The sequence below is a fragment of the Pseudochaenichthys georgianus genome, chromosome 13 (genome assembly GCF_902827115.2).
Source record: "Pseudochaenichthys georgianus chromosome 13, fPseGeo1.2, whole genome shotgun sequence".
In the NCBI taxonomy this organism is placed as follows: Eukaryota; Metazoa; Chordata; class Actinopteri; order Perciformes; family Channichthyidae; genus Pseudochaenichthys; species Pseudochaenichthys georgianus.
In genome coordinates this window covers 32,447,927-32,588,920 of record NC_047515.1, presented here as the reverse complement: position 1 = coordinate 32,588,920, position 140,994 = coordinate 32,447,927, and the positions used below count along the sequence as shown (strand labels likewise).

At 41.1% G+C, this 140,994-nt stretch overlaps 11 protein-coding genes across 16 annotated transcripts; 5 read left to right on the top strand and 6 right to left on the bottom strand.

Annotated features, from left to right (window-relative positions):
- The first annotated feature begins 18,858 nt into the window (after positions 1–18,858).
- Positions 18,859–23,834, top strand: LOC117457105 (WD repeat-containing protein on Y chromosome-like). Its single transcript, XM_034096982.2, has one exon. The coding sequence runs from the start codon at positions 19,075–19,077 to the stop codon at positions 23,092–23,094; it is 4,020 nt and encodes a 1,339-aa protein (XP_033952873.1). The 5' UTR covers positions 18,859–19,074; the 3' UTR covers positions 23,095–23,834.
- Positions 23,835–36,693: 12,859 nt separating this feature from the next.
- Positions 36,694–52,570, top strand: pcsk7 (proprotein convertase subtilisin/kexin type 7). The gene is made up of 17 exons (XM_034097754.2): positions 36,694–36,810; positions 37,989–38,296; positions 38,550–38,786; positions 39,393–39,527; positions 39,919–40,084; positions 40,211–40,301; positions 40,556–40,610; positions 40,762–40,900; positions 40,991–41,091; positions 44,006–44,173; positions 44,562–44,666; positions 45,004–45,106; positions 47,489–47,645; positions 48,859–48,953; positions 49,065–49,170; positions 49,553–49,670; positions 50,386–52,570. Exons 2-17 carry the CDS (start codon positions 38,048–38,050, stop codon positions 50,671–50,673), a joined length of 2,313 nt encoding a protein of 770 aa, XP_033953645.1. The 5' UTR covers positions 36,694–36,810; positions 37,989–38,047; the 3' UTR covers positions 50,674–52,570.
- Positions 52,571–53,204: 634 nt separating this feature from the next.
- Positions 53,205–59,797, bottom strand: tagln (transgelin). 2 transcript variants are annotated; one of them, XM_034097333.2, is made up of 6 exons: positions 59,688–59,788; positions 56,633–56,672; positions 55,660–55,848; positions 55,352–55,523; positions 54,110–54,212; positions 53,205–54,018 (listed from the first exon to the last, which is right to left on the bottom strand). In XM_034097333.2, the coding sequence occupies exons 2-6, from the start codon at positions 56,642–56,644 to the stop codon at positions 53,880–53,882; spliced, it is 615 nt and encodes a 204-aa protein (XP_033953224.1). In that variant the 5' UTR covers positions 56,645–56,672; positions 59,688–59,788; the 3' UTR covers positions 53,205–53,879. The 2 variants fall into 2 exon arrangements, with proteins under 2 accessions (XP_033953224.1, XP_033953225.1); XM_034097334.2 differs by lacking the exon at positions 56,633–56,672 and having other exon boundaries at positions 59,688–59,797.
- Positions 59,798–62,574: 2,777 nt separating this feature from the next.
- Positions 62,575–66,036, bottom strand: cbln18 (cerebellin 18). The gene is made up of 7 exons (XM_034096724.2): positions 65,964–66,036; positions 65,178–65,274; positions 64,483–64,662; positions 64,209–64,361; positions 64,016–64,098; positions 63,024–63,104; positions 62,575–62,917 (listed from the first exon to the last, which is right to left on the bottom strand). The coding sequence occupies exons 2-7, from the start codon at positions 65,272–65,274 to the stop codon at positions 62,768–62,770; spliced, it is 744 nt and encodes a 247-aa protein (XP_033952615.1). The 5' UTR covers positions 65,964–66,036; the 3' UTR covers positions 62,575–62,767.
- Positions 66,037–79,110: 13,074 nt separating this feature from the next.
- cbln20 (cerebellin 20) lies at positions 79,111–79,748 on the bottom strand. The gene is made up of 2 exons (XM_034096911.1): positions 79,703–79,748; positions 79,111–79,607 (listed from the first exon to the last, which is right to left on the bottom strand). Exons 1-2 carry the CDS (start codon positions 79,746–79,748, stop codon positions 79,111–79,113), a joined length of 543 nt encoding a protein of 180 aa, XP_033952802.1.
- Positions 79,749–82,519: 2,771 nt separating this feature from the next.
- ftr86 (finTRIM family, member 86) lies at positions 82,520–90,249 on the bottom strand. Its single transcript, XM_034097809.2, has 12 exons — positions 89,937–90,249; positions 86,888–87,423; positions 86,092–86,187; positions 85,734–85,967; positions 85,432–85,594; positions 85,256–85,339; positions 84,432–84,482; positions 84,283–84,324; positions 84,133–84,174; positions 83,967–84,032; positions 83,661–83,863; positions 82,520–83,038 (listed from the first exon to the last, which is right to left on the bottom strand). The coding sequence occupies exons 2-12, from the start codon at positions 87,395–87,397 to the stop codon at positions 82,703–82,705; spliced, it is 1,827 nt and encodes a 608-aa protein (XP_033953700.1). The 5' UTR covers positions 87,398–87,423; positions 89,937–90,249; the 3' UTR covers positions 82,520–82,702.
- A 2,348-nt stretch (positions 90,250–92,597) lies between these two features.
- Positions 92,598–96,496, top strand: nudt8 (nudix hydrolase 8). Of its 2 annotated transcripts, none has more exons than XM_034097812.1 (5): positions 92,598–92,695; positions 93,508–94,404; positions 94,486–94,618; positions 95,270–95,347; positions 95,800–96,496. In XM_034097812.1, the coding sequence occupies exons 2-5, from the start codon at positions 93,509–93,511 to the stop codon at positions 95,935–95,937; spliced, it is 1,245 nt and encodes a 414-aa protein (XP_033953703.1). In that variant the 5' UTR covers positions 92,598–92,695; position 93,508; the 3' UTR covers positions 95,938–96,496. The 2 variants fall into 2 exon arrangements, with proteins under 2 accessions (XP_033953703.1, XP_033953702.1); XM_034097811.1 differs by having other exon boundaries at positions 95,752–96,496.
- A 93-nt stretch (positions 96,497–96,589) lies between these two features.
- Positions 96,590–103,814, bottom strand: mfrp (membrane frizzled-related protein). The gene is made up of 13 exons (XM_034097810.2): positions 103,350–103,814; positions 101,972–102,080; positions 101,045–101,173; positions 100,615–100,785; positions 100,239–100,458; positions 99,311–99,441; positions 99,095–99,220; positions 98,942–99,018; positions 98,693–98,841; positions 98,376–98,506; positions 97,896–98,030; positions 97,573–97,700; positions 96,590–97,414 (listed from the first exon to the last, which is right to left on the bottom strand). Exons 1-13 carry the CDS (start codon positions 103,401–103,403, stop codon positions 97,190–97,192), a joined length of 1,785 nt encoding a protein of 594 aa, XP_033953701.1. The 5' UTR covers positions 103,404–103,814; the 3' UTR covers positions 96,590–97,189.
- A 670-nt stretch (positions 103,815–104,484) lies between these two features.
- On the top strand, positions 104,485–116,228 carry LOC117457216 (complement C2). The gene is made up of 19 exons (XM_034097154.2): positions 104,485–104,616; positions 104,758–104,864; positions 107,109–107,256; positions 107,372–107,557; positions 108,397–108,570; positions 108,735–108,833; positions 108,971–109,113; positions 109,253–109,394; positions 109,515–109,649; positions 109,809–109,913; positions 110,077–110,214; positions 110,790–110,890; positions 110,985–111,096; positions 111,804–111,951; positions 114,639–114,712; positions 114,897–114,988; positions 115,607–115,739; positions 115,823–115,872; positions 115,956–116,228. Exons 1-19 carry the CDS (start codon positions 104,565–104,567, stop codon positions 116,130–116,132), a joined length of 2,316 nt encoding a protein of 771 aa, XP_033953045.1. The 5' UTR covers positions 104,485–104,564; the 3' UTR covers positions 116,133–116,228.
- Positions 116,229–116,230: 2 nt separating this feature from the next.
- pnkp (polynucleotide kinase 3'-phosphatase) lies at positions 116,231–127,795 on the bottom strand. The gene is made up of 17 exons (XM_034097155.1): positions 127,459–127,795; positions 126,227–126,273; positions 125,034–125,312; positions 124,601–124,885; positions 122,805–122,884; positions 122,657–122,714; positions 122,433–122,540; positions 122,263–122,334; positions 122,005–122,053; positions 119,195–119,265; positions 118,874–118,966; positions 118,694–118,790; positions 118,524–118,585; positions 117,857–117,966; positions 117,179–117,266; positions 117,028–117,095; positions 116,231–116,767 (listed from the first exon to the last, which is right to left on the bottom strand). Exons 1-17 carry the CDS (start codon positions 127,577–127,579, stop codon positions 116,647–116,649), a joined length of 1,809 nt encoding a protein of 602 aa, XP_033953046.1. The 5' UTR covers positions 127,580–127,795; the 3' UTR covers positions 116,231–116,646.
- Positions 127,796–127,845: 50 nt separating this feature from the next.
- On the top strand, positions 127,846–136,524 carry LOC117456837 (TRPM8 channel-associated factor homolog). Of its 4 annotated transcripts, none has more exons than XM_034096663.2 (13): positions 127,846–127,987; positions 128,862–128,934; positions 129,080–129,836; positions 130,262–130,478; positions 130,694–130,985; positions 131,470–131,771; positions 131,869–132,043; positions 132,289–132,380; positions 133,074–133,284; positions 133,405–133,641; positions 133,844–134,067; positions 134,238–134,351; positions 134,885–136,524. In XM_034096663.2, exons 3-13 carry the CDS (start codon positions 129,190–129,192, stop codon positions 135,122–135,124), a joined length of 2,751 nt encoding a protein of 916 aa, XP_033952554.1. In that variant the 5' UTR covers positions 127,846–127,987; positions 128,862–128,934; positions 129,080–129,189; the 3' UTR covers positions 135,125–136,524. The 4 variants fall into 4 exon arrangements, with proteins under 4 accessions (XP_033952554.1, XP_033952551.1, XP_033952553.1 ...); XM_034096660.2 differs by having other exon boundaries at positions 128,858–128,934; XM_034096662.2 differs by lacking the exon at positions 127,846–127,987 and adding an exon at positions 127,996–128,190.
- Positions 136,525–140,994: the final 4,470 nt, after the last annotated feature.

Below are 140,994 nucleotides of genomic sequence, written 5' to 3'. Positions count from 1 at the left end.
AGTTTCAGTAATCCCATGGTAATTGAGGACACAAGTTATCTAAATGACTAATGTCATCTTTATGGCTTTCAGAAAGGACAGGAGACCGACAGGTGACTATCAAAGGACTAGCAGCAGCAGCAGGACTAGCAGCATATGATGATAATGATGATGTTAAATGTGTTGTTTTAGGAACATCCATTGCAAATACATGGAATTCAATAAACATTGAATAGCATATCATGCAGTTTGTCGGTGCCTTTTCCTCCGTGTTGTCCTGGTTTGCTGTGCTGCCTCCTAGTAGCCACCATGGTTTGATGTGCTGCCTGGGGATGCTCAAATCGCTCAGAGAAAGGAGTACGAATGTACGGCTTCCCCACTGACACAGAGCGGAGGAAAAAATGGCTGGCTCAAGTCAGCAGGATCAATTTCACGACCAACAGCAACACAATATGTGATGTAATTATATACAAACACTGCATTTGCACTTTTTCACAAAACGAAAACCACACCATTGGGAAAGCTTAATGTTTTGTTTAATACAAAAAAACAGGGAAAGGCTTGAAAAACACTGAGAGTTGAGACTCAGGGTGCAGGGTGAGGGTCTCAGTGCAGGTATTCAGGCTCCATTGAATCCCCCTCTGGTTCTTGTGCTGAAAGAGGGAGTAACATACAGGAGAAAGGGTTATACACACACAGCACACCTATTGGATGGGAAATGCCTTGGGGAGATAAGGTGTTTACTTATATAAAACAGTAGTATTAAACTTACCTTGTGTTTTCACTCTCACTTAAGTCCCTCTCCCTTTGCCATCAATCCAGAATCAGCTGAGCTGCAACATTATACAGGCAGGTAATAATCACAAGGACACAATATGGCTCTGCTAAAAACTCTCACTCTTACATGCAGCAAAGTTATATTTATCTAATATTTAACTCCCTCCACCCCCGCATACAATCCCGTTTAGAAGCCCCTCTTCTCTAATTCAACATGTTGGACGAAATGACATTAAGAGAACGGAATTTATAATTAAAAGGCTGTTCAACGTGTGTTGCTAACTTGCTTCGGTATGCTAGCTTAATCTGTTATCTGTAAACGTTCCCTAAATCTACTAATTTAGGGATAATCCACTGACATCCTTGAATACACATGTTCATTTGAATCAGATGTACTGATAATATCCGCAATATAAATCTTTAAACTTCTTCTTACCTTTAAAAGTCCGTCACGAACGGTGTATTATGCTGCAACTCCACAGCTCTGCCAGCCTTGGCGCTAACTTCCGGGGAACGATTGAGAGGCTCCACGATCCGCCATTGCTGTAAAAAAGTGGTCCATTGGAGTGAACGGAGATGTCGTAACTCTTCTATTAAATAGCTCTGCTCACTTCATAAGCATAACGTTTTGAAGTTGGTGAAGGAGGTTAAATCTGACCTACAGCGCTGGAACTCTCTCCCTCTGTCGATTGTAAGTAGAATCAATTCAATCAAAATGAATGTGCTTCCCAGATTCTCATTCCTTTTTCAATGTTTACCATTATTCCTCCCCAAATCTTTTTTTAAGGACTTAGACAAGACTATTTCATCTTTTATTTGGGCAGAAAAGACCCCAAGGGTAAAATATTCTGTCCTACAAAGGGCTAAAGAAGATGGTGGCCTTGCTCTACCTAACCTTCTGGCATACTATTGGGCGGCCAATATTCAAAAGATTCACACTTGGCACAACTCCCCCATTACAGACTGGTGCCAGATGGAAGCGCGGACTTGTGGCTCTATCTCTTTATCGTCGTTAATTTGTGCCCCCCTAAAATCATATCCTGCTAAATGCGTATCCAACCCAATTGTACAATCTACTGTAAAGATTTGGAGGCAATTTAGACGCCACTTTAAAATTGTTTCCCTTTCCCTGCTAATGCCCATTTGTAATAATCATATTTTTCTTCCTTCATCTCTTGACCCAGTTTTCTCTTTGTGGAAGGAGAAAGGGTTGGTTTCAAACAACTTTTTGTTGATAACATTTTTGTCTCTTTTGATATTCTCAAGACTAAATTTGACCTTCCAAATTCTCAGTTATTTAGATATTTTCAAATCCGAGACTTTGCTCGTTGTAACTTCCCCAATTTTCCTCATCAACCACCTAATTCTCTCATTGATACAATTCTATTGACCCCTGTACGTGGAGTAATTTCAGCCGTGGGGAAGTTAATCTTATCAGCATTATCATCTCCTTTAGCGACTAGGAACATCTGGGAGAAGGAGCTTGGGGCTACCTTTTCAGATGAATGGTGGCAGGGGGCCCTAGACAGAGTCAACTCTACTTCATCTTGCGCCAGACTGACACTGATACAGTTTAAGGTCCTACACAGATCACACCTGACCAAAGTTAGACTCAGCAAACTGTTTGACACAAGTGAGATGTGTGATAGATGCTCTCTCTCTCCGGCCAACCACACACACATGTTTTTCTCCTGTCCAAAGCTGGGTTCATTCCGGTCCTCTTTTTATGATACACTCCCGAAGGCCTTCAATAAGCCGGTGGTTCCTAGCCCTTCAATTTCTATTGTTGGTGTCCCTGAGGAATTGTCTAGTTTCACTAACAAGGAGAGTAATGTTATTGCTTTTGCTTCACTTGTAGCCCGCAGACGTATTTTACTGCAGTGGAAGGACCAGAAACCTCCATCTTCTCAGTCGTGGTTGAAGGACTGAGACGGGTGATCTTATGTCAACAGTTTGTATATGTTTTAAGATTGATGGCCTAATAAAAATACTTGTGAAAAAAGAAAGAATTGTACGCAAGAACAGATTTGTACAAAAAGGTTGACCCAGCTTGTATTATGAATCAATTTGCCATCATATTGATTTGCATGACAAGTCTCCCTAGCAATTATCTTGTTGCATGCAAACAATTAAGATGACAATTGCCAGATTTGTTTGTTTTGTGTCATTTAAATTGTATTTGTGTTGATGGTGAGAGATATGATGTGAGCTTACTGTCCTCTAGAGGCCGATTTGAAGAATTTAAGAAGTGAACATTGTTTTACATTTTACAACCATGTTTAAACTATTTTAAAATCTTCTTATCAGCCCTGTTTTACCCAAAGAATTGAAAAGTTCATTTCTGGTAGATCTCAACCCCTTGCCTTCGGTTCCACTGAGCTTATCAACTCTCTGTTTCATACATCGCAATATCATATGCTCCACATTTTTTTCGCAGTTCTTACACTCTTGACTGTCTATTTTTACCTTACAGACATAGTGCCAGTAGCCAGTTAATCCTGTGTCAATCCATCCTAATGTGAGTGGTTTGCATTTGAATGGGTAGACAACCCAGAGCCCTAGAGCTAGGCTTGTTTGAGACGCGTTGCGACTCGCCTCGAAAGTAGACGAGAATAGCCGATCGCAGCCGGGGGAGGTCTCAAAAAGCTCGCCTGAAGTCGGACCGCTCGGAGTCGGCTTCTTCTTCTTCTTCTTCTTCTTCTTCTTCTTCTTCTTCTTCTTCTTCTTCTTCTTCTTCTTCTTCTTCTTCTTCTTCTTCTCTCGGTTTTTTGGCAGATCGCAAACAACTTTAAGCTGCATACCGCCACCTCCGGAGTCGGCTTGACTCGGTTTGCATTTATAAAGAATGCACACGTGTTTAATCGTTAATGTCAGATATGTACTAAGTAAATACATTTGTTCCTGCTCAAGATTAGATTCAACTTTATTGTTATTGCACATATTACAGGTACTGAGACAACGAAATGCAGTTTAGCTTCTAACCAGGTGCAACAAGCAGTAAAGTAAAAAGTAATGTACACAATAGACAGAATAAAATATAGAATGAATTGAATGATGAATAAACAGTGAGGGGTATGAATACACTAGATATCAGCCTGTGAGCAGTATGAACAGTGTGTATGAATATGCTGGAATATGCTAAGATATATAAAGTATGAAAACGGTAAGCAGTGCAAGTATAGTATAAAATATATAGATATTAATTTCATGATGATAAACATTGTGGAACAATGATGAAAAATGGGAATGAATGTGGCGACCATAGACTGTATATATAAAGGTGGCGACGTAAAACTGACACAAAACAACAACAAACTTGTGCCGAGCCAATTGGAGAGTTTCATCAGCAGCACGGGGTAAAAACCACCAATGAGCGCTCAGCTCAAGATACCAGCGAGTCGTTTCCCATCAAGCATTTCGCTTCCGCAGCCCGTGGAGAGGAAGGCCCATTCACAAACCGCCCCCTACACCCTACCCCTCCGCGCGGCTCGCCTCGAAAGTAGACGAGAGTAGCCGATCGCAGCCGGGGGAGGTGTCAAAAAGCTCGTCTTAAGTCGGACAGCTCGGACTCGGAGTCGGCTTGACTGGCTGGTTTGCAATGGCGGAAATTGATTTAATCTTGCCATTTTAAATGATGTATTCAATAAATAAGGTTAAACCAAATCAGTACATTACAATAGATTTTATTTTAATGATTTGGTTTAACTTAAAGAGAAACTTTATTGTTATTGCACATATTACAGGTACTGAGACAACGAAATGCAGTTTAGCTTCTAACCAGGTGCAACAAGCAGTGAAGTGGAAAGTAATGTACACAATCTACAGAATAACATATAGAATTAAAACTGCGGTCACAGACGTGCACGCAGTTGTGGGCGGGCCTTCGCGTCCGAGCGCCTGTAGGGGAGGGTCGCCGGTCGTCCCGGCGTCAAGCAGATGCGCGCGTGTCCTCCTAAATGAGCCGTTCGTAATTTCTGAAACGTGCGCGTCCCGGACTCCCAGGTCTTCCGGCAGCGACCGGGAAACGTATGTGGGCTCGCCGTCTCGAAGGAAAACACATTTCTGTAAAGGCTTGTCGACGATCGATTATCGCGGAGGCTGTCTGGAGGAGCCTTAACCTGTTAATCCCCGAGCCTGTTTTTCAGGTTTCAGGCTCGAAAATGACATTCCCAGAACAAATGACCATAACTTCACTTCTAAAAGGTTTATATGAATAATTGTTGTTATCAAAGCAAGGTTACATCTGTGAGTTGGATGTAGAAGTGTCAGAATCAATATAGATTGTTCTGTGTCAGAGTAAATTCAGATGGAACATAGCAAAAAAATGTAAATTCCTGTCTCCGCCTAAAGAAAACCCATTACTTATAGTGAAGACCAACCTTGAATGATGGGTTAGTAGCCTAAAAGCTTTAGGAATCCAAAGTATAACATAATAAGTACCCTGTATCAAGATTTAGGCAAAACAAGTGACATTTTACCTTTTTAGAGAGGTTTATGAAAATAAAGTCCAGGCGGAATAAGCTTTGGGCACATTTGACCTTTTTCAGGTACCAGACTATACAAATCATTGTATTACATTGAATCATCACTATAGGTATTCATTCCACCCAAAACAACAACAACAAATATTAAAAAAAAATATATATATATGTATTGTTGAGTGTGTGTACTAGGTGTCTGTAAGTGTAGGTGTGTATGTGTAGGTGTGTATGTGTAGCTGTGTGGGTATGTGTAGGTGTGTGTAGCTGTGTGGGGATGTGTGTGTATGTACCAACGCACTATACAATAAACTACACTGTAGGTCATTGTGTGTAAGTGTACTTGCACAATAAAAAAAACGGAAACATAAGTGACATTTGACTCCAACTGGGGCAGATTTATTTCAAACATTTTACCAACACACTATAGGCATGTAAAAACTATTTTTTTACCAATGTACTATACAATAAAATTACACTAGGTATATAAAAACAACAAGTACTTTTTTTTAAATAAACACTCGCAAAACGTTATTCCTACCTGAACTTTATACCTATCTGAATGTTCCAGTATTTAGGTCGTGCCACTCCCTGAAACAGTTCTTTTTGACAGTGAAGCACAGAGGGACCTGGCACTTCCTGCAGTACACAGGTGTCTTCACCCTTTTGAGTCCAGCATCTAGCCACCTCCTGCAGTTCTTCCTGACCTTGGTGGCATATTCCCATAATACTCGGGCATGCATGTGAGTGGTGGAGGAGGGGGTGGTGGAGGAGGGGGTGGTGGAGGTGCAGGGCCTTCAGCAGGGCCTTCAGCAAACTCCAACAATTCTGCAGCAAGCTGCTCCCTGAAAGTCTTCTGGGTGTGAGGCTTTGTCCTGCTGGGGTCACACCCCATCTAACAAATGTGGAAAAACAAAGAGATTCGATTAATTCACTGGCTTATACTTATAGGATAATATTGGACTATAAATTAATAATATGACACCAAATAAATAAGTAAACACATGTATATATTCATTCACTGGCCATTCATTTAGAAAATGTAACTCAAAAAGACAAGTAACACTATTTAGCATTTTGGCTAATCATTCCTGTTGGCTAAGCTAACACTAGGCGCATTCACACTGCGGTACTTTTCCCACAAAGGTTCATGCGAACTTAGTTCATACGAACTCTTTAGTTCGCATGAACTAAGTACAGATCGCGTTCACACCGGAAAAAGTCCCTGGGGTGGATTAGGCAAATGAAGCCGCTGACGTCACTTCTTCTTCTTCTGCTTTGGGTTTACTGGCAGGCCGCAAACCACTTCACGGCGTATACTGCCGCCCAAAGTCCCCGGCCGAAGGTCCCCGGAGTTGGGGACTGGCTTCAGTAGAAGCTGCTGGGACTCCCAGCAGCTTCTACTGAAGCCTTCCGAGTAAATTCGCCAGAACGCCGACACCTCCTCATCTCCACCATCTTCACTGGCCATTCATTTCGAAAATGTAACTCCAAAAAGACAAGTAACACTATTTAGCATTTTTCCTAATCATTCCTGTAGCTTCTTGGCTAAGCTAGCACTGTGACGCAGTTCCACCAAACACATAAGTAATATATAAAAACAGAGAGATTACATACCTTTCCCGTGGTGGAAGATAAACATCCGAGTCACTACTATCCGGATCCAGGTCTGGCTGGAGGAGATCTTCATCGTCCGACGAATAGTCATCTGGTATGATCATAGCCCCGCTATCGTCAGCTAGCATCTCTAGCACCTGCTTTGTGGTGAAGCTCTCCCTTCTGGCTGCGTAATGGAGCCAGAGCGGGTGTAGTTTATACTATGCAGGATCATATCTTTGGAACCCATTGGTCGATTTGGCTGATTGACACCTTTTATGAACCGTTAGAGGCAATATAATCGAGTGACAGTTAGTAAGTCCCACTAAACACTTACGTCAAGTAGAGAGAGGTTTGCGTAAACAGCACGTGAGACAGCATTAGCTTGGGACTGCGAAACTTTATACCTACTCTGCTGCCATGAAAGTAATGATAGATTATCAGGAACAATTCTAAAGTGACTAAGAGACATTGGATTAACCTTAAACAGTGTTGTTATTCCCTTGAACAAGAGCTTTGATCACAAAACAGCAACGGTAAGACATAATTATTGTTATGGTTTTGAAAACTGTTGTTTTTTTTCTTCTCTGTTCTGGCTGATAGCTCAGTGGGTTTGTGTCCTACAGTGATGATACTTATAAAAAAAAAAATCTGTGGAGTATCAGCTTTCAGATGATATGTAGTTTGTGCAGAAAATATTAAGTTTTAAAGATCATTTTTGCTAGTTAGCACCGGAAGTAGCATCTGCCCATTTTAGCTAAGGGCTAATGCTAACGCTTCTTGTGACACTTTTGTTTTGTTTTGGTAAAAATGGTTCTTATCGTCAGTTAGCTGAGATTCTTCTCGTTAATCTGGTATAACACATTGATAGGTTTTTAAATATTAAGATGCCCTGAGACAGTGTCGAGAAAAAAAACCAGGGTCCCCGGGGACCTTCGGGTTTAACAGGTTAACCGTGGCGTGCGGTGCAGTGGGTTGTGCAGACGTTCTGCCCTTGACTGTTTGTTTACTCAATAAACGCATCTCCTCTGGATATTAGGCCATGTATGTTCCATACCAGTAGAGTTTGCTTTTTGTTGTTGTGTTTATTGATCAAAAAGCAAACCTTCAATACAGCTGTTATGTGGTCAAGGTAAGTAAAGTAATAATTGAAGCTGTGTAATGGTTAATATTAGCATATGACTTAAAATGAAAACACAACAGCATTTCACAAAACGCCACAGCATTTCACAAAACGCTACAGCATTTCAGAAAACACCACAGCATTTCACATTGGACGGAAAGGATATTCTTTTAGGGAGAACACTTCTTGTTTATGATTGGACAGAGCCAGCCAGACAGCACTGCTGTGATTGGTTGTTTTTGCTGCCAGTGAAGAAATGACGCTTCGTGATTGGTCAACGTCCGACAGCGCAATATGTCCCAACCGGTCCCTCCCAACACATCAGCCGTTAGCACACACTCAGAGCTCACATCTCCTCATATCTGTTCAGAAACTGGACAAAAGTTAAAGATATGCAAAACACAGACTGTCTATGTCATGGCGAATACAGTCGCTGCTTTATTTATGTCTGTATGACGTTGTTGTGAGTGTGGACGGAGCAGCTACAGGTTAGTTTAGCCTGATGGATCCGATTCCATTCTGAAAACACTTTTCGCCTGCCGTCTTGTCTGCAGACTTGTCAAAGCATTAATTCATGGTTTTTACTAACCGTTATCAGTATGTAGTTACTTTGGCATCACTTTGAAACGTGTATTACAATTAAATCACTGTCAAATATGTTCATTTTGTTGTAGTTGGTATCTCCTATAGGATTTACATGGAGATACTTCCCGCCCCCTCTCCAGCGCGTCTTGTTTGAATGACAGGAGCAAACACAGCTGACAGCCGCGGTGAAACTCAAGCGATTAGAGCGATGCGAATATTGGGTAAGGCAAGGCAAGTTTATTTATAGAGCACTTTTCAACTCAAGGCAATTCAAAGTGCTTTACAAAAAAAAAAATGAAAGACATTAAGCATTAAAAAAGAAAAGCTAATCAAATAAACATTAAGGAAAAATACATGGATAAAAGTTACAGTGCAGTCTAAAATATAAATAGTTCAATTAAACATTACAAGAAAAAGTACATGGATAAAAGTTACAGTGCAGTTTAAGATATGAATAGTTCAATTAAAAGCAGCGACAAAAAGAAAAGTCTTCAGCCTGGATTTAAAAGTAGTCAGAGTTGCAGCGGACCTGCAGGTTTCTGGGAGTTTGTTCCAGATATTTGGAGCATAATAACTGAACGCTGCTTCTCCATGTTTAGTTCTGACTCTGGGGACATAAAGCTGACCAGTCCCTGAAGACCTGAGAGATCTGGATGGTTCATAGTTTAGCAGGAGGTCAGTAATGTATTTTGGGCCTAAACCATTCAGTGCTTTATAAACCAGCAGCAGTATTTTGAAATCTATTATTTGACACACAGGAAGCCAGTGTAAAGACTTCAGAACAGGAGTGATGTGATCCACTTTCTTAGTGTTAGTGAGGACTTGAGCAGCGGCGTTCTGAATCAGCTGCAGCTTTCTAATAGATTTTTTAGTGAGACCTGTGAAGACACCATTGCAGTAGTCGAGTCTACTGAAGATAAAGGCATGGACACGTTTTTCCAAATCCTGCTGTGACATTAGTCTTTTAATCCTAGATATGTTCTTTAGGTGATAGTAGGCTGATTTAGTAACTGGGTAGTCTACCATAGTATTTACATGGAGATAAGCCCCTTAAAAACCATGAATTAATAAAGCATTAATTCTGTGTTTACTCCTGTGATTCAAAAAAGACGCTGGAGAGGGGGCGGGCCGGATCTCCATGTAAATCCTATCGGAATCGGATCGATCAGGCTAAACTAACCTGTAGCTGCTCCGTCCACACTCACAACAACATCATACAGACATAAATAAAGCAGCGACTGTATTCACCATGACATAGACAGTCTGTGTTTTGCATATCTTTAACTTTTGTCCAGTTTCTGAACAGATATGAGGAGCTGTGAGCTCTGAGTGTGTGCTAACAGCTAACGGCTGATGTGTTGGTCCAATCACGAAGTCATTTCTTGATTGGCAGCAAAAACAACCAATCACAGCAGTGCTTCTCTGGCTGGCTCTGTCCACAAACAATATCACAAACAATAAGTGTTCTCCCTAAGGAATACCCTTTCCGTCCAATGTGAAATGCTGCAGTGTTTTGTGAAATGCTGTGGCGTTTTGTGAAATGCTGTGGTGTTTTGTGAAATGCTGCGGCGCTTTGTGAAATGTTGTTGTGTTTTCTGAAATGCTGTGGCGATTTGTGAAATGCTGTGGCGTTTTGTGAAATGCTGTTGTGTTTTGTGAAATGCTGTTGTGTTTTGTGAAATTCTGTTGTGTTTTGTGAAATGCTGTGGTTTCTTGCACTTCAGGGCCACCGTACTATAGAGATGTTTTTATTTTAAAGTAAATTGAGATGGAACATAGTAAAAACATGTAAATTCTAATGTCCGCCTAAAAAAAACCCATTACTTATAGTGAAAACCACCCTTGAATGATGAGTTTAGTAGACTAAAAGCTTTAGGAATCCAAACTATAACATATAATAAGTACCCTGTATCAAGATTGATGCAAAACAAGTGAAATTTGACCTTTTTAAGAGAGGTTTAGAAAAATAAAGTCCACCTCACCTCTGGGTAATTTGGGAACCATCAGTTCCATTTGAACGTTTTCACTGTAAAAATCATTTTATTACTTTGTATTATCACTATAGGTATTCATTCCATCCAAATACAACTGTTGTGAAAAAATAAATAAAATAAAAATAAAACATACTCTGTTATCGTCTTAGGCCCCACGGACCCGTAATCGCGTCATTTTCAGGAAACAACGTCTAAGGAAGCTTAATATTTAATAAACTATGAATATTTTATATCCATAGAACACATACTGTTCTATTGTATTGCATAGAAAGATGTGTTACTGTTGTGCTTGTAGTGGAAATACTGTTTGTAGTCGTAGATAGAAAAACAAAGATGGAAAACATTTCACCATACATTGTTTAGGAGTTTTATATGTATTGGGTGTTTATGGTTAATGTGGGAAATTAATAAGCAGAGCTGTTGCTGGTAAATTCGTGTGCCATCATAATAGTAATGTGTATACAGCGTTTCGTGAATATCTGGAAAACTATATGCGAGTAGTTTGGAGTCATTTGAGACATGTAAATCGTCAAAAATGGTACATTCTCTGTTAGCTTACGTTCGCCCCGATTGAGCTAGCAACTATTTTATTCGCAATTTAACATGATATTGGATATGGGCTTAACTTGTCCTGGACTGGAATTTTCCCGATCTTTTCCCGAGGAGGTGTTTGCGAAAAAGCGCTTAAAATGCATGAATAACACAGATTTTTCAAAATGGCCGACGTTCTGGGGGGCGGGGCTAATGGAAGCTATTTTGAAATATGTCCGCAATTCCATCAGTAATGTCTGTGGCAAGATTGGGGTAGTTTGGAGAAACTATATGTGACTATCGCACAATAGGGGGCGCTACTGAGCTGGTGTACAAAAATGTAAAAAAATGTTGTACAGTCTGGAAAAAGACGTGGGTTGTGACGTGTGTTCCAAGTTTTGCGTCCGAAAGTCATTTTAGCGATTTTGTGGCATTTAAATCGTCAAAATTGGTACATGTTCCGTTAGCTTACGAGCTCCCCGTTTGAGCAGTCGACTATTCATTCGCAATTTAGCATCACATTGGATATGGGCTGATCTTGTCCTGGTTTGAAATTTTTCCGATCATTTTCCTAGGACAAGTATGCGAAAAAGCGCTTAAAATGCATGAATAACACAGATTTTTCAAAATGGCCGACTTTCTGGGGGGCGGGGCTAATGGAAGCTATTTTGAAATATGTCCGCAATTCCATCAGTAATGTCTGTGGCAAGATTGGGGTAGTTTGGAGAAACTATATGTGACTATCGCACAATAGGGGGCGCTACTGAGCTGGTGTACAAAAATGTACATTTTTTTTGTACAGTCTGGAAAAAGACGTGGGTTGTGACGTGTGTTCCAAGTTTTGCGTCCGAAAGTCATTTTAGCGATTTTGTGGCATTTAAATCGTCAAAATTGGTACATGTTCCGTTAGCTTCCGAGCTCCCCGTTTGAGCAGTCGACTATTCATTCACAATTTAGCATCACATTGGATATGGGCTGATCTTGTCCTGGTTTGAAATTTTTCCGATCATTTTCCTAGGACAAGAATGCGAAAATGCGCTTAAAATGGACATATTTCAAAATGGCCGACTTCATGGGGGGCGGAGATAATGGAAGCCATTTTGAAATATGTCCGCATTTCCATGAGGAATCTCTGTGCCAAGTTTCGGGTAGTTCGAAGAAACTATATTTGACTACCGCACAATAGGGGGCGCTACTGAGACATATTTGCTAAAACGTCCGATTTTTTTCTACAGTCTGGAAAAGGTTGTGGGCTGTGACATGCGTTCCGAATTTAAAGGCCGTAACTCATTTTCTCCCCTACTTATGGCTCGGTACATTTTTTAACCCTTCGATTTCGAGAAAAAACTGAATAGGACACGCCCATATTTTTCATTGGTTGCGACCCTTTAAATCTCAGTTTATACTCACCCTGCCAGTATGTCTATGACAATATATATTTTTTTAGTCCATCGGTTCTTGAGATATAAATTAGTTGTGTTTTTGGCGCCCCCTATTGTTCGAAATGAACAGTGTTTGTTGTGCCTATTTCCCAAGACACACTGAACCTATCCACCGAAATCTGTGATATTTGGATACATTTTGGATGAATTGTGAGCATTTATGTGTAGGCCACACCCTTTTGCTAATACGTTTTGATTGATGTCGGCCACATTTTTCCACACCTCGTGCTCATTTTGTATGGTAATGTGTCTGCCCCTCCATTGATGCTGTGCACTAAGTTTGGTTTGGAAAATCAAGAAATTGGAATTTAAGTTAATATTTCAATGTTTTTCACATTATGCTAATTTAAAAAAAATCAAAGTAGGCGGAGCTTCGGGATATGAGAGGATAATATGTAGAGCTGCTCCACCCGGATAAGTGTGCAACATTTCAGGTCCCTCAGACTTACGCTACGACTTTGTAAATTTTTCGAAACACTGAACTTACACAGGTGGCGCTAGAGAGCAAGTTGAAACATTTTCTCCCATCGAATCCAGAATGTTAACATTTTCACCGGTCCTGGCAGCGTTGCCAAATGTCGCTACATGAATAGTGTCGTAACCCCCTCAAAAACAGGTTGAAAGTGCAGAACCGGTAACAGAAGAATAATAATACTGACGATTTCAATAGGTCTTTGCACTACGTGCTCAGGCCCTAATAATAATAGTTGTGTAGCAGAGTTTCCATTAGCAGGTAATTACCGGACTATGAGCAGATATGCTTCAGTTTAAAACTCAGTTCACGGGTCTCATTTTTATATTGCTTCAGTTTATAATCGTAACAGATCGAAAAATTCGGATTCATTTTTCAATAAATGATTCCACAAACAACAAACAACATAATTATTACATTCAAACAAACTACTTGTAGTAGATAACGTACATTATTCAGAAGTTTACATCAACTTTGAATAATAACACGGGAGAAACGGAGCCTCTCTTTTCCCCTCTCTCTCCTGACAGCACGTCAGTTTCTCAAGCAGCTCCTGCAGCCCGCTAAACAGAGGGCGGGGCTTCAGGTGCTCATGCAGAGCTGCGTGTCTCGGTCAGACTCAGCAGCTGATCTGATCTCTCTCTCGCGTCCGGTTACACTTCACTCGCGTTCATGTCCATATGGATCAGATCCAGCTCTCCTGATCGGCCTTTATAGAGAGCACCGATCAAACTATTAAGAGTGAATATCGGCCGATAATGACCGGCGGCCGATCGATCGGAGCCTCCCTAATTATTACCAGACATTTTGACCGTCAGGTTTTGAATTTACCGGTTTTTTATAAATTTTACCAGCTAAAAACCGGTAATTACCGGCTAACGGAAACCCTGATGTATATGTATAGTATGTTTGTGTGTAATGTCAACCATCTGAAGTCATGTAAAGTAAGTCAGGACCATCAACTTACAGGTTGTGCAGTTTGGCGTGGAGGTTGCCATCTTCTTTTTTCTTAATGCTGAAATAAATAAAAATGGTTTAATCAATATAAAAGCACCTTTCTTTTTCTACAGTCAAATTTCATTAATCACATTTAATTCACGCAACACTGGCCATATCTCTGCTAGTTTACAAAGTTTAGTTACAAATGACATTTATATTTGAAAAACGGTGAAGCACTTAAAAAACAATTGTATAGTGTAGGTTCAAGAACAATTAAATCAAAAGGACAAGTTTTGTAAAGTTACAGGGTATCTTACCTTCAGAATATGCCGGGAACGAGGAGCAGTGACCGCAAGCTGGGTTGTTAGCATAGGTTGTTAGCTTAATACTGAGAGCATGTTAGCTTAGCTTCTTAGGGTTAGCCTGAGCTAGGTCTGGAATGTCACGCTCGGTGGCAGCAGGTCCCGCCCTGTCCCACCTCGGCTCCGCCTCAGCACCGCCTCTTTGCCCTTATTTGGAGCAGGCGGGAGTTAGACTCTGACGTCACTGTCGAGCCGTTAGTGGCCGACTCCGCCTACTAAGGGCTTCACGGCAACAATACAGTCTATGGTTGGGACTAACGCGTTACTGTAACGCCGTTATTTTTGGCAGTAACTAGTACTCTAACGCATTACTTTTTAAATTCAGTAACTCAGTTACTACATGGTGCGTTACTCCGTTACTGCGTTAGTTTTTTTATATAGTCAACAGCCAGGTGAACAGAGATGAGAACTGTACTTAAGTACAGTACTTGAGTAAATGTACTTAAATACGTCCTGACTCCTGTGTCACATGCGGAGACGGGCTGTGGGCGTGTTTGTGTTGTTTACTAACAAGACTATCATGGCGGCGGCGGAGCTCAAGTCTAGTTTCTCCACCTGGAGATATTCTCACTATTTCACTTTTGTCGAGCACAAAGAAAATAACGTTTTAGTTAAATGTAAGTTGTGTCCTGGCGGGTCAAAGAGCCTATCTACTGCCCAAACCAGTCATTCAAATCTCTTAAAACATCTGCAAAAACAACATACTGGGACGAAGCTAGGAGCTAAGACCACAGAGACTCAGCCGACGCCACTCCACCTCCACCTGCACCTAAGCAGCAGCGGCTGGATTTTAACCAAGGGACTGCTAGCCAGGGAAAAGTCGATAAAGCCATTGCACGGTATGTTGTAGAACACATGCAGGCTATTGCTACAGTGGAGTCACCCGCTTTCAGGGAGCTAGTTAGCATGATAGCATGTCCGGGCGGCACACGGCATATGGGACGGAAAACTTTTTCCAACTACCTGGAGAAAGAATATACAAAAATGTAAAGCCAGCTAATATCGATGCTATCCAGATTGCATATAGTGCATGTCAAGTTGATCAACAGATTGTATTATTCTCCAATGCAATAACAGTACTGAAATGAAGGCTATAAATAAGGGCATTAATATAATGGGAGCCCTTTTTTAAGTAACTAAAACGTTACTTTTCACAGTAACGCATTACTTTTTGGTGTAAGTAATCAGTAAAGTAACTGAGTTACTTTTGAAATGAAGTAACTAGTAATGGTAACTAGTTACTGGTTTTCAGTAACTAGCACAACACTGCTTAGGTGTAACTAAAGTCTGCTTTAAAGGTTGTTTATATTTCACATCATTAATCAGAATCTGCAGAGTTACTAAAGTAAATGTAGTGGAGTAAAAATACCAGGTTAACCTCTGAATTGTAGTGGAGTAGAATATATATTAATGCTGCCCATTATGGATACAAGCGATTTTCACCCATGTAGTAATTACATGTTTTAAATGTGTACACACCAATGTGTTTCCTATCGCCTAAACCTCCAGGGCTGTACACAGTTTAATACTGTCAACTTCAAATTTTTGGAAAAACGAAAACGTCTTTTAAAACTGCAATTCCCAGTAGAGACGTGCCATAGAGAACATGTTGCGAAACACAATAGCCAGCATGTGTAGTTCTGGGGGGGCGTTCAAGTCCAGTTTTGAATAGTCTGCCGTGGTTTCGTTCTATTTCAAAGCGCTTGACGCTCGGCGTAACCTTGGCGCACTGCCACTCCAACATCCAATCACAGAGCTTGAAGATTAATCACGGGATTTGTCAACGGTACTGTAGTCCCAAGCGATAGCTGGGGATTATGGGTAGTGTAGTGTCTTCGGCCATCCTAAACTGAAATGTTTTTCGGATATCATATCGCATTAACAACACCACATCTGGCGTCACAGAGATCTTCTGTTACTGTCCTTTCTTCTTAGAGGAAGTACAGAAACACGTAACTGGATTTGTTTTAACGTTTGAGGTGCAATAAACGACACAGCAGCTTTTTGGCATGTTAAAAACTATTATTTTCTGCGTCGCTCATGAGAGTAACAGCTGGCAAAATTACAGCCTCGCCTACTGATTTCAAATGTGTGCTCTAAAATGATATTTATAAATTACTATTATCATTATTATAAGCAAGACAATAAATAGCAAAGATATGTAGAAAATAAACGTATTTAAGATACGTTCATAACGAACGTAACGTGGGAGAAAATACGTTTCTTGCTTAACATAATTGAGAATGCAGTATAGTTCTGTGGGAACGTAATATTTAGGAGACAGGGTTGCAAAAAGAACAACAGAGGGTAGGAAGAAAGTGGTGCCGTGGTGGAAGGAGGAATGTAGCAGAGCTATTAAAGAACAAAACAAGGTATTCAGTAACTACAGACATATATATGAAACTTCCTTCAAGCTGAAAACTCACAAGCTTATAAAAACTTAGAAGTAAACCATCCATCTCTCTCACATCAGTCCTTATTTTTCTCTCCTCTTACCCTTTGAATTCCCTCTCCTCTCCAGACACAACCAGCGATCACTGGAGGTACAGAAAGATCCGGACCACAAGAATCGCTGTCGTGTTCGTTTTCCCGAGGTCTTCTCCAGCTTCCCGTACAAAGTGAACGTGACATCAGTCAACGCCTTGGGGAAAGCCTCCACCACCATTTCCTTTGAGGAGTCCAGTATAGATAAGATAGATGGCGTTAGCGTATCATGTCTTGGTATTGTATTGGATGTTTGTAACACCTTAATACAAGAAAAGCTTGCACATGAGGGAGCATGTTTATTTTCTGAGGAGGTTTTAAAGGCTTTGATTTAGTTTCTGAGCTTGGTTCAAAGGGTGCACTTAAAGAAAAATGTTAGACATTTTCACTTTTCTTAAGAGTTACCAAACAACACTGTGCAAAGTTCAGGGACAAATCTAAGATCTTTTTCCCACACCGATTGACAATTACTTGGCAATGAAAAATAAGGACTAAGAGTGTTGAGGCGTCTCTTGGAGGATGCCAACCCTTGAGCAATGAAAATGCGTTTGTTTGACCACAGATGACTGATTTCATTGACTTCTGGTTCCCTTCGGAGATGTGTTGTGCTCGGTGCCAGAAAGAAAATAGAGATTTCAATAGCCAAATAAAGGTCACCCATGTGAAGGAGAGTGCACTGCTTTTTTGTGTTGCTTTTGCTTTAACTTACAGTATAGGCCATTAGCGAAAATCCCACTGACTGTGCACCCCTGTCATTACTGGAGGCACTAGATAATACACACACTACCTCTGAACCTTTTGTGCAGCAAACACTATTTAATTGAGGCTTGGACGGGATGTGACAGCCGCAAATCAAAGGTCTGCTTTCTCACTACAAGTGCCAAACACAAGCTGCAGTATTAGCACATTTTAGTAATACTAAATGGAAGAATCAAGCATTAAAGTTAAGTTAATGAATTGTTTTTTTTTTTTAAATGATGGCCTCCGCAGTCATGTGGTAAGTTGTTTTTTTAAAAATTGCAGTTTGGATTATGGAGTTTTGTTCACTTAGGCTGCAGAAGGTTACATAATAACAAGCAAGACGCTTATAATTCATAAACAACTCAGGCTGGAAAGCAGTGAAGAGGAGAAATTCATTTTAAAGAAGGAATGAGAAGTACTTTGAAAGATAAGGGGAAGTGCTGCCAGCAGTCCCCGGCTCTGTCGTATTGCTCAGAGCGCGATATGGGTGTGCATGATGCATAAACACACACAGACACAAACGGGGCTGCGAGCGATTGTGTGCAGTGTGTCGGTCGACAGGTTGGGGTATTGAAAAAGAGTGTGTGTGTGCTAGACTGAGTGTGTACACAAGTAACCAAATGAGGCAGTGACATGCTCTGCCAAGCCCCGGATACAGGACTCATGAAAATGCTAATGCTAGCTGGATTAGCGACCCGGCTGAGGAAATATCCCTCGACTATTGGTGATAGCAAAACACCCCACTGCTCCTTTCTTTCCCTCTGCTTTATCTCCCTCTGCTTTCTCTTTTATTCCCAAATGCCCTTCGTGTGACTTTGTACTTTTTTTAACTGTCCCCAAGCCAAAGCTTTTCAGATAAATGTAAAAATGCCCGTTTTGTGTGACAAATGTCTTCCATCCACACTGTAACCACATTGTAATTGTTCTAATTTATGTCTTTAAGTTTGCTTGTAAGCTTTGAAAAGAATGAAATGTCTACTTATTTCATCCTTTTCTGGGCACTGTTTCACTTTAATTTTAACAGAGGACAGGGTATAAAATGGAAAAAAGGAATGACATGGAACATGGTCCGACATGTGCTGTAACCACTCGGCTCCTTGACTATATATTTGAGTTAAGTTGCATCTAGGTAACAAATAAATTGTGTATTGCAACCTAGTAGTACAAGTAAACTTGATGTGGTCTTAACCCATGCCGTTACCTAGCAACCCAATTCTGTTGAATTATTTATCAACAGAATTCCGTTGCTAGGTAACAGCATGGGTCATTCACTCCTTATTGAATGACATCAGAACGTCCTGATGTCATCAAAATTATGACATCATCTTGGCTTTTATGCTGAGTTCCGAGGCTATGCAAGGTGAACTGCATTTAGTCACTTGAGACTCGTGTTTTGGACGACATACATGCTTTTTTGAATATAGCCAGGTTAATATACTTTATAATACCAGGTGAAAATTAACATTATAGGCCTACAACAGATCCAGAGCTACACAATTTACTAATTTGAAAAAAACTCACCTACATTCATTACACATTTAAGTGTTTAATTGATTTCAATCGAAGTAGTAATGGCAAGTTACGCAAATTCAGCAGAGGAGGACCTAGATGAGAATGCTACAATTGCTGAAGGAAATGCCTGCAGCAGAATGTTTTCAGCGCAAGAAATACCTGAAATTGTTGCATTATTTGAGGAGGCAGATGCAGATGGTGGTGGAGGTTTGGATATGGAAAAATTTTGTGTTTTGTTTGAAAAGATGTACCCTTCTGTTAAGAAGGAGGAACTTACAGTCCTACATATGCAGATAGATACCAACTGTGACGGTACAGTTGACCTGGTAGAGCTTTTAGACTTCTTAATAGCTAAGGGCAATGCATCGGCAGGGTTGGACTTTAAAAGACCATTCCCTAAACCTGTTGAATTTATACCTGTCGGTCACTATAAAGAAATTGTTGGTGTGATCTTCCGTCCCTTCGAGGACGTCAGACCTGATTTGAGTTTTAGAGAATTAGACGAAACCACCACTTACCAGAGAGGCCAATACATCTCTGTCAGCTCCGATGGTGTACTCACCTTCTGGACGGACAGCTGTACAGATCCATTCACCATACCTCTATATGTGAAAGAAAATGCACTTCCTTTTTCACACCACAAGAAAATGTCTGTTCATGACATGCAGTACATTCAAGAATTGAAACAGCTGGCTATCTCCACCTCTGACAGAGAGCTTTTATTTTATGACTGCTCTGAAATACCCTCGATTTTTGCAGTTAACCACTCTCTGATTCTAGAGGAAAGCATTGTCAACACCATTAACTACTGGTCAAATGGCACTAAAGCAATGTTTTCATTTGGTGATGTACGAGGGGTTTTGACTGTTTTCATCTCCTACAACGTAAAGAAAAATGGCCTCTTCAACCGTGACGCATTTGAAAAAATCTCTCTGCGTGATTATCCTACAGTATACATTTCCAACCTTCTAAACAACCATTCAAAAGACTTTCTTTGTCTTAAAGTCTCAATTTTTAGTGACATATGCAGCCAGATCCAATACTTTCCGGTTCTTAACTCATTTGCCATTTGTGGAAGTTTATCCAAGACAATGGTCCTGGCTGCCCTACCAACCCCACCCAGAACCACTTTTTCAAAATCAATCTTTAGGAGCAGTGGAGATGAGGGGTTTTTCACCTGTGTTGAATACTCTCCTTCTGCTGAGTTATTGTTGACTGGTGGTACAGATGGCTTACTACGGTTGTGGTTACCCCACAAAAGAGACACCTGCCAAAAGTCTTTGGTGGGACACGTCAGGCCCATTACAAACATTGTCGTAAACAGAATGGACCGAACTGTCATCACTTTATCTGATGACAAAAATGTTCGTGTTTGGTCTTTGAAGAGATTGGAGTGTAAGCAAAGCATCGAGATTCAAGGCATGAGACCAGCTCGTATCTCCAGTATGTGTTACAACATACTTAACAATGATTTAGTTCTGGCTAACACAGATCTAGTCAAATATTTTGGTAGGGGAACAGATGCTTTTAAAGAAACATTAACATCCCATGACAAGCCCCTGTGCAATGCTCTCTATCACAGCATTTACAAAAAGGTTGTCTCTGTTTGTCGAAAAGGTGAGGCTACACTTTGGGATGTCTTAACAGGAAAGGCTGTCATGCAGTTTCAGGTCACTCCATATGGGGGGCACACTGCCATTGCATTTGATATACCACAGCGGAGACTAATCACAGTTTCCAAGGACGGGAAATTAAAACTGTGGAACTTCATCACTGGAGTGTTGCTTGAAGAATTTCCTATTACCTTGCCAAGTGAGGTGACAGGTATTGTCTGCATGGACGATAGTGTGTTTGTGTCGGGAAGGAACTCCAACAGAATTTTTGTCGTGGATTTGGAGGGTTATGACAACATATTTTTGGAACACGATTATTCAGATGACATTTGCTCAATGGATGTGCACGAAAAAACACTTCTTGCGGCCTCTTGCAATGGAAATATTGTAATGTGGGATGTTGAATCTAGGGAGGTTCTCTACTGGCTGAATGGCAGTCAGAGCCCTCGAACTTACATTACAAGAATAACAGGCAGGACAGGGTGTTTGCCTGATGGGAAGACACACAAAGAAGAAACTGGAAGGAAAAACACTGATGTGAACACTGGTCCTATTGTTTTATGTTTAAAGACAAGGAAGGTCAATGTGCACACAGCCACACTGCTGACTTCTGCCGATGGCTTTATAAGTGCCTGGTCGATAAAAAGCAAGGGAGGTTTGTTAGGGAAGTTCAGGGCAGTGAATGATGAAGATGCAATCATTACCACGATGTCCACTGATGTCAATGAAAAAATATTGCTGACTGGGGATAGTACCGGCAGGATTTGTCAATGGGACATTCAGAGATTTGGATTTAAAGATAAGGCAAACACAGGGCCATTCGAAGACATAAGAGGGTGGCGCGTGTCATTGTGTCCACCTCCTCTTTTGGGCACCTGGAAATCTCACCTCTCAGGGGTGGTGAGTGTTCAGTTTGATTCTGATTGTCAAAAGATTATTACCGCAGGGTTGGACTGCAATATCCAGCTGTGGAAAAACACAGGTGACCACATTGGATTATTTGGGAAAGATGAATGGGATGCTGATGCAAAGAAAACTACACAGAAGGAAAGAAGACCAGTGTCAGCAGGGAAGGGAAAACAGATACCATTTAAGTATTTCAGGCCAGAAAGGGAAGTGAAGAAAAAACTGGAAGATTACCTCGACAACTTAGAGAATGAACCTTCTTTCCTACCCCGGGATGATCTAACTGATAAAGAGATGGACCGTATCTTTAGACGGTTAATGAAAATACAACCAAGTATTGACACAATACATGAGAGATTCAAACAACAACAGTCCATACGCTCTGCCAAGCAATGTGCTAGTGTGGTCCAGCAGGAGGCAGAACAAGCTTCTAAAGTGCAGCTCATGAATAGTAAAAGTACATTCGGGCCTCAGAGCCCGCTCATCAGTGGCGAGACAGCAGACCCTGATTTGAAACAGCCTGGATCTAAATATGGCCGTGTGATCAAGCATCAGAATAAAGACCCTTTACAAGGCAGGGTCCCAACACCTTGTCCACCTGACATCGTGCCAAGCCAGCAGCGGTCTGAGCTAACAACAAAGCATTCACTCTTGCCAACCATCCCGAAAGGTGTTCAGCGCACACATAATCAGACCCAGTTCAGGCCACACCCGCCTCAGAGCCCGCTCATCAGAGGCAAGACAGCAGACCCTGATTTGAAACAGCCTGGATCTAAACATGGCCGTGTGATCAAGCATCAGAATAAAGACCCTTTACAAGGCAGGGTCCCAACACCTTGTCCACCTGACATCGTGCCAAGCCAGCAGCGGTCTGAGCTAACAACAAAGCATTCACTCTTGCCAACCATCCCGAAAGGTGTTCAGCGCACACATAATCAGACCCAGTTCAGGCCACACCCGCCTCAGAGCCCGCTCCTCAGTGGCGAGACAGCAGACCCTGATTTGAAACAGCCTGGATCTAAACATGGCCGTGTGATCAAGCATCAGAATAAAGACCCTTTACAAGGCAGGGTCCTCCTAACACCTTGTCCACCTGACATCGTGCCAAGCCAGCAGCGGCCTGAGCTAACAACAAAGCATTCACTCTTGCCAACCATCTCGAAAGGTGTTCAGCGCACACATAATCAGACCCAGTTCAGGCCACACCCGCCTCAGAGCCCGCTCCTCAGTGGCGAGACAGCAGACCCTGATTTGAAACAGCCTGGATCTAAATATGGCCGTGTGATCAAGCATCAGAATAAAGACCCTTTAAAAGGCAGGGTCCTCCTAACACCTTGTCCACCTGACATCGTGCCAACAACAAAGCATTTACTCTTGCCAACCATCCCGAAAGGTGTTCAGCGAACACATAATCAGACCCAGTTCAGGCCACACCCGCCTCAGAGCCCGCTCCTCAGAGGTGGCAGCAACTTAAAAACAAGCTATTCCCAGACACCTCGATTACGTTTACCTCCACTCACTGAGAAAGTACAGCTTACCACACGTAGCCGGCTGCAATAATGCTACAAACACCATTTCCAATTCCAATCTCATCTCAGCTTTGATTGTCATTTTGGGTTTTCTCCGGTTACTCCGGTTTTGTCCCGCATTCTAGTAAATAGAAAAAAAAAAAATTTTAATGACCTTCTGCAGATTACAATACAACATTTATGTAGCAGTGCACACAGTGAAGGTGAACACACTTTACCTTTTTTTCAGAATATGCTCCACTAACAAACATGGAGTTGTAAAAGCTCTTAATACCAAGAGCTCTGGATCTTTTAAATAGGGCCCGGTATTTATAAACTTGGCAAACAATAATCTTATGAATGATTAAATAATTTCTGAAATAATACAATAATAACCAAATTATGAAATAAATATTGTGAAATGTATACCTACATGAATAAATAAATAAAAGCTGTTAATCAAACAGACATTTATGTTGATCTACATTTATTATTTTATGTTTCTGTAAATGAGTCTGATGTATTATCACTCGCGAGAGACGAGCCAATGCCACGTCATCAGAGGACTACGGAGGAAGGCCCGCCCCGTCTACGCCAGCCAATCGATGAAGACTATATACAAGTGTGAACGTATATAACCAGATGTTTAATATAGAAACAGCCGTTTTTATTCTACAGATTTGAGAAACAGCTGCGCTAAGTGGACTGTCTATCACTGAAGTAGAAAAGACCTCGGCCGAGTACTTCTGCAAACTTATTGTATCACTTTATTAATAAATGATGTTTACTTGACGAGAAGCTTCCTGAATTATGTTCAGCTACTCTACCTCAAAGTAATTACACGCAACACCCCTGACCCTTCTTCTGAAAATACACTTTTCAGTAGCTTATAACATTGATTTCTATTCCATTAATGTATGTGCCCACAAAGTGGACATGCACTGGAATTGAATTTTCTATTTTATCCCTGCACAGTCTGCTTTTAAATTGTGTTGTGCAAAAGTAAAATGTCAGGTGATGTTCACTCTCAGGTTGGAGACAATAGCCGCTTTCACACCGCAGGACTTGCGGTACTTTAGTGCCGGCACTAAAGTACCGGCACTAAAGTACCACTAAAGTACCACGGCACTAAATCCGCCAGGGGGCTAGTGCCAATCGCATTCACACTGCAGTACTTTCCCTGAGGCACGATTACGCTGACGTCACTTCTCTGGGTTTACTGGCAGGCCGCAAAACCACTTCACGGCGAGTTCAACAAAAAAACAAGAGAAGAAGAACTACACGGGGGAGGGGGTATAAAGCTCACCCGCTGTATGAGGCGTTTGTTTACTTTCAGACCTCAGACATGATGGAGTTCAATGAGCTTGTTGTCTTTGTGCTAATGTTATACAGCTTTGTAACTGGGTTATTGCAGCCAACTAGGGATTTGACCCACGCGTCGGATGCTGTAAGTGCAATGCTGGTTCGGAATCGAAGGCGTACCATAACGAGTATTTCAACCGCAAAGGCTGGCACTCGCTCGTCCTGCAGGGTGTTGTGGATGCTAGGGGCCTCTTTTGGAGTGTTTTTGTTGGCTTACCAGGTAGCATGCATGATAGCAGAGTGTTCAGCATGTCCTCACTGGTTAGTTTTGTGGATAGGGGTGGTCTACTTCCTCATGTAACAAGGAATATTGGGGGACATGATGTGGGTTACTATATCCTTGGGGACTCAGCCTACCCCCTGCAAAGATGGCTGATGAAACCTTTCCAGGACAATGGAAGGCTTTGTACAGTGCATTTGGTTCTCTCTTTTATTTACCACATTCAAGACAGGCACAATTACAATAGTGCAGACACACCTTTGTGCAAAGACAATATGTCAGTATCAAAACAGTGTGGCAATATAATAACAAACTGCCAGGTGTCATATGCACATTAAATAGGCTCAGCAGTTAACACACCTTTATTATATATCCTCCTAAGATGTTCCCTTACTATAATTAATTAAAATATTGAACTCACAACACTGGTAATTACAAACTTAACCATTTCTCTTTCAATAAATAAATAGTGCTTGTGTTGATGGACGCCGTTTTGAAATACAATGAAATTATCTATTTCAAAGCCACATTGTGGGTGGGACACAACTAAAGCTTCGCCAGTTTATAACCGATGAAACATGATGGTATCAGAATAATCACTTAAATGTGATTTATAGGATGCTACACAGGTCACTGTAAAGATAGTGTCAGAGGAGAAATAAGTAAGATACATTATCTGTTAAATCGCCATGGAGGTTATCTTTTATTTATCAGCAGCAGATCAATAAGTGTCAGTATCAAAACATAACACTGGCAAATACAATAGGTAGGCTCAGCAGACAGACCATAGTGCAAAGTTAAAGTGTCACATGATTATCTACTAAATAGTGAATTCAATCTCAATCTCAATCTTTATTTATTTATATAGCACATTTAAAACAACCTTCGGCTGACCAAAGTGCTGTACAGGGCAGGCAGTAACTACAATAGTGAATAGCCCAATGGGAGTACGATAATAAAAACAATAATTAAAAACATAATAAAAAGCACAATAAATAGAAACATATAAAAAATAAAAATAAATAAATAAAAAAACACATACAATTAAAACTGCGGTCACAGACGTGCACGCAGTTGTGGGCGGGCCTTCGCGTCCGAGCGCCTGTAGGGGAGGGTCGCTGGTCGTCCCGGCGTCAAGCAGATGCGCGCGTGTCCTCCGAAATGAGCCGTTCGTAATTTCTCAAACGTTCGTGTCCCGGACTGCATCTTCCCCATAATACTCGGGCATGCATGTGAGTGGTGGAGGAGGGGGTGGTGGAGATGCAGGGCCTTCAGCAGGGCCTTCAGCAAACTCCAACAATTCTGCAGCAAGCTGCTCCCTGACAGTCTTCTGGGTGTGTGGCTTTGTCCTGCTGCATCTAACAAATGTGGAAAAACAAAGAGATTAGATTAATTCACTGGCTTATACTTATAGGATAATATTGGACTATAAATGAAATATTACACCAAATAAACAAGTAAACACATGTATATTCATTCACTGGCCATTCATTTAGAAAATGTAACTCCAAAAAGACAAGTAACACTATTTAGCATTTTGGCTAATCATTCCTGTTGGCTAAGCTAACAATGTGATGCAGTTCCACCAAACACAAAAGTAATATATAAAAAGGATAATATTGGACTATAAATAAATAATATTACACCAAATAAATAAGTAAACACATGTATATATTCATTCACTGGCCATTCATTTAGAAAATGTAACTCCAAAAAGACAAGTAAAACTATTTAGCATTTTGCCTAATCATTCCTGTAGCTTCTTGGCTAAGCTAGCACTGTGACGCAGTTCCACCAAACACATAAGTAATATATAAAAACAGAGAGATTACATACCTTTCCCGTGGTGGAAGTTCAACATCCGAGTCACTACTGTCCGGATCCAGGTCTGGCTGGAGGAGATCTTCATCATCCGACGAAGAGTCATTTGGTATGATCAAAGCCCCGCTATCGTCAGCTAGCATCTCTAGCACCTGCTCGCCTCGGTGGTGAAACTCTTCCTTCTGGCTGCGTAATGCGTAATGGAGCGGGCGTAGTTTATACTACGCAGGATCATATCTTTGGAACCCATTGGTCGATTTGGGTGATTGACACCTTTTCTGAACCGTTGGAGCCAATAGAATCGAGTGACAGTTAGTAAGTCCCGCTAAACACTTACGTCAAGTAGAGAGAGGTTTGCGTAAACAGCACGTGAGACAGCATTAGCTCGGGACTGCAAAACTTTATACCTACTCTGCTGCCATGAATGTAATGATAGATTATCAGGAACAATTCTAAAGTGACTAAGAGACATTGGATTAACCTTAAGCAGCGTTTTTATTCCCTTGAACAAGAGCTTTGATCACAAAACAGCAACGGTAAGACATACTTATTGTTATGGTTTTGAAAACTGTTGTTTTTTTCCTTCTCTGTTCTGGCTGATAGCTCAGTGAGTGTGTGTCCTATAGTGATGATACTTATAACAAAAATAATCTGTGGAGTATCAGCTTTCAGATGATATGTAGTTTGTGCAGAAAACATTAAGTTTTAAAGGTCGTTTTTGCTAGTTAGCACCGGAAGTAGCATCTGCCCATTTTAGCTAAGGGCTAATGCTAACGCTTCTTGTGAGACTTTTGTTTTGTTTCGGTAAAAATAGTTCTTATCGTCAGTTAGCTGAGATTCTTCTCTTTAATCTGGTATAACACATTAATAGGTTTTTAAATATTAAGATGCTCTGAGACACAGTGTCGTGGAAATGTTGGGCCTAAACCATTCAGTGCTTTGTAAACCAGCAGCAGTATTTTGAAATCTATTCTTTGACACACAGGAAGCCAGTGTAAAGACTTCAGAACAGGAGTGATGTGATCCACTTTCTTAGTGTTAGTGAGGACTCGAGCAGCAGCGTTCTGAATCAGCTGCAGCTTTCTAATAGATTTTTTAGTGAGACCTGTGAAGACACCATTGCAGTAGTCGAGTCTACTGAAGATAAAGGCATGGACAAGTTTTTCCAAATCCTGCTGTGACATTAGTCTTTTAATCCTAGATATGTTCTTTAGGTGATAGTAGGCTGATTTAGTAACTGGGTAGTCTACCATAGTATTTACATGGAGATAAGCCCCTTAAAAACCATGAATTAATAAAGCATTAATTCTGTGTTTACTCCTGTGATTCAAAAAAGACCCTGGAGAGGGGGCGGGCCGGATCTCCATGTAAATCCTATCGGAATCGGATCGATCAGGCTAAACTAACCTGTAGCTGCTCCATCCACACTCACAACAACATCATACAGACATAAATAAAGCAGCGACTGTATTCACCATGACATAGACAGTCTGTGTTTTGCATATCTTTAACTTTTGTCCAGTTTCTGAACAGATATGAGGAGCTGTGAGCTCTGAGTGTGTGCTAACAGCTAACGGCTGATGTGTTGGTCCAATCACGAAGTCATTTCTTGATTGGCAGCAAAAACAACCAATCACAGCAGTGCTTCTCTGGCTGGCTCTGTCCACAAACAATATCACAAACAATAAGTGTTCTCCCTAAGGAATACCCTTTCCGTCCGTGTGAAATGCTGCAGTGTTTTGTAAAATGCTGCGGTGTTTTGTGAAATGCTGTGGCGTTTTGTGAAATGCTGTGGTGTTTTGTGAAATGCTGCGGCGTTTTGTGAAATGCTGTTGTGTTTTCTGAAATGCTGTGGCGATTTGTGAAATGCTGTGGCGTTTTGTGAAATGCTGTTGTGTTTTGTGAAATGCTGTTGTGTTTTGTGAAATTCTGTTGTGTTTTGTGAAATGCTGTGGTTTCTTGCACTTCAGGGCCACCGTACTATAGAGATGTTTTTATTTTAAAGTAAATTGAGATGGAACATAGTAAAAACAAGTAAATTCTAATGTCCGCCTAAAAAAAAAACATTACTTATAGTGAAAACCACCCTTAAATGATGAGTTTAGTAGACTACAAGCTTTAGGAATCCAAACTATAACATATAATAAGTACCCTGTATCAAGATTGATGCAAAACAAGTGAAATTTGACCTTTTTAAGAGAGGTTTAGAAAAATAAAGTCCACCTCACCTCTGGGTAATTTGGGAACCATCAGTTCCATTTGAACGTTTTCACTGTAAAAATCATTGTATTACTTTGTATTATCACTATAGGTATTCATTCCATCCAAATACAACTGTTGTGAAAAAATAAATAAAATAAAAATAAAACATACTCTGTTATCGTCTTAGGCCCCACGGACCCGTAATCGCGTCATTTTCAGGAAACAACGTCTAAGGAAGCTTAATATTTAATAAACTATGAATATTTTATATCCATAGAACGGGAAAAAAACTAATTTAACTGATCTTTTTCATTTATTTTTTCACAAAAAACACACAATGCTAACAGTGAGCCTCTGAATTAGCCCAGAGCGAAAAATGCTAACCTATTACTGCACCGAAAATCACTCCTAGCTCCCTTATTACTTATCCTAGCTCCACATCAAACACATTGTTTATGACCGCAAGGAGACACAGAATCTAACGGTGCCCACCTCAACACTAAAATATACAAACTAGCGAGGTTACCAACAAAAACGTACATCAAAACAAGTGGCGCTAGGTATTAGCATTAGCACTGCACACACCCACCGCGTGTTCCAATGAAAAGCATACATAGCCTATATATAAATAAAGTATAAAGTATAGGTCAACACATTTCAGTATAACACACCAATTGCGATATTACTCACGTTTGACCGTGGAGCAGGGTTTCTATGTACCGAGAAGTGGGTAGTTTAATGAGTCTGTTGACGACAAAACCTCCGCGCACACAGACAGCCAAGGCAAGCTACCTGAATTAAGTCTCTCCCTAAACCGGAAATACCGGAAATGTGTCATTCACAATAAAGTTTTTCAAAATAAAGGTACATTTAATATTGACGTATCAAATTGATTCAAATGTCTTACACAACACATGTATCGAGACAATAAATGAACTGTTTATATAGTCGATCAACACTGTGTATGTTACTCATTACAGGATAATCACATGGCACTAAATCAGACCGGCTGTTCTCCTCTGTTTACATCCTGCTGGTTTAAATTATGTGTTCTATAGGCTCTGTGCACAAGATTGAGTTGAGTAGTGAGCCATTCGTTTTTTTTTCGTGGTGAGATGTCTGCTGAGAGGTCCTTGTATACCTCGCTGACTTTGAGGACATCTGGGTCTGGCAGCTCCCCCCGCACGGCCTTGTAACGTGTACTCCTTTGAACACAGCTACATACAATTACTTAGGACAATATATATTACCTTACACCGTCAGCAACTTTAAACTGCTTTGGCATAGTGGAAATGAACACCATGTCACTCACTCTGCCTGGTTTCACACACTATTAATTACACAAAAGAATTGTCAATTTAATTGAAAAGGTCGTTGATGCAATATACTAAATCAGCTCTTGGCACAAAGGAAATACTCATTAAATCATGGATTGGCTGTGAACACATACTGTTCTATTGTATTGCATAGAAAGATGTGTTACTGTTGTGCTTGTAGTGGAAATACTGTTTGTAGTCGTAGATAGAAAAACAAAGATGGAAAACATTTCACCATACATTGTTTAGGAGTTTTATATGTATTGGGTGTTTATGGTTAATGTGGGAAATTAATAAGCAGAGCTGTTGCAGGTACATTTGTGTGCCATCATAATAGTAATGTGTATACAGCGTTTCGTGAATATCTGGAAAACTATATGCGAGTAGTTTGGAGTCATTTGAGACATGTAAATCGTCAAAAATGGTACATTCTCTGTTAGCTTACGTTCGCCCCGATTGAGCTAGCAACTATTTTATTCGCAATTTAACATGATATTGGATATGGGCTTAACTTGTCCTGGACTGGAATTTTCCCGATCTTTTCCCGAGGAGGTGTTTGCGAAAAAGCGCTTAAAATGCATGAATAACACAGATTTTTCAAAATGGCCGACTTTCTGGGGGGCGGGGCTAATGGAAGCTATTTTGAAATATGTCCGCAATTCCATCAGTAATGTCTGTGGCAAGATTGGGGTAGTTTGGAGAAACTATATGTGACTATCGCACAATAGGGGGCGCTACTGAGCTGGTGTACAAAAATGTACATTTTTTTTGTACAGTCTGGAAAAAGACGTGGGTTGTGACGTGTGTTCCAAGTTTTGCGTCCGAAAGTCATTTTAGCGATTTTGTGGCATTTAAATCGTCAAAATTGGTACATGTTCCGTTAGCTTACGAGCTCCCCGTTTGAGCAGTCGACTATTCATTCGCAATTTAGCATCACATTGGATATGGGCTGATCTTGTCCTGGTTTGAAATTTTTCCGATCATTTTCCTAGGACAAGTATGCGAAAATGCGCTTAAAATGGACATATTTCAAAATGGCCGACTTCATGGGGGGCAGAGATAATGGAAGCCATTTTGAAATATGTCCGCATTTCCATGAGGAATCTATGTGCCAAGTTTCGGGTATTTCGAAGAAACTATATTTGACTACCGCACAATAGGGGGCGCTACTGAGACATATTTGACGCCCGACGCCCGCACAAGCTACTGAGATATATTTGCTAAAACGTCCGATTTTTTTCTACAGTCTGGAAAAGGTTGTGGGCTGTGACATGCGTTCCGAATTTAAAAGCCGTAACTCATTTTCTCCCCTACTTATGGCTCGGTAAATCTTTTAACCCTTCGATTTTGAGAAAAAACTGAATAGGACACGCCCACATTTTTCATTGGTTGCGACCCTTTAAATCTCAGTTTATACTCACCCTGCCAGTATGTCTATGACAATATATATTTTTTTAGTCCATCGGTTCTTGAGATATAAATTAGTTGTGTTTTTGGCGCCCCCTATTGTTCGAAATGAACATTGTTTGTTGTGCCTATTCCCCAAGACACACTGAACCTATCCACCGAAATCTGTGATATTTGGATACATTTTGGATGAATTGTGAGCATTTATGTGTAGGCCACACCCTTTTGCTAATACGTTTTGATTGATGTCGGCCACATTTTTCCACACCTCGTGCTCATTTTGTACGGTAATGTGTCTGCCCCTCCATTGATGCTGTGCACTAAGTTTGGTTTGGAAAATCAAGAAATTGGAATTTAAGTTAATATTTCAATGTTTTTCACATTATGCTAATTTAAATCAAAGTAGGCGGAGCTTCGGGATATGAGAGGATAATATGTAGAGCTGCTCCACCCGGATAAGTGTGCAAAATTTCAGGTCCGTCAGACTTACGCTGCGACTTTGTACATTTTTCGAAACACTGAATTTACACAGGTGGCGCAAGAGAGCAAGTTGAAAATTGTTCTCCCATCGAATCCAGAATGTTAACATTTTCACCGGTCCTGGCAGCGTTGCCAAATGTCGGTACATAAATAGTGTCGTAACCCCCTCAAAAACAGGTCGAAAGTGCAGAACCGGTAACAGAAGAATAATAATACTGACGATTTCAATAGGTCTTTGCACTACGTGCTCAGGCCCTAATGAATTGAATGATGAATAAACAGTGGGGTTTGAATACACTAGATATCAGCCTGTGAGCAGTATGAACAGTGTGTATGAATATGCTAAGATATATAAAGTATGAAAACGGTAAGCAGTATAGTATAAAATATATAGATATTCATTTCATGATGATAAACATTGTGGAACAATGATGAAAAATGGGAATGGATGTGGCGACGTAAAACTGACACAAAACAACAACAAACTTTTGCCAGCCAATTGGAGAGTTTCATCAGCAGCACGTGGTAAAAACCACCAATGAGCGCTCAGCTCGAGATACCACCGTTTCCCATCAAGCATTTCGCTTCCGCAGCTGTGGAGAGCAACTAGGCTTGTTTGAGACAAGCAAGACCTGCGCAGACCTGCGCAGTTGCGATCAACGTCTTGCTAGTGCGTTGCATGATGGTTAGTCATTTTGTCCGACTTGCTCTGGAGGCTCGCCCACATGAGACTTTGAAATCTCGCGGGACAAAGACGCCCGCAGCCTTGAGAGCGAGGCGAGGCGAGTTGGCGCAGTTGCTCTCCACGAGCTGCGGAAGCGAAATGCTTGATGGGAAACGGCTTGCTGGTATCTCGAGCTGAGCGCTCATTGGTGGTTTTTACCACGTGCTGCTGATGAAACTCTCCAATTGGCTGGCAAAAGTTTGTTGTTGTTTTGTGTCAGTTTTACGTCGCCACATCCATTCCCATTTTTCATCATTGTTCCACAATGTTTATCATCATGAAATGAATATCTATATATTTTATACTATACTGCTTACCGTTTTCATACTTTATATATCTTAGCATATTCATACACACTGTTCATACTGCTCACAGGCTGATATCTAGTGTATTCATACCCCACTGTTTATTCATCATTCAATTCATTCTATATGTTATTCTGTAGATTGTGTACATTACTTTCCACGTCACTGCTTGTTGCACCTGGTTAGAAGCTAAACTGCATTTCGTTGTCTCAGTACCTGTAATATGTGCAATAACAATAAAGTTTCTCTTTAAGTTAAACCAAATCATTAAAATAAAATCTATTGTAATGTAATGATTTGGTTTAACCTTATTTATTGAATACATCATTTAAAATGGCAAGATTAAATCAAATTACATCCATGTTGTACACATCATAAAGCTTAAAGTGGCAGCTAAAGAATTAACACAGTAGCAGGTCTGTTCAATTCATGCTCATTAAGCTTCATGTGTGCGGATCTGAAGGGACTGATCATTTGTAGCCTGTCACCTATCAGTTTTGCAAACATTAAGAGGGAGGAGCATTTCTATTGCATCCACTTCATCTGCAACAAAAAACGCCAACGCAATTTCCGCCATTGCAAACCCAGCCAGTCAAGCCGACTCCGAGTCCGAGCTGTCCGACTTAAGACGAGCTTTTTGACACCTCCCCCGGCTGCGATCGGCTACTCTCGTCTACTTTCGAGGCGAGCCGCAATGTGTCTCAAACAAGCCTATTAGGCTTGTTTGAGACAAGCAAGACCTGCGCAGACCTGCGCAGACCTGCGCAGTTGCGATCAACGTCTTGCTAGTGCGTTGCATGATGGTTAGTCATTTTGTCCGACTTGCTCTGGAGGCTCGCCCACATGAGACTTTGAAATCTCGCGGGACAAAGACGCCCGCAGCCTTGAGAGCGAGGCGAGGCGAGTTGGCGCACTTGCTCTCCACGAGCTGCGGAAGCGAAATGCTTGATGGGAAACGGCTCGCTGGTATCTCAAGCTGAGCGCTCATTGGTGGGTTTTACCACGTGCTGCTGATGAAACTCTCCAATTGGCTGGCAAAAGTTTGTTGTTGTTTTGTGTCAGTTTTACGTCGCCACATCCATTCCCATTTTTCATCATTGTTCCACAATGTTTATCATCATGAAATTAATATCTATATATTTTATACTATACTGCTTACCATTTTCAAACTTTATATATCTTAGCATATTCATACACACTGTTCATACTGCTCACAGGCTGATATCTAGTGTATTCATACCCCACTGTTTATTCATCATTCAATTCATTCTATATGTTATTCTGTAGATTGTGTACATTACTTTCCACTTCACTGCTTGTTGCACCTGGTTAGAAGCTAAACTGCATTTCGTTGTCTCAGTACCTGTAATATGTGCAATAACAATAAAGTTTCTCTTTAAGTTAAACCAAATCATTAAAATAAAATCTATTGTAATGTAATGATTTGGTTTAACCTTATTTATTGAATACATCATTTAAAATGGCAAGATTAAATCAAATTACATCCATGTTGTACACATCATAAAGCTTAAAGTGGCAGCTAAAGAATTAACACAGGAGCAGGTCTGTTCAATTCATGCTCATGAAGCTTCATGTGTGCGGATCTGAAGGGACTGATCATTTGTAGCCTGTCCACCTATCAGTTTGCAAACATTAAGAGGGAGGAGCATTTCTAATTATGGAACCCAGTCACTGGTGTGGTTCCTCATCATGACTGAATTAACAAACCTATATAAAGCAATGGAGATCACCTTTGTCTACAGTGGGTAAAATGGAATTTGTGGTGCTTACACTGCGTGATGGACAGGGAGACATCACTGTAAGAGTCTCACAAGACATTTCCCAAAGACTACAAAATGGTGAGTAAACAACTAAATTGCATTCCAACAATCTGGATATGATTTTAAATGATGTAAATTATTTTTCAGATAACAGTTTAGCAGCTGCACTTATGCAGCAAGCACGGGCTGCAACAAATGCACAAGGTAATCTATCATTTAAATCAAAAATGGTATTGTCTTTTAATGCAAATCAAACAAATGACATATTCATGTTTATTGTAAACAAATATTTAATTTTCTCTCAATCACAGTCCCTTTAGATCATGTCATTCTCCATACAATACATGTGGGATTTCTATTGCATCCACTTCATCTGCAACGAAAAACGCCAACGCAATTTCCGCCATTGCAAACCCAGCCAGTCAAGCCGACTCCGACTCCGAGCTGTCCGACTTAAGACGAGCATTTTGACACCTCCCCCGGCTGCGATCGGCTACTCTCGTCTACTTTCGAGGCGAGCCGCAACGCGTCTCAAACAAGCCTTATTAGGCTTGTTTGAGACAAGCAAGACCTGCGCAGACCTGCGCAATTGCGATCAACGTCTTGCTGGTGCGTTGCATGATGGTTAGTCATTTTGTCCGACTTGCTCTGGAGACTCGCCCACATGAGACTTTGAAATCTCGCGGGACAAAGACGCCCGCAGCCTTGAGAGCGAGGCGAGGCGAGTTGGCGCACTTGCTCTCCACGAGCTGCGGAAGCGAAATGCTTGATGGGAAACGGCTCGCTGGTATCTCGAGCTGAGCGCTCATTGGTGGTTTTTACCACGTGCTGCTGATGAAGCTCTCCAATTGGCTGGCAAAGGTTTGTTGTTGTTTTGTGTCAGTTTTACGTCGTCACATCCATTCCCATTTTTCATCATTGTTCCACAATGTTTATCATCATGAAATTAATATCTATATATTTTATACTATACTTGCACTGCTTACCGTTTTCATACTTTATATATCTTAGCATATTCATACACACTGTTCATACTGCTCACAGGCTGATATCTAGTGTATTAATACACACTGTTCATACTGCTCTCAGGCTGATATCTAGTGTATTCATACACACTGTTCATACTGCTCACAGGCTGATATCTAGTGTATTCATACCCCACTGTTTATTCATCATTTCATTCATTCTATATGTTATTCTGTAGATTGTGTACATTACTTTCCACTTCGCTGCTTGTTGCACCTGGTTAGAAGCTAAACTGCATTTCGTTGTCTCAGTACCTGTAATATGTGCAATAACAATAACGTTTCTCTTTAAGTTAAACCAAATCATTAAAATAAAATATATTGTAATGTAATGATTTGGTTTAACCTTATTTATTGAATACATCATTTAAAATGGCAAGATTAAATCAAATTGCATCCATGTTGTACACATCATAAAGCTTAAAGTGGCAGCTAAAGAGTTAACACAGCAGCAGGTCTGTTCAATTCATGCTCATTCAGCTTCATGTGTGCGGATCTGAAGGGACTGATCATTTGTAGCCTGTCCACCTATCAGTTTTGCAAACATTAAGAGGGAGGAGCATTTCTATTACATCCACTTCATCTGCAACGAAAAACGCCAACGCAATTTCCGCCATTGCAAACCCAGCCAGTCAAGCCGACTCCGAGTCCGAGCTGTCCGACTTAAGACGAGCTTTTTGACACCTCCCCCGGCTGCGATCGGCTACTCTCGTCTACTTTCGAGGCGAGCCGCAATGTGTCTCAAACAAGCCTAGTGTGTCTCAAACAAGCCTGATGTGCCAACTCGCCTCGCTCTCAAGGCTGCGGGCGTCTTTGTCCCGCGATATTTCAAAGTCTCATGTGGGCGGGCCTCCAGAGCAAGTCGGACAAAATGACTAACCATCATGCAACGCACCAGCAAGACGTTGATCGCAACTGCGCAGGTCTGCGCAGGTCTCGCTTGTCTCAAACAAGCCTACTACCTATAATTTTGGACCAATCAGGAGGCACGCACGACGTTTGCGAAATAAATCTATGACGTAATACGTTGATGTTGTGACTTCTGTATTGCGGAAATGAGGTGATAAGCCTAATGTTGCTCATGAATTTCACGAGGAACGGATGAAAGACGGTTTCAGTGGAAAGGTAGGATAAAGATTTATGATCGTGATTGATTGATTCTGATTTGACCTGTGCTATTTCACTAAAGAACAGCTATATTAAGAGTGAGCTTCGGGATATTAGCTGACTTACTATGGCAACAGCAATGCCTCGGTTGAAACTGGAGTACCAGTCCAAGTTCTGACTTTTATTCTGTTGTTCTACTGATGTATTTATTTTTATCATAGCTGTAATGTTACTATCCTAGTCCCAGTCTTTTATATGACTAACCCAGCTAGCTGTGCGATTAGCATACATGGCTTAATATAAACTAAATAATCAGCAAAATTGAGAGCTAGCTTTAGCCTACCAGACCGCAGGTGGTTCACCACATCCACATGCAACTCAAAAAGAGGCGGAATTTCAAATAATATACTGTCACTCTTTTAAAAATAATCTGTTGCTAACACTTCCCTTTAACGTTACGTGTACATGATATGCACATATATGCTTTATAATGTGGTCAGAGCAGCTGGCTGATGTTCGGTGTTTTGCACGAGGACAATCAGACAACTTGGGCGTTTGATCTGATGGGTCTTTATTTCTTATACAATTCATTATTATTTTTAATGGGGGCCCAAGGTCCCCCCCCCCACCCCATTATTTGACTGACAATGTATGGGGTTAGTGTAACACAACAGGTGTCTGGAGGACAACTAATTATTGGCCATGTATAAACCGTCGTGTTGGGAGTGACATATTACCCGCACCTCCCTAACAGGTTAATCTGGACGCAATTATAGTTTTTTTTTTTTCGTTTTTTTTGCTGATCACTGATTATAACTGCAGTTTACTTCATGTCCATGCCTGCATTTGCCACCTGTTCATGTCAACACAAGTATACATGTTTCACTTCAATGCAGAGGCATTTTCCTCTAATTATTTAAATTGTCTAAATGAACAAGGCTAATAGATTAGCATTAATCTGTGAAAGCCTCTTCACAGTAGCATGCATAGGAACACTGATGTAACCACAGTGTTAATGGAATGTGGTGCAGCCGCAGCTCTGTGAACTGGCGTCCAGTTAGTGCGATGCTGTGAATTTAATAAGTGGCCTCTGAATGCAGCACACAGACGATAAGCAACCAGCCACACGTTCCCATCTGGCCTCAAAACTAACAAGAGACCTTCTTCACCCTCGTCTGTCTTTGTCTTCTTTCCAGGTTGCTGTTCAGCTGATGAGGGCTTGCCTGGTCAGCCCTGTGTGTCACCCTCCGTTGCCATGGCAACACCCTATTATCCCACTTTCCTGGTCCTTCTTTTTGTTACCTCCATCACTCTCTTACTTCTGACTCTCCTGCCCTCTGTTTCCCCATCTACCTCCTCTCCCCCCTCCTCTCCCCCCTCTCCTTGGCCCTCACCCTCCTGCGGCCTGGGTCAGTCCTGGGCCGTCCGGCTCCTCTCTGACCCAGATCATGAGGAAGAAGACGGTGAACTGAGCTCTGTGAACCTGGATGTGATAGCAAACAGGGTACGCTACAGCTCATAAACAATTACTGCCAACATTTGAGTATTTTCTATATAGTGTTTCTGTGAATTCTCCCAAAAGTCAGGGATGATTAAGAACAGGGGTTTTGCTTTATGCTGAATCCTCCCCATCTGTATCCTATTTTCTGCAACAAACCCATTTATCTGCAGGGAATACTGAAGTTTGATTAGGGAACAACAAGGTGCCCGCTTTTAGAAATATTGTCCTAGTTTAATTTATCATCTCTGCATCCCAGGTAGCAGAGCAGGCTGGGCTGAAGAACCAGGGCCAGGTTGGACAGCTGAAAGGCCACTACCTGCTGTGTTCTGAAAAGCCTGGATCTGTAGCTAGTGTTTGGAGCAGGAGTGTCCGGCCTGGGGACATCCTGGCAGCCCACCCTCATGTCCTGTGGTACTCTCAGGAGCGAGTGCTGAGCCGCTCGAAGAGATCAATGGCCTTCAACGACCCCAACTACCCTAAACAGTGGCATCTGGTAAGAATCTAGGCTATTATTGTTCTTTGTAACAGTCTAGCTAACTGGTATATATCTATACACACAATGAAAATGATGTCCGCTGAAAGTGAAGTCACACTAGATGATATCAATTTGTCTCATGTCTGCATGTAATATTTGACTAAGTTGTAACTTTTTGAGCAATACGTTTCTTTTGTAACTCCTCAGTCAGTATACAAAGTACTACGTGAAGAGTGCAGGCACAGTACATCCTGTTGCACCTTCTATTACATTTCTTAACACACAGCATCCTGTATGTATAAAGGGCTAGGTAAGGTGGAAATATACACATGAGAGTTCACGTTACTAATCATTATCCAGGGTGATTTTATTCATTTTTCTTTTTCAACCATAAAGGTACTTTTGAGGTACAGAATCTCCTTCTCCAGGGAGTCATAGTCAAGATGGGAACCATACAAAAACCATCAGACAACCGAAATATTTTAAGGAAATGAAAATACTCTGTTGTGATGCTTATGCTTATCTTTGCACCACCGCAAAGTAGACACAGGAAATACCTGTACTTATTGGAATTCATTCCTTCACTGTTTGCCGTCTTCTTGCTTCCCTTATTTGTTTTGGCAGCACAATTTCAGAAGTAAAGGCATGGATATCAACGTGACAGGGGTGTGGGAGCGCAACATCACTGGCCAAGGAGTCACAGTGGTGGTGGTAGATGACGGGGTGGAGCACACCCACCTGGACATCCAGTCCAACTATGTAAGTGGAAACAAAAGGTTATTCCACACTATGAACAATGGACCGTAAATATTTAATGTTAAATCTAAGTGAGCTGTGTGATATGCTGTCATGGCTGAATATGAAGCAATTTGGATGTTTGGAATCATGACTGCAAGTGTCCTTTTTACCTCATGGTTACTTAAAGCAGAGCAGTACAGCGAATACATCTAATCTAAACTAAATTCAATTATATTTCCTATTATAGTTCAGTGATTAACACAAATAATGTGTTGTGAGAGTTTCTCATTGTAGTAGCAGTTTTTTTTCTAACTCTGTGTCTACTGCACCAAGTCTGAATTGAATTGCAACCTTATCATTGCTGTGCAAACCAGACATTCATTTTCCAATAACAATTTCTCTACCCTCTTAGAGTCCTGAGGGCAGTTATGACTTGAACTCCGATGACCCCGACCCCATGCCTCACCCAGACCCCCACAGCGACAACCACCACGGGACGCGATGTGCCGGAGAGATCGCAGCCGTTCCCAACAACAGCTTCTGTGCTGTGGGGGTGGCCTACGGCAGCAAGGTGGCAGGTAAAGACTTTTTGGAATATTAAACTTGGACTTCCTAATGTAAATAACCCAAGAAAATGACAGAAGCTAAAACGTTGGGTTAGCAATGGTGTGGTAAAACATGTCTCCCTTGTTGTTTTTGTTCAGGAATCAGAGTCCTGGACGGCCCTCTGACAGACAGCCTGGAGGCCATAGCCTTCAACAAGCACTACCAGATCAACGATATTTACAGCTGCAGGTAACAAAGACCTCTCTTTTTAATCCCTGGTATTTATTGAATTAAGTTGCTTTTCTAACAGTAAAAATGTAACGGTAAAATATCAGTAAAAATATCACATATGTTCATTTGTCACTTATTCAACAAAGCCCTGACAGCCTTTGTTTGCTCTTAATTTGAGGTCTGTTATATTTAAGTGCTATGTTTTACTATGCCATATTACATTATGAGGAAAATCTTGCTTGGAATCTGATTGTGGCTCAATTCTCCTCTAGTTGGGGTCCAGATGATGATGGACACACTGTGGATGGACCCCATCCCCTGGGCAAGGTAAGAAAAAGGCTGATTGTGTGGATGTTGTCCTGCAGGAGGCAGTGCACTGCAAAAGATCGTTTACAGCAGTAGAGTAGCCATGTAGAAAAACTCCAAAGTACAAACGTCCCTCTTCTTATCACAGCATGGCCATTGTTTTCATCCTCAGGCGGCGCTGCAGCACGGGGTGATTGCAGGCAGACAAGGCTTCGGCAGCATCTTTGTGGTTGCTAGCGGCAACGGAGGTCAATACAACGACAACTGCAACTATGACGGCTACGCCAACTCCATCTACACCATCACTATTGGTAAGACGCAAAAGTGTGTAAGTGTTTTGGATGTGGATATTTGGGCATCGGGCCATCAATAATTATTTTGTGTGTGTTTGTATTTTGTAGGTGCGGTTGATGAGCAAGGAAAAAAGCCCTTCTACGCTGAAGAGTGTGCATCCATGCTGGCTGTCACATTCAGCAGCGGGGGAAACAAGCTGAGGAGCATTGTAGGTCACACACACACACACACACACACACACACACACACACACACACACACACACACACACACACACACACACACACACACACACACACACACACACACACACACACACACACACACACACACACACACAGTCTGGCTTAAGAACCAACAGGGATGCAGGAAATCAATGAAGTAGGTGTCATGAAGTGATTTTTGGAGTTGGTCTAATCAAGGTTAATAAGCAGGGGGGCACATAACTTTTTTGACCTTTTTGAGGGGTACTTGACTTTATGAACGGGGGGAGGTGCGCTAGTGAGCACGCTCATGAACTGTTCGCCCGTGCCTCGCAGCAGTGTTACTGTGCGGAGCGCACAAAGCAGACCCTTCACGCGATGGGGAGGGGTAGAGCGAGGGATCGCAGATGCCGTCATGCTCGCGGACGGATTAAAAAAATTAAACCTAAATGGCTCGCGAATTATACTTTGGTGGCCGTTAATATACCTGGGCGGCCCGCCCAAGTAAAGTCTATGTGTGGGAAACCCTGCTATCTTACCAGTTCTTATGCAACTCGCAAATATCTCTCTCTTCTCTCTTTTCTCTCTCTCTCTCTCTCTCTCTCTCTCTCTCTCTCTCCATCTCTCATTTTAATCCAAGTTAACATATAGTTATTTCTCTAACATATAGTTACTTCTCTATGTGCTTCTGTGACACCTGAGAAGATAAATGAACGTACACAGTAAAGTGCTGCTGTCAGTCACAGGAGTTTAATTTCCAGAGTCACAGTGAAACGGCAACTTCCAACTTCTCTTTCAAAAACCCTCGGACATTTGTAACAAAGCTAATGACTTAAAACTAAATTTGTTTATAATTTCCCTTTGTAAAAAAACTTGAACCCAGCGGTTCTGATGGTGGTTTTTATGAATGTTATGACAAGTAACTTCATCAAAGTCTATTATAATTTTTCCTATTTTAACAATGGAATAATTGGTTGTATTTTTTCCATGAAGTCCGCAACATGACATGTAAAATATATATGTACCCATTTCGGTGTGGTCTGAAAACCTTAATTTTATTGATTATGACAAATGTTTAAAAAGTCATGAGCAGCACCACATCGGGAAGACAAGAAGCTATTTTTATCTGAAGCGATGACGAGGGAGGATGGCTGGAGTAAAGGCCGGTCGAAGCCACTGATTTTATTTTCAGTTGTTTGAGTGTTACCATCGCAACACAGTTTTTCCCTGGGTTATCATTGCCTGGAAGAGAAGAGCTTAGCCAGGATGGGCTCTCTCACGAGAAATCGGATCAACCAATGACCGCCAAGTGCTTACCACACTAGTGTATTAATCTTAAGAACCCATTTAGAGTCCATCAAGAACAGCTGCCTTCATGAATGAGCTTTATGTCAGTCTGTAAAGTCTGGGATTGTCATAAAATAGGAGTTTTCCATCCATGATCGGTATTGGAAATTGTCCTGATGGCAGCTTGTGCATTTTATTTTCAAAAAGGTTCCTGTCCATTGATGTTATTCTAGAGACTAATCCAGCAATCATCCTTGATTATGCTAGCGCTAAGAAAGAAAAACAAGGGATAACATATAATACATTAACAGAGAGAGATTTTTGTTTTTTTAAACATCCTGTAAATCAAGTTAAAGCCTCATAGGGATTACAATCTTGTTTCAAGAGTAATGGATTCACTAATTCAATATAAGGGGACATTTGGGAATCAAGAAAACAATGTCTAGCCTCCAGAGGCTTATATAGTCTCATCATATAGATAGCTCCTTAGCTCCACCTTCTGCATGACTGGAACAGCTGTTGGGGAAGGGCCACACGTCCTCCTCATGTAAACACAGAAGGCTTAGAATTCTTCAACCTCACATCGCTGCGGTCCTAATGTGTGTACCAGAGTGTTGTGTACATAGAGGGCAGTGTACATGGAAGACATATGAGGTGTCTATGATCATGTACACCTTGCATATTGGTGGATATTACTGTCTACTAGATGCCCCACACATCGAGTCAAACCTGTAATCTCTTCCATTAATCCTTCCTTTCCTACCTTTGTTCAGTTCAACCACTATGTAACTCGTTTTTATTAGAGTCTTATATAGATATATATCTATATAAGACCCAATACACCGGGGTGTTTAATGCCATTTCAAGATCAATGGTCTAAAGAATGAAGTTGTCTCTCAGAAACTGTCTTTAGTGCACTGTAACTTAATTACCTAGTGTAGACAAGACATATATTTAGTTATTATATTAAAATTATATAAAAAAATGCAGACAGTTTTTAATGAATAAATAAACGATCATTTAAGTTGATCAGCAATGTTATTTCTCAATTGTTAGTATTTATTAAATGCTTTTTACTTATCTGATGCTAAAAAAGGCATTATATATATCAGCCACCTTTTTTTTCTTTTTCTTTTTTAATAATAGCATTTGCCATTTGAAAAAACCTTATCAGTCGACCACTAATTGTCCCTGTACTACTCTTCATTTTCATCTTTACATCAACGTGTTTCTTTCCCTTTACATCCTTTCATCTCTTTAAAGGCTGGAGCTCCCTCGGGCTTTAAACCCCTCTCATACATGTTTTCCATGAACTGTACACACAGACAGTGTTGACCTCTGACCTCCTGCAGTAAATATACCGTTTTGTCAGGAGGGCTCTTTATGGCCCTGGTGCCGGATGAAGAGTTATCCTCAAGTTGTTAGTTTAGGTTGAGAACCTTTGTGCCTTAGCAAAGCTTGTGTTGGATGTACTTTTTCGAAAGGTTTGCATTCAATCAGCGGTTAATGTAGACTTACACATGAGAGTGGCAGTTTGTGTAGACTCCTGCCAGAGCTGTTGCCACCCTTGTAGTGTGTTTGTTCTCTGCATAACGTTCCATGGTCGTACTCAGCCCATCCGTCTTTCCACAGGTGACGTCCGACTGGTCCATGCTGCAGGGGACCGGCTGTACGGAGGGCCACACTGGCACGTCTGCTGCGGCCCCCCTGGCGGCGGGAATGGTGGCCCTCATGCTGCAGGTCCGTCCCTGTCTCAGCTGGAGGGACGTGCAGCACATCATCACCTACACCGCCACCATGGTAAGACTCAGGAAGTGTGTCACTGCATAAGATGTTACTGTATAAAGACCCAGCACGACAATGCAGATTGTTTTTTGCTCAATGTAACTGGGACCCAAATATGCTGCTTCGTGCTACTATTGGTCAAAAACTGCAGGCCATCTTTAATGTGACCTCAATTTAAAAATAATAAAATGAGTATTTATCTTGGTTTATGTTTTTCCTGAGTCATTGAATCTCCTGTAAAAGAAGAACATGTGATGATCACTGTTTGCAAACGATAGATTACTTCTTCAGATTGAATTACTTTTTTTTCCAGGCCAATCCATTTATTGACTGATTGTTTTTTCCACAAACGTTATGTTTAGTGCGTGATGTGTGTTCTCTATATCTCTATCTGTTCTTACAGTGTGACAACAGTGCAGACTGGAGGACGAACGGAGCTGGTTTCAACCACAGCCACCAGCACGGATTCGGTGTACTCAATGCGTGGAGACTCGTCAACGCTGCTAAGGTATATAAGGACACAAATCACTATATATTTTAGATTGGTTACTCAGCCGTGGATCAATAATGTGTCTGGTGCTCCTAAAGCTTCCAAGATACTGGATCAAAGGAAAGGGGAACGTTCTTATCGGTTTATTAACATAGACTTCACAAAATATATTTATTTAGTTTTCTCTGTGTATAGGCTTCCTTGTTTTCCCTTATTTGTATCTTGGATCTTAGCCTCTACAATAAAGGCTCTTCAATATCTCCTTCCTTGTTGTTACTTGCTCTTATATTTTGGAGTGCCTGCATTGCATTCCTGTTTATCATGATGTTAAAATTCCTTCCACACTCTGTCTCAGGTATGGGAGTCAGTGCCGTTTCTTGTGTCCTATCAGAGCTCAGTAATAAAAGAAGAGCAGCGCATCCCAGCTTATCCCGGTGAGATGATCCTCACCTGGAAAGGTAACCCACCTCTCCCTCTCTCCCTCTCTCCCCCACCTGGTATTGGACAGCTGCCTGTTGAGTTTACACACTGCACCACAGCTGACTCCCGCCCTCCCTCCCTCCCTGCCTGCTCCTCACTCAGTCTGCCTCTCCTTATAAGGCAATGTTCTCTTGTTTGTTAGTTTCTGTGTCCACATTGAAATACTAGATGACGTTTTTTCCAAATTCTTCCTTTAAAAAAAACCAAAACATTTTCCCGCTCTCTGTCACTGTATTTGACAACTCTCCTCAGTTCCTTTTTGCTCTTCTCTTGCTCTGATTCTGTTATATTCCACTGTCTGTGTATGTGTTCTGTCTCTAACTTCCTCACACACTCTTTCACACATGGTGACCTCATTCTAGCAAAAGCCTTTTCCTCTACCTCGTCCGTTTCCCCCCCTCACTCGATCTGTATCTTCCCTCTTTTATGGGCTCGTTGTGGTAAGGGCCACTGTGTGTGTGTGTGTGTGTGTGTGTGTGTGTGTGTGTGTGTGTGTGTGTGTGTGTGTGTGTGTGTGTGTGTGTGTGTGTGTGTGTGTGTGTGTGTGTGTGTGTGTGTGTGTGTGTGTGTGTGTGTGTGTGTGTGTGTGTGTGTGTGTGTGTGTGTGTGTGTGTGTGTGTGTGTGTGTGTGTGTGTGTGTGTGTGTGTGTGTGTGTGTGTGTGTGTGTGTGTGTGTGTGTGTGTGTGTGTGTGTGTGTGTGTGTGTGTGTGTTGTGTGTGTGTGTGTGTGTGTGTGTGTGTGTGTGTGTGTGTGTGTGTGTGTGTGTGTGTGTGTGTGCCCACCCGTACCTTAGAGTTGCTGACAGTTTAATTAAAAAAATAAATGTCAAATCAAACTACTATAATAAACATTTTTCCATTCGATCTCCTATTCAATCAGTCTCGGCCAAATCTCTGGCAGGCTATTTTCCAGAGTTCAGTCTGCCTGTCATACTGCACTCAGCAGTGTTTGTTGTTGTAGTGCCTCTGAAGCCTTTCAAACGGCTAGACTTCCATGTGAATCATAAAACCAGTCGAATCCACAGTATTGGATTGGATTGCCTTTAGCTGATGTATAAAATGATTCAGCAGTTGAACTGTGCACTCATAGATAATCTTGACAGCAAATATTGAGTTTATTATCAAACAAAGAGAAAGAATGGGATCAAAGAGGGAAAAAAGGGATGGATTTTGTTCTGAAAATGAGAAAAACACATGACGGAGGACACAGTGTACCTCAGAGAGCACTACATTTCTCCTTTCTTGTCAAGAAAGTATGCTCCGAGCTTATAGTCACTTATAGATGTTATTAACGCGCCCTGTCCTTCATAACAAATATTAATAATAGGGGCTGCTATTGCTCATGAAGCATTCATTCATTCCAAGCCGCTGCATTCAACATGGCAAAGTTCCCTTGGGAAAGCTACTGAGCCACAAACGGCATGGCAAATGATTTGTGAGTGTGTGAGTTTCTATTGATCCTGATGAGCAGGGGGCTTCTCGCTTGGCAGCCTCTTCCTCTCTATGAATGTGAAAGGGAATGTGAATACTGCAGTGGTTGCAAAGACTAGAAAAGGATCATATAAATGCAGTCCATTAAATTGATTGCCTTGTTGATTCAAGCAGTGGACATCTAGTTGGCTATGAGCCCCCCAGGCTTCAACATGCCATGCCTTTTATCCAACTCTAACTTCAAATCATTTGCAGCAGCAGAAGAACAAATATTTGCTCAATCCCTGCCCTCTTTGTTTGCCCCTCCACTTTACTCATTTCCCATCGACTGCGCTCGCCTCGCCCTCTGTGCCTCTCCTCCACTGGCATCTCCTGACCGTCCCTCCCCTCCCTCTTTCTCTACATCTGTCCCCTGACTCTCGGTCTTTCATTCCACACCTCTGCTGTTTACACTGCTCACCCCCTGCGCCCCCCCCCCCCCCCCCCCCCGCGCCCCGAGGACGTGTGCAGCCCTACATGGTCAGAGAGCAACACGGCTCATTAGCAGTCAGAGCCCGGGAAATACCAGACACTTACAGGGGCAGGGCGGGGGGTGGTGAGGACCACTGACAGATATTTTTAAGGGCAGAATGTAAAGAATAAACATCAAGAGTCTGATGCCAATTTGCCACTTTTTTACCCAGAATGCAACAATGGTCAAACTGATGTATTTTGAGGAGATCATCCTCTAATATCAGTTCATCCATCCATCCATTTTATCATTCTTATCTTGGATAATTGGAAAACAGAATAAATTGCAATCTGTGTGCCATTAAGATGTTCTCTAAAAAAGTCTTAAAAACAGGGTGATTGCATAATAATGTTTCTAAAGATTTGTTGTATTATGTTCAAATAATATTGAAGAGTAAAATGTACTCCCTCCCTCTCAGTCTCTGCTGCCGACCTGAAACACTCTGGAATGAAGACACTGGAACACGTGGCCGTTACCGTGACGTTAACCAACCCTTGCCGTGGCAACGTGGAAATCGTGTTGGTCTGCCCCAGCAATATGACGTCAGTCATCGGGGCACGCCGCGCCATCGACAGGTACAAACCCACACATTGATATCATTTGAGAACAGTAAAACGTCACTTGTTCAAAAGCTAAGAGAAATCTTTGTCTTATTTTAAGGGGGACCTATCATGCAAAATGCACTTTTTAATGTCTTTTATACATGAATATGTGTGTATTTTGAGAAAAACACTTCATAGACATGTTTTTTATATATCTGAGACCTATGCTATTGCCTAAAAATAGCATGATAGGTGACCTTTAATAGGAGGATGAGATTTAGGTCTTATAGACACAAAGGGAAATCAGCATTAATCCCACATAACTGTACGTCAGATGTTAAAAGGATAGACTGGATCGTTACAAGGAAGTTTGTATGAGGTTCTCATCCATAGTCAGTGTATCACAATGTATTATACATTGCACAACAAAGATGTAGCTGGATTTATCGCTGTCTCCTTTTGCTCGTTTGTGTTATTGTGGATCGTTAGTGAATACAAACTAACCTTTTAAAACACCTAAAGTCCCACAGCAACAGAAACAAAACCCATTGAGGCAGAGGTAGACCAGATACTCAGTCTCATGTAAAGTCAAATTACTGGGGTTTACTTTTTTAAATGAGTGTGACGGCTTCATTGCGAGCATAGCCTTCAGTTCATCACTGGAAAAGGGTGTCTGACGGCTCAGGTGTAGAGGTGGAAATATACCTACCTCGTATAACCCCACAAAAATCCGAACTATCCCTTTAAACCAGAGGTTTAACCAGTAGTTGGCGGTTCTAGTGTTAACATACATTTAAATTAAATATGTGTAATTGCAAATGCCCTATATGATTTTCTTACCTAGAGTTCTGCCTTTTTGAACAGACTTTTTGAATCCTAGCTATATTGTCTGCAGTTCTAGGGTTAATTTGAATCGAATATGATTTTCATCGGTCTAAATTAGATTTCAAATGATTAACTGTGTATGTAATGAAGATCACAGTGTGGCTTGAATCCATTTTCATAACCACTGATTTAAATGCGGAAACTGGGCTTATTCATCAGAATTTTGTATGACTTGACTTGATTTGCTTGACCTGAGCAATGACTTGACTTGCTTGACTCCCATCACAGTGACTTAGGACTTGCTTGATACTTGTAGGTCAAGACTTGAGACTTGCTCATGACTTGCACATGTGGGACTTACTCCCACCTCTGCTTTAAACTATAATCTAATAATGTTGTATATTTGTGTTTTTGCACACAGAGACTCTTCAGGCTACCAGGACTGGACCTTCTCTACTGTGCGCTGCTGGGGAGAGGAGGCTGAAGGCCAGTACGTCATCAAGATATCTGACCACAGTAAGACACAGTCACACAACTGACATGTCCCCATTTCTGTCATTTTGTTTCATTGTGACCTCATGTACACGTCCCCCCCCCCCCTACTGACCCTTCTCTCTGCTTCTGTAGAGGAGCCATCCGTTGAGCAGTGTGCTTCTGTGGGGTTCTTGAAGCAGTGGCAGTTGACTCTGTATGGTTCCTCTATGACTTTCAGCGAGGTCAAGGAGAGGCAGAGGTAAGAACACGCTGCCATATGGACATCTTCAGTTTTGTCGAACGCCTGTTTGCCCTGGATTTGTGTTTTTGTTTTTTATTCCCATTTGAATTCGTTGTAGCATACTGATTTGATTCAGAGCATTTTAATTAGCAAAATTCAGAAAGTTGATTAAGTATTCGAGTAATGTATGTTGCATGTTTTTAATTGTATTGTATTTACTTGTTTAAAATGAAATGTGTTTTAGGTTGACTTATAAAATATGTCCAGGGACTACAGATGAAAAATATCTTCTTGGCTAACTCTGGCACACTCAATGTTAATTAATGTGCACTGTCCCTGTTAAATAAATAAAATAAAAATAAATGATCTGCTTGTTGATTGGCTGTTCATTGATTGACAGGCTGGTGGAAGAGGCTATGAGTGGAAAGTTTCTGGACAACAGCTTCTCTCTGCCCTGCCCTCCAGGCCTGGACATCCCTCCAGAAATCATCAGCCCCTTCACCTCCAACAGCCTCAAGGTAAACCGTTCACTTTTGACCATCTTTCTCTTTAATATGAATGTCTTCACAGAATAAAACCAATAGTTCTGATACTGGGACATTACAAATGTTCATACTGACTCACTATGTCAGACATGTCAGGAACACGCCTCATGACATTAAAGTTCAATTTCAGGATAATATGGAATTGCTAGCCCAACATTATTTATTTTTCCTTTTTTGTGGATATTATTTCAAAGGAACAGACACCTTTCTTTAATGGCAGATCTAGACCTCAGATGTGTATGCTATATAACCATAACCTCTCATTTGAAACCTTATACATCTGTGAAATTGGGGGATAGACACTGGCTGGCAAGAAGTTCTTCCTGCCAGTTACTTTGTGTTAAAAAAATAAACAAATAATGCTCACCTTCATTTAGGATTTGGATGTGAAATTTGACGTTGTGAGAGTCAAAGTGAATTAGGTCAACCCATGCATCTTTGAAGAAGTATTAAAGTGTTTTGCCAACCTTATAGCAAAGATGAAAATCAATCCCATAGACCTTCAGTCATAGATCCCAGCTAAACCACACCAGAAAGGAATACTTAGGTCACATTCGCTCATCCATTTGACTTTCTAGTTCCCTCTTTTGTAACTGTTCTTTCTTTTTATCTTTAACCACATCCACACATGCATCCTTCAGTGATTTACGTTCTCGCTCCGTCTCTCTCCGTTTGTTTTCCTTTCCAGTTCCTGCTGTTGCTGGGCTGCTTTGCTCTCTTCTGGTCGCTCTACTACACACTGGAGGTCACGCTGGCTCACATGAACCTCAGGGGCCTCCTCTGCCTGCGCAAGAGACGGGGCCAGGGCCACCGGGCCAGGGGGGGGCGCCGGGGGAGAGGAGGAGTGGAGGAGGCATTGCCAGAGGAGGAGGAAGTGAAGGTGGAAGAGGAGCAAGACTCCGGGGTGGAGTTGCATGCAGTGTTTGCATCCGAGACCCAAGTGCCGCTTTTAAATGGAGACTGGCCGGCAACATAACAATGGGGCTATATCCCGTCTCTCTCTTTGCTCATTGGACGTCTCAGGCTCTCACTATCTTCTCCAAACATATTCAGCCTCTAGTCAACTGTATCTGTGGTGCTGTGCTGCAGATGGAGTTGACTGAGAAGTGGACCTTTTGTCTGTATTCTCCAAACACGTGGCCTTTTATGAAAATCTTACTTTGTGGCAATGTGAGTATGTGTTGGGCAGTGGGTGTTCTTGTGCACCTGTCATAACCTGTCCTCTAAACATAACAATGAAATAAGGACAATCCTTTTTAAAGTGGGGATATTAAGCCGGTCCTGGGGTTACATTTCCCATCAGGATTAGGTTTGGGTCAGGCATGAACTGGAGAGGGACCTTATATGGTTTAAAGGGACCGTTTACTTCCAAGTTAAACGAAAAACTGAAAAAAGTCTTGATGATTTAAGTAAATCAGGGGCGCGTTTTATTAAAATCGCACACTCTCATAGAACGGTTAAATTCAGTAAGCATACTCCAACCTCGTATTTAACCAGTATAGCTCACTACTTCTCAAACACAGCCACTTTTTGAAACCTGTTGAAACACTCCGCTTAACAGTCGTCCCCTTGCACAGGCACACTACTCATTGTGCAAGTTGGAAATGTCTTAAATGCCGCCCCCTTTTATTTTTTCATCAAGACCTTTCTCTCTATCAGAACTCAAGGTGAGTCATTGATATAGTATTATAAGGTTGAAGTGTTCCTTTAACGTGTCAGTACAATTGCATGTTTGCATGCGTGAAAGGGTAAACACAGAATGGTCTGTGTACATGTGTTCCCATGGAAGAACTGAGCTTCTACTAGTGGGGGTAATCAAACCAAGAGAAAGATGGTTTGTTTAAAGAAAATGTGATGTGCACTATAGGAATGTACAAATATCGATATGTGTGTGAGTGTGTGCTGCCCCTGAGTGTGTGTGTACTGTGTGTATGTTGTGACATGAGCGGGTGTGTGTTCTGTGACATGAGCGGGTGTGTGTGTGTGTTCTGTGACATGAGCGAGTGTGTTTGTTATGGTCTTCCCTGGAAAACGTTTCCTCAAATATGAGGCTCCATGAGATTGCTGAGGTGTTATTTGATGTATTTTATTTTAAAGTCTTGGGTTATTATCTGCAGGTTATAACCAACTACTGATAAAAACTTGAAGTGGGATTTTCAAGTGTGGGATTTGTATAGGTATTTTTTTATGAAGTGTAATATATACACAGTGTGCCTGCTGTACAGATATATATCAAGTGTGTTTAATGATTTATACACATTGTTTTGTAAGAATGTATTAAAGAGTTCTAATTTTATAATGTAAGGAGTGTTTGGAGGGAAACTGGAAGCTGTGTTTTGCTGTGCAAGTCACAGGTGATCTGAATGATAATAAAAGACTTGATGGAAAATCCTCTGAGATTAATGTTTTCAACACGGGGAAAGACGTAGTTGTTAGGGAAATTATTGTCTTAGACTCGTAGATATGACGTGCAGGACCAACCCTGACGTCTGTTACCTCCTTTAAGGACATAGGCTGCTTCAGCCATAATATTATTGTTCCCATTCTGTGACCGGTCAACATTGGTCACAGATGGTCTGTTGTTGTGGGTGCACTGGGACACTTCCTTCTTTGTTATTTGTGGACTCCAAGGTGTGACATATTCGAGGCCATAAGTGACGAACGCAAGTAACTCAGTGTGCCCAACTGTTTAAACTATCTTATCAAAATATGTTGATTACTCTCTGTGAAACCAGTTAAATGGGCTAACAAGAGAGAGGCGCTCCATAATTGACGTGGCAACTCTCCCGTGCAGTCAGAACGTGACTGCTGTGACTTGTGATGTGAATCCTCCGGCCGTAACTCCAAATAAACCTCCAGTGTTTGACATCGAAGCTCCTGCTCTACCGTGTCTCCTTCCTGAGTCGGTGACTCCCACTGCATTGCTACACAGAAGTTTCCCTTACAGTAGTAACACACTTTTTAGAATCAGTGATACTGATTGATATAATATGGTTGTTTTTACACGATTTTGTGTTTAGCAAGACTAGTCTAAAATACATATAATGTAACATTTACAAATTGCAATTCCTAAAACCACACTGCAAGCATGCCCTAAATCTAAAACAAGATCAAACTAAGTTACATTAAGGCTGTATGACCTTTTTGGAACTGTGAAATCCCCAAAGTGGCATAACCTTAAACTACCAGAATCAAAACTTTATTTTTTTCAAAAGTCTGTTTTAAAACTTAGGTAACATATCTGTATTATCAACAGTTTTTGGTGGCTCTCGTTACTTCTGTCTGTGAAGGGATCTCTTCTTAGCTGAACATTTTGCACAGACACAAGTGGATTTTATTTAGCATTGGTCACATGCCCAATACGAGCATGTCAGTTATATTTTCGGACACACTTTTAATAAATGGTAGTAAAAAAGGATCCAGTGAGTGGTGACATGTTTCCTCAATATTCCCATTATGCATCATTGTCAAATTGAATTACCCAGATTCACAAAGTCAATTCAGAAATGTATTTCAAAGTCATTATTTAATAAGACAATGTACAAAAAATATCGGCGCTGATACAGCAGGCGTAGCATTGTGGTAAGTGGTAAGTAGGAACAATTAACAAGTAACAATATTATAAATTATACCAAGTTAAGGTACGTCGTGGGTTCTGTCGTTATTCAATTTGGTAAGAATAACCCTTATGCAATCTACCTAAATACAGATGATTTATTTTTGTTGGAATCCAAAACCAATGTTTCTAAAAATCTAATAGAATACTTAATAATTATTATTTCCAACATGGTTTTGAGGCTATCAGAGATGACACAGTTGTCAGTTATCTGTCATATCAGTGCTGATTTATATTAGAAAGGAAAAGCCCAATGTTTGGCACATTGTCACTGTTTTGTTTTTACCACCAAGGCAATGCATCGGTCATTTTTCCGGTTACTATTTCCACTGAAGACTGCTAAGGTAGTACTGTTCCTAACTGCAGTGGAAGGACAAAGCATGGTGAACTCTGTGTAAACTAAAGTGTCAAGACCAGGAAGTCGAGGGTATCTGTTAGAAGGAAGCTCAAATCTAAAGCAGAAAGAAATGTAAGGTTAAAGGGGAGTTGTAGTGGACCGGTTAAACTAACAGGCTGTAAGAAGGTGTCAGGGGCTGAGGAGGTTACGGGTATCTGGCTCAGTGGTTTTACATGATCTGCCGGGGTCTTCCATAGCTCATGCCTTCCTGACTGGCTCCCTGGTTGGACCCCATCTGTAGGCCAATCACGTTTTTGCCCGCCTTCATCTGGTCATCTGAGAAGTCTCGCTTGTTCTCCTGGGCTTTCCTGCAACACGTCATTGAAAATGTTTCGGAGTTAATACAGCTATTCAGCTAATGGTAATTGGTGTTGGTTAGATAATGCATATGACACTCACTTGAAAAACCAGTTTGCCTCTCCTTTGTATGTGCCTTCTTCCTTAGTGATGGCCAAGCTGCCCAGAGCTGACAGAGTCCTCTGCACCGCCGCCAGGTCCTTACCTGTCCACACACACATAATGGATAGGATTAGTAACTCAGCGGGGAAATTATTATGTATCCTTAAAGGTGGGGTAGGTAATTTTGGAGAAACCAGCTCGAGTGCGCTAGAATTTGAAAATACACAGCCGGAAGAAATCTGCCACTTCCTTACAGAGCCCCTCCTCCAACACACACGAACGCGCACATGACCAATGAGGCACGAGATAAGTTTGTGCACAGATGGAAGGCTGACAGGCAGGTAGGCCATCCAGTTATTTTAGCCGGGCCAGCTCAGATGATTGGTCGTGCTTTTACAGTACTACGGCTTCCACAGATGACATATTTTAATGTATTTATTGTCAAAGCATTTAATATATTCATTACTGTCGGGATGTTAAGAGCATTCCATGGAATATAACAAAAAGTGTATCTCGAGCCGGTTTCTCAAACTTACCTACCCCACCTTTATGTGCATTGTTGTATCAAAGTATTTTCTCTTCTTCCATGTCAGGAGAAATTAACACTAAATGAAATGTTGATTCAGCTTCTCACGCCGTGTTTTTTTTCCTTGTTTGCTTCCATGACAAACCCAGGATAAAAAAGACTGAGAAAATTCTCCAAAGGTTCATGTGAATGGGGTGCTCGTTAACAACAGCAAAACTGAATCAAAACATCTGTTTACAAACTTCCAAACAACTTGTGAGGTATAATCAAATTCTCATGTGTTCAGTTTTGTGCTCACTAAGTCCAAACACTTGCATGTCTGTCATATCCCCTGCTACTTATCACTTCCAAATATACAGTCTCGCACATTGTCTCGCAGTGTTACATCGTTTTAAGCACATATTTGTTTATATGTGTTTGAGAAATATTGATCATAGGATTGGATAAGTGAGACTTGGATTAGACTGCATAAATTATTTATTTTGCTGACTGATATTTTTGACAGTTTAATTTCATTGATCAATATTTTTCTCTGTTTCTTGATTCCTTGTTCAATGTGGAAGCATGCGAGTGAAACTAAGTTGTCTTCAATCATTTGAGATAACAAGGGGTGAGTAATTGATATAAAGAAGAATTTGAACCCAAGCCAAATCTTGTCGTCTGGCATTAAATGTTTTTCATTAACCGAGGAATTAAGACAATGAACCCCCTCTTACCTTCCCAAAGGTCCACGGTCTGGAACATGTCAGTCTTGGTGACGCCATACTTCTCGGAAGCGTTGAGGAACTGGGAGATCTGCTCCATCTGTTTGAAGGCTGCGGGTGAGCTCGCAATCTTCTTCACTGGCTTGTTCCCGGTGAACAGAGAGTTAATCAGTTCACAAAGAACCTAAGGAGACCAGATAGAGTGACACAGGGTACAAAAAGAGGTAGACAAACAAGGGAAAGATAGGAAGGAGAGGCATTAAAAACATGATCAATAAGAACTAAAAAAAACATCTATTAAACCGTTGTGTTGCACTCACACATCCATCTTTCAGCCAGGTCTGGAAGCCAGTTTTGCCGGCCTCTGGCTTCCCCACCCCGGAGCCACACTGACGGCTGATCCACTCCACCAGGATCTGCTCCAGCTCAGAGTCGTACTTGCTGTCGATCTTATCCTGAACCTGCCGGCTCAGGCCGAAGGATGGACCTTTGTTAGCCATGCCGACTCCCTGAGAGAGCGTGAAAAAGAGGAAAGGTGGAGGGAGATCGGAGAGCAAGCCAGTGTGGAGGAGATGAAGTAAAGAAGAGTCAAAGAAAAAAGAAATATTATCTCTGGACATAGTATGAAAGTAAATGTGAGGATCAGCATTTGGATTCATCTCCCATCATGACAACTAACAGCTTCAGGCAGACAGATGTTGTGAACTTACTGTATTTGTGTGCGTCATTGCAGTTTTACTGTCTTTTAGTCCAAAAAGCTTTTGCAATATAAACAATAGCCAGCACTCACATTCAATTGCAATAACATTTGAAGGTAGCCTGTAAGCACAAACATGCACAGATGTAAAATAATAATAATAACCCTAACCCACACACAGATATCATTTTATAATGTACTGTAGTATACACTTATACATGACATGCATGTCAAAGCGTGTATTTAAGCATAAATGCCCAGCACCTATTTTAATCACCGCTCCCAGAACGTTTGCATGTACAGCGTTTTGTCTCCTAATACACACCATTTAGCCCATCAGGACCTGTGTCTGAGGCAAAGTGGTGTACAATGGGAGCACTATATCAGCCAGCTGATTTTGTTTTGCATATATTCTTTTTTGTGCCTTAACAAACACACACTCACATACCACGCACACACTCTCTCTAGCTCTCTCTTTGTCTCTGTTAACACAATAATTATTGCGAGCACTTTTTTTTGTCTTATGCTTCTGTAAGCCTTTGGCCAAAAGCCAAGTGTAGCAAAGCCCAATGAACGTGCTGTCTGCACCACCCAACCTTTGTTGCCATCTTGATGTCAGGTCACTTCAACTTGTTCCTGAGGAGGTTAAAGTTCAAATGTCAAAGGTTAAACCCAGGAGCTGGAAGACACTCATCTTGGATGGATAAGAGTGAACCCTTGCTGAGTCTTTGCTGTTGGTGTCAGGATGTTTCCAATCGGCCTCAACAGACTTTTCATTGAGAAAAGTAAAACAAATGACAATCTCGGCCAAGACTGGACTGATGTAGGACAAATATATTTAAATTAAGAACTGTTCTCTCATATTGCCAGAATACAAACTCAACTGAAGAAAAATATGAATCATTGTTTTTGCTCAATGTCTTAATCATGCTGTTTCTTCAGCATGTTGATATGTCACACCTGTCAGTATGACATTTAAAGATGGGTTTATGTCCACCAGCAGATGTATGTACTTTTTTCCAAAACTGCAAATAGATATACTGCATGTGAGAGTTTGCATGCCAACGACATTAATGGATTCCTGCCCAGTGTTCGCTGAGCCTTACCACCAACCCTGTTTTAATATTCCTCACATTCCTCGTGGTGCTTTTCCAGGACGCAAAAAACCAAACACACATGCTGGGCAACACGCTCACTTACACTCAACCTCATAAGTTCAGATACATTATCTTCATCTGTCTGCCTTTCGCTCTGACTTGTACACACACACACACTCGTACCCCTTGCTTTTTCCCACTGACATGCGTCATTTTATAATCATTATTACAGAGTAATGTTTGTCTGGTATGCCGTTAACTTTTTGCCATTGGCTTGTAGTTCCTGGCCTTATAAACTTCTCTCTGGACCACAATTGGGAATAACACACACTACACTCTTTGTAGGGAAAAAAATAGAAGTTATGTCCACCACAATGTGCACTCAATGCCTTCTCGTGTCTTGAGAAGAGAAGGGAAGAGAAGAAAATGGAAGAAAATAAATGAAATGAGGAGAGAAGAGATGAGAAGATTGTATTTCCACTATAACTTATGTCCTGTGTGCAGTGTATGACAACCGTACAAACATCTCATAATATTTTAAGAGGTCAAGTCCGTGAGGGCCTCTATTTCTGGTATTCATGTGTATCTAGGGACCTGTTGTTATCCTTGAGACCCGGCCAAGGACCAATAACTCTGTCTGCTAAACAAGCTTCTGTGCTATCTGGCTGCTTCTCCTTGAACATTTAACTCACTGTTCACTTGGCATTTCATATAACCCTAACTATAACTGCTTTTTTGAATAGTCTACTCTACAGCCTGATCTATCAACTTTTACACAACTATTAGTTCCTGCTAGAAGTCGTACAAATATCCCTGCTGATGCTAATACTTCTTGTCATACAGCATCAACAGCAATAATTCTAAACAAATCTAACTTTCCGTGCATAAAAAGAAAGTCTGTACGATCATAAAGCAAATGCCGTGTTGTAGTACTTTTTGCAGTTTTAATCGATTAATACTTCTGATGTACCATTCTGAATTACGATAAAGTTAAAACCATGAATAATAACATTAAAAAAAGCGAAAAGACTATAAAACAAAAAGGAACAAAAGCTAAATTAAGACTTAAAATGCCTCCTTTCAAAGTGCTTTATCCCACAAACATGACTTCATCTCCTCCGTCCTTCCATCCGTATATCTGTCTCAGCTGTGTTTCTGCTCTGTTTCTCTATCACCATGGTAAATCTGTCTAATGCCAGAACAGGAAACCAGTGTGAGGGCTGTGGCGACTGCGGCCGCCGGAGAGGACATGGCGTCATGCCGCCTCCCCTCCTCTTCAGTTAACTAGCTAACCACCACATGATGAATTGGTAGAGGTCAGAGTTTGTTATAAAGCAGCTGGATTCTTGGCTAAATGAAAAACAATGCAGCAGTGTCAATGTATTTGCAGTCCTCTGGTTGAAGGATGCCCTTTCTGCAACTGACAAACTGAACATCCTTTTCTTACATGGCTATATAATGCTTTCCTTTCCAGACTTTTATGAGCATTGAAAGCATTTTCTGAAATTGCTGACCCTTTATGATTCGGAACATTCTGACAGACTTTAGATCTGCTGTGTGTCTGAGCTGATGTTTTTCTCCTGACTCTGAAAAGAGAGCTTTAAGCAGATGTGGTTAGTTCCTGGTCGTTTAAACCATTATGTCCTGCTGTGTTTATGTGCTGCAACCTGACTGGCAGAGGAGATAGTGTTATCTGCTGCTTAGAAGCTGAACTGCCCCCTGGCACGTCCTGCACGTTACTGCTGGACTGGTTTGACTGGAATCACTGGGTGCTGCCATCCTTACCAGTAAGTCTTTATCCATACAAGTCCCCATGAACACAAAGTGAAAGTTTGGAGTTTACATGTCTTGAGTTGAGATACTGTATTTCTGTGTGACTGATTATAAAAGATGTAGTCAATAGATGCATCTCTGTGCTCAGTATGCAGTTGCCTCTCATACCTTGTGGATTCACAGGCCTCCAAAGCCTGCGCATGGATGTGTGGGAGTATAATTTGCTTGTACAAATAAAAAGTATGTGCACTGCATGCAGAGATATGCATCGCTGTCTGGCTCACCTCTCTGCTTCTCCTCCCCTCACATCCAAATCATATTTAGGATACATGGTGGCAATGACACAATCAGGGTTTTTGTGTTATTGTGACAATCCCAGTATTTTAAAAGATGATTATTATGAAACTTAACAAGAGAACAGTACTTGATTGATCCTATGAAACCAACTCAATAAATACATTTGAGGAACTTGAGGAGAATTCAAACAGAAATATCTTAAACAACTTTCACAACCAAAATCTGCAGCATGAATTTCAAAGTCAAGGTATTTACATATTGATCTTTGGATGTTTACAATGCCCTTTTTTTTTTTTAAATGATCTTACATATAAAACACAGAAGACAACGGACACGCATATTTAGGATAAATAACTAGCTAGTCCTCAAAACTACCGACTGAAAAATAGAGCGATGGCCTCTTCCCATTTGCCATCTTCTCAAACTAACTGTCCCAAATCCAGTTCAAGAGCTTTTTGGAGGAATAAAATAAAAGTATACTCACTGTGTGAAGGAATAGGTCAGTTGTGTGCTGGCTACTAGTGCAGCGTGTTGGGACGAGTGAGGATGCTTGACTGAGTGTTTGTATATGCGTCGTAGGGACCTCCCTCTAAAAAATGACGGCTTAAAAGGAGCAGATGAGGAAAGATGACTTCACTAGTCTACCAAGAGAGGGAGGGAGGGAGGGAGGAGGATGTAGTGAACGTGAAGGAGAAATAGGAGGGAGTGAGGGTGAGGAAAAAAAGGAAAGTTAATCCTTAAAAGGGCATGGCCTTTCAGCAGCTCCCTCTCTCTGTGTGTGCGTCTCCTCCCCTCACGTCTGGTTAAAAAGCCCAGCCTTATTTGGGTAGAGCTGTTCCATGTAGATCAGAGACAGCAGCCAGGCGTTGGTTTGGTCAGCAGGAATTCTCCAAATACTTTTGCCACATCCCTCCTCTGTCAAAGTTGCAGCAAGATGTTGAGGTGGAGGATTGAGGCTGATGGGAAGGGAGAAAGGGAGGAGTAGAGACGGAGAGAGAAGTAATAGGACTTTACAAAAAAAGTCCAAGGACTTTACAAAAAGGATGTGGACAAAAGAATAAAGGTGTTGGTCCTATCCCACTGTAAGGAAGGAATTGTGTAAAATATGACTTAGTGTTTAGAGATGTTTGCACACCAATGGAAGATAATAGGAGAGGAGATGGGAGAACGAAGGAGAAAAGAAGATGAAGACTAAGGAGAGGAAAGGAAATGAGAAGGAGAAGATGAAACACGAGGGGAGCGAATTAACCAATGAAAGGAAGAGAGAGAAGGATAGAGGAGACTGATGGGTTTAGGAAAAAAAGAACTTTGTAGACAAAAGGGATGTAAAGGGGAGAAAGAAGGGAGAGAGGAGAGGAGAAGAAGGGGGTGAGAAAGATGGGAGTGAGGAGGAAATTGTCATCATAATTCAGACAGAGAACTCCTTGTAAGTCCTGGACCTCCACCTTTTGTGTGTGTGTGTGTGTGTGTGTGTGTGTGTGTGTGTGTGTGTGTGTGTGTGTGTGTGTGTGTGTGTGTGTGTGTGTGTGTGTGTGTGTGTGTGTGTGTGTGTGTGTGTGTGTGTGTGTGTGTGTGTGTGTGTGTGTGTGTGTGTGTGTGTGTGTGTGTGTGTGTATACCACGCCACCACCACTTATGACATTTTTGTTCCATACCAGTCACTTTTGGGCAGCCCTGTGAATGAGAGAGGTGTTGATCATATGCTCATGGATGCAGTTGGCTTCACTCCTTTAGTGGAAAGCTAGAAGCTGAATTGATCGCTCTCAGGAGGACAACATTGTATGTAACAACCGTTATTTAAACACTCACTTTTTAGCACACAAACACAAACCAGTCTGTAATACTGGCCATACACATCCTTATTCCTTTGTGATCATAAAAAAACAACCTGGCCAAAACCACAAAATGTTTAGCTTGTTTTGTTTCTGTGATATCCCATGTGGCTGAGGTCATCTTATTCAATCCTGCTTTAATAAAGTAAAGTATACAAAATAATAAGGAAGAATTTGGTACTCATGATATGTTTTCCAATTATGCAACTGATTTGCTCTAGATAACAAACACAGGAAATGATATTCTTCCTGGATTAAGTTTTATACTAACATAATGTTCTTCCAGTCCGACAAACATTTGAATATTTAACATAAGTTAAATGTTCATCGACCGATTTCATTTGTTTTATTCCAAATGATTAAACCTCAAAGCTTATGTTTAGGCCTCCATAGCGCTTGGTTGGGGAAAGATGTTGGTCATGAAAACAAGTCACAGTGTCTTCAAGTAACTTTGATCACATCATTTTTCTTAAGTGATATCAATACTGTACTTAAAAGTGTGTAATACTTTAGGATATGAACAATGAATCCCTTTAAATTGTTATTGATTTTTTGTGATTTTCCTGGTGAACACCTTACAAAGCATTCAACAGTTTGACTGAGCAATGTTTTATTCGTGAGCATATATTTAAATAGTTAGAGAACAATTATATTATTAATGTCAAAGGCCTCTTTTTGCTGATCCAGTTAGTCAGACCATGATATGTGTTAGAGCTAACATTCATTTTATTGCCACTATAAATAGAAAGCAAAACTGAAATAGTTCATCATAATTGGGACGACCCCTCCTTTTACATGTTGGTGCTTTACCACTCACATAGTTGTCAGTCAAAATATAAGGTTACAGGCAGCAGGTGGTTATCTTAGCATAAAGACTGGAACAAGATAATCACACAATCCACCACCTAGGCTCAGGCTCACCTGGACATAGCTATTTATTTACATAACGGACAGATATGGGAAGTATCAATCATCTTACTCTGAGCAAGAGAGCATGGACCCACAAGCCAGTGCTTCCTCACACCTCAGACGATTCCTACAGAAATGACTGGCATGTCTAAACTCTCATAGTGTGTGTGCCTGTGTGTGTGCAGCATGTGTGTGAGCTTCATCATGTGTTTATCCAACTGAAGGAATTTACTTGGTCTGGCATGTGGTTCCATTAAAGGCGTTTGTTTACAGTGTTTCGCGATATTGCAGAAGTGTTATGACTCTCTGTTATCATTCCCTCATTTTGTCAAAGTCTCTGACTGCTACCGATTTCCATTCATGGTCTCTCTCTCTCTCTCTCTCTCTCTCTCTCTCTCTCTCTCTCTCTCGATTAGTTCAACTCAATTCAAATAAGCTTAATTGGAATGGATGTTTTTTTTTTTTAGTGAAACTTCATTATTCAGCAATATGTAATTTAACTTTTGCAATAATGTGACTTAAACTGATAAACCAAATAGATAGATCAATAAGAAATTAGAAAATATAATAACATCACGCTTCAAATAATCTTTTATTATTTCCAAATCAAAACAAAGTCACACTTCCTCTGCACACAGACTGATATTGTAGTGTTGGTTATTGCCAGGCATTCTCAGATATATTTTTTAATGGATTCAAACATTTCTCTTTTCATGCTATCATAAATCTTAAATGCCTAAATACAAATGCACACATCAAAGTGTGAACGTCTTTTCTTGTTCACCTCAAATGTTCTAATTTAAGGTCCAGGAGTCTGACATAATTTAATATTCATACATATCAATGTAAGGGTTGGTGTGGGGGTACAGCATGTAACCAGTAAAGATATTTTCTGCGAGGAATTTACAGAGCTTTCTCCCGGACATCAGCTCAATGTACACCTGATCGCCTCTCTGCAGCTCCAGCACCACGTTCTGAAAGTATACACAATACAAAGATTAACAAAGCCAGTGCAACATCTTGATGTATTATTGTAATATTTGATCACCCGTTATTGCTTCTCTCTTTTTCACTTCTTACCTGGTTAGCATTGTCCTCAGGGTCTTGTCGATTGTTCTCCCACACGCCGACTATCCGTTCTCCATTCTTCATCAGTTGTACCTAAAGACACAACGAAACATTAAAGGTCCCCTACTATACTGTTTTTCATCAATATATTATAGGTCTCAGTTATATACAAAACATGTCTCTGACGTGTTTGGCTCGAAATACCCAACAGATCATTGCAGCATCCCATAATCCCCTCTGTTTCAGCCCCAAGTGCTGATTCTGTGTCTGTTACTTTAGATGAAAATAAGGAGCCACGCCCCTCTGCGAGATATTTGGTTAAAAAGAACACAATGGTGCTCTAGGACAGTGTTTCTCAAACTTTTTCATACCAAGGACCACTTAACCAATAAAAAAACACTCGCGGACCACCTAACTCCACAAATATCCAAAAACACATCGTTTTTTACAAATCGCCTGAAAATGGTACAAACAAGTGGCAACATGTGTGATGGAGGTGTTTATCTGGGCTATATCATGCAATCGAAAGTGAAACTTAAGCTCGTTTCATGGCGGAGATATTCCCGCTAGAGTGCGAAAAACTTAAATAAATGTATTTATTTCAAATGTGAAATGTTACCAATACTCACGGACCACCAGTGGTCCGCGGACCACACTTTGAGAAGCACTGCTCTAGGAGGAGATTCAGGTGATAAGGTGGGGGGGGGGTTACCTTGGTTGCTGATTGGCTAATGGTTACACAAGCCACAAAATCGTTATGACATCATAAAGTGGCCAAAATCTGATCAGCTCATTTTCAGACAGGTTTTTATACAAATGGATTAGGACAACAAGTGAGCGAATCTTTTTTTCTGAAACTTTCAGAATCTCTTTGCACATGTTGATGTATAAAAGACATGAAAAAGTGGATTTAAGTTACAAATGACTTGCTGCTGCTTTTTGAGTAAATCAGCAGAAGTTGTTCAGAAATCCTGTATTTGTTAAATCGTTTGTGTTGGGCTTACTTGATAGTACAGACGCCCATTCTCTTGTGAGAAGACTGAGAAGGAGAAGACGTAAACACCAGCAGCTGGGGCCGTGAAGACACCTGGAGACGGAGGGAAACAGTTGGTGTAACTGCAATTATGAATGCTTTACACACTTTCATTGAGAATGATATAGTGAACGCCTTCATGTGTGTATGCATGTGATTCCTACCCAAGGCAGGGTTGTATCCATTGTTATGATTAAGAGTGACATGGTTGTATGGGATTGGCACGTTAGTATTGAAAGGACCAAAGCAGGTGTCACTAGATCCAGGAGCAGTTGAAGAGGCAATATTTGAAGCTTTGAAAGCAACCCGGACGCCACCTGGGAGAAACAGAGAGATTTATTGTATTGAACAACAAAGTGTACACATAAGATTTTTGAAGCAAACTTTCTGTGGATATGTTGGTCTAAATGTACCGTCCATCAGTGAATGTGTGTTCACCTGTGAGCTCTTTTACTCTGTATTTCAGTGCACTGATATTGAACCACAAATGTTTAGTCCTCATGAAGCTGTCATCTTCTAGTTGAAACATGTCTTTGGTAGCACAGCAGCAGCCACGCTGGTGTTCAAAGGCACATTTGCAGTCCCATGTGTTACAGTCCAGAGGTTTGTCCAAGTTGACTGGAATAAGAAGGAGGAATGGTCAGGGGAAACAAACTAAAACCCAGAATAGTTTATGTGAGGGAGACGTTCAAAATGGAGGGGCAGAGGGGTCAGTTTTAACCAGGAAGTTCTCTGTCGACTTTATCTGACTTATAAAACAGAAGACAAAACATGGTAGGGTTGCAAAGCATTCAAAAATGATGAACAGCTGACATGATGATATATATCCATGACATCATTTAACTATGTGGATCAGTTCTAGATTATAAAATAACCCTTTAACCAAATGATTTAAAGGTCTCAATGGACTTATGGTTTAAGAACATTTATAAAAAAGAACAATTTGACAGTATGAAGATGTCAGGTATGATTTGCTGTCGATGGTCATTTGTTGTATTGACAGGTAAAATAAGACTTTCTTCTACACGCTCCTTTCCAGCATGGGCTCTATAAACTGCTCTAAGTGTACATGTTTTTTTAAATTGCTTAACAGGAGTGGAACAAAATAAACAATAAGATTATTAGCAGCTTACGTGCAGCCTCTTTCAGTGTTTCAGCTACGGTCAGAGCCTCTGCAGGACCACTGAGACACAGCGGCCCCAACAGGAACAAAACGGGTAAAACAACCATCTGAAATAAAAAAAGAATGATTCAGTATTGGATCAGTCATGGATACATATTCACCCAAAGCAGACAGGCTTTCAAATCAAATATTTGTTTCAACTTCAACCAGTTCATCAACCATTGTTTATATTTTTTTATTTTAATTATGACGTTCGATGTGAGGAAATAAAAGCAGCCCTATACGTAAATAAGAGCAGCCATTTCTACTTAAAGGTTTTTTATCTGTTTGACCTTCAAAACACCAAATGAATGCTTACCAAGAAAACAAATCTATTCTGAACAAGCCAAATAGTTACGCCTTAAACTTTTAACCTAGACATTTGTGTACATTTGCTTTTCACATTTTTTTTATTGTGATCAGAAATAGGCTCACACTATTATGTACAATAACAATTATGAATATTGATATAAAATGACCCAAAAGTGACTGGAAGTATAGCTTGAAATAGTAACCCCAGTGCTTAATATATGAATAGTGATTTGATACTTAAAACTAACAATAACTGAGATGACATACAAACTTCATATGTGTTAATATACTCTCAAACCTGTACATCCACCACCCTTCATCATACTTTTTTTTATTCAATTGTTGGTATAGTAATTGTTGGTTGACAGCCATGTAGACAAATGTGTTTCTCTTTCAAACAATGCCTTTAGAAAGCCTTAAATAAGTATAGAAATATAACACTTACTTTTTTTGTTCCTTCCTCTTCTTGGTCAAGTTCTTGTGAGTTTGTCAAACTGAGAGTTAGGGTTTAAAGCAGGGGCTGGTTTTAGCTTCTTATTGATGCACAGCAGGTGAACCTCCCCTTGAGAAGGTTAATTACGCCTCCTCACATGCACGCACACGCACACGTATGCACGCACGCACGCGCACACACACACACACACACACACACACACACACACACACACACACACACACACCTACAAACGTACACACTCATCCACACACAGGTTTCAAAGCCAGACACTAATACTTACACCAAGAGGACCCGGTAATATTGCACAACAATAGTTTTTATTTCACTGGAAAATCGAGAATTGATCCTGTTGCTCCCTTCAGCACACTGTGGTTGGACCATAATAGCCCTTATTAGGACATCAGTTTCAGATTACCAGCCTCTTAGAGGACAACAGTGTCTCAGAAAGGCTGATATATGGATAACATTGTCCCTGGAAATATAATGGCCTAAAAGCCAGAAAACAAAAGCAGCTGAAACTGTATTATTATTTTATCGATAAAAGCCTAAATCGGAGAACAACGTGCACCTGGTTCTCATGCCGAGATAACAGGAAGATAGTAGTGATACTCTGTGTTCCCATTATGACCTTCCCTTGGGCTATTGTTGGTAACCCAGATGTATTGATGATGTTTTTTTTGTGGTTTGAGATATGCGATAGTTATCCTGGCTAAATAAGACGTATTCTTTTGAATTAAATTATCTTGATCTAGGAGCAATATTTATATAATAATAAGACATAAAGCCATTTTATGAACAGCCAGGTGTTGCCATCTTTTATCTGGTCTTTGATAGATTCAAAGAATCTCAATACCTGAAAGAAATACAAGCTGCTTTTGGAAAAAAATGTACAGATAAAGAAGGTGATTGTTTCATGATATATATATCATGGGACGGGTGGCGCAGTGGTCTGTGCATCTGATCATCAGATCAAGGGGAGTGCTGGAAAACCCGCTCCTGCCGCCATTGTGTCCTTGGGCAAGACACTTCACCCGGATTTGCTCCTGTGGGTATTGTCCACAGTACTACAGTATGATACTGATGTGTACTTGTAAAAGCGCCTCGATGACTTTGAGGCGTGAAGATGGACGGTGTGGCGCAGTGATCATCAGATCAAGGGGTGAAACCCGCCGCTGCTGCGTCTGTAAAGCCGTTGTGTCCTTGGGCAAGACACTTCACCTGAACTTGCTCCTGTGGGTATTGTCCACAGTGACCATTGCATGTATATACAAATATGTGTAATGTGTATCTGTAAAGCGCTTTGAGCACTGGAAAAGCGCTATAATAAATGCAAGGAATTATTATTATGATATAGGGATTTTCAATTGGTTCTTCTAAATAAAATTGTTTTTGCTTACATTTTTAGCATGCCTAAGTTGTGTCACCATATAAATCTCTCTTACATTCTTACACATACATTGATGGTGCTTATTAACAAACGTTTACATCTTTGCCATGTCATGGGGAACATGTTAACGTGTGAGAAGCATGAAGTGAAATATGTGGTATTCATCTAATCTGTGTCAAAACAATTAAACTAAAAGTATTTCAGTCACAATTCTTAATCTTAACCAGCAGATAGAGTTTGACATTTTAATTGTTCAATTAGAAAAATCTTTACGGAAAGGTTTACGCATTGGCATTTTTATTTGGAAACCTCAAAATATGGCATCAATCCTAAATATGGCTAAACATTCTGTTGTTTTTCTCTTGTTTAGAATTTGTTTTAGAATTACAGGAATATTTTCAAATGTATGATGAATAATTGACAACAAATGTATTATTTTTTTGTGTCGCAAAACTGTTTGTATGTGCATGTGTCACGGGTGATTTATTTTGGACCCCTTACTCCCCTTTTTGTTAACTGCCGCTGTGGTAAGCCAAGCCCTGTCCGTTTCCCCAAAGTGGGTATTTTATTCAAATGTATTGTGTGTGGTGTTTTTAGATATTTTGTATGTTATAAATAAAACGGTATGCTGACTCTTAAAACTGTCTCTGCCCTGGTGTAAAACGAACCTGATTGTCCTTAGCAGTATTAGACCTATAGTCTTTATAATTTCCTGGGGGCGAAACTCCCCCAGGTGGCGTTGTCCGCAACAGACTTTAAACACCTACCCTCACCACTCCGCCACACATGCTTGTCTTTATATTTGTAGAGCTTGACATTCAGCAGTCTGTCAAATTACTATACACAGTTATTTATCAATGCACTTTTTTCAAAGCCTTAGTTTGTCATTTTCAATATCGCTGTTGATCATCTTCTAGACCTATTAGATCAGTGTTTCCCAACCGGGGGTACGCGTACCCCTAGTGGTACGTGGGTGGTCCCCAGGGGGTACGTGAAAATATTTTGAAAAGTAAAAAAAAAAAAAACAAATATTTTAGATTTTTTTTTTTTTACAGAAAAACAGTACCCAAATAATGAATAATGCATAATCTGTAATAATGTAACCAAAATTGGGGGCATTCAAATTAAGTAATCATTTGCTGGCTATATATTATTATTGGCGCGGCGTTCAGCTTCCCGCCGGACTGTCAGGTGTTACATCATCATCATCATCATTGTAGTGGCGCGCTGGTTTTCTTGCTAGCTAGAAAAATATCAACATCCTATCAAGTGAATGCGCTGGTGTTTATTGAGATCAGCATTTCTGTTAACATAATCATTATGGATCAATGGCTGAGTCGAGCTGGTTCATCCAGAAACAACAGCACAGGTGATACTGCTGAATCAGGAGAACCCGTTCTCAAGAAAATGAAAACAGAGAAGGTGAAGAATCGTCAGTTTGGTGAACATTATGTGCTCTCCGGGTTTACGGTCACAACTACAGTGCCACCGCAGCCAATGTGTTTCATCTGTGGCGACATGCTTTCTAATAATAGCATGAAACCATCCCATTTACATCGGCACCTTAGTACTAGACATCCCGCCTGTGTGGGTAAGCCTGCAGAGTTTTTCCACCAAAAGCTGGCTGAATTTAAGGGAAGCCAAGAAAAACTAAAGAAAGCGACATCGGTCTCAACCAAGGCCTTGGAGGCATCTTATGCCGTGTCGCTACTCGTTGCTAAATCGAAAAAGCCATTTACCATAGCCGAAGACCTAATCTTGCCTGCTGCTATAATTCTCGCAGAAACTATGCTCAATAAGAAAGCAGCTGATGTCCTGAAGAAAGTGCCGTTGTCAAATAATACTGTGTGCCATCGGATCGACGACATGGGAATTGACATTATTGACCAAGTGGTGGAAAAATGTCAAGCGTCTGGTACGTTTGCTTTGCAGTTGGACGAATCAACGGATGTCAGTGGGGAAGCACAACTGATTGCGTTTGTGCGTTACAAAGACACTTTGAAGATGAACGAGCACATTCTGTTTTGTAAGAAACTCACAGGGAGAACTACCGGACTGGACGTTTTTAACGTTATTGACAATTCTTTCTCTCAACACAAGCTGGATTGGAAATCCTGCTCTCATGTGTGCACAGAGGGCGCTGCGGCGATGACTGGCAGAGTAAATTGATTAAAGGCCCACATAAAAAAGGTAAACCCTGACGTTACATGGACGCACTGCATGATTCATCGAGAAGCATTAGCTAGCAAGAGAATGAGTCCAGAGTTGAACGATGTTTTGAATGATGCCGTAAAAGGGATCAACTTCATTCAGTCCAGGCCTTTGAATCATAGACTGTTTCAGTCACTTTGTGAAGACGGTGGGTCAGAACATAAACAGCTCCTGCTTCACACTGACGTCCGCTGGTTATCCCGAGGGAAGACGTTACAGCAGCTGTTCGAGCTATGCAATGAAGTGAGGGCATTTCTGTCGGAGCACACACACCCACTTGTGGCTATGTTCGACGACGCTGACTGGGTAGCTCGGCTGGGATACCTCTCTGATATTTTCAGCAAACTCAACCAGCTGAATCTCTCTCTTCAAGGTAAAGACACAAATGTTCTTAGCTTGTATGACAAAGTGTGTGGATTCATGGAGAAGATCAAGCTCTGGCAGAGCAAATGTGAAAAAGGGGATACAAGTTGTTTCCTGCAGCTGAACGCATACATTGCTACTGGTGAATGTGACAGAGCTCCAATTGTGAAAATAGTACACACACATTTGTCCAAGCTCAAGAATGAGTTCAACTCCTACTTCCCTGATATTGACAACAAGTCATCCACACTGGACTGGGTGTAATCCATTTGTGACGTGCATTAACAGCAGCATTCCCGCCAGACTGCAAGAAGACCTCATAGATGTGTCCTCAGATAGGAGCCTGAAGATGAGGTACTCAAGCACACCACTGACACAGTTCTGGTGTGGTGTGGAGAAGGAGTATCCTGAATTGGGGAAACATGCCCTGAATGAACTGTTGCCTTTTGGGTCCACATACCTGTGTGAGGTGACATTCTCCGCCATGACCCACATCAAGACTAAACACAGGAACAGACTCAACTTGGAGAATAACCTGGTCATAGCTGTTGCAACAATCTCCCCCAGACTCACAAAACTGATGAGGGAGAAACAGGCTCAAGTGTCACATTAATTGGTGAGATACCTTACTTTTAAAAAAAAAGTCTTTAAACAATGGCTATTATAATGTATATGATTAGTTATGATTGAATATGATTTAATTGTCGCATTGGGTCACACACACACACACACACACACACACACACACACACACACACACACACACACACACACACACACACACACACACACACACACACACACACACACACACACACACACACACACACACACACACAAACACAGTCTGCCACAATATATAGACTATTAAATATATCCTGGGGATCACCACGATTGATTGCGTAATAGGGGGTACTTTAGGTTGGCTTGAAATGCTTTGGGGGTACAGTACTCAAAAAAGGTTGGGAACCACTGTATTAGATAACAGGGTGTTTCCGTGTTGACAGTAAACTTGTCTTAGCAACAGGAGCTGTATTGTTTGTGTCTGATCTCCACTGACCTGGTTCTTCACATTGTTTTACCTTCTACAAGGAGGCCAAGGTGTATCATGTGTTCTCATGTCTGTTTTACACTTTCAAAACAGTCCTTTAGATGATTCATTTTTCATGTTATAAAAATGGGTCATCTCTGACCTCAGAGCTTTGAATTACTTTATAATAATGAACATAAAAGAGTTGATCATCTTTCTGAGATTGTTTGATAGCGACATGAAATTCAGCTTCATTTAATTTTCCTGGGGTTTGAGCTTTTCATAAAAGGAACATAACCTACAAAATGTCAGCTATGCATAAGGAAATAATCATTTATTGTGTTTGCCAAAAGGTTATTTGCAGATAAAGTCATGTTATCCAACATAGTATTCTTTTTGACCCTATACTTCCTGAACAAATGATTGGAAAATGTCTAAATGTCTAGTAAAAGGAATCCAAGACAATGTATTTGGGATTTGATAGGCCATTGTTTTCTAAAACTGTCAACATCAATAACAAATTCAGAGCACAAATTGATTCCCCTATTTGTGAGGTGAATTTTTAAGCTAATTATTCACATTTGAAATACTTGAAAGCACTTTTGTTTGCACTAGAATGCCACTATTGGGTTGTTGTTGTTGTTGTTGTTGTTGTTGTTGTTGTTGTTGTTGTTGTTGGGTCATTAAAGTTGCTATGATCAAAATGATGATATAAGCAATAGATTACATGCCTACTTTTATGTAGGAGAGGAAGCTGGCAACCCATAAAGAAGTATCATCTGACTGCAGTTTCTCACAAACAGTATCTAACCCTTTCATCATCTTTTAGCTCAATGTTTTGGTTATTTTTTCTTCCAAAGTTGATGTTTATTTCTGCAAAATGTTAGAGATGTTTGCCACATGCTCAGCTCCCAACAGAACACAGACACAGTTAGAAAAGAGCAAATATTGATGGCCGAATGCCTGAACAATAGTCGCTGTACATTCCTCCTGATGCCAATTAAAACAATGCACCATAGGAACTCACTGCTGTTTTTGTTTACTTGTGTAACATATAATGACTAAAACTGCTATTTGCTGTTCAAGCTTCAAAGTAAATTGACACCTTCAAATTCACACCTCCAAATGCAAGCTAATTTTGCTGGATAATGAATGTGTGTGTGTAAGATTAGAATTATGAAAAATGAACTTAAAAAGTAAAGAAAGCACGATATTTAGTAGCAATTCAGATCAGATTTGATTAATCTCCTTCTGCAGCCACAAAAGGCTACATAACATTTTTTTCACGTGTAATACCTTTTCAATAATCAACCCTGTTGCTGAATTCTTCAACATGAACACAGCAGTATCCCCAAAATATATGAAACTCATTTTGGTTTTTTAAAAAGATCTTATATCTATGCTGTACCTCAGTTCTATGTGCTGTGTTGTTGTAACTTAAAAGCAGCTGCTGTCTAGGGCAGGGGTGTCCAAACTACAGCCTGGGGGCCATTTTGAATCGGCCCTCACTCAGCAAATTAAAAAGTATAATGACTTATATTGTACTTCTTAATGTTCAAGTATATTACACAGTATTCATGTGTTAATAGTCCCAATTTTATAATAAATGTAGTCAATTAAAGTTGAAAACAAGAAGAAAGCCCAATAACAAATGTACATAACAACCTTGAAATATACCCTTCCTATTTCCTCTCATTATAAGCAATCTGAAGCTTCTTTTTTAAGAAGCTGCCAACAAAATAAATGAAAACCCTCTGGTGAGCTGTTTTTTTCTTAAAGCATTTTCAAGTATCAAGAATAATTTACCTACATTGGATTGACTTTTCCAACTTATAATTTAACTTATGAGGCAAAATACCTCGAGTGAGTGGCCCAGCGCTTCGTATATATTTCTGTATGTGGCCCTCGGTGAAAAAGGTTTGGACACCCCTGCTCTAGAGAATTGATGAGTTGGAGAACCTTATATGTGACTTGGTTGCCCAATCACAATAGACCCAAACATCATACTCATCAGATGACCTCACAACATTTGTTTTTTTCCAAAACAGCATCATTACAATATAATGCCAAAGCATCTGTTATATGATTACATGACTTTAGGATACCATTTGTTAAAGCTTTAATACCAGAATGTAGATCACAGTTGCTAGTATTTTTGAATGTAGTGAACATGTGGCATACATTTCTATTACTACTTATTACAAATTACTACTAAATGTTAAATTACATATCTAGATGTGCTGTATGTGTCCTTTTGTGATCTACACTTTATAAAGTATTCTATTTCACCTGGGTGGTTATAATGACTTTCAAATGAATACCCCCTCGGCTCATTATGATTCATGTATGTGTTATTAGTTACAATTTTAATTTCATATACAAGATAGGTCAGTTCCATACACAATGGTAAAAGTGAATTAAGAAAAGCAAAGTAAGGGCAATATTTTGTACAATTGTGTCAACATTCACAGTTTGAATAAAATCCACCACACAATGCCATCTTCTTTGATTATTTGATTTATTTTCTTGTCATTTTACAGGTACATGAGTGTTAAGTTGATTTCTCCAAATCGTATCAAGATTGAATTACAGCAAGCAAAAGGTAAGCAGTTGCAGAATGAAGACACTCACATTACAATGGTCGAAATCCGATGTGACAGATATAAACATGTGCTCAACAGATTGACATGAGGGCTACAAGGCACCACACAAACATACTTCTTCTAGCAGACGTTGACCTTGTCAGTAGGGCAAGAGTTGGTAAGTAAGTATGTGCACTAGGCCAGTGGTTCAGTAGGATAAAGCAGGAAAACGCTGAAAGTGTTATAGTGGTTACCGTCGTCGCAGAGGAAGCATCCTCTGGGCAGTTTGACAGCCACCACGTCCCCAGCATTCAGTTGACGGGCCACAACTATACTGGCACTGTCCTCTTGGTCTCTTGTATTTGTATCTTTGGATCCTGCAACTACCTGGTTGTTAACCTGCAGACTGGCACAGGCGGCCAAGGGGTTGCCAGGAGCCCCGGAGTCACTGTAGACGGTGACGGCCAGACTGTAGACACCAGGGTGAAGAACAGTGAAGATACCGGTCTCCGTACTGTAGCCATCACCCAGATTGATGAAGACGTGTTTGTAAGGGATGATTTTGTCGATTGAGAACTTGCCAAAACACATAAAGCGATCGGTATCTAACAGAGCAACAGAGACGGCAACGCGGCCGGCTGTAAATGCAAAGGAGAATTGAAAGTTAGAAAAAGTAAATCATTGAGTTTTCTGTATCATGAAGAAAAGTCTTAAGTGTGTGTGACCCACCTTCAATACTGTTGAGACTTTTCACTGTTTGTACGTATTCCTGCTCCAACTCACTCAGCTTTTCATCAAAGTGCATCTTCAGCCTGTTTACCTCTTTCAGCATCACACAGCAGTTGCACGATCCTTTGTCGATGGAACACACTGAAGACAAACACACAACAATACACTTGCAGATAAACATACTGTCTGCAGACACCTGATTATGCACCCACAGTTCCAAGCGCCATTACTGTACCTTCGTTTGGGTTCACAGGCCCTGCTGTTGAATTTGAGGTGTCCCATTTAAAGGAAGGAACAGCAAGGGATGCTTGAAGGAGACACAGCAGTAAGATAGCTGGAGGGAAAAATCATATGCATGTAGTAATAAACCCAGACGTTCTTTAGGTTGTATAACCTTAACTTCCTCTAAACATGTCTTACCTCTCATGTTGACAGCTTTTGAAGGATGGAAGATGTGATAGACTGATCAGTAGAGGAGGTATCATGGATATATATTTTTTATCAGAGCCCCTCCCTGGTTGTAAGTTTCATTCCTCCTCTTCTGTCAGCGCTCCTCCTTTTTTTATGCTTGTGTTTTTTTATTCGTCTGCCCTATTTGTCTTTATATGTTCAATCGTCACCACTATCATTTTCTCAATCAACACCCTGCAGGGTTTTGTGTGGATGGTCACAGGTATCACCTGTCATCTGAAAAGAGGAGTTTGTATTACCTCTTTGACATTGCTGCATAATATTTAACTTTATTTTTTTTAATGCACACACACGCACACACACACACACACACACACACACCCCAAACACACAAACACACACCCCCTAACACACACACACACACATATTACCACTTCAAACCCAACCAATGACTGAAATCTGTTGACATAATGAATTTTTAACTTTCCGATTTTCAGTGCCTCAATTGTATTTTATTATGTTTTATGTGATGTGGTTGTTTGTATGTTTCAAAGTTAAATTGCTTCAACACAAGTGAATCTTTAATGCATTTACTTTATTTTTCAGTGCACGAATGTAGAGTATAGTTATCTGAATCGTTATTATTTGAACAAAGACAGATATAGTACATTTAAGAACAAAGGTATTTGATGCAATTGAACAATAAGACCAGAAAGAAGAAGAAGTAAGAAGAGAAGAAGAAGAAGAAGAAGAAGAAGAAGAAGAAGAAGAAAGAAGAAGAGAAGAAGAAGAAGAAGAAGAAGAAGAAGAAGAAGAAGAAGAAGAAGAAGAAGAAGAAGAAGAAGAAGAAGAAGAAGAAGAAGAAGAAGAAGAAGAAGAAGAAGAAGAAGAAGAAGAAGAAGAAGAAGAAGAAGAAGAATGGCTTTTTTAAGTCATGTGTGCACTGTTCTGCGCATGATGATTGTTTTTGGGCACCAGATCATGTTGATGTTTGATATAATGAAAACAGTATTTTCAGTATGACTGTGAAAAATAAACATTTATAGATGTGTTTCTGATTTCCTGCTGACGTTGGCTTTTTCACTGGATTTATTGCAGATATGGTGTTTGTCGAGAATAATGTACATAATAAGGGACCTCAGAAAAAGTTATAACATATTTGATTACATTTGGACTATACTCTTCAAATAGAGATTTGAAAAATATGTATTGTACTGTAGTCATACTTGTATTGAGTTTTGGAGAGTAAGGGTAAATACAATTGTTTCTTATGGGCTTCAAACAAATGTTTCAAAATGTATTTGAGAAATATCTTAATCCTAAAAGCAATCTATGTGTTATAGTTCTAATGAACAAAGTCAAATAAATTATTTAACCATCATTGTTTACAACAACAACATGCAGACATCAATTTTGAATCTTTATTTATCGATAACATATTTAGTGGTGTTTGAAACAAAGTGACTCACAATGCCAACATGTCTGTTCAAAAGTCTGGTTTATTTCAGTGGTAAGTTTCAGGTACAACATCACATTTCACTTAAAATCATCTCAGTAGCTTTAAAGATCATCAACGAAAGAAAAAGAAAAAACAAGTTGATTAAAAACTTGGCTTCCCTCAAAGGGAAATTATGAAAGCATCGGCAGGATTGGTGATAGTAAGAATATCAGAAAAATATTAGAGCCTTCAAGTCGGGCATTTATCTAACAGACTCAAAAACAGTTAAAGTAAGTGCAAAGTCTTAAACAGTTAGAATTAGCCTATGAGTCGGTGGTATGCAGCAGGAAGCCAGTGAAAGTGTTAAAGTGGCTTAGGTTATCACAGATGACACATCCTGCAGGCAGGAGGACCACCACCTGGTCCCCAGCCTTCAGTCCCACAGCCACCACCACCGTGGAACTGTCTTCATGGTCATTGCTTTTATGTTCGGGTAAAACAGCCACCGCATGGCCGTTGACCATCAGGTTAGCACAGGCGGCAAAGGGGTTAATAGGAGAATCAATGTCGCTGTAGATGGTGACGGCGAGGCTGTAGACACCAGAGCGAGGAGCGGTGAAGATACTGGTGTCCGTACTGTAGCTATCACCCAGATTGATGAAGACGTGTTTGAAAGGGATGCGTTTGTCGTCACCGAAGGGGCCAAAGCAGAGCATTCTAGCGTTGCTGTTGAGAGCGACAGAGAAGGCACTGCGGCTCTCTGAAAAACCAGAGAAGAATAGAAAATCAGGTTGGAAGAATAAGGTGAAGGAGTTTTGTTCTTCAAAGCAACATTGACTCACTAACCAAGTTGATAAGTAACATTAAAACAATTCTGTTTTGTATTTCACATATTGCATTTTCCACAATGTTATGTTCAATAAGCAAATGAGGCATTTAACTATTTGAAAATGTGTTAAATTGATTTCCCGAACAGAAATCTTAACATTGGATATGGCTAGGTTCAAAATTCAGGGTCAAATGTTTTTAAATAAGCAACTTTGAATATCTGTTTGTATCACTCCATAAATAACAAAAAACTGTCCACAACCATAAAACATATGGGACGTGTATTTTTTATATAAATCTGGCATGAATGAATATACCTTCAGAATAAAAATGGAAGGTTTTGGTGTAACCAGTGCATAAAAAGGTGTGTCTTTGATTTAAGATATTTTGATGACGGTCTGAACTGACTCCTGGTTTGTTTGCGGGATCTGACTGCTCACCTCTGAAATTGTTGAGGGCCATCTTTGATTCTGTCAGGACGTGGTGCATTCCTTCATAGCTGAAGTTAAAGTACTGTTCCATCTTGTTCAATTGCTTCTGCATCACACAGCAGCCACACGATTGCTGATCCAAATAACACGCTGTGCATGCATACATTCACAAACAAAAAGCACACACATTAAGACAAAGGTTGCAGGTGCAAGTATGTGCAGACACATTGACTATGTATTGACGGAAAAAATAAACATATTTTCTTAAAACTCTCTTACGATTGGATGCTGTGTCAGAAGTAGAGGAAGGATCCACCCAGCCATATCCGTCCATACCAAAAGCTGCATGCAGCATACAAAGCAACACAATAGCTGGGGGGAAAAGCAAAGGCACACAAATAAAACGCAGAAAATGGTTTGCATTATAGTTTCTCGGAAAAATGACCTTACTCTGGACTGCTGTTTCCGTGCCTTTAAGCTTTAAAAAGAGACCATTACATTACATTGTACATGTGTCCCCAGAATTGTGTTTCTTCTTCGTTGTTAAATACCACATTGAAAAGCCATCTTCATTTAGGATATTACCTACTCTTCTTCCATTATGTCTGACCTTTCAGTTGAAAAGTCATTCTGGATTCCATATTGTCTGTGAAGCTAGAAACCCTTACCATCCTAAATATTATGCCACTGTAGTTGAAACTTGTATTAAGTCTCACCTCTCATGTTGATGCTGGTGAAGGATGATGGCTTCAGATGGATTGAAAGTGCGTAGACTGATCCTGAGACAAAAGACTTGGATATTTATATTTTTCTGAGAGTCCCACCCTTCTCACCTCTCATTTTTATTCTTCCTCTTTTGGCATCGCTCGTCCTTGTTTTTATTGTTGCCCTATTTGCCTTTATGACTTTCATGACTAAAGCTGTATTTCTTCATCGCTAGGGGCTCTCATTTTGTAGAAATCACACACAGCAGACACACACCCTAAAGGGCTTTGTTGGTGAGGCCAACCAGGTATAATGTATCGCCTGAGAGAAGGTAGTGTGTCCGTTTCAAAGGAAGTGACGAACAAGAGAAAAGCCATTTAAAGTTAGTCTTGCAGTAAACACAGGAGCCACCGGCTTAAAATACCATTCAGTTTGGAGGCCATTAGAGTTGTACTGTAGTGATGTTAATTTAGTAGCAGGTTTTGATAAGGAAAAATAATGTGTTGGGGAAAAAGCTGATATCTTCCCACCGTGAGTCCAACAATGTCATGAGTTCAATGCCACATCAAATGAAGTACTCTTTCGACTTTCCACGGTCCCATTGTGGTGATTAAAACAAAATACCACATAAGGCTACAGTTTTGTTGAGAATCCTGATTTATTTTGTCCACATAAAAAAAAAAAATCATACATTTCCATCACATAAAATCAGTAAATGACACAGTTTAATTCACAAGAACCAAGTTACTTAGACTGTAGGGCATTAGTTAGTTGTTATGGGAAATAGGTTAAAAGATATACAACATTTTGAACTGTTATTTAGAAATGGCCTCAAATGTTGATTTGAATAATTGCTTCTGTCAAAAGATGACATAAGGTCTAAAGGTTTAGGAGGTAAAGATGAGAGTGTTCAGATGGATTGAAGATAACAATGGAGAAGATAGATTCAAAACTAAAAAGCACACCTCTCACCACAGAAAGATTTCATATCAGACTCAAACCTCATCAGGAGGTCAAGAGTTACAAATCCCAGGGCAGCTTAATCATAGCATACAGCAAGAAACCAGTGAAAGTGTTATAGTGGCTGTTGTCATCGCAGAGGAAACATCCAATGGGCAGGTTGACAGCCACCTTGTCCCCAGCATTCAGGTGGAGGGCCACAACTATAGTGGCGCTGTCCTCTTGGTCTTGCATATTTCTGTCTTTGGATCTTGCCACCACCAGGCCGCTAACCTGCAGACTGGCGCAGGCGGCCAACGTGTTGCCAGGAGCCCCGGCGTCACTGTAGACGGTGAGGGCCAGGCTGTAGACACGAGAGCGAGGAACAGTAAAGATACCAGTCTCTGTACTGTAGCTATCACCCAGATTGATGGATACTCTGATATCGTTGAGAATGTTCTTTGTTTTTGTCAGTTCCTGCTCCAGCTCAGTGAGACTTGTGTTGAAGAACATCTTCATCCTTTGTATCTGCTGCTGCATCACATAGCAACCACACGACCCCTGGTCAGTAAGGCCTGCTGAACACACAGAAATACAGTAGGTTGAAGATTAAAGATCTGCCGACTCAATAACTATTTCCCATGACTTATTATAATTTTTTTTTTTCTCTCACCATTTTCCGTTTTGGAATCAACCACCTGTCCCCTCCAGGCATACATATTGGCCTGAATTAAAGGGAAATGGAAACACTTTTCAAACTGCTTTCCATGCGACAATATTACCATTAGGAAATGTATTTATCTAGTCTATTTCCAATGTAAACGATCGAGATACGCGAATTTACTTTTTGAAATACGTGCCTAATGACCATGGGCGCTTCCATTGCTCCGGGACTTTTCCAGTGACGTCACTGATAGGGTACGGCTTCCTGGGCCAAAGCTCAATAACAAACAACATGGCGTGCAATGCACCAGTAGTTTACATTACAAGAAAACGGTCGTCGTCAGGAGTTTATTGTATTGCCCCAGGCTGCACAAATGGATTTTATACAAAGAAGGAAGAAGTACATTTCCATAGGCTGCCACTAAAGGATGAGAAGCTGCTCAAAGTCCAGTCTGGATGCCTGGTTCAATACAAAACATTGGATTTGAAGCCAGGATCTGTTCCCACAATATTCGATTTCTCAACGTATGCAGTCGGGAACACCGACCGTCCCAGCACGTCGGCCGCGCAAGACAATGACAGTGTCAACAAACGTGAAGTTCGAGCCACCAAACGAGTTGCTTCAGCTGCCGAGAGAGAGGTAAATATTGCAGCACTACCAGATTACTAGCTCACACATGTTTTTACTGACACAGTGTGACCTTATTAATTAACGCAATCGCGTCCAAACTAAATGGTAGCTATTATTATGACGCACAATAGAGAATTGGGGGTGTTCTATAGCTCAACTAATTAAACTGGCATACACACGCTCATCTGTCGAAAACAGCCCTAAAAAGGCTAGTATTGCTATTGATGGATGGTATTGCAGGACCCAGAGCGCACAGAGCGGACAGCAGATAACGGAATTGCAGTTGTATTGCTTATAGATTATCAGAACATTTCAAAGGGGACACAGCCCCATTGGATATTAACCTATGGATTAACTACATCATCGTTTTTATCGTTGTAATGCCATTGAAGACCAGTTTAGACCAGACAATGAGGAAGGTAAGCCGTTAGCCTGGCGTATGTTAGTACCTAGCGCCACTTGTTTTGATGTACGTTTTTGTGGATAACCTCGCGAGTTTGTATCTTCCAGTGTTGAGGTGGGCACCGTTAGATTCTGTGTCTCCTTGCGATCATAAACGATGTGTTGGATGTGCGGCTAGTTTAAGTAATAAGGGAGCTATCGGTGCAGTAATAGGTTAGCATTTTCGCTCGGGGCTAATTCAGAGGCTCACTGTTAGCATTGTGTTTTTTTAATTTTTTTATTCCGGATCGTATGCCACTCTATTCGACCGAATCGGTTCATAAGCATAGGCCATGGGATGCCTGGTAACTGTAGATGCTTCCACATCAATGTCATCTCCCGACGAATAGTCAAATTCATCGTTCAAAACGTCGATCTCATTGCAAAATTCCTCCATCGCTGCCATATCTGCTACGTTGTGTTGACTTTCGGTGGAGCGAAAACACAGCCAGTGACGTCACCATTTGGGACTCCCCTAATGGCGGCGGCCTGGTCCCGGAATTCCCCACCCGGCTGGCGGATAATTAATTTTCTTTTGGCGAGTAATATCATATACAATAAATATTACGATCAATATCCATTGTAAAATGAATAAACTACCGGAATATTATAACTGTAATTGGTGTTTCCTTTCCCCTTTAAGGCACCTTCCAATAGACATAGCTAAACAGCAGCTGGGAGAAGAGCAAAAGTTATTAACCAATAACCCAGAAAGAATCCTATCATTGAAAGTAAAACATTTTACAACTTTTCTATGTATATCTCACCTCGCATGGTGATGCTGGCAGTTGAGAAGGCTTCAAGAGGGCAGACTGTGATTGACTCATGCAGGGTCTCCCTTATCTATGTTTCCCATACATTCTCTTCTATAGCTCCTCCCAGTTTCCCCTATACCATTATTTGTTGCCTTTATGCCTGTATATTTATACACCCGTATGCCTTAACTCCTTTATGTTTGCGTGGCGGCAGCACAGACCCACACAAACACAGACACCGTCCAGGTTTTTGTGTTGTTGATGTAGGTCAGGTATTATCTGTCCTCGGAGGCTAGCTGTCTATGTGGTTCAGCGTTCCCATCAACACGCAAAGATGTATGCATGGATTTCCTCTTTCCAATTATATATTGTGCATTAAAATGAAGTGACCTGAAGTGTCTGAATGTAACTAAGTACATGTACTCATATACTGTACTTAAGTACAAGTACTAATGTGAGCTACTTTTAATTTGACTCAAATCTGTCATGTCACTTACTTTCTACATTTTTCTTACAGATCTAATTACTTCTTACTTTTTCCTGAAGCCATTTCCTCACTCATTACTTTCTCTAATTTGTCCTACTTTTTCAATCAGGGCAAGACACAACAAGCTGTGGCCACACGTGTAACACGAGAGCTTTATTGTCTTCCTGTGAATAGTGTTGATTTCCTGACTAGCACAAAACCAGGCTATGCTTGTGAGTGTTAGGTCAAGAGAAGAAGACACACAAGAAAGTGGCCTCCCTTTACAATTACATTTTTATAGCACTTTTCCTGATGCACTATGGAAAACCTATGAAAAATATTTTTGATCATAAATTGTATCTTTGAGAGCAAATTATGACAGAAAATATAAACCTTTACTGTGTTACTTACTAGTATGCTTAAACAATCTGTATTAGCCTACTCAAACCAATACTGAGGGCTACTCAAACTTCGTAAGTTAACCTATCCCCAAAGTAACATGTTTTAATAAGGACGTATCGATGAAATGCGTGTTTTCTGCTCTTTTATTCACTTACAAATCAATCTCATCAATTAAGCTTTTGTGTAAAAAGAATATGAAAACCAGACATTTCTGAATTTGTTTTGTTTCTATACTTATGACATAACCTTATTACAATTTGCCAACCAGACAAGCTGGTTATATCAAAAGCCGACAGTACATTTTTCATATACAACTCAATCCAATTGGCAAACAGTCACTGTAGCTCCCACGCCGGTCCAGAACCTGAACCCTGGGTGCAGCGGACCTGTGAACTGGCTCTGGTGTTGGTGGATGATCTCAGCCTGGTTGTGGGAGATGCGGTAGAAGGCCAGAACCCCTGCATGCTGGTCCAGATAGACGCCAACCCGCCGGGCCTTAGGAGAGTCCAGCCGTTTTTCCTGACCATTGTGCCAGAAAGAGAAGCCAGTCCCGGACCAGTACAAGCTCCAAGACAGAGCGTTGTGGCCCAAACGGCTGCTGTCATCAGAAGACCTACGATCCATCTCCTTGTATGCCACGCCTATGGTCATCTTTATGGTGGGACAGAAAAAAAACTAGATAAGAAAATGAAGCTCCCTTGCACTAGTTCATAAATTGTGCTATTTGTATTCTACAATTTCCCTGAGCTGGTTTTCAGATGAGAGCTTAGATTTAATTTCAATCTTAACTTTTGTGATATTGAGTTTTCGTGGTTGATTTTGTGAATATTAAGGAAAAGCTTCCCATTGATCACCTGCATCAGGGCATATAATAGTATTATTTGTACACAATTCCCTATTAGAAAGATAAATGTTCATTATCGAAAAATATATCTTTTAAAACTATTATTAAGAAAATACTTTTTTTAGTGAACCAATACAACACAGTACAAAATGCACCTGAGGCAGGTGGAAAAATATATTTTGTTGCAGCTATCAAGTAGTTTATCTAGTAATGGAAAACATTTTTAAAATGATGAAAAGTTAAGGGATCTCTAAATGTGTCTCAATTCATCCTAAGGGGAAGATTATTTTGCAATTTCAATGAAAATTAATCACATGGTTGTTTACGCTGATAATCCATGTATGCAATGTCTATGATATGAAGTAAACCAAGATTATTTTGATTTATATATTGACCTCAGATTTAAATTTGTAATGTCTAAGGATTCACCTTCTTGCCAGTCCACTCCACCTCCCAGTAGAAAGGGCTCCCTGCCAGAGCCTCTCTGCAGAGAACCTGCCTCCAGAAGAGGAAGCGCTCAGGATGCTCCGGTAGGTTCATGTTCTCAGCACGCATCGTGGCCTTATGACCTCCATCGGACAGCTGCACGTGGCGATAAACGGTGTTGGCGTCCATGGTGGGCTCGAAGCGAACTGAAGGGAGAGGACGCATTTTAGTAAAGACTCTGGATCTCCCCAAAGACTATTAGACTGTGTTGTTTATTTAGCTTTATATTAAAGAGTATGTTGGACTCACATTTCAGTAATCCTTCTCTTGTCTTTGGTTCTGGGTTAACAAGTCCAACGGTTGTTACAAGAGGTGCTACAAGGTAACAAATATTTATATTAAAATCAGTGAAATTATATACACGTTTTACTTCTACAAAAAGAAGTAGTTGATGGATAAATACTTTTGTATTTACCCTGAGGTTGGGGAGCAGGGAAGGGGGAAGGTGGGGCTGAAGCTTCATGGAGGAAAGGAAACACAGGAACCGGTAAACTGAATGAAATGTCAATTCCATGATATAAAATCTCTGAAACATTTTCATGTAGTCAGTATTACTTATTCTTACCTTCAGCACATGCTGGACGTTTTAATGAATCCTCATGCCGGCCTAGGGAAACAGAAATTACAGATAAAGCATTATAACTTGGGTCATTTCTAACAGACATATTTAAACACCACAGACATATAGTATAAAATGCTTCTGCAGTAACTTACAGCGAGGTCGTGGAGGTGGCAAAGGAGCAGGGTCTGTCATCATCTCATACACTACAGGAAAAAGGAGATGAGTTGTAAAAAACATATCTAAAAGGTTTCCTTATTTCAGTTTATGAATAAATAAGAAATAAAGGGAAACCTTGGGATGATACTTTTAACTTTTTAACATTCACTTTAATTCTTGGGCTTAGGAGAATGTAAAGTATTTCCATGTCATAAGTCCAAGTGAAGGTAATTTTGACAAAATCCAAAGCCTTTTGCTCAATAAACTCTGTATAATGTCCAGCAAATCAATTATTTTTCAGATTTCAGCAAATCATGTCTTAAAGTGGACCTATCATGTTATATTTGAATAATATATTGTAGGGCCATACCTATATAAAACATGTCTGTGAAGTTTTTTTTTCAAAATACCAAACAGATCATGTATTTTAGCCATGCCTCATTTCGCTCTATTTGCTCTCTTTGCAAGGGCTGATTCTGTGGCAAATGAGCTGCAGCTGACCACAGATCCGTTGCCGCCCCGTTTTTAGAGATTTAGGTTTGGAGGAAAAGAGAGAGGGTTGTGTTTTCTGACACTTGGTGAGTTCCCTGACACACCGGGGACACATATTCATGTATAAAAGACGTACAAAAGTGCATTTTGCATGATAGGTCCCCTTTAAGTGATAACAACTGTGACTAGAGTACAACTCTGGTTCAAGTCATGTGCATCGAGTCCACACCTGTAGTTTCTGAGTAAAACAGTCAAAACAAACTTTTGTTTATCATGATTGTGTTCTGGGCTTTTATCACACTGGTTGATTGATTTTAAGTTACTGCACCTGTAGTTTGTGTGGTTGCTTGGCCACTGCTAGCTGCTGTTGTGCCTGCTGCTGGTGCTGAGGCATCATTGGATGTTGAAGCCACTGCATCAGGATTCACCAAAAAAAAAGAAGGTTTTGAATGTCTGAAATTGAGAAGAATGGCAAGAAAGAGAGAAGAGAAATAAAACACTGACCTAATGTGATGACCTTGGCCAGACTGGCTTTGCAGAGTTCCTGTATTGACTCCTGTAGTTCTTTCATGGTAGAGCGAACAGAGGCTATCACCGCTTCCTCCTGATTCAGTATCAACTCTCCTATTGCACCTGTCTGACCCAGCGGCTCCATGATGAAGAAATTCTTTAGAAAGAAACGACAAAACGTATAACAATAAGACATAGGATTTTCAATTTCATTACTGGTGAACCTTATTCTCTGTGCATCATGATAACATCAAGTGGTTTCGATTATTTCTAGTTCACACCCAACCACTAATTACCTTCAAGAAGCAGATGTCGTCCTGCATGTCCTTCAGCCCGCTCAGCTCCTCATTCTTCCAGCGCAGTGGTGCCACCTCCTGCTCCAGACTGTAGATCTGTCCTTCGACCCGGCTACCTAAGGAGGTCTCATGGGTGCTGAGGACCTCACCGACCTGGATGCCTGCTTGATTCACAGTCTTGACAAGCTCCGAGAATACATCTGTGCTCTCATGATTTAGAGCCTGCACCAAGGCCTACGAAATTCAAAAGAGAAGGAGAAGAGGGTACAAGGATTGTAAATGTGTTTGTTGTAACAATCAAAACATCAAAAAATGAATGGGTTCAAAGGTTTCTCCTCAAAACTACATAACTTCTTACTTTGTGATGGCGGGCAGCATGTGGGAGCTCTATAAGCCTCTTTTCCGTCTCCTGGATTCTCTTCTGTATTTCTACTTGCATCTGATTAAGCTCTTTCTGGACACACACACACACACACACACACACACATTACTGAAAAGGCATTTCAGTTTAAATTCTTTTTTTAGAATGGAGAATTGCGACTTTAATGCCATTTCAGAGGACAGACGTTGATTGTTTGGTGGTCTTGGTCTAATTAAGAAATAAGTCCCCTTTGGGTGACTACGAGGACATAAAGGATGTACTTTATAGTAAAATGGTGAGTTGTAGTTGAGGAAGGGATCCTTTTCTGTCAAGATTACATTTGCAAGCTTGGAATAAAAAGGCAGCATATTTGATTAAGCAGCGAGTGTTTAAATAACTTGTAATTGTGTAATGAAAGGAAATGTCCGACTACTGTAACTATGTTTTGTGTATTGTAAACCTGTGCCGTATGTGCACAACAAAACAAGGACATTAATACAGAAATATAAACTTTTGCATGTAGGACAGTGACCTAGATTGAACTTTGAGGTGGGTCATTTTCAAAGCTGCAGTTTATCCTTAAAGAAGTGTAAGAACACATCCACACAGGAATGCACAATAAAAACAACTCACAAGTACTTCAGGTTTATCTACATTTTGGAAATGCTACACTTATGACAACACAGTTATTATTTTACCTGCACTTTCTCTGACCAACATGAGATAAAACATAGAAAGGACAAAAGAGTATTGATAATATTCCCGTTTGATATTTGCCCTGTCCATTACATACCTGTCTCTCCCTCCTCTCTGCCTGTGGTTTGATCACACGATGTCCCTCATGTCCATGCTGGCAACAAACTTCACACACACACTCCTTGTCCTCGTGGCAAAACAGGTCCAGGGGTCGTTTGTGTTGAGGGCAGAGCCTGGGCTCCACTGTTGGAAGCTGAGGGTACATGCTGCCCGGACGCGGCCCTATTCCTGGTAGGACCTCCAGGTAGATAGGCATTGATGGCGGGGCAGAGGAGACAGCTTTGGAGGAGCTTTGTCTGAGGCTGTTTGTTCTCAGTTTCTCCATAGCCTCCACTAGCACAGTGCTCTTAGCCAGCGAGGGTCGAGGGTTAAACACCTGCCTACACTGGGGGCAGCTGTACTCACCTTTGCGGTTTCCCTTGTCCCAGTGGCTCTGGATACATGCCAAGCAGTATGAATGTCCACAGGATAGAGTGGCTGGGTCCTTCAGGGTGTCCAGGCATACTGAGCACACAAAGGTCTCCTCTTCAGACCAGGCTGAGGCCATGGTGCCGGGAATAATTACCTGTATTTCTTGGAGATCAACCTGGACGTTAGACAACCACAAGTTCCCCTGTTTAAATAGGTTAATGAACTAGAAAAATAGTCAGAACTAGAAATAATGCAAGTGCTTTAAGTTAAAGCAAAAACTCGCAGAGGGCAAAGCTGAAATGCCAGTTCACATGAAACTATGCTGCTTAAGAGCAGAGGCAGCCTGACTCAAGGTGAGGTAAAACAGGTCTGGTAAGGTGTTTATAATGTGTATGTCAGCGACGTGCAATCAGGGGAGGCAGGGGAGGCAGAGCCTCACCTGTCATACTCATACTCCAATGTAAAGGAAAAACAACTAAATAAAAACTAAATAGTAAATAATAATAAAATGTCTCCACTGATCTGTGTTGTAAATGTGATTTCTGTATGATTCCAATCGCTTTTCATAGTCAAAATCAGCAAATTTGCCGAGCTCCGCTACAACAACTGGTAGAGTTGTGAGGCAGGGACGAGCTCTGCCTCTCGTAAGCCCACAACTGGCTGGAGCGCGGGCACTAATTTAACGCGGGCACTTATTTTGTGAGCGCGCTCAAGCCAGTTGTTGGGGTGAGGTGAGGCACAGATGAGATCTGCCTCACCTCAGATGTGTCACACCACAGAAACTGGCTGGAAAGCGGGCCCTAAGCGCATGCCTGCACCATCTCACTGTATGTCATCAATGTAATGTTTGTAGATCCCTTTATTACATTTATCCTCGCCATCCATAGTCTCTAAATAACTTATTTCACATATGATATTTAGGCTCGCTGGTCTCATCATACAACGGCAATGAAAAAAGCATCAGGGGAGGCAGCCATAACCTCTGCCACACTGAAGGGGGCGCAAATGAGCCCACAGGTTCTTGTTGCTACTATTATTCTACGCAGAGACAGTAGACGCAACAAACTAGACTTTTGAAACTACAGGAAGATAAGGAGGACTTTTACAAAAAAGTAATAGAGATTGTTGTCCAGAAGGATAGCATGGACTTCATCTTCAAGTCAAGGTAAGACCCCAATTGTAATGAAAATGGGATCTTACTAAGAAAGAACAATCCAATATTTAGATTTTGGGTATCCTTTTGTTGAACGATCTGTTTAAAATGAATCGAAGCATCAGACTAAAAAAGCTTTTGTAAATCTGACTCTGAAAGAGTCAGTGCCTCACCAGCCATGAACCTCACCGCACGTCACTGGTGTATGTCATGTATGGGGTCATGGGGTGTAATGGGGCCATAATGGCCATAGCTGGGGTCAAATGATAAATTGTATTATATGTGCTAAATGCCAACTTACTGTCAATCACTCTGAATTAATACTGTTAAAAATCTTGCATATAGGCCTACCGTTACGAAATTAAGCCAGATAGTGATGTTAGGAATTGTTAAATATTTTTTGAACATGTGTGTTAGTCCAGGCCTCGTTATTGTGGAGTTCAATTTAGACAGCTGTTTCACCTGTGAGGCCTGAGTAGTAGTGACGTACATTTGCAACAATGGGAAGTCCCCCCAGTGATTTCATCAGTAAATAATGTCAGTAGGCTTGTTTAAGACAAGCAAGACCTGCGCAGTTGCGATCAACGTCTTGCTAGTGCGTTGCATGATGGTTAGTCATTTTGTCCGACTTGCTCTGGAGGCCATCCATGCTGGAGGCTCGCCTACATGAGACGTTAGGCTTGTTTGAGACAAGCAAGACCTGCGCAGACCTGCGCAGACCTGCGCAGTTGCGATCAACGTCTTGCTAGTGCGTTGCATGATGGTTAGTTATTTTGTCCGACTTGCTCTGGAGGCCCGCCCACATGAGACTTTGAAATCTCGCGGGACAAAGACGCCCGCAGCCTTGAGAGCCAGGCGAGGCGAGTTGGCACAGTTGCTCTCCACGAGCTGCGGAAGCGAAATGCTTGATGGGAAACGGCTCGCTGGTATCTCGAGCTGAGCGCTCATTGGTGGTTTTTACCACGTGCTGCTGATGAAACTCTCCAATTTGCTGGCAAAAGTTTGTTGTTGTTTTGTGTCAGTTTTATGTCGCCACATCCATTCCCATTTTTCATCATTGTTCCACAATGTTTATCATCATGAACTTAATATCTATATATGTTATACTATACTGCTTACCGTTTTCATACTTTATATATCTTAGCATATTCATACACACTGTTCATACTGCTCACAGGCTGATATCTAGTGTATTCATACCCCACTGTTCATACTGCTCACAGGCTGATATCTAGTGTATTCATACCCCACTGTTTATTCATCATTCAATTCATTCTATATATTATTCTGTAGATTGTGTACATTACTTTCCACTTCACTGCTTGTTGCACCTGAGAAGCTAAACTGCATTTCGTTGTCTCAGTACCTGTAATATGTGCAATAACAATAAAGTTGAATCTAATCTTGAGCAGGAACAAATGTATTTACTTAGTACATATCTGACATTAACGATTAAACACATTTGTGCATTCTTTATAAATGCAAACCGAGTCAAGCCGACTCCGGAGGTGGCGGTATGCACCTTAAAGTTGTTTGCAATCCGCCAAAAAACCGAGAGAAGAAGAAGAAGATGAAGAAGCCGTCTCCGAGCTGTCCGACTTCAGGCGAGCTTTTTGAGACCTCCCCCGGCTGCGATCGGTTACTCTCGTCCACTTTCGAGGCGAGCCGCAATGTGTCTCAAACAAGCCTGTTGAAATCTCGCGGGACAAAGACGCCCGCAGCCTTTGAGCGAGGCGGCGCAGTTGCTCTCCACGGGCTGCGGAAGCAAAATGCTTGATGGGAAACGACTCGCTGGTATCTCGAGCTGAGCGCTCATTGGTGGTTTTTACCCCGTGCTGCTGATGAAACTCTCCAATTGGCTGGCAAAAGTTTGTTGTTGTTTTGTGTCAGTTTTACGTCGCCACATTCATTCCCATTTTTCATCATTGTTCCACAATGTTTATCATCATGAAATTAATATCTATATATGTTATACTATACTTGCACTGCTTACCGTTTTCATACTTTATATAGCATATTCATACACACTGTGTTCATACTGCTCACAGGCTGTTATCTAGTGTATTCATACCCCTCACTTTTTATTCATCATTCAATTCATTCTATATTTTATTCTGTCTATTGTGTACATTACTTTTCACTTTACTGCTTGTTGCAGCTGGTTAGAAGCTAAACTGCATTTCGTTGTCTCAGTACCTGTAATATGTACAATAACAACAAAGTTGAATCTAATCTTGAACAGGAACAAATGTATGTACTTAGTACATATCTGACATTAACGATTAACACATGTGTGCATTCTTTATAAATGCAAACCGTGTCAAGCCGACTCCGGAGGTGGCGGTATGCACCTTAAAGTTGTTTGCAATCCGCGAAAAAACCGAGAGAACAAGAAGACGAAGCCGTGGCTGCAGTCGAATAGTCCAAAGATCAGCTCCTAATAGAATAGTCCATTTAGCTTAGGAACCTTCCTAAAGGAGTGAAATGACCCGGAAGTCCCTCAGGGGCAGCCATGATAAGTGCCGTACGAATTCTCTAGAATGATGAGAATGATAGGAAAGGAGGTTTCAAACTTCCTTTATAACCTCCTTTAGCTTTGGAACCACTGGACCTCCCTAACCGACAGGAGAAGCGAAAATGCTGCCCCACAATGCCTTGCAGCCGCAGCATTTGCCGTCACTCAACAGTCGGCCGTTCACGGAAACAACCGATTATGACCGAGAAATTATATCATGAAAGTTACGGTGCTTATTAAGCATTTTAAAACATAGGTGGTAAGTTGCCAAAGTGCTTTGTTTTGAACGTTCATCAGTATTATAATCAAAAAGAGAAATATGAACGTTAGTTTTTACTGAAATTATCAAATAAAGTCAACATTTCACAGTCTTTACTGAGCTGTGTGGAGTTTGTTCAACTTTTAAAAGATGTTTGAATGGTGATATACACAGTGATAGGTGTTCAGGACTAACGTTTATAATAAATACATTTGTATTGATTTTAAGATCTTTAGTTCATACAATCATACGTATTGAGATCATTGGTATTAATGTGGACCGGAGGGAGAGGGTGACGAGCATAAGTTTCACTTTCCTTTTTTATTTCAATTCCAACTTTGGTCATGAAGAATATGTTTCTCTGTTGTCCACGTTCATAAAGCAAAGCAACAGCATCAGAGCACGGTGCAGAGTCTCTAGATGAGTTTACGGTAGTCCCTCGTTCTTATTAAACATCCATGTTGTAGTCCGCTGTATAGAAAACTGTAGTTTCCATAGTTCCGCATCTTATTGCCAAGGAGGAGATGATCCACAACCTGCAGTGAAACAACAACGTAGTGCATTATTCTATGTTTTGGTTCATATTTGTTTGTTTGTTTCCACAGCAGCAGACGCACATTCATGACGTCCGCTGGCGCATCATAAACACGTCGGATAGTGAAAGTGCATTCGGATTCTCTAAAGTACCGCAGTCTCTTCTCCTAAATCCTTTTGAATTCTCCTGTCCACTATCCCTTAACCCCGTGACGTTTCACTCAGGGGTCAAGGAATAGACGATAGGGTTAGAACTTAGCTGATCTTTGGACTATTCGACTGCAGCCCTTGTATTATATCTTCTTCTTCTTCTCTCGGTTTTTGGCGGATTGCAAACAACTTTAAAGGTGCATACCACCACCATGAGTGGGAATCATATCATTCCATCTCTTAAATAAATAAACAAAAACCATAAAATAAATAAAACAAAATAAAAATCTATGATCTTTCCTGACCTAATGTTCATTATTTTTCCTACCCCAGTTTCACTCAGAAAGGTAAACAGTGCCTTTCTGGTAGCTCTTACTCCCTCTCCTTTTGTTCCCAAAATACCAACCACACTCCATTCCCTCTCTGCCTCTATAACTTTAGCGTTTAGTTTTTCTCTTCCAGCTTTATAGATGTCAAAATGTAACAAGATATGTTCTACATTTTCTTTAATTCCACAGTTCCTACACTTGTCACTGTCACTTTTCCCCATGATATACAGCGTACCATTCAATGTGTGATTTATTCTGAGTCTAGCTGTCATGATTTCCTCCCATCTGTTTCTTTAGTATTATATCTCAACCCCTGCTTTCTATTTATTAGAAAGGGTAAGAGTTGTTGGAATAATTATGTAAGAAAGTCCTGCGGGTCACCACAGCACAGTGAGGGCAATTCTGACGCTCATGAAGCTACTCTGTGCCATTTTGACTACTGGCAGCTGAGCCGGCTAGCTGGGCAAGAGGCCAACTGCTGTTCAACTTTCAAGGTGAGTGTTTTCTTTTAACTTACATTTTAATGTCGCAAATTGCGCTTCCCTTTCTGTTGGACTTGTCGGATCCGTCCCATTGACCACATATAAGGTTTAGCTTTTGGGTTCATTTGTTTTTGCTAACAGGCTAGTTAGCGTTAGCCTGTTCATGTTATATGTTAACACCTGATTTCAGAGCCAGTAGAACAACAAGTAGATGATGTCGAATACTAAAACCAGCTTGTGTTAGTTATAGTTGTAAATTGAGAAGCTAACATGCCTGGCACTTTAACATAATATGACATCTCATTGTAAATATTGTTAACGTAGCTAACAAAAGTAAGCTAAGCTAGTTGTAACCAGCAGATGTAACTCGTAATCCAACATTTGACAGCAGCTGATCTGATTAACTTCAGCATATTTAGGTTTTACGAGCTGCACTCTGGGTTTGCAGAAATCACGTTAAGATGAAATAAGTGTTTGTGTCCGTAACAGCTTTGATCTGATTCTGAGATGGCATACACAGTGCTGTAAAGTACATTTACTGTGCTGTACTTAAGTACACGTTTGAGAGACTTGAGCTTTACTTGAGTATTTCAAGTATTTACAAGTGCATACACTCTAGTACTTATACTTGTTTTACTTGAGTACAAGATCTGAGTACTTTTTCCCACTCTGGTGTTACAAAAGTGCTTGTTAAATTTGGATAAACTTGTGCGCTCAGATCAGTCGTTTTACCTCACATGTTTACCCTCACCTCACTCCCCTTGGTTTGTGAATTTGGCAAATGATGTTGCCTTTTTAATGCTTTGATGTGATTTTTTTTATAGGATGTTTAGGGCCCGCTGGGTCCTGACTTCGTCTTGTCCCATAAGGCCATTGCTGCTATTACGAGAATCTCCCTTCTCTGCTTTGTCTAAACACACTGCTTCTGGATGGCAGGGTGCAAGAGATGTAAAGAAAAGGAGATATGAAGCGACCCGAGGAAGAAAGGAGGGGTCATCACTAAACACAGAGACTGTATCCTGTTTAACACAGCTGCCTTTATGTAACGTGGACTGTAATAATCCGAAAGATGCTTCATTTCAAAACCTCCTATCCAAAGCCAGTTTGTCCAGCAATCATCACCTCCCTCAGGTTTCTGGCTCTGCAAAAGCCAAACAAGCATATCCCTCTTTGAAATCTACTGCAGTGAAAGCTACAGTTGAAAACCTCAAGACTGTGAGCACTTACCAGAACTGTTTTATCAACAAAACGTTTCTTCAACCCTGGAGAAGGGCTTGGGATGTGAGCCAACCGTCACTCAGTTTCACCTATAAGACTCAGTGTAACCCTCTTCAAAGCCATTTATATAGCAGACAGCACTTTGTTAGATCGTTCAGCTTGTCGACACACAGGCCATGGATTTTTAACCAATTAAATAGCAGACAACAACCTTCTAGCCTCTTTTCCCACAAAACCAGAGGCGTCCATCAGCCTGCCCCTCAGGTGGCCGACACCTGGAGAGATTGTCTGTCGCATGAGAATGAAAACAGGTGTCGACAGAGACTGGGGCCCAATGTGAAGCTGTACGAAGTGGATAAGGGGAAACAGCGGGCAAGCCAGGGAAAGAACCAGGGGAGATGGGCCTCAGTCCTAGTTTCTCTGTGCTCTGATCATGGGGAGCCTGCATTTCTCTTTACTCTGCGCTCCAGCACACTGAAGGGCAGGCACAAGGGAGATGTCAGGTAAGTGAGAGGATATCAATTGCATTTTAACTCCTGTAGAAGGCTGCATCTGTTCTTATTTCCAGTTTTTTTTCCTCCTAGTTTTGCAGGAGGAAAGAGTGATCCATCAGATGTGGATGTGGTGGACACAGCGTTGAGGGAAGCCAGGGAGGAGCTTGGTGTTTCTGTGGCAACAGAGAAGGTCTGGGGCATCCTGAAGCCTCTCAGGGACATGGTGGGTGTCAGTGCAGTGTTATGTCGACATCAAATAATACATTTAAAATGTGATGATATAATTATTGCTGTTTATGAATGTATGGCAGTCACTAAAACAATTGTGGTAGGGTGCCACTGAGAAACTTTGCTTTTAAATATTCTTTTATCAATTCGCTTCTCTTAAAAGTTTCTTTTTTATGAGGTTTGTAAAGGGATTTAAAAAAAGTATTCATCCAATAAGCGATAACAATGCCATCAGTCTGTTGATGGAGGTGAAAATATTAAATTATCTCTATTAGAAATTACAAGAGCACATGCTAAGACTTCTTATTTAGGACTATCGGTCGCAACCCAGGAATATTCTATTTACGATGCTATAAAACAGTTGGATCGTTTTTTTAACACTCACTTGAATATGTCAATTGTTTGTTATTAATTATCTGCAAATTGAATACTCACCTAACGCTAGAGTTATCCCTGCTAGCCTTAAATGTAGCCTGTTTAGGCCTAAGGCACTTCTCGTTATGTTCACTATTAGACAGACTGTGCTTGGTCATAGGCCACAGATAAACATATCCTAACAATAAAGAAGGAAAAACGTTTTTTGTGTCACCCACACACTGAATAGTGAGACTTGCTCTGATTGTAAAGGTAGTTTGTCTCTCACCAGTCAGGCATGATGATAGCTCCTGTGCTGGTTAACCTCGGGCCCCTAGAGGAGATGTCCTTCAAACCGAACCCTGGAGAGGTACAGTCATCCTATTGTTTTGCATTTTATAAATGTTATATCTGCCTCTGAGGGACAGGTTTCCATATTACTGTTTATTTTTTTTTCTGCTATGTTATTTCAGTAATTTCTTCTATAACAGATACTAGTAAAGAGCTGATATATCTTTGTAGGTGTATGATGTCACACCACTATCATAGCCAGCTCTAAATAACTTTATAGGTATTATATTCTTTTTTTGCTGTTTTGTATCAAATTATCTCCAGGTCTGACTTGGTTATCATCGACCTTAATACTCAGTTAATCAGCTAGCTGGCATTATCTCTCATTTTCTTCATCCATGCATTTCCAAACACATGTTTTCTGCTTGTTTTATTTCGATCCAAAGTTGTAAACTGTGCCTTCTTTGCCTGTTTCTGTCCCAGGTGGAGGAGATTTTCAGCCTGTCCTTGTCCCACTTGTGTAACCCTCAGAACCGTGGCTACACACACTTCCGCACCGGCAACAAGTATGGATACACCGTCCCAGTGTTTCGTAACGGGAAGCATCGAGTGTGGGGTCTGACAGCCATCGCTCTAGACCATACCCTCAAACTTATCATCCCTTCTTAGCAGCAACTTCTTTACACTTGACAGTACACCCCTAATGTGACTTAAAGATTTCATAATAATGTGCAATCCAGCGCTGGAATCGGTTCATGATTTCATTTATGAAGGTGAGGTCCTCTCCAGTCAGGAGAAGGATTTTTCCATTTGTGCACTTTCTTTCTCATTGATAAAGAGCTGGCGTTGGAAATCGTTCAATAATTTGAAGACATATGAAGTAACAACATTGAAAAGCTATCCTTGTGCTTTATTATACGTCATTGTTGGACTGCTTTCATTTTCAAATCCGTACACATCCTTTTCAATTCAGCTTGAAATCTTATGTTCCCAATTATAAGTATTTAAACAGGTTAAATCACTGAGTCCGAGATAACGTTTTCCTTATGCATTTCAAATGAGGCTAGATGGTGTTACATCTTATCATGTGGGCCCAGGTAACAGTGATTCAGCTCATGCACATTTAGTTTAGCTTTTTATGATTCTGGACTGTTATAAATACTGAAATAATATAAGCACATCATGTGGCGTGTTGATGAACAATGCAATAAAGGTTATTTTAAAGGTATTCTGGTGGTGGGAGATTGAACACTTTCTTTGCTTATTTTGTATGCGAATCACACAGAAACATGAAACTCATTTATTATAACTTTAAAGCTACTTTGTCATCATGTTCTGCATACACCACCATTTGTATAGGACACATTGTGTAATGAGGCTCTCAGTCATGCCAGAAGTCAAACTGCTTTCATTACAACTCTTGAAACAGCTGATGTAGTGACTTTTTAACCGTATCCATACTTAAGCCACTGAGGGATGGGAACGGGAGAACTAAGTTCGGACGCGTGTTCCAGGCGATAAAACAATGTCCGAGTGTATAGCCTTGAATATCCTTTATTTTGTTTTCCATATATATTCACCATGTGGATTGTATCCATATTGCCTTTCTGTTACCATGCGATGAACATTACGCCTGCCAGTCACGCTCTGATACAAACAGGTTAACACCACACACCTGCATCTGATCACCCAGTGATTACATTTATACAGACTCACAAGTGAATACTCCATCTTGTGTTCAATGTTGGAACTGCATCATTAATTAAACTTGTGCAGATAAAATACAAACAAAGACACATGCATTTTGGCTCCAACAGCTGGTCTGAGTCAGATTCTGGCCTTTTGGCCCTCGAACAAAGCTGCAATTCTGTGTGAAATGTCTTTATCTTTAACTATCAACACATCTGTAACTCTTGCTGCATCAAGGCAGCGAGCACTCCACGGGGTCCTGTGAGTCCGGCAGGAGGTGGCAGTTGAAGGGCCAGCTGAAGGAGAAGAGGTCCAGGGCTTGGCTGCACTGCTGCTCTGCAGAGGAGCAGACTGAGCGGCAGGGCTGGAGGACCCCACCCTGAGGGCTACACTGCGGCAGGAACATCCCGCACACCAGCCTCCGCAGGGGCTCGAAGCACGCCAGCTCCATCAACACCTGGACAAAGAAATGCACAAAAGAGGTTTGTGTGTTTGGGATGATGAACGTCTGCCTTGAAAGAAGCTGTACATTTGTAGGAAGATGCTATAGCCGAGAAATAGGCCCAACGTTTGAAAGATCATACAGTGGCGAAAAGAAAGAGGTATGGCTGTTACCCGGTACTGTCCCAAGAGTATGGCAGCTTCTCTCTGATCAGCAATGGACAGCCAGATGTTTGGGAATGAGGTGAGGTTGTAGCTGAGGCCTTGACACATCTCTACCTCTATGGACTCACACGATGAAGCTGAGGGCAAGAGGAATATAAATCATCCCTTTTCTTATTTTACATGTTTGTACTCTCATATTTGGCATTCAGAAAACTTTTAGTTTCTAATATACAAAGGTAATCCACCGAAGTGTGGCTCTGGATACAAAAGCTACTGTATATTATGTGACACTAGCAGGACGCTGATCGGGGTCAGAGATAAGATGGACTCACTGAAGGTGGGGTAGGTGGAGTTACCACAGCCCTGCTCATCTGCTCCGTCAGGGCAGTCGTTCCATCCATCACACAACCACTGCTGCTGGAGACACTCCCCTGTACTGCAGGAAAACTGGCTGGGACCACATGTCCCTTTTTAAATAAAGGCAAAACACACAGGAGGGGGGTTTAGGAAGCAAAAGCATGTATGTGTAGGGAAAAGGAACAATAATTGTGGCATCCAAGGGAGTTTACCAAAGCATCAGGTATTACTGCCAATTTTTGAAGAGAAGTTGTAGGTCATAAGGAAAGAAGGAAGCAAGGGCCGGAGGGAGAGATCTTACAAACGAGGTAGGATTTCTAGAAAATAAGGAAGGGAAGGCAAAGAAGAACAAATAGGAAGTAAAACACTAGAAGAGAGGAGAACATATGCAAAGAAAGAGGGAGTGGGGAAAGAAAATAAAAAGCACTTTATGCTTTATAAAAGCAAGAACTCACGGTCCAGTATTGACAATGCCTGGTATGTTGCGTTGAAGCCGCTGTCTGCCACTCCATCATCAGCCTCAAACACCACCGTCATGTGGGGGCCGGACGAGGTCAGGTCAGGTGGGAAGGTGGTGCCACAAAACCTGAGATAAGACGAGATGAAGGAAACACTGGTGGATACATGTTATTTCTTTGGACATGTATGTTGTATATTCACTATACTGTATTTTGTTATTTTCTTTACATGCCTGTCAGGAGTAATAATGACAGTAAAAGCAGTTCAACTTTATAATTTGAGCTAACGTTATTGTGGATGTAGTAGGTTTCACCTTCCCAGAACTCTTCCAGATCCAGTATTGATGCTGTCGTGTACCTCCACGTAGTCAAACTCACACACATCCTGAGTCTCCAGACTGAAGTTCCTGAAGCTCAGTGTGATGACGTGACCCTCCTCAACAGATATATACCATACGCACAACTGATGGTACACAGAACAACACCGGGTTAGTGAGAAACACATGTTTCAAAGCCCTGTAAACAGAAGTGTTGTGTGTATGTGTCTGGCCGTAAAGAATGACCTGCTGATGAGGATAAGGCCTGGGATGGTTTGGACTTGACAAGTAACCATATGGCCCGGTTTTTGGCCCTCCACATTCTGTGAGGAAGCAGGGTGGAAACAAAGTCCATACATTTGCTTTAAGTGCCTGTTTTTACCTTTGCTTTGCTCTCACCTTTGTGTTTATGGCTGCAGTTTGCCTCATCTGTTTGGTCATGGCAGTTTATATGCCCATCACAAATAGACACAGGCAGCAGACAGCGCCCTCTGTCACACATGAACTCTTCCCTGGAGCAGCTCTCTGAGAACACACACAGCATACATGCACATAAATACAAAGGGCATGAGTTAAAGAGTCCTGTATTTGCAGATGCGTACAAGCAGCACTGACTGTGTCCAGGCTGGATGGCTCTGTACTGCGCAGTGAAGCCGCTGCCTGCGATGCTGCCGTCAGAGTGGAAGGTGACCCACACTGTGCTGCTGTTTGTGTTGACTGTCGGTGGCGCTACGTTACCACAGAACCTGCAGGAAGAGAATAGACCTTTTGAATAACCTTAAACTTTCGTTTGAACAATTATGGCTTTGGACGGGCCACTCAAGTCTGACCTTTATTCGACCAAGGGTTGTGGGCAATTACAACCCTTGCCCAGAATGCAAGTAAGCAAAAAGGTCAACGTTTTCACATGTACCAACATATTTCCCAGAAGCACACTTCTGTTCTGCACAGACCTTTGGTGCCATCTACCAACAATTTAAGGTATTGACTTATTTATATGGCCATTATTCAACCAGGTTTGTCCAATTGATCTTGCCAAAAGTTGCAGCAGTGCAAAGTTCAAACAATAATCAAAGAAGCATATTGTGTTGAGTAATAATCCGATAAAACCTTTACACGCAGACAGCACTGGACACAATGCAGAGTCGTTCGGGGGAACTATCTTTTCAAGTTTAAGATCCATCTGTAGATTACAGACAGTATTTATAATGGTAATGAACCATATAATTTTCTCTCAGAAAAGAATGTGTTCAGAAATGTTTGAAAGTTGTGCATGAATGAGGTTAATTTAATTGTTCATACCTATACACTCCAAAGTGTACTTGCAACAACACATTTCTATACTTTGCCTCTTTATCCCTCACATGTATACAACTTTGTTTTTCTACTTTAGAGTGACTGGTTGCAATCGAAACATTTCCAAGCAACCAAAAAGTTAGAGTGCAAAGTTCAAAGTCTTATTAAACAGAAGCATGGGGCTTTTAAAGGAGCACACTTGGCATTGCAGTAGGCTATTCCCAGATATAGCTGGAGTGGGACCAACCTGGTTACCACAGAGCTCTGATCCCTCTGCTCCTGAACCTCCAGCCAGTCAAAGAGGCAGGGAGAAGGCCCCTCCACAGTCAGAGAGGAAATGTGGATCTGCACCACGGAGGAGGGTGGGACTCGGATCACCCACACACACAGCAAGTTGGGGGGGTAGGAGCCAGGGTGGTTTGGGGTACTGAAACTGCCCTCTGAGTCGGACAACACCCCTCCGCAACCTGAGAAGGAACACTTTATTTTAGTTACAGAAAGCAAAAGGGCCTCAAAGTAAAGAAAAACAAAATGTTATTCAGTGAGGATGGACATGAAAATGAACATGCACATTTAGTATTTTATAAAACACACTAAATGGCCATTTTATTGTAATCACTTACGTGTTTCAGGAGGTGGGATCCTAGCAGGCTGTGGTGCTGTTGTACTTTCCTGTTGACTTGTGTTGGCGGAGATTGTGGGTAGAGTAATATGTGGCGCTTCATATCCTGTATTTAGCCGATTTGGAGAAGTGGTGGACATCAACTCATTCTCCACTGCCTGGCCTTTTATCTCTAAATCAGGGCCAGAAAACAACAACTGTAATGGATGGAAACATTACAGGGAGACTGCAGAGAAAAGGCTTATTCCAGATAGAAAAACAGTGCTGTATTGGTAAAGTCCTGATACAGTATGTTTTTGCATTACAAATAGGAACACATCTAGGTTTGCAACCTGAATTAATAAATGTATTATTGTTCTCTCGAAAGCTGTTCAAATCAAGTTCAGGTATTTATTTTTCACTGTGACATTAGCAGTGCAGCAGTAACTCACGTGTGAGGAGAAGAGCCAGTGCCAGTCCGAGGGCTGTTACCAGGAGCAGGGCAGCAGCAGAGACCGCCACCCCCCAGCCACAGCCCGGGCCCCGCAGACGCATCGCACACACCCCCAACAGACCCCAACCTGGACCGGAATTACAGGGCACACATTCAACTTAGATGGGTATGTGAAGTCAGAGGCACTTGAAATGTCTACTCTTTGGCTAACAACTAATTGGTATTACAATATGCATCATATGTAATATTAAAGAAGGCTGTCAAATTCTCCAAGGCTTAGACACTTTCCACAATCCGAGCAATGCTTCTCTCTCACATTTTACAATGATTTAAGATTTAAAGCTGAAAATACACTACTAGACTTTCCCGGGCTTGGCAACCGGACAAAATACTGCGCTAATTGTGTAATTTTTTTTGTTTGATTAATTATTTACTGTTTTCAGTTAGTGTGATTTGTATAGCCCTTTCATGGAGTTGTTGAATTTTTGAGAAATAGATTGAAAGAATGATGACCAAATCCATCATACTTTTACTTCCTTGGATGTAAGGGCCCTATTTCCCATGATACAACAGTGGTGTCTTTCATAAGCACACCATGCCTGCTAGTCACCCATGTCTTCTCCTCTACAGGCTTTCTTTCATAACTTTTTAAGAAAAAGAGCAAGAAAATGCATTTTACAAGTGTTATCACTGGCTGTGGGACTAACCATATCCATTGAACGGATCTTTGATCTATACAAAATCTAGGGGTTACTCCTCTGGTCTGTTAACAAACACACACTTCTGTACTATTCTTCACGAGAGTTGAACTTAAAGCCAGCAGAGTCTAAGGTGATGCAATAATGTAACCAATCCAAAACACATACACAGTCTAATCCAGCTCAAGCATGGATACAGTAAGCAGCAAGCTGATTGGCTGACTCACTAGCTGCCGGCGGTTTGATTGGTTCAGGGGTGGACGAGGATGTCCTGAATCCCTCCACCCGCTCCTCTCGCTCCCCCTCCAGCTCAAAGGCAGGGTTGCAGAACACATTCTGTGGAAAGCGGAACAGAAAGAAGTCATGAAACTATCAATAAATAAACTTCATACAGTTACAGACAACATTTGTGTTAAGAAGTGCTCATTTAAAAGCAAGATTGTATACAATTTAAACAATGTATATGTATAAATAATCTTATTTTGTTAAATATAAAGATGAATTAGTTAACAAAGAAACATTTTTTTGTATGTGCTTAAGGGTTTTGCTGCTGCAGCTTTACATTGTCTGGTAGCTTATGGTTGTTACTGTTAGCAAACTAGACATTGCTGTATAACTGTAAGCTATAGAAGTCAGTTTGCTAATTATTTTCTGTTTACTGTATGGTCATTCAAAACTTTTATTTGAAGGTTGGTTGTTATGTTTTCAGCAACAGTGTAATGTTCCCTGTCAGTTTTTTTCCTTATACAATGTTTGTGGATTTACTACTGCATTAATATCTTGCATCTTACTACTGTGAGTGCTTGAAGTTGTGCTCATTTGAACTCCTGCATATACTCTGTAGTTTAATGAGAATAGTATAACAGCAATACTGTTTTGTAGCTTTTCCAGCTAAACCCAGGACTTTCTTTGAATGGTAAATATATCTAGAAGAAGAGTTTTCTCTACACATGAAGGAACACTTCACCCTTCAGTGTACCAAAAAAATTCAAATCAAACACATATAGAGATACAAGGTTTTATTGAACATGAAGGGTATACAAAATTGAAAAGTAAATTAAGCTGTCAGATAAAAATAGTGGAGTAACACATCCAATGAAAAGAGGAATAAGAGTGTTGAAAACAATAAAGTAACATAACATGGAAATCGTAAGTAATAAGTAAATTAGTACGTTTTACTATTCAAAAAGGTACTTGGATAATACTTAGTTACATTCCAATGCTTGACATAAAGTACTGTAACGTTTACATTGATAATGCATCAATGAAAAATAGGTTTCCAGCCTAAAATGTAAACATTGTCCAAATAACAGCATAAAAGCAGGACTGAAGGTCAATGACTGTGAACTGTGCATGACGAACTGGCTTACAAAACGTTCCAGGTCCACAATGTTTAAGAAATACGTATAAACAATATATTTTAGAGAGGGGGGAAAAATACCCATTCAAAAAAAAGCCCTCCATTTTGAAAGCAAGAATCACAATGGACTATAAAAAGGGTCTAGTTTGCATATAGGTTGACAATTTCCTGCTTAATTTCTCAGTAACCCTGTGACCTTTTCCACATCTCCTTCAACCATCATTCATCCCATCATCCTCACTCACCTTGTAGATATCTGAAGAGTCTGAGTACACTGCAACTTGGCTGAGGTCAGACATCTTCGGTCCGCTGTCACTCTTTCGGAGCTTCTTAAAGAGCCGTAGGTTGTGCTAATGACATCTATGGTGACATTGTGAAGAAAGCCGTTTCTACATGAGGGAGTGTTAAAGATATTTTCCTTGGTTTTCTTAACATTGTTCACTTCTGGCTCCCACAGTAAACTTCCACCTTGGTTTAGTAAGCTTACAGCCTTCACTCTCCCAGCACAGCAGAGCTCTTTGTTGGACATCCATAAATGTAATCCAGATAAAAAACTAAAGAATGAAAACAATGTAATTCACTTAAAATAATTGTCAAACTCCAGTTAACAACATATCCATGTTTGCTGCTATCCTGTAGCCTTGGGGCTGTTTTTGCAGCACTAGTCTACATTTCTGTGTGTAGGTGAGTGGTTACAAAGGAGTTTTAGAAACTCCTTCACAGTGTTGAACAAATCCGAGTCAGCTGAGAGGACTGAGCCCCTCGGAGGAGGAGGGAGGACGGGGGAAAGGGAGATGGGGTGAGGGTGGAGGTGTGGGTCCCTGTTAAAGCTCAATAATCCCCATAATGATTTTTTAAGCTCCTAAAATGTTTTATTCCGATACGTTTGCATCCCCAAACCTTGGCTAGCAGGTGCATTAATACAGAAAAACAAATACACATGAGCACAACACACACTTTAAAAGCCCATAGCATTGGCACAGAGACAGTCTTGAGTAATAATTTGGGGTTATTAGGCATTAATAAAAACGGCTTTGTGCTGAGATTAAGTTTGACAATGCTGAATTAATGCAATTCATGCTGAGATTGTGAGATTAAAGACTGCATTAACAGGCTCATTGCACTTCAGTTAAGTGCCCTGATAGACTTTATTTTAAAATGTTTGGAGAAACCCTTTATGAGACCACTCTTGACTTTAAATTAATAAGCTATGTCAAAAAGTCACCAGACATATTAAACTCCACAGAATCCTAAAAAGAGAACCCTTTTGCAATCAAAAATGAAAGTGAGAGATCAAATCTGTGTTCTGACTAAATTGCTCAATCATTTGTTCCCTGTTTGGTGCTGCTGTGTTAATGGGTAATCGGTCATCAAATAAAGCGGTTGACTGTTGTTCGATAAGGACACTCTTGCTGTGGTTTCTGTCACTCAAAGACACAAAGCACTGATAGAGTGCAGTCATGTATGTCAAACCAATACTTTGGATCCTACTCTTCAGCTCTGTCCAAGAGGGTGAGCATTTCAATTTTATCTTACTGTGTAATTACATCCAATTTACATGGAACCATATGGCTGTTTTGACTCTTGTGTCTGTGTCCACTGTTTGATTATCCTTGCATGAAGTGATGCATGTTATTTCTGTGTGTGCTCAAGTGTCACTGCAGGAGTATAATTATGATGATGAAACATACGATGATCCACAGCCTCTGAGCTGCTCAACCACCGAGAACATCAAAGGTGGAAATGTCACCTACTCACAGGTAAAGATAACATATTGTTCCCGCTGTGGGACTAATAAAGGATTTCTGATCTGATTCTGAGCACTGAGCTGAACATATCAGCTGTATCACTGATTTTGAAGAGGAAAGAAAATATAATCACAGACTCCTTTGTCACACCATGACAAATACCACCAAATATTCTCTAGGTTTATCTTCAAAATGAAATACAAAAAAACTAAATAAATGTAATGCTTTGCTCTCTTTTATCGTTTTAATAATAATAATAATAATAATAATAGCTTTGATTTATATAGCGCCTTTCAAGGGACCCAAGGTCGCTTTACAAGTAATAGGGCAAAAACAAACATAACAAAACAAAAGTCAGACAGACAAAACAACAGATCGATTTAGGGGCCGAAAGCCTTGGCAAACAGATGGGACTTGAGGGCCCTTTTGAAGGCGTCAAGTGTGGGGATATTGCGAATCTCCGCAGGGAGAGCGTTCCAGAGGGTAGGGGCTGCCACACTGAAGGCTCTGTCCCCGAAGGTTCGCAATTTGGTGCGGGGGGTGGTAAGCAGGCCAGAGTCTGAGGACCGCAGGTTCCGGGGTGGGGCATGTGGGTGAAGGATGTCCGATAGGTACTGGGGGGCAAGGGCATGGAGGGACTTGTAGGTAAGGAGGAGGACTTTGTAAGATATGCGGGACTTGACCGGCAACCAGTGTAAGTGGATGAGGGTGGGAGTGATGTGCTGCCACGGCTTTGTGTGCGTGAGTACCCTAGCAGCATAGTTTTGGACATACTGGAGCCTGTCCGGGGTTTTGTTGGGAACCCCGAACAGGACACCATTGCAGTAGTCCAAGCGGGTGGTGACAAACGCATGCACTAGAGTTTCGGCAACCGACTCCGAGAGTGACGGTCGGAGTCTGGCAATGTTCCTCAGGTGGTAAAAGGCCGATTTGGTCACAGATTTTACGTGGGAATGGAAGGAAAGGGTGGAGTCGAGGATGACACCCAGGTTACGGGCTTCAGGAGATGGGGAGATGGAGCAGCCGTCGACCTCAAGGACGAAGTCACCAACCTTCTGGAGCAGGGCCTTGGGTGCCACAACCATGAGCTCTGTTTTATTGCTGTTCAGCTTAAGATAGTTGGAAGACATCCATGTTTTGATGTCATGCAGGCAGTTGATGAGAGACTGAGGGGGGAGCTGGGAGGATGGAGTCGTGCTGAGATACAATTGGGTATCATCAGCGTAGCAGTGGAAATTGAGTCCATGATGTCGGATGATCTGGCCGAGGGGGAGCATGTAAATGGTGAACAGGAGGGGGCCAAGCACAGAGCCCTGGGGTACACCGTGGTGGACTGGGGCCGGGGGTGAGTTTGAGCCACTGATGGAGACAAACTGTTTCCTGTTGTGGAGGTAGGATGTCAACCAGGACAGCGCTGTGCCAGTGACACCTAGGAGGTCTGAGAGGCGGGTGAGGAGGATGTTGTGAGAGATGGTGTCAAATGCTGCAGAGAGGTCCAGGAGGATGAGGATGCTGAGGCAGCCAGAGTCAGCAGCAATGAGGAGATCGTTGGTGATCTTGATGAGGGCGGTCTCAGTGCTGTGTTGCTGTCTGAAGCCGGATTGGAAGGGCTCATCGAGCTCATGGTTGGACATGTACAGATGGAGTTGGCCGGCGACCACTCTTTCCAGAGTTTTGCTGAGGAAGGGAAGGTTGGAGATCGGCCGGTGGTTCTGGAGGTCGTCGGGGTTTTAAATGTAATGTTGTTTTGTTTTGGTGGTAGGTGGTCAGACCCTTTTGAATAGTTACTTCTCAATAGATAATCTAAAAAATGTGTTAAATAAATGTAAAGACCATGTGTTAATTTAATGAGGGAGAAAGTAGTTTGATAAATCCACAGTGAAAACGATTATTAATTGCAGCTCTACTCTGAACCTTTATAAAGCCTTTAATTACTTCATGACAAAAAGTCTAGGTGGTCACATTTTACACCAAAATGAAAGATGATATTGTGTATAGGCATTAGTTTCAGCTCTGCTACCCTGATGTAGTTGTTCCTTATGTATATGTCAAAAACATAATATATATATATAATAACACAATTTTAGAAATGTAAAACAGGGACAAGTAAGGCACAGCACTACATTTCTCACTATTGAATCATTATAAAAAAGGAACTACGAGGTCAGGGAAGTGAAAGGAATCAAGAATCCCTTTACTGGAAATCTTTCTGTCTCTCGATTTAGCTCCAAAAGTGACCATGTGCTTCCTCTGCAGGGAGGGATGGAGGGAAGTGTGCTGACTTATCACTGCGGCCCGGACCAATACCCTTTCCCCGTCAGCTCCAGGCTCTGCGGCGATGATGAGGAGTGGTCGGTCATGAGATCAAACAATGGAAGACAGATTTCACGGGCCATATGCAAAGGTAATAGTTTGGGTGACGATTACCTTTGGTTTAGTATATTCAAATGTATTAACCTCTCAATGCATCCTCTTCTCCTAACCCTTGATCCTCTTTTCCGCCTCTCTTCTGCTCCCAGACATCCTGTGTCCGGCTCAGCTCCAGCTGGATCACGGTGACTTCTGGCCCCGGGACCAGTGGGCCCGTGTTGGGACGACGCAGACCTTCTCCTGCCAGGAAGGGTTCACCCTGTACGGCTCAGCCCAGAGGAACTGCACCATGTCTGGGGAGTGGACAGGAACCACTCCCATCTGTGACAACCACGGTGAGGACGGACAATATAACAAACCTCACTCATGATAAAGCAGAAATCATGTGTCTGACTACAATATGGCTGCGTTTTTTCCTCTTACAACACCTCACTGCAATATAGAATAACAAAGAATATCCACTTTAAGTACATGAGGCCCCGAGCTCCCATTATCAGGTGTATTAGAGCCTATGGTACAGTGAGCATGCACTGACTAAGCTCTTGCTTACTTAGGTTTACATTGTAAAGCAGCTTTTGATGAATGCATATAATGATCCCTGTAAATAGATTTCATATTGTAGTTTACTGTGGTTACTGTGACACAAAACAGGTCACTGATTGAATTCAATGTCTTACAATACATGTCATTAAACTGGCGCTTCTTTTCAAAGCAACAACTGCAATCAACCATGAGAGTACACATTTTGAAATAATCCTGCAATTGCATTATCTTCAAATAAGCCAAACCATTTTAAGTGCTACATACAGAAATTATACTTTAAAAAAAAATATTATTTATTTTTAAAAGTATTTTCCTGTCCAAGGTGCAGTCAAAACAGATAGGTTTTCATTTTGCGACAGATAATGTGTAGACTTTCTGCTGTTTTGATATCCCTGTGGAGCTCATTCCACCATTTTGGAACCAGTATGGCAAACAAGCATGTATTGGCATGGTGCCAAGTCCCACTCTCAGTGAGTGACACAGTCCAAATATTCTTTTTATTACAAATAAAGTTATGTTCTGAACATTTGAATACAAGCACAGACATACATATCTGATCTAAATCAATGGATATAAACAAAATAAATAATAATATTCATTGTATATTCTGCTACCTGTCGCCACGCTGCAGCTGACGACTGTAGTAACCCAGGCATCCCACCGGGGGCTCAGAGGTCAGAGGGTCGCTTTCAAACAGGGGAGAAAGTGATCTACCGCTGCCAGGCTGGTCTGGATCTGCTCGGGTCGGCTGAAAGGGAGTGTCTGGAGAACAGGGAGTGGAGCGGCTCAACACCACGCTGCCAAGGTGCAGAGGAGCTTTTGATGTTTTACCTTTCAAATAACAGAAGCACATTTTTTAAGGCCAAACAATGATCTGCAGCATTGGACATCAAAGCAGTGCCAGAACAGTACACTGTGAATTATTACAGAATTATATACAATCCTTGACATCTTTGTGCTTTTCTGCAGGCGAACATATGTTTGACTCCCCCAGTGTTGTGGCAGCAGCCATGGCCGGGTCCCTTGCAGGAGTCATGGATGTTATCTCTCCGGACTCCCAAAAGACTGGTTAGTATGACTTGTAACAGAGATTTCAACATGACATTTCAACAGTGCATAAACAACATAACAGTTTTAACTGCAAAATCTAAGGGAACCATACTGAATGAAACTGCAATTGTTTTTTCTTAATCTGTGCATGTTAGAATCATCGGCGTCCTTTGCCCGCACCGTCCTTGTGTCTGAAGGCAGTCGTATAAACGTTTACATTTTACTGGACACATCAGGAAGCATCACAAAGCAGGACTTTGATTTATCCAGGAATGCAACCATTGCTCTCATCAGAAAGGTCTGTGTCTCACAAGCTTACTTGCTTCAACAGGTGTGGGTGAAAGACAGAGACACATTTTTTTTAATTGGTTTCCTGTCTTCCCCTCTCAGTAGGTTTGAAACATAGACCACATGTATTTTTTGTATTTTCCTTCTAGTTGGACAGCTACGAGGTTCAGCTGAGGTTCCATGTGTTGTCATTTGCCACTATGGTAAAAGACATTGTAGACATCACACACTCGGATATCAGTGGAAACATTGACGACGTCATTTGGAATCTGGAGCGTTTCAACTATACCAGTAGGACTGTCCTCATTCATTCGCTTAAAGCTTTCATCTAATGACCAGGCTACAACCATGATGCACCATGTGTTTAATAGTTCAAGAAATGTCCTATCTTTTGCATCTGTACATCTGCAGGCCATGGGCGTAAGACAGGAACTAACCTCTACGCTGCCCTCTATGGAGTCGGTGAGAAGATCAACTTCCTCAAGCAACACAGCGCCAACAACCATTTTAATGAGACTCAAAACATCATAATTATAGAAACAGACGGTAAAAACACAGACAAATGTCTTACAACAGCATCTTTTGAGCATCTCCAGCTCATGAAAATCTTTTACAACTCATTAGAGCTTGTAAGACATAATAAGAGGGTTAACTTTAGGATACAGTAAAGGCGTTCATACCCTCTTTATGTCTTTCTGCCTGCAGGTTACTCCAACACAGGCAAAAAGCCTGAGATTGCCCTGGCCCAAATCCGGAGTCTGCTCGGTTACAGAGATCAAACCAATGATAACACAGATGAAACCAAGCTGGGTATCAAGATTTAAGAATGTTTTTAATATTTGTTTTAATGGACCATGTACAATAGTTAGTTTAACTGTGCATCATAAACCTAGCATGGAAAGCAAGTTAGTTTTAGTGTGTTGACATGGTTGCTTTGCCTATTATAAGAAATGTTGTGTGTGTCTGTTTGCAGATGTTTATGTATTTGGTATTGGCAGCAAAGTAAAAAAAGATCAGTTGAACTCCTTGGCCTCAAAGAAACGTGGTGAGAAGCACTTATTCGTTGTGCGAGACTACCACATACTCGGAGAGGTTTTCAACAGCATCATAAGTAAGTGGGAGATCACTCTTGGACAGATTTCAGCTCTAAAGTCAGAAGAACATTAACATTTGAGAACATAAAATATACAAAGGCCCTGAAAGTCAAAGGACAAAATTAATCTGTCGTATTTTGTTTAGCTTAATTATTCTATGTTATGTGTTTATTGAAAAATAAATGTTGAGTGTTTATTATTGTTGTCATACTAAATTCAACCACAAGTGACCGTATTGCTCCACAGAATAAATACAACAACAAAGAGGACTCAGAAAATACAATTTTTTTAAAAACTCATTGGCAAATATTTTCTTTATGTTTTTCAAATGCATTAAATAATTATAATTTGAGAAACAATCTTGGCATTTTTTACCTGCCTATCTTTCGCACATTTGTTTCACAGATAAAAGAATATTATTTGAGGAATTTAAACACATGCTAAAACAATTGAGAGCAGACTACATCAGAAATGTACTTCCCCCTTGCCTTTCCGGCTATCCAAAAAACATGTTTGCTCGTTTAAAAAAAAAAAATGTCATACCAATATTTGAGTTACTTAAGTCTAACCATTACAATGTCTCATAATCCAGGTGACAAGAGTGTGACCATGTGTGGGATAGCTCAGGAATGGGAGGAGTCTACGAAAACCTTCACCAGACCCTGGCATGTCACTGTGGAAACAATCAATCAGGTCAGTCTAAGTCTAAGGTCAGTCACTAAAATCATAATGGAGATTTTATATTTCAAATTGGATTTTCACACAATAAAACTTTTCTTTCTTATAGATAAGGCCAGCGTGTGTTGGATCCATTGTGAGCCAGAACTGGGTGCTGACAGCTGCTCACTGCTTCGCCAGGGCGAGCACAGAAGAACCTCCGAAGGTGCACATTAGTTACGGTCAGTGTCATCAAAGGAACATCTTTTAAAGATAAAAGAAAAACATAGTATAGTATGTTCAAATTGTCAGAAAAAACGACATACATTAGTATAGCACTTCCAAAATATTGGAAATAATAACATAGTATATAGTATGTTGAAAATATGCAAACAGACGACATGGAATAGTGTATTGAAAAATTGCATAGTACATATCAACAAATAGAAAACTAATCCTAAATAAAACAAATAAACAAGTCGCACATAGTCTAGCGGTTAGGATTCCTGGTTTTCACCCAGACGGCCCCGGTTACTTTAATTTATTTTGTATTTATTTATTCACAAGTGTCAATAAAAATACAACTACAATCATACGAGATAATGGAGATATGTGTAATGTCCCAATTAGCTATAGGAAGCTTGAGAATAGGGCCCCAGACAATGAACATAAAGTATTTAGATATCATTTATACAGTACATATATAATTGAGAGAGTTCATGTGTTGTGCAGAAACATTACAACCCAACCCGTTCAATTCCCGGTATGGGAACAGGGTTGAAAATGTGCAAAAGAATCAGTTTCATAGATTTCTGGCATTAGTTTTCTCGAGTCAAAACATAAACTCTCCAAGTGTTATTGCCGACAGTCACAGATTGTGTCAAACAGAAGGTCTAGATAGGTTTTCTATTAACTTTATGAAATGACAAGCTGCTTCTTTGGCTCCCAGGTGAGGGCAGGGTGGTTTCCGAGAGGGTGATCATGCACCCCAAGTACAACATCAGGGCGCTCAAACACAGAAACGTATCGGAGTTCTACGACTACGATGTAGCTCTGGTTCAGGTGACCAAGAGTATCCCGCTCTCATGGAAAGCCAGGTAAGACAGCAGGAGGAAAAAATGTTGTTAGACACAAGTGATACACCCAAGAAAAGGGTGTAGGGCCAAAAAATGAGCTTTTTAATTATTACGTAATCATTTTATTTACAAGACATTTCTTTCTTTTTTATGTTATGGTTTATATTATTTTGTATTACTTTTTTAAAATTTGATTTGTATTGATGTTATTGTCTAATTTTATGTCAGTACAGCAAGTCCTAAAATGTTTTCTTTCAGCTTTTACTGTGTACAAGCAAACATGTACATTGTTGTAACTACTTTTGAAAAATGTTGGAGAAAAACCCTACTATTGGCCCACAATGGTGTAGAAAGGGATTTAACCTGTTAAGCCCCAAGCCTGTTTTTTAGGTCTCAGCCTCGAAAATGACATTCCCAGAACAAATGACCATAATCCTCACTTCTAAAAGGGGTAAATGAATCGTCTTTTTTCCCAAAGCAATGATAGTGAGTTGGATGTAGAAAAGTCAGAATCAATATAGATTTTTTTATTTTAAAGTAAATTCAGATCAAACATAAAAAATGTAAATTATAGTGTCCGTCCAAAAAAAAGCTTTATGAATCCAAACTATAACATATAATAAGTACCCTGTATCAAGATTGATGCAAAAAAACATTTGACCTTTTTAGAGAGGTTTTGCAACAAAAAAAACCACTTCTGGGGTCATTTGCCTCATCTCTGGCCCCCCTCGTCGATTTTGATGATTGACACCTCTTTTGAGCCAATAGAATCGAGGGGAAGTTCCTAAATCCATCTAAACATTTCCATTGAGGAGTGAGAGTAGGCTTGTTTGAGACAAGCAAGACCTGCACAGACCTGCGCAGTTGCGATCAACGTCTTGCTAGTGCGTTGCATGATGGTTAGTCATTTTGTCCGACTTGCTCTGGAGGCTCGCCCACATGAGACTTTGAAATCTCGCGGGACAAAGACGCCCGCAGCCTTGAGAGCGAGGCGAGGCGAGTTGGCGCAGTTGCTCTCCACGAGCTGCGGAAGCGAAATGCTTGATGGGAAATGGCTCGCTGGTATCTCGAGCTGAGCGCTCATTGGTGGTTTTTACCACGTGCTGCTGATGAAACTCTCCAATTGGCTGGCAAAAGTTTGTTGTTGTTTTGTGTCAGTTTTACGTCGCCACATCCATTCCCATTTTTCATCATTGTTCCACAATGTTTATCATCATGAAATTAATATCTATATATTTTATACTATACTGCTTACCGTTTTCATACTTTATATATCTTAGCATATTCATACACACTGTTCATACTGCTCTCAGGCTGATATCTAGTGTATTAATACACACTGTTCATACTGCTCACAGGCTGATATCTAGTGTATTCATTCATACCCCACTGTTTATTCATCATTCAATTCATTCTATATGTTATTCTGTAGATTGTGTACATTACTTTCCACTTCACTGCTTCTTGCACCTGGTTAGAAGCTAAACTGCATTTCGTTGTCTCAGTACCTGTAATATGTGCAATAACAATAAAGTTGAATCTAATCTTGAGCAGGAACAAATGTATTTACTTAGTACATATCTGACATTAACGATTAAACACGTGTGCATTCTTTATAAATGCAAACCGAGTCAAGCCGACTCCGGAGGTGGCGGTATGCACCTTCAAGCTGTTTGCAATCCGCCAAAAAACCGAGAGAAGAAGAAAAAGATGAAGAAGCCGACTCCGAGCTGTCCGACTTCAGGCGAGCTTTTTGAGACCTCCCCCGGCTGCGATCGGCTACTCTCGTCCACTTTCGAGGCGAGCCGCAATGCGTCTCAAACAAGCCTACTGATACGCACACAGTTTGCCCAAAACTGGAAGCTGGGTTGTAGCTCTAAAAGCAGCTGATATGAAATCTCAGTTTGACAAAAATGGAAGGATGGATTATCAGTAATCATTTCAAAGTGACAGACACATTGGATTCACTTTCAGCAGCATTTTTCTTGTTTTAATGCCATTGAACACAACTTTTTATCAGAAAAACAGCAAAGGTAAGACTATTTGCCGTTTTGGCTCAGTAAAGCTACACTGTATTATCTGGGTTTTGCCTGAGCTGCCGCGAGTTTTGATCGCACAGTGATGATATTTATACCGCTAGAATCTGTGGAATCATATCTGATATCTTGTCATATCTGTTTGTGCAGATCCGATAAGTAATTAAGTATTTCTACCCTGAGTTCTGCGCTAAGTGCATTAGCATTTTTCCGCTCAGGGCTCATTTAGACGCTTCTCGTGAGATTTGTGCTTTGTTTCGGTAAAATGGTTCGTATCGTCAGTTAGAGCTTCTTCCCGTTAGTTGGGTATGAAACATTCATAGTTTGTTAAATGTTAAGAAGCCCTCAGACGCTGTTTCTTGCAGATGTTGCGTTTTTGCCCCCGCCCGCGGATCCGTAGGGCTCAACAGGATAATGAATGCAACTACATAAACGTCCCTTAGGGTGGGTGTTGACTGTGTGTGTGTGTGTGTGTGTGTGTGTGTGTGTGTGTGTGTGTGTGTGTGTGTGTGTGTGTGTGTGTGTGTGTGTGTGTGTGTGTGTGTGTGTGTGTGTGTGGTGTGTGTGTGTGTGTGTGTGTGTGTGTGTGTGTGTGTGTGTGTGTGTGTGTGTGTGTGTGTGTGTGTGTGTGTGTGTGTGTGTGTGTGTGTGTGTGTGTGTGTCACACTCCAGGCCTATCTGCTTGCCATGTACTGTGGCAGCCAGCAGAGCCATGAAGAGAGTCAACTCCACCTGTCAGGAGCACAGTAAGTGAAATGTTGACCTTTGGACTGCACAGAAGCATCCATATTACTAGGAGTATAACAAATATATTTCAACAATGTTAAATTGTAATTATTTTTAATAAAATGTAGAATTCAGACTCAGAATTCAAAAAGAAAATCCTGAAAGATCCCTTAGTATTAATACAAAATGTATCTGTCGATACAGGGAAGGCACTACTACCGCACGAGGAGACAGCCGCCTTTTTCATCAATAAGAACGACAAAATCAAACAAACACATATCCAGATGGAGAGTCAGGTGAGTGACAGTCGATGAAAAGACTGTGGGCTGCATTATACTGTAGCTCACACTCAATTAATAATGTGGAGGCAGTGGTGGGTTGTGCTTAGTATACTAAGTATATTTAATACTGTACTTATATACTATTTTGAGGTACTTGTACTTAAGTATTTCTATGTTATGCTTTTTTAAACTTCTACTGAATTACATTTGAGAGGAAAATATTGAACATTTACTCCACTACATTTATTTGAAACTAAATAACTAGAAACTTCTAAAATATAAAACATGTTTTGCTGATGTGATGCCGTACTATACTATATTATTATAAAAGTGTTGTACAAGGTAAAATACGTGTAAATTGGATAGACATTGATGAACAGCATTAATACATAATTGCCAGCGATAGAATTGAAAATTATATTTAAAAAAGATCTATAAGAGTGTTACTGTTTAATACTATTGTGTACATTTAATGATAATACTTACATGTTTTTACTTAAGGACTTTTAATTGTAATTAGTGTGTCCATCTATTTTTACTTAAGAATCCCACTCCTTTTCTTAGCACTGCCTTGAGGATATACTTCTGTTTTATTGTGAAAGTGTTGAAATGTAACTCGTTTTCTGTCTGCAGAGACCCAGCTGTGTGGAGAAGGCGAGGCAAACACTCAAAGACCCCACCAATGTGACTTTGGATGAGTACATACCGGACAGATTCCTGTGTACTGGGGGGTCCACAGCATATAAGGACCCCATCACCTGTAAAGGTTTGGACTCTGCACTTACTGTATCTCTCTGCCACAGTTTGACCAACATGGGATTCACATTAATGTTGTCTCTTTTCTTTAAGGGGACTCTGGTGGATCCCTTTATCTGCAAAAAAGAAAGCGTTACTTTCAGGTCAATAAGAGGTTATTTCTTATCAAACAACATATCTTTTCCAATCAGAATCATATAGACGTTTTTCCTACTTTCATCTCCAGGTGGGAGTCGTGAGCTGGGGCACCATAAACGTATGTGAAGCAGGCCTCAGATGGACCAGCGACAATCCGCCTCCCGATGCACGAGACTTTCACATCGACCTTTTCAAGATAATGCCGTGGCTGAAACAGCATCTGGGTCAAGAGATCCAGTTCCTACCCGACGTCGAACACCAATAATCCATCAGCTGAGAACCGCCAAGATTTACGCCAAAATAACGTAATGCAGTTTTCAATATAGCTCACACAGGAATAAAGGACAATCGTAGACAGTGATATCAAGTGTTTTCCAAAGCTTTATTGTCAAACAGAAGAGAGTTCATTCACTCAGAAGGACGTCCTTATCATACACGATATAAAAACCAAATATTCCTCTTTTTAACACTGAATTATTTATATACTGAACATGTATAACATATGCATGAAACTAGGCAGATATATCATATAGAAATATATCTGTCCATTGACATAATAATGTAGATCAAACACTGATTTAATCCAGGTTTAGTTACCATTACAGGTCTTATATCATTGTTGTAGTTAGCCATTCAGATTGCATAATACTGTGAGCAATGACAATCTGCTCTGCACAAATCTCAGATCTCACACCTCAGCTGCTTCACTGGTTGTTATCTCTGTTTTGCTGTGGCAGGGAGAATGTGGAGGTCCAAGTTGTTAGAAGCCTATCCTCCAATCAGCCCTCAGAAAACTGCCTGAACAGGATTTCTGATTGGCTGTCTTTAAAGTTCGGCACAAAGTGGATCTGGAGGATCTCGGAGAATCCCTCGGAGAGAGCAGGAGCCAGAAAGTGTTTCCTGTCCAGAAAGAGATTCAGATCAGTACCAGAGCCACTACCAGTACAACTATTACCAAGATGAAGTTTGTTTTTTCATAACAGGAAGCAAAGAAGAAGAGTCTGTGTAGCATGCATTTAGCTAGATTTACTTAACCTCAGTGCTTTAGTTTTAAGCTTTTTTGCACAAGAAACGGTTTATATATTATAAGGGTTAGATATATATTATATTATAGATATATATATTATAAGTTTATAGGAAACATCGTCAGTGTCACTCACTTGAAGCTGTGGAAAATCATGCCATTGACCTTCATATGTTTGCTCTCTGATGGATTCATCTCTCGGAACTGAAAACAAATAAAAACACTGGTGAATAAAAACAGGATAAAGCAACCAAAGAGTGAAGAGTGAGTTTAGAGGAGAGTCATACTCTGTTGTTGTGTTTGGCTTGCTCCAGAGAGGCGGAGAAGTGGAAACAGCGACACGGCACTCCGGCTGCTTTGGCGACGTCCACATATCTGTCACACAAGACATGAAAAGTATTTCGACACAGATTGGGTTTAATGTGGGTTAAGATAAATGAAGAGGATTATCATTTAACCAAAAATATTTACAGAATGCAGCTTTAGTGGCCAGGATCATGACATGCAGTATTGAAAACGATCAATTTAAAAAGACATTTCCTACAAGGTTTACATTTTAAACATTTTTGAAAATGTGATGATTAGATAAACATTTTGACACTTCAGCTGTTTGGTATGACTATCATTTTTCAACAAAAAAATTAATGGGTTTGATTTGTTCTTTGTTATGAGATAAGGTGCATTGTTTCATGACCTACAATCTCTACTACCATCCCTGTTTTTGTGGTATCTCTGTTGGCTGAGATCCAATACTCGGTAACAAACCTAATTACTATCCCATTTTTTGTTGTGCCTCCATCATTTCTCTGTCCTGAGCTGACACAAATTGGGATACAGCTCTAAATTGGGCTTGTGCTGTCCGCTGGTCCATTGAAACTGGCTAAAGACTCAGCCAATACTTACAGGGAGCTTCAATGCTTTTTGCCAAGAGTTTGGTCAATAATGGAGTTTCAGTTTTGCTTTACCGTTTGCGAGACTCCGGGTCTGGGTTGGTGTTGTCCACGACGACGCTGCGGCCCTCCTTCAGAGAACGCTCACATAATGTCACACAGCTCTGCCACGAACCGAGTGTGTCCTGATACAAACCATCAATAGTGCTGGGTCAGAACATGTCAGGGAAGACTAACAGAAGTGCCCACAGTATGGTATAAAATAACAATACTCAAATGTGTCTAAACCGTGAGGTTCTCATCATTATTGCGATACAATCGTTAAAACAGTTAGAAACTTGCGTATCAAATATGCCATCAGGGTAGGAAATAAACAAAGTAAACCAACAATAATATATGTATAAAACCAGTGGTGAAAGAAGTATTCCTTACATTTGAGAAGCAAACATGAAGCTTTTTCACACTACTAACAACTGAAAAGATCAAAATGGTTCCCTTTCATTCATATATAGGCTAAGCATTAAATATGCATTTGTTGGTCTATGAATTTACAAGACATTTGTTACAATATACACCTCGAAAAAGTAGCACAGTAAAAGTATACATTGTAAAAGTATCTCAAATGTGTAGTTAGGTAAAGTAAATGCACTTAGTGACTTATCACCACTGTATAAAAACAGATGCTCTGAACGCATTCAGTACTGGGGAAGAACAGGAGCCCTGTTTATTAAGATCCACTCACCCTGTTGACGTAAACATAGCCTTTGGGAACGACGTGGGTGTTGAAGAACGTGGATTTACCAGCTGTGCAACGAGGAAGCAGAGGAAAGAATATTAGATTTAACTGCTGGGAAACCTTGGTGGGAGGAGAGGACAGAAAAGGTGAAATATACACAACACTTCTCCTCTTACATGCAGGGAAGCCCACCGCAACAATGACTTCTGTCTTGCTGGAGGTTAATGAGGCAGTCGGGGGGTCGTAGAGTCTCGCAGTGGAGTCAATTGTCCTCTAAAAAGGTCCAGGTAAAGAAATATGTTTAACAGAATCAGATCAAACCGACAAATGTAATGTCCTAACTAAATTGTACTCACAGGGTCAAAATGAGGCAGGCTGTAGGGGGCGCTCTTCCATCCCAGGAAAAACTCCTCTGGGGTGTGAAACTGCAACCCAATGTTCAGAGCAAACTAGAAAAACAAGAAGGAAGACTGTAGTGGGTACATAATGCTCACATTGTGTCAGTGGTGTGCAACTTTTCCACATTAATGGGTCATAAGAAACATTGAGTCATATTCATTTACATGATGTTTTAATGACATTTAAGAAACAAACATAAAACGTCATGGCAGTAGGAGGAAGAGGAGGAACGGCACAAAGCAGTAAACAATAATCAGAGTAAAAATCTTCAGTCTTACTATTCTGTCACTGCAGGAGAAATCTTTCTTCTTCCTCCCTGGAGCCCAGTTCTCCGGCCTACCTGCAGCATCTGTGCACAAAGGTAAAGTCTGAGGCTCTGTGTGCACGTTTGGGATTTTGAAGTTGTTCATTCTTCATCATTGCTTGGCTTGGGGGGTAGATTCAGATCTCGGCATCACATTGGCTGTTAAAGAGGACATAGTCTGCTCTTTTTCAGATTTGTATTTTGTGTCTCGACTGTGACATGTTTACATTATTTAATGTTCAAAAAGCTCTTTATTTTCCTCATACTGCCTGTGCTGCAGCACCTCTTTTCACCCTTTGTAGACCGTTTACATGCACACAAAAACCTACAGTTGCAATAAAAAGTATGTGAACCCTTTGGATTCTCCACACATAGCGTCGTGTGTTCCTTCCTAACAACTCAACTTTGGTTTCATCTGTCCACAGAATATGTTGCCAGTAGTGCTGTGGAACATCCAGGTGCTCTTTGGCAAACTTCAAACGTGCAGCAATGTTTTCTCTGGACAGCAGTGGCTTCCTCCGTGGTGTCCTCCCATGAACTCCATTCTTGTTCAGTGTTTTACGTATCGTAGATTCGTCAACAGAGATGTTAGCAGCATGTGCCAGAGATTTCTTTAAGTCTCTAGCTGACACTCTAGGACTCTTCTTCACCTCATTGAGCATTCTGCGCTGTGCTCTTGCAGTCATCTTTACAGGACGGCCACTCCTCGGGAGAGTAGCAACAGTGCTGAACTTTCTCCATTTATAGACAACTTGTCTTACCGTGGACTGATGAACATCAAGGCTTTCAGAGATACTTTTGTAACCCTTTCCAGTCAACAATTCTTAATCGTAGGTCTTCTGAGAGCTCTTTTGAGCGAGGCATGGTTCACATCTGGCAATGCTTCTTAAGAATAGCACATTCAAAACTGGTGTGTATTTTGTATAGGGCAGCTTTAACCAACACCTCCAATCTCGTCTCATTGGTTGGACTCCAGGTTGGCTGACTCCTGATTCCAATTAGCTCTTGAAGAAGTCTTTAGCCTCGGGGTTCACATACTTTTCCCACCCTGCACTGTGAATGTTTACATGGTGTGTTCAATAACAACATATAATTGTTTGTGTGGTATTAGTTTAAGCAGACTGTGTTTGTCTATTGTTGTGACTTAGATGAAGATCAGAACACATTTTATGACCAACTTATGCAGAAATCCAGGTCATTCCAAAGGGTTCACTTTTTCTTGCAACTGTATATACACTAGAGATGGGGACTCGAGTCTGCGACTCGGACTCGAGTCGCACTTAAGTCGCACACACAGAGACTTCAGACTTGACTTGGACTCGTGACCAAAAGACTTCAGACTCGACTTGGACTCGTGTGTTGGGACTCGTGAACAATCATTGTGTTTTCTATTGTTGGCGTATTAAAGGTGGGGTAGGTACATTTGAGAGAAACCGGCTCGAGATCGCTAGAATTTGAAAATACACAACCGGAGGTAATCTGCTAGAGGCTGCTACTTCCTTATAGAGCCCGCCTCCTCCAACACACACGAACATGACCAATGAGGGCACGAGATCAGTTTGTGCCCAGATGGAAGGCTGACAGGCAGGTAGGCCATCCAGTTACTTTAGCCGGGCTCATTACGCAGACGTGCGCGCCTCTGTTACTACCTCGTAGTAACACCATGGCGACCGGCGGCACACCTGCGGCTGTACCGCTTGTAATTAGGTTCAACTACAAACACTTCGAACAAAACGCCCGCGGCACCAACAAAAGGAGCGCACACTGCAAAGTCTGCAATATCAAAATCAAGGATGCTGGCGCAACAACGTCGGATTTCATCAGGCACTTGAAAACTCACCCGGAGAGGTCAGTCACATTAACGTATGGACGGTTAGCAAACATGTTTAGCTCAGCATCAGCTATGTAATGTTAACTTAGCTTGCTACTAGCTTTGTAACTGAATATTTGAAAAGATGAGTAAATGTTTGCTTGTCACACTTGTTTGCGTTGAGTGGCGTTGACATCCAACTCTTGACATGACATAAAAAAAGGTCGGTAACGTTAATCATTACCCGCTGCCACCATCTACTGGCTAACGTTAAACGTAGAAAAATACATAGTTACATACATAAATACATCTGTGGGTTTATAGGCAGGTTACAGGTTTATTGTTGACCACGTAACGTTAATGTTACAGGTTTATCAGGTTACCATGACACTGGCTTTGAGTGAGAGGATAGAGGAATATGTTTATTAATAGTAGACTTAAAAGATGTCATTAGAGACCCAGTGTATAATAACACAGTAAATGCTTTGAATTGCTTAGATATAGCTGTGCAGTATTCTTAACAGACTGGATAGCAGCAGACAATAGAAGGCTTATTACAACCAGAAGAGACATGAGACTTTTATTTTTTAGAGACTTGAGACTTGACTTGGACTCGTGACCAAAGACTTGAGACTTGATCAAGTCTCACCCCACAAAGACTTGAGACTTGACTTGGACTCGTGACCAAAGACTTGAGACTTGACTTGGACTTGCAAAAAAAGACTTGTGAACATCTCTGATATACACCATACTAGAGGAAAGGGAAAACCCGAAAAGCACAATAGGGCCCCTTTAAGTGTAGTTTTAGTATTAGGCCTATAACAGTGAACACAAAGTTATGTTTTGAAAACAAAAATAAATACATGTGTGTGTCCTTCTCTGTACCTAATAACTGGGAACACGTTTGGCAACCTTTAAGCATGGGATGTTTATCACCATGGCAACATTACTACACATCGCCCACCCTAACTCACCTCCCACATAAAAGGTCTGTGTCTTGTCAACAGTCACGCCATCATTCGCCTGAGTAGGGAACACAAGCAAAGACAAAGATCAGAAATAGACTATTGTCAAACCTGAAGATACAGCTCCGGGGATGGGTTAAAGGGCGGCTCCTATGACTCAGCTTAAATGAGTGTACAGAAGTTTAGACTTTGCACAATGCAAACCGTCTCTGAGGTTTACTTCAGAAATAACATGGGTGTGTGTTCATGCGACTCCGAAGCATTTACCTTGTCGCACAAGTGATTCCACATTCCCATCACTGGTTTCCTGTATATACCAGAACCCGCTGCTACAAACACCTGAAACACAGACAATGTGGGGATACAATAACCTTTTTTTGTACAATATTAGGAAAAAGATTGCTTAATTAATTTAATTAACACACAACACGACCAACCTGCACCGGTAGCTGCAGCTTGGTGAGGATGTCCTCTACTTTAGACTTGAAGACTTCTGGTCTCAGTTTGCCTCGAGCAATGCCCATCTGGTTGGTGAAGAACACCACCTATAAAAACAAAGACAGGGTAGACTAGGTACAGTTTTGTTGCATATTTCACAGGTTATCATCTTCTAAACTGCACTATATTGTAATTGCAACTGTTGCGTCTTGACTCTCCTCACCTTGTATCCTTTCTTAAGTAGGCTGGCCAGCCTGGGCTGAATCTCAGGATACAAAATCCTGTAAATTAAATACATAAATAAATATGACAATCCATGATATGATGATGAGTAACTATTTCAAATAGTATATTAAGGAGTGCAGACTTACCTCCAGTCATCTGGCGAAGTGGGAAAGACTTTACCAGACTTGGTAGTGATGATGCAACCATCTATGTCAAACCCAGCAATCTGGAGAAAGACAACGAGAGGAATGTTCCGCGATTACACTTCAGCTGCACCAGAAATCATGTAAGGTGTTATAAGTAAAACCTTATCAAGATCAGAAATTGGTTTATTGCCAAATAGGTTTTCCCTTACAAGGAATTGGCCATGGTGTTTTAGTGCAGAAAATAATCAATTAAAATATGAAAAGGAAATAAAAAAAACACTAGAAAAAATATGTCGACAATAAAAAATGACCACAACATATATATTCAATTTGAATCAGGAAGTGAAAAAATGTTTTTATAGTGGACATTTCTGTGTTTGAAGAACAACAGCTGTTAAGGTTTTATTACGTCACTTCCTGTGACTAAAGATGATGCCGTACTAAACTCAAAATTAATGTAACTACAGCTAATAATTATTTGTATTATTGATTAAAATAATAATCAAGGCAGCCAGGGCTGCGCTTTGTCACCAATCCTGTTTGTAATATACATGGATCGGATTTTGAGGCGTAGTCATGGGGTCTGCAGTTCGGTGGACTAAGGATTGCACCACTGCTTTTTGCAGATGATGTGGTTCTGATGGCTTCATCGGTCTGCGACCTTCAGCATTCACTGGATCGGTTCGCAACCGAGTGTGAAGCGGCTGGGATGAGGATCAGCACCTCCAAATCTGAGGCCATGGTTCTCAGCAGGAAACCGATGGACTGTCCACTCCAAGTAGGGAATGAGTCCTTACCCTAAGTGAAGGAGTTCAAGTATCTCGGGGTCTTGTTCTCGAGTGAGGGAACAATGGAGCGTGAGATGGGCCGGAGAATCGGAGCAGCGGGAGCGGTACTGCAGTCGCTTTACCGCACCGTTGTGACGAAAAGGGAGCTGAGCCAGAAGGCAAAGCTCTCTGTCTACCGGGCCATTTTTGTTCCTACCCTCACCTATGGTCATGAAGGATGGGTCATGACCGAAAGAACGAGATCGCAGATACAAGCGGCCGAGATGGGTTTTCTCTGCAGGGTGGCTGGTGTCTCCCTTAGGGATAAGGTGAGAAGTTCAGTCATCAGGGAGGGACTCGGAGTTGAGCCGCTCCTCCTTCGCGTCGAAAGGAGCCAGTTGAGGTGGTTCGGGCACCTAGTTAGGATGCCACCTGGGCGCCTCCCTAGGGAGGTGTTCCAGGCACGTCCAGCTGGGAAGAGACCAAGGGGTAGACCTAGGACCAGGTGGAGGGATTATATCTCTTCGCTGGCCTGGGAGCACCTTGGGATCCCCCAGTCAGAGCTGGTTGATGTCGCCAGGGAAAAGGAAGTTTGGGGCTCTCTGCTGGAACTGCTACCCCCGCGACCCGACCACGGATAAGCGGGAGAAGATGGATGGATGGATGGATGGATTGATTAAAATAAGGAATATTTCTGAATTTTTAATATATAAGAAATATATGAATTGTACTGTCCAACCAATAGTCCAATAAGTTATTCAATTTACAATGATATAAATATTTTTTTCTTAGCTTATTTGTGCAACTAATACATTAACAGACTTATCGTTGATTGATCTACAGTGGCAGAAGAGTTTTTTAATTTAAATATTTCTGCAATATTTCCTATTTTATCAAAAGGGCCAAAATGTTATATGAAACGATAACATTGAAATATCAGGTTACTTACCACAACACTGTTTGATTTTCTGACCTTAGAAACTAAAAAAATACTACATTTAAAAAAAAGCTCATTGCAAGAAGTCTCACCTTGTCACTTCCTTCGACACCAGCAGCAGTGTAGAGCATCAGATTGCCGATCTGCTGCCAGCTGCTCTTGAGACAGCCTTTCGAAGATGATGAAGGCTGTGTGCTATTACTCCTCTCTGCTATTGACTTCTCTGCCCACAACTGCAGCTGCTTGAGCTTTTCATCAGCCATTCTCTCCTCCTCATCATCCTCTTCCTTTACTTGTTTTTCTGAGGCCTCCTCATCTCTTCTTTGGCGTTTAACTTCAGGGCTGCCCCTCTCTGGACTCAGCTTTCTTTTAGACGACTAAACAGAAAAACAAATGAAATTACACTTATTTTCACCAGCTTGACTTCCATTTATTTTAGTAAACGTTATTTTTGCTGGAATAAGCAACTATGATACATGTGAAAAAGACACTAAATCGATTTGAACACAGTGACAGAGGGGATACCTTTGTAGGAGATTTAGAACAGAAATCCTTTATACTGCGCTGGATATTTGGACTGGACTGTGCCTCTTTCTCTTGCCCGTTTCTTCCTCCTTTTGTCTTATCCGTGGCTTTAAGTCCTTTTCGTGATTCGTTGGCGGCTGATCCGTTTGGGCTCACAGAGTAGCGCAGTTTAAACGGGTACTTCTGATCTACCAGGAAGATGGTGCCTCCATGGGTGAGTTTACCTGACTGGCTTCGACCCAGCTTCTTATCATCCAAGAAACTGGGATTGGGACCCAGCTGTGGAAGAAAATAGAAATGTATGGACATTAAACTGGAGTCTTTGTACAGATACTGTGAGGTTATAGTGCGGTGAGGTGAGGTGACATAAGGTTTTCAGTTAAAATTACGAAGCCGACGCTTGTTGTGACAAATAATTACTCTCTCTCTCTCTCTGTGTTTTTTTGTCAATCATAAGCGACTTGAGTTTAACATGTTAAATATGTGTCATAGGGGAGTTTGAGCTGGAGTCCAATAAGTTATTCAATTTACAATGATATAAATATTTTTTTCTTAGCTTATTTGTGCAACTAATACATTAACAGACTTATTGTTGATTGATCTACAGTGGCAGAACTAGCATTTTCTAAAATTGTGATTTTTATTCAATGGCTGATTTTTAACATGACAAGAGTTTTTTTATTTAAATATTTCTGCAATATTTCCTATTTTATCAAAAGGGCCAAAATGTTATATGAAACGATAACATTGAAATATCAGGTTACTTACCACAACACTGTTTGCTAGTTATCGCTATAATAGCTTGCAGTCATTGCAAAGGGTTACATTACTAGGGTTATTTTATTTATTTACATTTAAATAGCAACACTTGTTTTCTCTGGTGCACCTTAGTACTTTACTGAAGGCCTGTCCTCAGTAAACAGGGGAAATATCTGTGGGTAACACTAGTGAATATGAATATAATAATTAGTTAATATTTGTGATTCCACCTCGTGCCCAAGTATCCCACATGCGCAACAGGGGACTCTTGCCAGGAAGTACATACTTGACAATGCTGGGTCAGCCCAAAATTCCTGCCAGTGTTGTCTAGTGTGTCGAGCAGTGGTGTTTTTCTAGTCGGAGAGCTTCACAGGGAGACTAACTGAACTATAAACTGAGATATGTGGCTGGGGCTTAAGTGTTTGTTTTCATACCTGTGTAACAAGCACATCCTGGTCTGCATAGCAAGCCACCACCTTCACTGAAATAAAAAGGGATTAGTATTATCATATAAACATACAGACACATGCACACACATATTTGGCTTTTAATTTAGAGCTGAAAACATAAGTAAACTAATTTATAATAACTTGATAATTATTTAGTAGTTTAAGTCACTATTTATTAAACAACACTGCAAAGAGGTTTTTTAAATAGTTGTTTAAAACAAGGTTCCAGATTACAATTCACCAATAATTTACCACTTGAAAGACACACAACTAATGTTCAATACCTTTGCACTAAATTGCCCATATTAGGGGAAATTATAATAAATGTATCTTATCTGACGTAATTACTGGACGAGTAGGACACTACCAGTTGTATTGGTTTTTACTATAAGTTCGTTTTTTATTAAACACTTTATGGCTCAAAAACCATAAAGAAACATATTACTGTCTGTAACATCTCTTTACATGTTATTTAGGTGCTATTTCATAATAGTGTTGTTGTGAAAATTCAGACGTTTCACTATTAAAAGTATGATTTTTTTAATAATAGCTTCCAATGTCCTGTGTGATAGTGTGATACCGCACTCGACACACAAGCCACATATTCTTTTATTGGATTGTAGTGCTATCTCGGTTTTAAATGCATATTTTAATGCTGTTTTTTATTGAATACTCTTGGTTTTTTCATCAACTTTCATGCTATGTGACCCAGTCAGTCTAAATTCAGAATTGTAATACTACATAGGCCTACTACACACAGGCTATGATTACTACACAGGAAAAGTAGGACACACCTCTTTTTTTTGGATGCAAGTGCATTTTCATATGATTTTTTTAATGAAATTAAAGTAAATAATAAGTTTAATTGATGTGAACTATTTAGCAAGGAGTTATTGAAAATAACATTGGTTTTGTGTCATTGGATTGGTCAGTCTGAAACGGATTAATTAAACCACATTGACTGTCGAAATCAAACCTAAAACTTCAAAATCACTTTAGAGCCATGCAAATTGAAAATTAAAAACCGATAGTGGAATAAAACGAGTTTAAAATCTCAGAATAAATGTTATACTGCAATTTTAAAGTATCATTATTTGATTTAAGAAATCATAGTTGCAGCAGACCTGCAGTTTAATAGACTCAATTTGACAATAAATTGCCCGCGCGTACTGTCACAAGAGGAAGCACCAATGCCTTTACTTTGACATTTTCCTCACCTTGGTGCCTGGAGCATTTCTTGTCGGTGACCCCCGTGTCAGGCCCCCGGCCCAGAATCACTGCTCGTCGGTCCTCCAGAGGGACCCGGGCTCCGGAGGGACCAACCAGCAAGCACGACATGCGAGCGGGCACCTGCACAGCAACACTGCCGCTTTACTCTGAACAATACACAATGTGCAATGTCTGAAGGACTCGCTGCATGAATAAATCAAACATAGAAGTTTTACTTATCGCAACAAGGGGGCTGTGTATATTAATAAATATGTAACATTACTAGTTTCGCCCCAATTTCTTTGTTACTGAGTTGCTTGTTTGAGTGAAGGAAAAACAAACCGGATGGAGCATGTTTTGTAGTGTAGTAGACGCAGACCATCATAAAAATACGGTCGTTCGGAAACATGCTCCCCTCGAAGGTTCCGCTTTTGACTTTGACTTTTCCGGGATTCCATACACACCCAAACAAGGATTATATGTTATCTGTGGACTAACAATGTAACGTAATGTGTTAGGGATTGATAAAACGGAATGGTAAATTAGACTTTTTTTCACATTGTGATTTCACCATCACCTAAATGTCCTTTTTTGCGCGATCTAAGGAGTTTAGGTTGTGTGTTGCGCAGAACAGTGACGCACATACAGTATGTACTCAATGACAAGAGTCAAGGAAGAAAGCTAGGTCAAACGAACACATTGGATAAAATGATAAACGTTCCACCTATGCATTTACTGGTGTAAGCGACATTTGACTTTTTGCTTGTCATTTTCTCCCGTCACTGTCTGATTATATCGTTAGATTTTTTTGTAGCAGCTTCCATAACAGGATGGACAGGTTTTGTAATGCATGTGGGCTGTCTGGTTGCAGAAAATCCCTTTGTTTAGAAGAGCACTTTTGTTGATCTATTGTAGAGGCATATGAGAGAGCTGCTTAAAGCTTATTAAAGAAAAGCAGCTTGCATTGTACATTCACATAATATTATTTATTGTAATTCACAATTTACATGTTGCAAACAATTTTAGAAAGTTGACAAAAGGCTCACACGTAACATATCTTGGCACTCCACTTGAACTATCATTTAATTTAAAATGTTCTTCAATGGTCATCATACATTTCTTCAAGAAACTAAGATAGGCTTATTGGTTGAGTGCAAAGCTCCAATGTCCTGCCCTCTCAACATCTACAGATATTGACTTGCTCTTACATGATGAGCAGGTTTTTTAGGTTAGGTTATTTCAGGGTGTATCTCAGTCCAACGCCTCATATTCACACACTGAGAACCCTGAGTCAATAATAGCCTCTCACTAGGATATGCTCACTGAAGGCCCTCCTCCTATTGTTATTACCTCTGCGATGTTCATCCTGTTCTCACTCTCACCTATTTGCACTCCTCTCTCCGCCAGGTAGTGTTGTTGGTTGATTGCCTGCCTGCCTGAAAAACTGCCTACTAATACAAGACAAAAGAAAACTGGACTTACAGGTAATGTAAACACCTTTGCTTTAAGGTAGTGTTTGGTTGTAATGCAGATTTGTAAACTCTTTTTGTTGGCACTTGGTGGATGACAGCTAAACTTTCGGTCTTCATGCTTGTTTGAATCTCTCCCTCTCTGTTTTTTCTTATCCAGCTGGAAAACCAACTGGCACAACAAACATCTAGGTGGAACTGTACACCTTTTTCTGCTATCCTGCTGTCCACCCTCTTCAGTGAAACCTCAGTACATCAATCCTTCCAGCCATGTCCAACCAGTCCACCCAAAATCAAAATGAAGGGGCCTACCTGTCCCTGATGAAAGGCTTGAAAGAGCTGGACCTTCGTGGCCCTTGTGTTCCCAGTGACTTGTTGCTGATTGGAGACCATTCCTTTCCTTTAGCAATGAACAGCCAAGGCCAGACCCTGATGGCAGCCTCTCTGTACGGCAGTGGGAGGATTGTGGTCCTCGGTCATGAGGGCTATCTGACCGCTTTTCCTGCTCTGGTAGAGAACGCTCTGACCTGGCTGAGAGGAGAAGGATCTGACAACCTCACTGTGGGGGTCAACAATAAAGTGAAGGCTGTCGCTGATAACCTCAGCAAATCCAGTTTCCAGGTCAAAATGGTTGGTTCTTTAGGTGACAGCCGGGAGTTTGGTGTCTATGTGACAGATGCCTACAGCATGGGTGCTGACATAAAGAACCTGGTGGCATTCATGAAAGCTGGAGGAGGAGTGCTGATAGCCGGTCAGGCGTGGCACTGGGCTGCAAACCATCCGAAAGAGAACACGCTGCTGCAGTTTGAGGGAAATAAAGTGTCTGGTGTGGCGGGGATCTACTTCTCTAAGAGTTGCGGTGAGATAGAGTATCTACCTGTCTACCCTCAGGTTCCATCGTCATGGATGGCTGTGGTGTAAGTGTACACTCTACTTTTCTTTTATTGCACTTTTAAAAAATATTTGAGAGGGACACCTTCTATTAGGAATATTTTTCCCAGGTGTCTATGATGCTATTATTCATGTTGAAATTATTGTAACAAATATATTATGTATCATACATTACATTAAGTATATTATATCATAATAATTATATGCCATAGCTGCTGTTTGTCAGGATATGTTTGTGACCCGAGGATTATGCCATGCACCAATGGTTTTCCTGTCATTTAGATATCCATAACAAAACGGCAAATAATCAAAACCCAAATTAAAAGAGAAAACTTACTACATAACCCATATTTAGTGGTATTTTTTTTCTTTTCACATGATTTATATGGTTATTAATAGACTGACCCAAATAGTTGGCATCTATGCTTCCCTTGTCTTCTTTCACAAACAGAAACGGTAAGGATTTTGAGGATGACTTGGAGTTTTTACTCACGGGGGTTTCAGAGTTTGACCTCCAGGGTTCAGCAGTAAGTTCTGAGATTCTGGTCCACGGCTCGCTTGCCTTTCCTATTGGTACCACCAAGAATGGACAGACGTTCCTGGCAGGATCCTACTATGGGCAGGGACGAGTCATTGTGGTTTCACATGAAGGATTTCTGGGACGACAGGTAGAGTTTACATTCAAATAAGAAATGTCTACCTTCAAAAGTGAAAATTCAGTACAGATTTTGCTCTTGTAGTGAAATATATCGTCTGAAAGAATGATGATCTCATTCAGACAGATAATTGTATTATTTATTTTGTTACATATTTACTTATAGCTATCAGAATTGGTTGTGATTAACAAATTCCTTCCTTTCTTGTGATAACTGTCTCAATACAGACACTGGCTCCGTTTTGGAACAATGCCATTCATTGGCTGGATGAAGGTCGGCAGGGGGTCGTTGGTATTGCATCAAAACATGCCCTCGCTATTCTCAGCAATTCAGGGTTAAAGTGTGAGAGGACAGAGTTCAAGGAAGGTCTGAGTGTTTTTGTGAGCGTAGCCTACAACGATAAACATGCGAAGGAAATCCAAGAGTTTGTGGCAGAGGGAGGAGGCCTGCTGATTGGTGGACATGCCTGGTACTGGTCACAGACACACCCTGGGCAAAACGAACTAACACATTTCCCAGGTATGGCAATGCACCCACAAAGTTGTGTAATTATGTATAGTTAAATGCATGATAACACATCATAATGCATATTAAACATATTTCGGGTAATACCTTCTAAATACTTATGCTGGTGTGGATGTATAGGCAATAAGTCATAAATCACAATTCAAAACTGTAATAGGTAAATACCCACACATTTTCATTCATTAACGTGGTAGTGAGTACTAGAATGAGGGAACATGTGTTCAAAGTATAAATACAATAATAATATAGATAATTCTAAAATGCTTATAAAATGGTCTACTGAACAGAGTTGAAGGCTCATAAAGCCCAATAGGATTCAAGCTTGAAATAGACAAGTGAGGATTTACCATGGGATGTCCAGCTACTGCTTTACATATGTAACAGAGCTGCATAAACTTAAGTTGTAAATGTTCTATAAGCCATTGTACTAATTTCAACAATGAAACACAGTAGATAAAGTTAGGTTTTGCCTTTTTAGGTAACCATATCCTGAACACAATGGGCTTGAGTCTGTTGAGAGGAACAATCAAAGGAGGTTTACACAAGGCCCCTGAGCCTAAACAGTTCATCAAAGACAACTACCACTTCCGCCACCTTCTCCACCGCTTCTCTGGCCATGTAGCCCATGGGGAGAAACTAAGCAAACATGAGGAGGAAAACCTCAAATGGCTGGGCAGAGACTGCTCCATCTTCTTGCACATGGATGCCAAGGAATGCTCCTCCTATACACAAGTGGTGTCCTCCCTCACTGCCATTGTGATGAAGTCAGGCATGCCTCAGGTTTGTGGACAAAACAATTAAACTAGAAGATTACACAGCTAACAACCAGTGATGTGTCACAGAAACATCTTTGATAATTCATAATTGTTCTTCCAAGGTGTGTGACAGCTGCCCTGTGAAGACTCCCAAAGACCACCTGCTCCTCAGTTTGGCGACAGAGATTTATAAGGTCTGCCCAAACCCTGATGCTCTCCTGCCGTACCTCATCACGGATAACCCCTTGATGCCGGTTGTCTATAACCACAAAATCAAGACTGATGTTGACACAGCAGGTAAGACCTTGTTGTTAAGAACATGTAGTTTGTAGTTTATGAGTTGAACCCTTAGACAGTATTTGCACACACATGATTCTTTTTTGTTTATGTTGCAGTAATGATTGTATGGTTAAATTGCAGTAGTCTACCGATCGTAGAGTTAAAAGGGAATAAGATAAATGTGTATTTCAAATGTTATCCATGTAAATATGGTCTTGATGATCTAATTACTGTATGTGTATTTGTTGCATTTGTGTCTACAGCCGAGGAGTGGATCAGTACAGGTCTCTATCTCTCTCCTGGTATGAAGACCTACATTGCCATGCCTGAAGAGATTGTCAACAAGGGCTGGAAGGTGCTGAAAACAATATTGAGTTCAACTGAGTTAATTGTGTTTATGTTCATGCCCACGCCATGCATACCACTGTTCCCAGTAGCAACTAGGCCTACCCTTAACATATCCCAGCTCACTTTCCTAGTGGTGATCAAGCACATCCCCAGCAGAAGCATTAGTGCCCCATCTTCCCCCCAACATCTAGGAGGAAAGTTTCAAGGGTCACTTTTACAGGTTTGCACAGTAAAATGCAGCTGCTATAGCCTTGTACATTTATGCAACAAAAATAAAAACAGGACAAAACCACACAAAAACACTAGTTTTATTCTTGAAAGTGCATTTTTTAAATTTGATTTAGGAGGAATGTAAACTGCATCAACAAATAAAATGGGATTATATGGCAGCAACTGGTCACTGCATCTACAGTACAAGCACTGTTGTCCCAATAGCACACACGGATAACAACAAATGAGGAGAAAAACACTTTCTGGTAGATAGTGCCATTCAGTCTTTACATGTACTGCAATCTCACATTATCCATATATCCAGCATTGCATTCTAAGGGGACCCTAAGGGAACCGGGACACATCTTTTTTTAAATAACGTTCTCGTGTTCACAAGACAGTTTTGCCTTTTAGGGGATCGGTAGCATTATTTTATTTATAGAACAAATTATTCTTACAATCAGTAACACATATCATATGTCTTCCTCAGATCCAGATAGGTTGTCAAACAGACCACCTAAATGCTGGAGTGGTAAAGAGAGCACCGTGTGTTCATGTGCGGTTTACTATAACCGCACAAATGATGCAGGTGTGCAACCTGTGGGGGGGGCTCATCTACCTTGTGGCTCCTCCCAAAACAAAAGTGGAGGGCCTAGAGGTCACCGTGCAGATGGCTGTACCTGCGCCATATTATAAATCAGGTGAGTCTGTGGCTGGGTGACACTGTGTTGTGTCTCTGCTGAATGTATAACTGGTGTGTAGTATGTAAAATAAATCATTCATTGCTCAGTTTTAAACACATCCACCCTCTTTCTCTTCAGGCGTGACCACACCAGCTGATTGGTCGTTGCTGCGCACAGCTCCGTCACCCTGGGCAGAGTTGGAGTTTGAAAACATCATCCTAACCGTACCATCAGATGTTGTTCGCAATCTGGAGCGCCCTGATGAGCTGGCAACGCTGTGGGATGAGATCATGAGGAGCATCGCTGATCTGGCGGCCAAACCACACAAATTTCCTCGCAAAGAACGCTTTGTGACAGATGTGCAGATTTCCCATGGTGAGTGTATTTGGATTTATTTTTCATCCTGTTGAAAGTCCAGAAAATATGAAGCCTGTCCCAACTAATGTTGGGTTAGAGGCAGGGTACACCATGGACAGGTCCCCAAATCACATATAGACAGAATACCATTCTTGTTCACACCTATCGATATATTGGAGTTGCTATAACTGCTATGTTTTTCTGATTTTTCTCAATCCAGGTTTGATGCATGCAGGTTATCCTATCATGGCACACAAGGCTACAGCAGCTCAGCTGGTCAGCACTGCCCATATTAGGGGGAAAGGCCTGTGGGGGCCCATCCATGAACTGGGACACAACCAACAGAGAGGCTGCTGGGAATTCAAACCAAACACCACAGAGTGCACATGCAACCTGTGGTCAGTGTATGTGCATGAAGAGGTGTTCGGGATCAAAAGGGGAAAGGTAGGGTCAATTCTTTTGACAAAACAACTAAAACCAATGGCTAGAAAAGCCTGGTCTTCAAATGTAATATCACAGTATTTCATAACAATGGCTGTCCCAAAAATGTCTTTGTTGCTTTTATCTTTTATGTAATTGTTGAACAATCATATAATTCCATCTTGTTAATGCAGGCTCATGGAGCTATGGCTTTAGAAAAACGAAACGGACGGGCAAAGACTTACGCTGAGAGGGGCAAGAAACTCGCCAACTGGAGCATGTGGGTGGCCCTGGAGACATACATGCAGGTGAGAACAAATTGCTGTATTTTACACCCTTTTATTTGAAATAGAGGGGTATGAGCATAGACTGTGTATATATAAAGGGTATGAGGCATGGCTAGATTGGTGATCTGTTTTGTATTTTGAGCAAAACACTTCATAGACAGGTTTTTTATATATCTGAGTCCTATAATGTATATGCCTAAAAAATAGTATAATAGGAGAACTTTAAGAAAAGTCTGTCTAAAGAGAAGGCAGAGCGCCAAGCTTAGAATTTGACGATTTTTTGATGATTATTTGTATTAAAATAATCAGGCCTATATGTATAAAAAACATGCAATTTAAATGAAGAAAATATAATACTTTGCACACCAATGTTATTATTAATTAATTATAATTTTAAACCAGCAGAAACTGTTCTGCCTCTTCTTTTTTTTTATTTAGTAATACTAAAGATCTCTGGCCGTGGTTGACCTGAAAATGTTGAATGAAAAATGAGATAACACTGCTTTTTATATTTCCTTTTACATTTGCCTTTACCTGTGTCTCCTTCCATGCAGCTCCAAGATAAGTTTGGCTGGGATGCCTTTAAGAAAGTGTTTGCTGCCTACTTCAAGATCAGCTCTCCAAAGGACAACAATGGAAAGATGAACCTGTATGCTGAAACCTTCTCCCAGACTGTGGGGATGAACCTGTCTGCGTTCTTTAAGTCCTGGGGCTGGCCCATCGACGCAGCCACTGAGGAGAAACTCAGCACCCTGCCTCTCTGGAGCGACCACCCCATGGTCCAGTATGGCTGACTGCAGACTGCTGCTCATTAAAAGTGCAGGGAGATGGGTCCAATGAGGACCAAATGGACAGTGACTATTTAGTGGGTTAACAGACTTTTTTTCATTGTTGTATTTTTAGTATGTTTATTTTGATATTTTCCAAAAGTTAGAGAGTTACACAGCTTTTATTTCAAAAACAAAAAAATGAAATATTTTATAAAACAAAACAAAAATCAAGGGTTCCTTAAATGAATACTTCACCGACACAATTATAATTTGTATATCAATTACTCACCCTGTGTTACATACAATTATTGAATGAAATTTAGCTTTTTCTTGCATGCCTCCATTTTTGAGTTAATACAATTTCTACCATGTAGGCTATTTTGAAGATGGTAGGTTTCCATATTGATTTATATAATTAAAACGAAAGTTAATATAATCAAATATAATTTTGTATAATCCACAATGTAATATGCATTGTATTTCACGTTGCTCCATACTTATATACTAAATGTAAATAATGTGGTAAGCTGGCATGAAAGAGTTTAGTATGCCACTTAGTTGGCATACAGGGAACTGCTTTAGGCTGGTTTAGGTCCTATCTATCTGAACGCTCTCAGTTTGTATGAGTCAACGATGAATCTTCCATGCAGACCAAAGTTAGCCATGGAGTGCCACAGGGCTCAGTGCTCGGACCTATTTTGTTCACATTATATATGCTTCCGTTAGATAATATTATAAGGAATCATTGTGTACATTTTCATTGTTATGCGGATGATACTCAACTATATTTATCAATCAAGCCTGATGAAATTAATCATCTAAATAAAATTCAAGACTGCCTCAAGGACTTAAAAACGTGGATGACGTTAAACTTTTTGATGTTAAACACGACCAAAACTGAAGTTATTGTACTTGGCCCGAAGAATCTACGAAACAAATTATCTAAAGATATACTAACTATGGATGGCATTCATTTGGCCTCCAGTGAGACTGTAAGGATTGGAATCTTGGTGTTATATTTGATCAGGATTTATCCTATAACGCCCACATAAAATCAATTTCAAGGACCGCCTACTTCCATCCACATAACATTGCAAAAATCAGGCATATCTTGCCTCAAAACAATGCAGAGAAACTAGTCCATGCATTTGTTACTTCAAGGCTGGATTATTGTAACTCCTGGAGCCCTCCTCGCAGGGAAAGACCCTGCAGGCCTGAGGGAGGAGGACCAGACCTGAGGGAGGAGGACCTGCCCATGCTGGGCATAGCTGTTACTACCTGCACAGGCCTAGCCTGTCAATTAACAGATTAACATTTAGTGTAACTTATGTATATTATTTCGTTTTTTTTTTTTTTTTTTTAAATGGTGATGGTTCATGCTTGATAACTTTTAGTTCACATTTCAATAAATTGTATTTGCATTCCTTTTGTCCGTTATTCTTACTGAAAATGTTAAATTACACATTCACATCCGACTGAAGATTGGCACCATTTATTTATGACGCACAAGTGATGTGAAGCTCATAAAGTGAGGCAAATCCATTTGATCAGCTGACTTTTTTTTTTGCCAAACTTTATAGGCCGGACAATAATCACACTGTCTCTGAGGTGCAACGTAAAACACAAAACAACACAAATGAAGTTTGCAGGTCTTTGTGTTACAATATAAGTGTCTTTTAGTGTCCTGTACTGCTCTTAAATCTCATCAGCTTCTCCTTTCCCTCTTTGATGTTCTTCTGGACCCTCAGAGAAAGAGAACATGGTGAAGCAGTCCTGTCTCTCAGGCGTGTCCTTTCCTAACAGAAATCTCAAGAAACATATTATTGCAGAGCAAGTGTGTTATTTAAGAAAGAGGTGTGTTTGTTTGTTCATAAATATAATGATTTTCTTATTTGAATGTGTTTTTTAAATTCAACAGTGTACTACAAAGATAATCAGGTTATGAATAAACCATTCTAAATTCATCAACATTGAAATAAATGTATTATTAAAATAATATTTAACTGTTATCAAAACTTAGTGCAACTGTAGAAGCTTGCTCTGTCCGGTTCTCTCACTGAAAGACAAAGGGTCGTCTTTCTCACTATGTTCAATCATATTTGCCTTAAATACATTGAAATGTGAAAGTTGAACAAAAAAGTGATGTTGCTTGGTAAAATGTAACCTTTTGCTAAGAAAGTACACTCAACATCACTGATGTGTAGGTGATCTAGTATTCAGTCATGTTTAATGGCATGTATATCAGTGTATTAGAGTCATTGCTTTATGCATTCTTTGTAAAGTATGAAAAAGGTGTACCTTGGAATCCGTACTGAAGTTCTCTGCTGTTAGGAGTCCAGATCTGTCTCTCCTCCTCTGGTCCAGCCTGTCTGGATCACCTTAAGGACACTTTGAACAAACAGATGTAAAGTTACATGCGTGGGTTACAGACTTCTTTACATGCAAACAACCTTTTATCTTCTTTTAAAAACAGATCATAATATTATTGTTATACTTAAGAAATTGCTGGATATCACAGTCCTTGTATCAGTTTGATTGAGTATTATTGTGTAGGTCCTTTTTTTTTTACTTTGGATGAGGTTTTCATGAGTCAGTCAAATTAATTTGTTTTCATATGCCATATTCATATGTATCACACACATAAGGGTAAGACACAAACCTATTGAACAAATGCAATGCAATGGATAAGCTTAATTTTGACTGAAGTCACAGATAACGTCATATCTAATATTTAAACAAATCATTTCCTTGTCACTAAAGCATTGACTGCTATTCATCGTCCTTAAATGCAGGAATTAAGTTACATGTTCTGTTCTACAGCCACGATAAGGCTGTTTCTCAAGTGTGATGATAATACAATTAAAAGAGGCATTGGTAATAATATTATTAAAACAACAATGTTTGGGTCGGATAGGCGGTTAGCTGCAATAAATAACTCCAGTTCAACAAACCATATTACAATATCTAAGGGAGCGTTATTTCTGGACCATCTTGAAATGTGACGTTCATATTTTAAAAGATACACACATTTCATTGTGAGGTTGATTTAATATACACTAAGCCCTCTCTTCAACAATACGTTGACGTTAGCTAGTCTATTTTATGCTATAGTAGAGCATAGCGAATTTAAATGAACCTTAACAATGCATACAGTAACCTAACTAGCAAACTAACTATCCAACGTACAAGGATGACCTTATTTTAGCAACCTCGCACAGAAGCCTTTTGGTATACAGTAGCATCCCACTTAATGTTTTACACTCTTGGATGCTACGCATAGCATCGTTAGCACAGATGGAGCTACGATTGCTCAAATGCTAAACCAACTCTAAACATTCATTAACGTTAGTTTAATAAAAACACCAGTAACATAACATAAAGTACGCAGGGTTGACTTACCGAAGAAACTGCATTCATGGACGGTCTGTTTCAACAGCAGATAAATCGATAGTTAACTGCTGTAACTACGGTCTATGAGTCCCGGATGACCGCCAGAGGCGGTGCTTTAGCACTGGATATGTCCATCGCGCGCATGCGCAGCTCGAGTACCAATAACAACAAAGTCACCTGTGACCCACGTGACACCGGCTATATCAGCCGGTATTGTCAGAGGATCTGTTCCCCGAATCTTCTCGCGAGCACACAAGAATTCTGAGTGACAGGGAACTCTGGCGGTCATCCGGGACTCATAGACCGTAGTTACAGCCGTAACTATCGTTCTATTTCGTCCCTACTGACCGCCAGAGGCGGTGCTTTAGCACTGGATGACCTATACCAACAATGTCATGAAGAATCCAAGCCCTTGCTCACCACTGGAAGCAGCGGAGCTCGGCAAAAGGACCACGCCCAAAGAATGGGGAGTGGCGACATTGACCTGATGACAACTGGAGAATGTGCCAGAAGACGCCCACGACGCCGCGGCGCAGATGGTCTCCAGGGGCACCCCTCTCAGGGCAGCCCAATATGTTGAGATGCTCCTTGTAGAGTGGCATCTCAGCCTGGTGGCAGGGGGCGGCCACTGGCCCCGTAAGCCTGTGAGATGGTATCGACAACCCAGTGGGGAAGCCACTGGTTAGAGGGCCTAACCTCCTTTAGTGCCGCCAGGGCAAACTCAAGAGTTGCTCCTCCTGCCGTATACAGGCAGTAGCCTTGATATACGCCCTTTGGGCACCCCCCCGGGCACAGCAACTTCGATGTGCCGTACTCCTGAATGTCAAAGCGTGCCAGCTGGGCAGGCTGATTGAAGTGAGTTTGTGGAAGGACCCCGGGTGGGAATGCCACATTTGCCCAAAGGGCAACGCCTGAGAGTCTCACCTCGGGCATGTATTGTTTATGGAGAGGACATGCAACTCCCCGACTCACTTCCCTGAGGCTATGGCAAGCAGAAATGCTGCCTTTGTGGGCAGCCACCTAAGCCCCACCTGGGCCAGGGGCTCGAAGGGAGGAGGTGATAGGGCATCCGGCAGCAAGGGCAGGTCCCAAGCCGGAGACCTCGGGGTGCAAGGGGGACGCTGCCGTAAAGCCCCTCTCATAAAGAGGGACACCGACCTGTGGCACCCCGCCGTGGCGCCGTCGACCCGAACATGTTGGGCAGAATCGCAGCCACATAAATTCAGAGTGGAGTGAGAACGTCCACTATCTAGAAGGGACTGTTGTCTAAGCAACAATGTACATGCTGTCCCCAAGGAACACGCACATTCTTGCCCCCCAGTTGGGGTAGAAAATGCGTGAGTGCAAGCTGCACGGCCCGAAGCTCTAGCACGTTGACCCGGCGCGCACTCTGCTGGGCAGACCGCTGACCCTGAACGGTCCTGCCCTGCCGCACTGCACCCCACCCTGAGAGACATGCACCTATAGTGATGGTCTCCTGGCGGGATGGGATGGCGCCCATGGGCACGCCTACCAGAGATAGGCCCTGCCCCTCCAGCGTGATGGAGAGTGGAGCAATGCTGCGACACCCTGACTTCACTGTGCCTGTGCCACTTGGCGTCCAAGTGAAGGCTGTTCAGCCACATCTGCATGGGGCACAGCGACAGCGGGCCTAAGGGCCCAGCGGCCGAGGCAGCTGCCAGTCTGCCCAAGGGCCGGAGGAACTGAATATAAGGCACCCTCTTGCCCGGCCCACGTGGAAGTAGGCATCCCTCGGTTGGGAACCACTCCACCTGTGCGTATGCAGTAGTCAGCATATAGAATGGCAGCACCTTCAGGAATCTGTTGATTCCTCTGAGGTCCAAGATCGGGCGAAATCCGCCGACTTTCTTGCTCACGAGAAAGTATGCCGAGTAGAACCCCCTGGCTAAGCAGAGGGTCTTACTGGGTTGATTGCATCCTTGGACAAAAGGACGGACAACTCTTGGCCCAGAGGTAGGGCCCCTGCCGGATCGCTGACGACTGTCAATTAGACCCAGCCGAAGGCTAGGGGCCGGAGCTGCGGTCCGTACCCCTGGGTTAAGGTGAAAACCACCCAAGGGACAGAAGTACAGACTGCCCAGAAACTGAGCTGCTGCTGGGAAATAAGCCGCCGACCACCCCCGGGATTTCAGAGCCCAGCCCCCCGGACCCTGGAGCCTCTTGGGGGGGGGTCCGGTAAGGCTCTGGGGCACGAGGCCGCCTGGAAGGCGGGCGACATGGGGCACGAAAGTCATTGGGAGGCGGTTGAGTGGGCCGCTAAGACCTCTGCAGACCACCCCTGTAATCCAGCGGCTGAGTGCGGCTGCTAGAGAGGCCCCTGGGCCTGCTGGGAGTGGGCACAGGTCTGCGAGGACCTGTGTGCTGCTGCCTGGTCTGCCTAGCTTGGGCGGCACACTCCAGTGCCTCCAGGGCAGCTGATCTAAACAGCTCCCCTGGCTCGACTGGTACGCGACGGAGGACTCTCCGTCAACCGGAGGAGGTGC

Excerpts from the sequence above, each read along its gene's own strand:
- LOC117456837 (XM_034096663.2), top strand. The coding sequence starts at position 129,190 with ATGTCCAACCAGTCCACCCAAAATCAAAATGAAGGGGCCTACCTGTCC. Across the intron at positions 131,772-131,868 it reads TGAAGTCAGGCATGCCTCAG|GTGTGTGACAGCTGCCCTGT; the intron begins GTTTGTGGACAA and ends TGTTCTTCCAAG. Across the intron at positions 133,285-133,404 it reads TGCGCCATATTATAAATCAG|GCGTGACCACACCAGCTGAT; the intron begins GTGAGTCTGTGG and ends CTTTCTCTTCAG.
- ftr86 (XM_034097809.2), bottom strand. The coding sequence starts at position 87,397 with ATGGCCTCAGCCTGGTCTGAAGAGGAGACCTTTGTGTGCTCAGTATGC. Across the intron at positions 84,175-84,282 it reads ACGTCCAGCATGTGCTGAAG|CTTCAGCCCCACCTTCCCCC; the intron begins GTAAGAATAAGT and ends TCCTCCATGAAG. Across the intron at positions 83,039-83,660 it reads TGGAGTGGACTGGCAAGAAG|ATGACCATAGGCGTGGCATA; the intron begins GTGAATCCTTAG and ends CCCACCATAAAG.
- LOC117457105 (XM_034096982.2), top strand. The coding sequence starts at position 19,075 with ATGGCAAGTTACGCAAATTCAGCAGAGGAGGACCTAGATGAGAATGCT.
- pcsk7 (XM_034097754.2), top strand. The coding sequence starts at position 38,048 with ATGGCAACACCCTATTATCCCACTTTCCTGGTCCTTCTTTTTGTTACC. Across the intron at positions 40,901-40,990 it reads CATCTACACCATCACTATTG|GTGCGGTTGATGAGCAAGGA; the intron begins GTAAGACGCAAA and ends TGTATTTTGTAG. Across the intron at positions 44,667-45,003 it reads GACTCGTCAACGCTGCTAAG|GTATGGGAGTCAGTGCCGTT; the intron begins GTATATAAGGAC and ends ACTCTGTCTCAG.
- pnkp (XM_034097155.1), bottom strand. The coding sequence starts at position 127,579 with ATGTCGTGCTTGCTGGTTGGTCCCTCCGGAGCCCGGGTCCCTCTGGAG. Across the intron at positions 125,313-126,226 it reads AGGATGTGCTTGTTACACAG|CTGGGTCCCAATCCCAGTTT; the intron begins GTATGAAAACAA and ends TTTCTTCCACAG. Across the intron at positions 122,335-122,432 it reads AGCTGCAGCTACCGGTGCAG|GTGTTTGTAGCAGCGGGTTC; the intron begins GTTGGTCGTGTT and ends TCTGTGTTTCAG.
- nudt8 (XM_034097811.1), top strand. The coding sequence starts at position 93,509 with ATGTTTAGGGCCCGCTGGGTCCTGACTTCGTCTTGTCCCATAAGGCCA. Across the intron at positions 94,619-95,269 it reads TGAAGCCTCTCAGGGACATG|TCAGGCATGATGATAGCTCC; the intron begins GTGGGTGTCAGT and ends GTCTCTCACCAG. Across the intron at positions 95,348-95,751 it reads TCAAACCGAACCCTGGAGAG|GTGGAGGAGATTTTCAGCCT; the intron begins GTACAGTCATCC and ends TTTCTGTCCCAG.
- cbln20 (XM_034096911.1), bottom strand. The coding sequence starts at position 79,748 with ATGTATGCCTGGAGGGGACAGGTGGTTGATTCCAAAACGGAAAATG. Across the intron at positions 79,608-79,702 it reads TGATTCCAAAACGGAAAATG|CAGGCCTTACTGACCAGGGG; the intron begins GTGAGAGAAAAA and ends CTGTGTGTTCAG.
- cbln18 (XM_034096724.2), bottom strand. The coding sequence starts at position 65,274 with ATGGTTGTTTTACCCGTTTTGTTCCTGTTGGGGCCGCTGTGTCTCAGT. Across the intron at positions 64,362-64,482 it reads CAGAGTAAAAGAGCTCACAG|GTGGCGTCCGGGTTGCTTTC; the intron begins GTGAACACACAT and ends TGTTTCTCCCAG. Across the intron at positions 62,918-63,023 it reads CTGAGGACAATGCTAACCAG|AACGTGGTGCTGGAGCTGCA; the intron begins GTAAGAAGTGAA and ends GTATACTTTCAG.
- LOC117457216 (XM_034097154.2), top strand. The coding sequence starts at position 104,565 with ATGTATGTCAAACCAATACTTTGGATCCTACTCTTCAGCTCTGTCCAA. Across the intron at positions 110,891-110,984 it reads CTGTGGAAACAATCAATCAG|ATAAGGCCAGCGTGTGTTGG; the intron begins GTCAGTCTAAGT and ends TCTTTCTTATAG. Across the intron at positions 115,740-115,822 it reads GGACCCCATCACCTGTAAAG|GGGACTCTGGTGGATCCCTT; the intron begins GTTTGGACTCTG and ends CTTTTCTTTAAG.
- mfrp (XM_034097810.2), bottom strand. The coding sequence starts at position 103,403 with ATGTCTGACCTCAGCCAAGTTGCAGTGTACTCAGACTCTTCAGATATC. Across the intron at positions 99,019-99,094 it reads CTGCAGCCATAAACACAAAG|AATGTGGAGGGCCAAAAACC; the intron begins GTGAGAGCAAAG and ends GCTTCCTCACAG. Across the intron at positions 97,701-97,895 it reads CTCCACCTACCCCACCTTCA|CTTCATCGTGTGAGTCCATA; the intron begins GTGAGTCCATCT and ends TCTTGCCCTCAG.
- tagln (XM_034097333.2), bottom strand. Across the intron at positions 55,524-55,659 it reads CCTGGCTGAAAGATGGATGT|GTTCTTTGTGAACTGATTAA; the intron begins GTGAGTGCAACA and ends TGGTCTCCTTAG. Across the intron at positions 54,213-55,351 it reads GACCGTGGACCTTTGGGAAG|GTAAGGACCTGGCGGCGGTG; the intron begins GTAAGAGGGGGT and ends GTGTGTGGACAG.